At 45.3% G+C, this 143,337-nt stretch overlaps 4 protein-coding genes across 7 annotated transcripts in view; 1 reads left to right on the forward strand and 3 right to left on the reverse strand.

Moving 5' to 3' along the window:
• The first annotated feature begins 18,851 nt into the window (after positions 1–18,851).
• KATNAL2 (katanin catalytic subunit A1 like 2) lies at positions 18,852–53,696 on the forward strand. 2 transcript variants are annotated; one of them, XM_004616116.2, is made up of 14 exons: positions 18,852–18,939; positions 20,494–20,536; positions 21,758–21,875; positions 24,027–24,125; positions 25,833–25,931; positions 26,154–26,231; positions 30,120–30,218; positions 33,060–33,123; positions 33,333–33,451; positions 39,391–39,482; positions 41,327–41,437; positions 51,721–51,883; positions 52,833–52,935; positions 53,461–53,696. In XM_004616116.2, exons 1-14 carry the CDS (start codon positions 18,867–18,869, stop codon positions 53,598–53,600), a joined length of 1,401 nt encoding a protein of 466 aa, XP_004616173.2. In that variant the 5' UTR covers positions 18,852–18,866; the 3' UTR covers positions 53,601–53,696. The 2 variants fall into 2 exon arrangements, with proteins under 2 accessions (XP_004616173.2, XP_054984131.1); XM_055128156.1 differs by having other exon boundaries at positions 20,497–20,536.
• A 5,040-nt stretch (positions 53,697–58,736) lies between these two features.
• On the reverse strand, positions 58,737–85,005 carry HDHD2 (haloacid dehalogenase like hydrolase domain containing 2). Of its 3 annotated transcripts, none has more exons than XM_004616117.2 (7): positions 84,875–85,005; positions 82,111–82,221; positions 79,680–79,888; positions 76,179–76,263; positions 65,112–65,328; positions 61,607–61,670; positions 58,737–60,012 (listed from the first exon to the last, which is right to left on the reverse strand). In XM_004616117.2, exons 2-7 carry the CDS (start codon positions 82,209–82,211, stop codon positions 59,909–59,911), a joined length of 780 nt encoding a protein of 259 aa, XP_004616174.1. In that variant the 5' UTR covers positions 82,212–82,221; positions 84,875–85,005; the 3' UTR covers positions 58,737–59,908. The 3 variants fall into 3 exon arrangements, with proteins under 3 accessions (XP_004616174.1, XP_054983426.1, XP_054983427.1); XM_055127451.1 differs by having other exon boundaries at positions 84,817–84,934; XM_055127452.1 differs by lacking the exon at positions 84,875–85,005 and adding an exon at positions 84,545–84,565.
• Positions 85,006–87,393: 2,388 nt separating this feature from the next.
• Positions 87,394–99,934, reverse strand: IER3IP1 (immediate early response 3 interacting protein 1). Its single transcript, XM_004616118.2, has 3 exons — positions 99,751–99,934; positions 89,837–89,938; positions 87,394–88,589 (listed from the first exon to the last, which is right to left on the reverse strand). Exons 1-3 carry the CDS (start codon positions 99,839–99,841, stop codon positions 88,534–88,536), a joined length of 249 nt encoding a protein of 82 aa, XP_004616175.1. The 5' UTR covers positions 99,842–99,934; the 3' UTR covers positions 87,394–88,533.
• Positions 99,935–124,545: 24,611 nt separating this feature from the next.
• The window catches only part of SKOR2 (SKI family transcriptional corepressor 2), a 58,650-nt gene continuing 39,858 nt past the window's right edge, over positions 124,546–143,337 (reverse strand). Inside the window, exons 7-9 of the mRNA XM_055127450.1 lie at positions 139,050–139,117; positions 130,505–130,570; positions 124,546–124,641 (exon numbers count right to left, since the gene is read on the reverse strand). Of these exons, the coding sequence (XP_054983425.1) occupies positions 130,508–130,570; positions 139,050–139,117 (131 nt within the window). The 3' untranslated portion in view covers positions 124,546–124,641; positions 130,505–130,507. The remainder of the gene's footprint in view (positions 124,642–130,504; positions 130,571–139,049; positions 139,118–143,337) is intronic.

Raw genomic sequence — 143,337 nt, forward strand, 5'->3', positions numbered from 1 at the left:
TAGGAATAGAGTTCTAAGGTGGAGTTTCTCCTCACCACCCTCAAAGAGGGAATTGGCAAAGGAAAAGTGAGTGACTGAGAGGCCCTATCCTCTGGCCCCATTACTTTTCCACCTGGTGCAAGGAACCCCCATCACTGGACGGCTTCTCTGCCCAAGTGATGGTGTCATTCCTTGCCTCAGATTTTTCTGAATTGTGAACAGTCCATTGCTCTTTTTCTTTTTGTTTGTTTGTTTGTTTGTTTACTACTAAAGCAGTCAGTATAAACAGATCAGAGGAAAGTAGCTGGAACCTTCTGTGGCTACACATCCAACCCACTCTTTATTAATATTTTTTCTTTTTGGGTCACACCCGGAAATGCACAGGGGTTACTCCTGGCTTTGCACTCAGGAATTACTCCTGGTGGTGCTTGGGGGACCATACGGAATGCTGGGAATCAAACCCACATGCAAGGCAAACACCCTACCCGCTGTGCTATCACTCCAGCCCCCTGGCCCACTCTTCACCCAGAGCTAGCAATACATGTTTTTGTTCTTGTCCCAGTAATGTTCAGCTGGCAGCATATTTTAGAGTTAGGTTGATCTGCATTTGCTCACGTGGAATTTTTTTCTAGAGACATTGTGAAGTGGCGGGTTGGGAGGGGGGCCTGGGAGGAAGCAAGATGTCCAACATTGACAAAATAATCCATTTTTAACATTAAAAAAATGGTGCCTATATGTGTTAATCTTTTCATAACCCTCTTTTAGAAAATTATACAAGAAATTAATCATGGTGGGTAAAGGCAAGAGAAAAAGCTTTCTCTTCAAACCTCTGTATTAAATGTAGTTTCACTTTACCAAATTTAAATGTTATTTTTTTTAATTCAATTTTTTGGGGATAGGAGGTACACCTGACAATGCTCAGGGGATACTCTTGGCTCTGTGCTCAGGCATCACTACTGGTGGGGCTCAGGACACTATATGTGGTGCTGGGAAATTGAACTGAGGTTGGCAAGTGAGCATTGTACTATCTCTCCAGCCCCAAATTCAAACTTCCTTTCCCCAAGTGGCCAAACATTTGGGAGTGAGTGATGGTAGATGGGGCAAAAGCAATGTCCTTGCTGTCAGTCCTCAGAGCTGAGTGCAAGGATCAAGCTTCATTCTTTTTCTTGGTGCAGAGCATTACACAGTGAGATCTCATCACGGTTTATTTCGTCCCTGGTAGGTATTTGGGTTATTTCTAGTTCTTTGCCAATAGAAATAGAACTGTCCTAAGCATCTTGAATATTCTTGTATATACAGGGAATGCTCAGGGGTTAGTAACTCCTGGCTCTGCTCTCGAATATAGTGAGTGATTTTCTATAACTAAACTGCTGGGTCGATGGGCAAGTAAACTTTTCATTTCAATAGATTTAGTTCATTTTCTCTACAAAATAATTATGCCAATTTGCATTCCCATGAACTTTCTCTGAATACATGGTCTCTGATACCTTCCAACTCTGGAAATTTAAAAATCTCTCCTTTTTTAAAAGATTTGTTTTGAATGTGTCTGTTTTCCTCCCAATGAACTGAAGATTTATTAGTAGTACTTATGGTGATTTCTTTAACTTGTTTTCCCCTTTTTGGCCCACACCTGACAGTGCTCAGAGGTTGGTTACTCTTGGCTCTGCACTCAAGAATTATGCCTGGCGGTGCTTGGTTTGGTCATGTTCTAGAGACAAACGCTTCACCTCACCTGTTGAACTATGGGGATGGCCCGCAAATGTTATGTAGATTTCAGGCTTTTCAGCACTTTCTGTTTTTGTGAGACACACCCTGCCATGCTCAGGGATCACTCCTGGCTCTGCCCTGGGGGGACCAGCTGGGGTTCCGGATATTGTCTCCTCCTTGTGCAAGCCAAGCACCTTATCCACTGTGCTGTCTGGAAAACTTTCATGCACACTACAAGTTATGATAGAACCAGAAAGAAAACTTATGAAGGGAAAGGTCTGCCAGGTTGCTTTCATATTTAACCTGTCGTCACTGATGCAGGAAACTTATTACAGTCAACACGACGCTGAGACTGGGTAGAAGTGGCACGTGCTTTTGGCATGAAGGATGGAGAGATTGAGGGTTTAGGAAACCCTCACCAGACACCTGATGTCAAACTAGTGTGCCGGTGGTGTGTGAGGTACAGCCCAGGCATGACACTGCAGTATGCCCTCTGACAATAGAGGGTCCTGGAAAGCATTAGAGATGGGAGCAGCAGCATCCAGAAAGAACCATCTCTCCAAGAATGCACATAGCTCTCATGGCTCTCGAATACTAGACCTTTAGTTCTCAAAAACTTTACATCAGGCCATTCCAAAGAGGGGGTCCAGACATTCTTGGCTCTGTGAAAGATTAAAGCATCAGGAACTTTCTGACCCCTGGAACATTGCACTGTGAAAGATCAAAATTTCCCCAGGATGTGACAGTCACTTTGTCATGTTGTTTTGTCTTTTTCCCCCCCTAAGAACCACAAGACCCTCTTGAAGGGAGATGTGGAAAAATTCTAACCAGTGTCGATTCTCTCTAGGGACATTTTGAAGATGAAGACACAAGCTTTGGAGGAAGTGAAGTGATGAATGAGCAGGGGAAAGAACCACAATGTGAAATGACTTAAACACAAGTTTATTGACTGAAAATAGAATAACAAAACACCACTTTACATATTTCTGGGATGGATTGGCTTTATTTGCAGCAGAAATGACTGTTCAGAAATGAAAGGGCTCACGTCCTGAGCCACACAAGTCCTGATGCTGCAGGACCACTCACTTTTTTTTTTTTTTAATTTGAGGCACCATGACTGTGTGATTGTTCAGGATAGGGTTTCACGCATACAGTGTTCCAACACCACATCCTCCACTAGAGCGCCTGCTCCTCCACCACTGTCTAGTGTACCTTCCCATCCATCCCACACTTCTGCTGTTCCGTATACCAGTTCTCTGCCTCCGTTTTCAGGTGGCCACTGTTATCCTCTAATTACATATTTTTTTGCTTTTTGGGTCACACCCAGGGATGCTCAGGGGTTATTCCTGGCTCTGCACTTAAGAATTACTCCTGGTGGTGCTTGGGGGAACATATGAGATGCTGGGAATTGAACCCAGGTCAGCCGCATGCAAGGCAAATACCCTTCCCGCTGTACTATCACTCTGGCCCCTAATTACATTTCTTTATATCCCACAGGTGAGAGATATCATACAGTATCTGCTCTCCTCTTGACTAGACTTAGCATGATACTCTACAGATCCACACACAACAGAACACTGCATGAGTTTGTCTTTTCTTATGGCTGTGTAGTATTTCACTGTGTCCATACCACAATATACATATTGTTTCTCAAAGAGATTGCACAAATCATACGCCCACTAGCAGTGAATGAGAGGTTCTTTTTCCCCATATCCATGTCAATACTGACTGCTGTTTCTTTGTGTGCCGGTCTCATTGGTGTGAAGTGATATCTCATTGTTTTGATTTACATTTCCCTGATAAGTGAAGACATTTTTCCCATTTATTTATTGATTATCATAGTTTTCATTTACTCCTATATGTATTCTGTAGAGAAATATTTATTCATCTCTATTTCTCATTTTAAAATTATTTTGCTAAGTTTTACACATGCCTTATATATCTTGGATATTAACCCTGACAGATGTGTGCTGGGCGAATATTTTCCCCCAGTGTAACTAACTTTTTGAAGGAAGTTGAGTCAGCAGCTGCTTTGAAGTGGTAACTAAAGTCCTGGGTTGAAGGAGCAATTAGGGGCATCATTTATTTATATATCAACTGAGGAAAAAAAAGCCCTGCTAATTAGAGATTTTTGGTTTTATTTTTGGCAAATTTAGTACACATTCATGTGCAAAATCAAATAACTTGGCTAGGGAGAGAGCACAGTGGTATCTAGCATGTCTCACACATAGGAGGTCCTGGGTTCAATTCCTGCCACTTAAAATAAAATAGGACAAAACAAAACAAATCATAAGAACATGAATAAAATGCAATAAATAGCCTCTTCTCTGTTCTGTAGTGGCTTGGGGGGTTGGAGTGGGATTGCTGAGCAGAGGTTCATGCAGGGAAGAATTGAAACAGGAAGGAGGAATCTGGGAACCAAGGAACCTGGCTTCTGCTTCTAATCCCTTTGTGGGATTCTGAGCAATTTTTTAACTGAATCCCTGTGAACTATACAGTTACAAAGTTGTTCATGATTGGGTTTTAGTCATACAATGTTCCAAAACCTGTTCCTTCACCAGTGTACATTTCCCACCACCAGTGTCCCCAGTTTCTCTCCCACCACCACCAACCCCCAGCCTCCTCTATAGCAGGCACTTTTCCTCCCTCTCTCTCTCTCTCTCTCTCTCTCTCTCTCTCTCTCTCTCTCTCTCTCTCTCTCTCTCTCTCTCTCTCTCTCTCTCTCCTTCTTCCCCGCCCCTGCCTCTCTGCATCATGGTTTGCAATCTAGATACTGAAAGGTTATCATGTACATCCCTTTATCTGCTTGCAACCCTCAGTTCTTGTCCAGAGTGATCATTTCCAACTACCATTGTCAGAGAGCTCCTTTTCAGAAAATTTCTAAACTCATCTAAAATCTCAGGTTTCTGAGCCTCCATAATCACCTGTGCCTTCTAAGGCCCTAAAAGCCCCACCAAAACCAAGCATGTTGAGAATTTACACATTTAGGAACAAATCCCATCCATGGTTACTGGTTGTTATATGGGGATATATTTTTATGTCACGAGCTTTATTCAAACTCAGGTTTAGGCTGTCATCTTTATTACCCAAATAATTTGGAACTGACCAAACTTCATGAAATGTTTCCCTGCCTAGTACACTAGATGGCACTACAGGAGAAGCAAATAAAATTACAAAAGGGGGAAAAAAATTAAAAAGAGGGAAAGTTTCCGGCTACCAATGGTAATTTTGGCAAACTAGACAAAGTTCATACCGAATCAGGGAAGTTCGGGAGAATAGTAGAGAAAAGTACCAGGAGGATTACTCCATAGCTTAGAAGCCAGCCTCACATGCTGGGGGAAAAGGCAGCTCAGATAGAGAAGGGATCACCAAGTAAAGGGTGCTAAGGGCCCGCTTGGGATGGGAGATGCAGGCTAAAAGTAGACTATAGACTGAACATGATGGCCACTTAATACCTCTACTGCAAACCACAACACCCAAAAGGAGAGAGAGAGAGAGAGAGAGAGAGAGAGAGAGAGAGAGAGAGAGAGAGAGAGAGAGAGAGAGAGAGAGAGTTAAAGGGAATGCCCTGCCACAGAGGCGGGGTGGGGTGGAGGGGACGGGATGGGGGGGGTGGGAGGGATGCTGGGACCATTAGTGGTGAAAAATGGGCACTGGTGGAGGGATGGGCACTCGATTATTGCATGACTGAAATGCAAGCATGGAAGGTTGTAAATTTGTGACTGTACCTCATAGTGATTCACTAATAAAAAATTTTTTAAAAAAGGAAGTTGGGGAAGACCCAACTTCCGAGGTTGGGTTGGTCTTTTTGCATCAGAATAATGTTATTTTATATGCCTGCTTGCAAATTGTTTTTACTGTGGCCAACTCTAACAGATCTTACCCAAGAATCCAGGACACACACACACACACACACACACACACACACACACACACACCCTTAAAGCTTTCACAAAGCAATACTAAGCCTTTATATCTTAGTTCACATTCTGTGTTAATCCTAGTTCATGAGTCTGCTTGTAATATATTAAGTCATTTTCATGACTGGAGTTTAAAAAACAACAATAACAAAATAAACAATGACCCAGCACTGGGGTTATACAGAGTTCAGTGGTGTCACCCCTACTTGCACGTGTGAGGTCCTGAGCTCTTTTCCAGGCAACACCTGAATAAATAAGCAAAATAAGGTTAAAACATCACAGTGATCTAGTAAGCCAACCAAGGAAGAACAGTCTTTTTGGTTTTGTTTTTGTTTGAGGGCTACACCCAGTGATGTTCATAGGTTACTCCTGGCTCTGCACTCAGGGATCACTCCTGGTGGTGCTCAGGCAACCACATGGGATGCTGGAGATGAAACCTGGGTTGGTCACGTGCAAGGCAAGCATCCTACCCTCTGTACTACCACACTGGCCTTTCTGTTTGTTTTCTGGGCCATACTCAGTGGTTCTTGGAGGTTTTCCCTGATCAGTGAATTAGGGAGAGAACTGGCCCCCAACAGTGCTCAGAGACCATGCAGTGCTCAGCTGAAACCTGGATCTCCCACATTTAACCATCACTAAAATAGGTCTCTCTTATTTGTTTTTTGGGCCATACCCAGAGGTTCTCAGGACTTACTCCAGACTCTGAATTCAGGGATCACTCCTGGTAGTGCTCAGGGGACCATAACTGTTGCTAAGAATCAAACCTGGGATGACTACAAGCAAGGCAGGCACCTTATATATTGTATTATCTCTCTGGCCCTTATGTGAAGATTTTTTGGAGTCACTGGGAGTTTGGGCAGAAAGTTTTATTGGGAAATTATGTCCTACGAAACAAATTTTCATAGTGGCCACAGATAAAACCCCACACATTCTGTTAACCTACAGTTGAAACCTGTGAAAATGAAGTATTTTTAAAGGGTACAGAATGGGTAAAAACATAAAGGAGAAAGGGAATTGTGAGCAGACCTTTGCAGGTGTTTTGGTGCTTGGAAGTTAGCCACACTAACTTAGAAAATGGTCACTGTTGGGAGTACATAAAGCAGTGCTCAGGAGTTACTTCCAGCGTGGTGCTCACTGTGCACTGCCAGCTCCCTTGCAGTGCTTGGAGGACCATATGATGGGGATGGAGCCTGGGGCTCCTGCATGCAAAACATGTGCTCCAGTGCTTGGCACTCTCTGCCCTGCCCCAGTAACTCATTTTTTTAAAACTGAGGCAATTATTCATTCCAGAGAGGGAGGGGGGGTCAACTCTAGTTCCTTTCTGGCTCTCTGGTGAACTTTGTGAGTCTGCTTATACTAAGGTAATGATGAATATTGATGGAGTGAAGCAGAGGGGAGAGGAGATGGTGTAGGATCAGTGTTCACCTGCCTCTACAGATTAGCGAATCACCAATGTCTCCTAGTCACTCACACGTGTGTGCGCACACGCGCGCTCGCACACACGCACCCAGTGAATTGTTGGCTCACGTATGTATTTACAAACACAAACAAGGGTATAAGAGCCAGGAGAATTAAGAATAATTGCCCTAAGGAGTGAGCAGGTGGGTAGAGTAGGGAGGAAGACCATTATTTTTTCTTTAAAATTTTCCAGTGTGGTATTATTCAGCCTTAAAAAGAAAGATAAGCCTTGATACTGTGAGGATGAGTGGAATAAGCCAGGCAAGTGCTGTGTGATTGCACTTCCAGAAGGCACAGAAAATAGACCAATTCAGAGAGACAAAGTAGGAAGGAACTGCGTGCAGCTGGGGCAGGAGAATGGCAAATCATTTCTGGTTTTGTTGTCATTTTTTCTGTGGTCGCCCACACCATGCAACTGCATCAGCGCCCGTGAAGTTAAGTGCTTTCATCAGGTACTCTCTCTCTGACCCCAGTTCTCATCTTCCTCTCTCAGGAGAGAGGGCCCCTGGCTGTGCGGAGCTCGCATCTCTGACAGGGGTTAAGCTTGGGACCTCATGCTTGCTGCAGGTATTGGAACGCTCTGCATCATCACCGTGGCCCTTTGTCTGAGAATCCTAAGAACAGAGCTGCCTGGTATCGGGAAAGCTCCAGAACCTGAGGGCGAGCCTGGGCTTTGAACTCAAGCCTGGCAGCTTGCCAGACAAGCACTTTATTTTATTTTTTTTTATTGTATAACATGTTTTATATGTCTTTATAAAAAATGTTTTATTAGTGAATCACTGTGGGGTACAGTTACAGATTTACAAACTTTTGTGCTTGCGTTTCAGTCATACAATGATGGAGTACCCATCTTTCTACCGGTGCCCATTCTCCACCACCAATGATCCCAGTATCCCTCCCACCCCCCCTCCCCCTCACACCACCCAGCCTCTGTGGCAGGGCATTCCCTTTTGTTCTCTCTTTCCTTTTAGGTGTTGTAGTTTGCACTAGAGGCATTGAGTGGCCATTGTGTTCGATCTATAGTCTACATTCAGTTCGCTTCTCCCAACCCGAGCTGGTCTTACAAATACCCTTTACTTGGTGTTCCCTTCTGTATCTGAGCTGCCTTTTCCCCCAGCATTTGAGATCAGCTTCCAAACCATGGAGTAAACCTCCTGGTCCTTATCTCTACAATTCTTGGGTGTTATTCTCCCATTCTGTTACTTTATATTCCACAGATGAGTGCAATCTTTCTATGTTTCTCCCTCTCTTTCTGACTTATTTCACTTAACATGATACTTTCCATGTTGATCCATTTATATGCAAAGGTCATGACAGGTCTTTTCTAACAGCTGCATAGTATTCCATTGTGTAGATGTACCAAAATTTCTTTAACCAGTCATCTATTCTTGGGTACTCGGGTTTTTGTACAGACAAGCACTTTAAACCACGGTGCCACTTCCCTGGCCCCAGGGTACAGAAGGTGTTCGCAGATGTATGTGTTGACTATTTAAGTCTGTTTGGGGTGAGTATAAATGTAATAATCACCGTCTGAGCAATCACATAACAGCAGTTCAACTGGTTTTACTTCAGTGTATTTTACCACAATGAAAAAAGCCACTGGAAAAATAAAAATGAATAGAACTACTTTGGGTTGGAGCAATAGCACAACGGGTAGGGTGTTTGCCTTGCACACGACCGACCCGGGTTCGATCCCCGGCATCCCATATGGTCCCCCAAGCACCGCTAGGAGTAATTCCTGAGTGTAAAGCCAGGAATAACCCCTGAGCATCGCTGGGTTGTGACCCAAAAAGCAAAAAAAAAATAAAATAAAATCAAATAAAATAGTCCTCTTTGTTCACAGTGCCAGATGAGGATGGAGGCGCGGAGGAAGAATCTTCTCATTCTGATTTTGCATTACTTAACACAAGAAGGGTATGTGATGCTACAAATATTTGTAAACCATCTAAATACAATGTATCTTTTTCTCTCTTTTTAAAATTTCACTTAAATACTTTTTATTATTGAATCACTGCTAGACACATAGTTACAAAGTTGTTCCTGATTGAGTTTCAGCAATACAATGTTCCAACACCCTTCCCTTTACCAGTGCACATTTACCAATCAATAGCCCCAGTTTCCCTCCCGCCACCTCCCCTCACAGCCTGTCTCTATGGCAGGCACCTTTCTTCTCTCTCTCTCTCTCTCTCTCTCTCTCTCTCTCTCTCTCTCTCTCTCTTTCTCCCCACCCCTTTTTCCCTTTTAGGAACTGTGGGTTGCAAAACTGTTCTGAAAGGCTATCATGCGCCTTTACCTCCTTTCAGCACTCAGTTCTTGTCCAGAGTGATCATTTCCAACTATCATTGTCATAGTGGTCCATTCTTTGTCCTAACTCCCTCTTTTCCTTCCCACTTGTGGCAAGCTTCCTACCATGGGTCAGTCCTCGTTCATTGTCTTTGAGTGTTATTCTCATACTACATATATATTTTTATATCCTGCAAATGAGTGTGATCATTCTATGTTTGTCCGCCCACCTCTGGCCTGTTTTATTCATTATGAGGCTCTCCATGTCCATTTATGTATAAGCATATTTCATGACTTCATTTCTCCTAATGGCTTGATGCATCTCTTTCTCTGACCTCCGCTTTTGTAGACATATGCTTTTAAAAACAAAGACCAGGGATGGAGCTGTAGCTTAGCAGTAGAGCACTTGCCTTTCTTGTGTGATGCCCTGTGTTTGAGTCATGACACTTCAAAAAAGAAATAATAATAATAATAATAATAATAATAATAAGTTAACTTAAACATAATTACTAGACTTCACTTTTTATTTACTTAAAAATGTATTCCCTTTTCCTTCTCCTGTTTCTTTCTATTTTTTTTTTTGCTTTTTGGGTCACACCTGGCGATGCACAGGGGTTACTCCTGGCTCTGAACTCAGGAATTACTCCTGGCGGTGCTCAGGGGACCATATGGGATGCTGGGGATCAAACCCAGGTCAGCCGAGTGCAAGGCAGGTTCCCTATCCACTGTGCTATAGCTCCAGCCCTCTGTTTCTTTCTATTTTTAGTTTATTTTATTTCCTCTCCTCCCATGACTTTATAATTTGGTGTGGTGCTAGGGGCCCCAAACAGCAGAGCTTCTGGGACTGCATTCCACTACGTCAGGTCATGCTAGGGATAAATTTTATTTTACTGAAACACAGTGAGATAGTTACAGTCTTTCATGTTTGGGTGGAGTCACACAATGATCAAACACCCATCCCTCCAACATTGGACATTCTCCACTGCCAATATCACCAGTATACCCCACATTTCCCACCCTCCCCCTGCCTTCATGGCAGACAATATTCCCCATACTCTCTCACTACTTTTGGGCAAAATGGCTTGCAAAACAGACACTGATAGGGGTCTTGTAGATAATGGACCAAACACCATCATGTTTGGTCCATTATCTACTTTCAGTACACATCTCCCATCCTGACTGATTTTTCTTATTTTAATTTTCTTACTGATCCCTTTTCTATTCCATCTGCCTTTTCCCCTCTGCTCATGAAGCAGGCTTCCAACTTTAGGCAACCTTCCTGGCCCTTGTATCTAGTGTCCTTGGGTGTCAGCCTCATGTGATGTTATCCTATACTCCACAAATGAGTGCAGTCCTTCTATGTCTGTTCCTCTCTTTCTGACTCATTTCACTTAGCATGATACTCTCCATGTCTATCCATTTATAAGCAATTTTCATGACGTCTTCTCTCCTAACAGTTGCATAGTATTCCATTGTGTAGATGTGCCAAAGTTTCTATAATCAGTCATCTGTTCAAAGGGCACTTGGGTTGTTTCCAGATTTTGGCTATTGTGAATAATGCTGCAATGAACATATAGGTACAGATGTCATTTCTACTGTGATTTTTTTGCATCCTAGGGATATATTCCCAAAATTGGTATTGTGGGGTCATATGGAAGCTCAATTTCTAGTTTTTGAAAAACTGTCCATATTTTTTTCCGGAAAGGCTGGACCAGTCGGCAATCCCACCAACAGTGAAAGAGTCCCTTTTCCCCCACATCCACGCCAGCACTGGTTGCTTTTGTTATTTTGAATGTGTGCCAGTCTCTGTGGTGTGAGATAGTATCTCATTATTGTTTTTATTTGTATCTCCCTGATGACTAGTGATGTGGAGCAATTTTTCATGTGCCTTTTGGCCATTTGTATTTATTTTTTAAATGAGGAGAAAGTGGGGCTGGAGTGATAGTACAGCCGGTAGGGTGCTTGCCTTGAACATGGCCAGCCTGGGTTCAATCCCCGGCATCCCACATGGTACCCTGAGCACCATCACACCATCAGTGCTGTGGCCCACTCGGCCAACTTGAACCTCGTCCAGAGAAAGGGAATGAGAGTTGAGTGGGCTGCATGCAACATACGGCATACAGCAAGTTTATTAAAATCCAAGCAGGTTTATATAGTCTTACTTTAGCAATAATCAGCAGGTTACATAAGTGACATAAACATTATTAATCAAGCGGTGCAAGCAACTTTATTTTTCCCAATATTACCTGTTTTTTGGTTCCTTCTTATTATTTTGGTTCCTTATCTCAGCCTTGAGAAAGATGGGAAAGCAGATGTGGCTTTGAGCATGGCCAAGGCGGACGTGAGTCAATCCTCCCTTCAGCCTCCTCTCAAGTCCAGCTGCCAGAGCATGGTGGCCCTTCAACTTTTCTCTCAAGGCAGGTCGCCAGAGCATGGTGGCCTTTCGGTCGCCTGTCCAGGTCAGCTGTCAGGAGATGACTCGCCCTCACGCCAAGTTTCTCCATACTCATTCCTGTTTACAGGAACTAAGGTAGGGAGTGCCTACGCCTCCCCTGAATCCAGTCCCTGTTTACAGGGACAGAGGCGGGGGCCATCCAGGCCCGTCCCCAACACATCAGGAGTGATCCCTGAGTGCAGAGCCATGAGTAAGTACTGGACATTGCCGGGTGTGACCCCTGAGCAATGCCAGGTGTGACCCCAAAATGGAAACAGAGCATAACAACCTCCCCAAAAAATAACCAAAACTTTGGGCAGAAATTACTTTCCCCCTCCAAGCCCCCACTCAGTCTCCCCTGCTATTAGCATCTTAGATTCGTGTGGTATGTTCGTTACATTTAAATGACCCAATAATGAGATATCATTATTAGCTAAAGTCCTTACTTTACATCAGGATTCACACATTTTTTTGTGGAAGGGCCTTCAAGCAGTACCCAGGAAGTCCAGGGCTACACCCAACGGCCATGGCTCAGCTCAGGGGCCGGAGGAAATGGTGCAGCCTAGTCCCTGCAGTGCCACTTTTGTTTGTTTTCATTGTTCAAAACCTTCTGTTGAACAGGCATTGCATTGTGCAACAGGTAGAGACACAGAGGCCTCGTAGAAAATTTGAAAGAGTAATTTTAATGACTTTCTCTAAATCAATGAATCCTGCTTTGGTCTTCCACGTCTTCCCAGAGTGGCCATCTTCAGGAAAAGTGGTTGCTTCCTCGCTGCTCTTGAGAACTACGTCCCTGCTGAACCATGAGTGCACGAAGGCTGTGCCTTGCAGTAGGCAGGAAAGCAGACAGCCGGCACCACAGGCGAGACGGTGGTCAGAGACATGAGCTGCTCTCCTGTGGAACTCAGACACATGTCAATGGGAACAACTTCCCTACTGTTTTCACAGCTATGATCTGTAGGCAGCCATCTTTCTTTTTCTTTCTTTCTTTCTTTCTTTCTTTCTTTCTTTCTTTCTTTCTTTCTTTCTTTCTTTCTTTCTTTCTTTCTTTCTTTCTTTCTTTCTTTCTTTCTTTCTTTCTTTCTTTCTTTCTTTCTTTCTTTCTTTGTTTCTTTTGAATCACCGTGAGATACAGTTACAAAGCTTCCATGTTTGAGTTTCAGTCATACAATGATCAAACATCCATCCCTCCACCAGTGCACATTCTCCACCACCAATGTCCCCAGCATGCCCCCCCACCCCCTCTTTCCAACCCTCTCCCTCCTCCATGGCAGACAATTTCCCCTATTCTCTCTACTTTTGGGCATTATGGTTTGCAATACAGATACTGAGAGGTTATCACATTTGGTCCTTTATCTACTTTCAGCACACATCTCCTATCCCAAATGATTCCTCCAACCATTTCATTTGCCTTCGGTCTCCTTTATCAGGATACTGAAAAATACTTAATGAGCATGAGGATTTTGTTCCTGGCTCTTTTCAATGCTGTTCATGTTTGGAGGTACCCTTGCCCAGTACGGAGGCTGTGTGTCTGTCTTTGTTTTCCTGGTTCTGAGGAAATGGTGCTGCCAAGGCCCTTGAGCCTCCTTGATGGTGCCAGGGCTTCCAGAGATATTTCTAGTGAGGTTCAGGGGTCTGTGTGGTGTCAGAATCTAACTCCAGTTGGGTGCTTGTGTGCCTTAAACATTGTGTTATCTCTTGGCCCCCAGGATTCACTCTTTGGGGGGCGCAGTTCTATGAGTTTCTACAAACATTTCATCTCCTAGATGCACCATTGGGACTACAATGTCATTGACCTCAAAATCCTGTAAGCTCTCCCTTCCCCTCCTCCTGGCCAATCTGAACCCAGACCTTCACTGCATTGCTTTTTTTCATTATAGATTTGAAAACCTTGGTGAGGGGCGGGGGGCAAGGGCCACCCCTCATTCCAAGTTGCTCATGGCCATTCCTGACTCTGTGCTCAGGAGTGACCCTGGAGGTGCTCCCGGGATCATATGAGGTCCTGGGGATTGAACCAGGTTGGCTGACTGCAAGGTGAGTGCTCTACCCACAATACTGTTTCTCTAGCCCTGGAAGAAGGAATTTTATTTTTGAGTTTCTCTTTCGCTTGAGATTTAGCCAGGAAGAAAATGTTCAGACTTCAGGTCTGGGGCTTACAAGGCTTTAGGGGTTCTTAATTTTGCCCCTGAAGGAACTCTTGGCAACTTCTGGAGATTTTTCTGGTTGTAACTCTGGAATGTGGTGGGGGTGGGGGTGGGGGATTCTGCCCAACACCCTTCAAATTCCACCACCAGAGTTACTTGTCCCCAGATGTCACTCTAGTCAACATAGGGGAAACCCTCCCTTCCTGTAGGGCTTCTTCAGTTTTCTCCACTTGGACCCCTTTTCTACCAAAAATGTTCCCATGACCCCAGAATATAGGTTTGTAAAGTATGAACTTTATGTAAACCCACTAGCTGGGACGTCCAATGGTTTGCTCCATTTAACTTGACATCTCAGCTCTAGCCTAAGTACTTCTCCAGGCTGAAATACCTCAATGCTGTGTTTCCTGTGTGTGGCTGCCAGGTCGCAGACTTCTCTGCAAGTCAATAAATGTGACTTTATGAGTTCTTGTGGGCACATGTGATAACTACTGGGTAAGCAAAACCAATCAGGCTCCCCTCCTTCCTGTCTTAACAGGCTACCAAGTTTACTAACATGTATGTAGTGTCAAAATTTGCATCAAAGTTTAGTGTCAGAACACTGTCAAAGCTTAGTGTAAAAAACCTGTGTCACAGAGGCGGGGTGGGTTGGGGATGGGGTGGGGCTGGTGGGAGGGATACTAGGATCATTGGTGGTGGAGAATGGGCACTGGTGGAGGGATGGGTATTCGTACATTGTATGACTGAAACATAAGCATGAAAGTTTGTAAGTCTGTAAGTGTACCTCATGGTGATTCATTTAAAAATTAAAAAAATTAAAAAGAAAACAAACCTGTGTCAAAGTCCCACAAGGAACCTCCTTCTATTTGGGGCCATGCTGCCTGATGCTCAGGGGCTCCTCCCAGCTCAGTGCTCAGGGGAAATACTCCTGGCAGTGTTCTGCTCTCTCCTGGTGGTGTCCAGAGGATCATGTGACTCTGGAGATGAAACTTAGTCCTTTCACATGCAAAGCATGCATGCTTGACCTTTGAACTCTCTCCCAGGCCCCAGGAGCCCTTCCCCTTCTTCAGTTCACTTTTAGGAACTAGTTTTCAGTGAAATAGCTAAACAAATCTTCCTTTTGCAGATAGACTCTTAGGAAACTTGAGCGCCCTTATAAGACCACAGCTCTGTGAGCATAGTATTAATAGATGTTCAAAAAATGTGATTTGAGTAGTCATTGAGCAACTTGCTAGCAATCAGAATAATTAAAAAACAATAGCAACCGTTGACCTCAGTAATTCCTGATAATTATGTGCTGGTTTGGTTTGGTTTTGGCAGCATATCTGATGATGCTCAGGGACTAATCCGGGTTGGGTACTTGCAGGTTGCTCCCAGCTGTGTATATGTGACCATGAGGCCAGGGCACGATGAACCTGGGCCTCCTGTGTGCAAAGCACGCATTCACGAGCTGTCTCTCTAGCCCTGTGTGATGTACTTTTGTATTCCAGAAAAATGAATCATAAAGGAGAACTAGGAAAAGCAAACAAAAGTTAGCATGGTTCTCTCTCCCTCCTGCAGATATTGTTAGGGCCCAAAGTTTATGCTACAGACCATGTGTTTCTCCTCTTGGACACAAGGTGGCTCTTTGCAACTAGACTCTCAGCAACTGGACTGAAAAGTCAACTACTAAAGGGCTCTTTTTCGCCAAGACCTGCAGGGAAAGGGATCTAGAAGTGGCCGAGCCAGAGGAAAAGTGAACTTGAGGCATTTTAAAGTACATATTTGTGTCAGAGCAAGACACCTGCCTTCAACAAAATGCTAAGAATTCATTAGATCATTGTGGATCTCCACCAAGAATGAGCGGAAGTGCTGTAGGGAAGGAGATTCGAGTTAGACTTGCCTCTGGGGAGGCAGCTGTGATGGGCAGATAAAGAAGGTGCTGGGCACAGTGGTTGGTCACGTGAACACCCAGGGTGGAGCCTTGGGGAGTCTGATGGTGGACGGTCACGGACTCTTGACAGTCTCCTCCCTTCTCTCCTATGCCTCTGCTGCTGTACCCTGCCCATTGTCCTTCTCTCTTCTCCATGTTCTGTCATCCTGGTGCTTTTGCACCTCTCATGGCCCTGCCTTCCAGTCTGATGAGGCTCTTTCAAGCCCCCACAGTGCCAAAAAAGCACACAGAAGCATTGTGTTATCCTGACCAACTAGTTTAGAAGCGTTGGGCCTACAGTCTCCTATTTTAAAAAATAAAGTAAAATACAGTTCTTTATTTAAACACCATGGTTTACAAAGTTGTTCATCATACAATTGTTTTGGGCTTTCAATATTCCAATAGCTGTCCCACCGTCTGAGTGACCTTCCCTCCACCACTGTCCCCATTTTCCAAACCACCCCCCACCCAAATCCTCTATGCTTGTATGATCTGTCCAAGCCCCAGGAGCCAAGGAGCTGGGCATGTGGCTCAGTAACAGAGCATGCATATGCCTTTCATGTGGAGGACGGGTTTTGATCCCTGGCACCCCCAAACCAAAAAACTCTTTTATTCAGTCGAGTGCAGCATAGAACTCAAAGATGGTAGAGACAACATGAATCTGGGTGCAAGTTCCCTTTCCCTCCCTCTCACTCCCCTCATCACCTCCCTCCTCCTCTGTGGTTGGTTTGTCTCTCAAGTGCCCATATATGAGCATATTGTGTATTTGGTCATTAAAAATATACGTGGAGAGAGCTTGAGAGTTAGTACGGGAATTAAAGTGTTTGCCTTGCACAAAGCTTACCCCAGTTTGATCCTCAGCACCGCATATGGTTCCCTGAGAACCACCAGGTGTGATCACTGAGCACAGAGTCAGGTGTAGAGTATGGCTCCAAAACAAAAACACTGGAGTGTACGGGGGAGGGTGGCTAGGTGAATAGTATAAGTGGTGGATCATCTGCCTCTTTGAGACCTTGAATCTGAACCCCAGCTCCTGTCCCCCAATGTATATAAGGAAGATAGGAACTAAGATCAAGGCCAGAAGCGTCTTCCCACACATAGAGGATTGTGAGACATACCTTGACTGCTGACCTGTGACACTCACATTTTATTGAGATCCATGGGTGGACAGGATGGAGGGGACTGCTGGCCACTGTGAAGGAGAATTAGCATAATGGACTAAACAGGCAGGTGCCACCTGCATGACCCAGGTAAGGGCCAGGGTACAGGCACCTGCCCTCCTGGATCCATAGCAGGAGAATGTGGCAGGCTCACAAGGTGGGCAAGTAGGAATTTTGAGTGATGGGTGATAATTCACGCAACATCCAACTCAAGACTGGGGGGTACAGGTACTCAGTCTGGGGGCAGAGGGACACCATCAGGGCCAACCTTAGTATCTCTCGTCCAGCAGCTCTAGTTCCTGGAAGGCTTCAATGATCCTAAACCCAAGAGATGGGGACCAGGGAGGCTCCCAGTGATCCTGTTATACTGGTCCAGGGAGTAGCACAGATGTGCGGCCTCTATGTCTCAGCCTTGCTGCTGAGTCGACATTAGGAGGAGAGTGTAAGCAAGGGGTGATGTCCACCCCAACCCCCAGGAAGGCAGTGACCTCCCTCATTGCCGACAGGACCCGTCACTGTGCCAGATGCAGGGACAAAGCACTAAGACTCGACTGGAAGGTCCTTGTTTCTAAATCAAGGTCACTTTCAGCTGACATGAAGAAGCCGGGGGAGGTGCTACTTTGAGGTCATGAATTTGATTCTCAGCATTACCAAAAAAACAAAATCAAAACAAAACCACCGATGAACAAAACGGTGTTACTTAGATCCCGCAGCACCTGAGAATAATGTGTGGCTGGGGAAAGACGGCCAGCAGAGAACACCCCAGTAGACACGTTTCCTTAAACCAGATTCCTCAGTCATTCACCTGGCATTGGGATCTCCCTCAGGGCTCACAGCACATTCTTTTGATTTGCCTCAGGAATGGAAAATCATGTTGAATTTGGATTTTGCCAACTGCCAGATATTACACTGGTGAATAATAAAGTAAACAAGTTTGGCAAATATCCATTTTTGGCAAGAGTAAAGATGTACCACAAGAGATTTTTTTTCAGCTGATTTATTTATTTTTATTTATTTTTTTATTGGAGGGTGTGTGTGTGTGTGTAGGATTATACCTGCTGGTACTCAGGGCTGACTCCTGGCTCTGTGGTCAGGGATCACTACTGGTAGTACTCAGGGGACCCATGGCAGTGCAGGGGATCTAACCTGGGTTGGTTGTGTGCAAGAAAAACACTTTAACTTAATTCCTGAACTGTTCTCTCCTGTCCCTACTGACTTGACTTTTAAGTATCACTGTCACTGTCATCCCATTGCTCATTGATTTGTTCGAGCGGGCACCAGTAACATCTCTCATTGAGAGACTTATTGTTACTGTTTTTTGGCATATCCAATATGCACGGGTAGCTTGCCAGGCTCTGCCTCGCGGGCTTGATACTCTCGGTAGCTTGCCGGGCTCTCCGAGAGGGGCGGAGGAATCAAACTCGGGGCGGCCGCATGAAAGGCGAACGCCCAACCACTGTGCTATCGCAGTGGTGTTTACAATTAATTGATCACAGCCAGTTACAGACTTTTAAGTACATCCAAAAAATGTTTTAACACTGAAGATATTATTAGAAAAATTAGCATCTCAGAGCAGTGCTTTAAAGGACAATATTTGGATGTATTTAATGTATGCGAGGACCTTACTCTGTAGTCAAATCTCATCTATTCCAGTTTTTATATAATCTACTCTTTGAGAGAGACTTACTTTTGGGGGTGAGTCTTTTGGGTCCTGTAATTATTTTTATAGTTATTACTCTTACCCAGAGTCAACTTGTCTTCTTCCTTGAAATATGCAGATATATTGATGCAGCCAATGCTTTGGAGCAAGAAACCAAACTGGGGTTGCGACACTTTGAAGTTTGTGACAACGTTGATCTTGAAACGATTTTGATGGACTATGAGAGCTATTATTTTGTAAAATTTCAGAAGTACCCTAAAATCATCAAAAAGGCTTCAGATCCAGGTAGATGGCTCTTGAGAAATAGGCTATAGCTCACCTTTAAGACTCACCTTCCTGCCTCATTTCACTCCCGGACAAGATGGCGCCTCACCTGGGCAGGGAGGGCTAGACCCTCCACAGGTCAGCACAGATAGTTGCTGCTGCATCATCCAGACGCAGATGTCCAGGCTGGCAGTGGCATGGGAATGTGCATCTTTGGCAGTGGAAGCAAGATCTCTCCACACGTGGCAGGTTGGCAAGTTCTTTTTAGAACACCAACATGAACCTCATTTCTTTTGAGTTGGAAAGAGCTGGCGGGAGGGGACGAATGACAGAAGACATTGTTTCTTTCTTTCTTGTTAGGAAGACCTATTATGGCTCTTGAAAAGAACATGAAAATGAGTATTGGGGAAGCTAATAGCTCATGTATAGATAATGAAATGCTTTTGAAAGCCATCAATCCGGATCATGATCAATAGACTGCAAAGGCCCAGTGGAGGGCAGCAGCCGAGGAGGCTGGCTCGGGGGGCGGCTGTCTTTGTTGGAGCAACATTGACTCAGAAGTCTGGAAGTGGGGGAAGTAATTATAAACCAAGGGAGATCATTGTCCTGTTTATAAGGCACTTGTGCAGCCACAGACTTTAACATTTCATGTAGGGACCAGGAAACCAAGGGGAACATCGATTTAAAATAACTAGGGCTTATCCAAAAAATACAATTTCATTTTCCCCCCGATAGTTCTACTAGCCATTTAGTTGTAATAGGCAATATAAAAGTAATTATTTTATGCTTTCTGTGAGGGCAGGTGTGGGGGGGGGAGGTGGAGGAGGGGTTGGAAAAATGAGGACAGGTAGAGAGAAGGTCACTCTGGGGGTGGAATTGGGGTTGGATGCCCATAGCAACTGTATTATGAGCAAATTTGTAAATTCTGGTGTTTAAATAAAGCGAAAATAAATAAGACCAGGGCTGAGTGTCTGGGCTGGAAGGGGTCCGAGGGAGGTGTTCGATCTGAGCTCGCTTCCTCATATGGCTACAGGCCTTAGCAGCCACGGCTGGTTGGTTCCTAGCTCTGCAGAGGAAGTGCTGATCCCTAACCGTGGGGTGGCCACGGATGCTCTGACACCATTTGTTTCCGGATGGTTCCTTCTGCTCTGGCTTGGAGCTGCGTTCTGTCGTGCCGGACGCCATGTTTTTATTTGCAGGGGAACAGTGATCCCTGTTCTCCTGGTGCACCCCAGAGCACAGCACCATGGCCCAGGGTTTGTTGAAAATGGGACACAGCCATAAGGCCAGCTCCTGCTGCACTGGCTGTCAGTGACGGTTCCAATGTGTTTTATTTCCAGGGCCCTTGGGGTCCTCCTCTATGTAGAGACACTGGGGACAAACAAGCTGCTGCTTCTTCCCTGGTAAATTCTTTTCTCTCTCTATGAGAGTCACTTAGGGTCTCTGGATTCCAAAAGGTCAAGTCACAGATCCCGAAAACAATGTAAAAAGGATGAACCTGACTAGAAAAAAAGAAATCACTTTCTCTTAGAAACTAAAACCTGTCTATTTCCTTCCCCGTTTGTTTTATCGCAGCAGAAAATAATTTATCACCAAGAAGTGGAGGGAAGGCCAGAAGGTAAAGTGAATGGTAATTTATCTGAATGAACTCAGCTCCAGGCCTGTACAGGATCCCTTTCCAGAAGATTCTCCAGCACAGCTCCACGGTGGTCTGCAGTACCAGCGTGAGGTCTTTGTGACCTCGGCGACCCAGACACAGATTTCCCCACAAGTCAATTCTCCTGGTCTTACCTCACGTCATTGCATGCAGGGATGTCGTGTTTCTAGCCTGTCACAGTGCATTGTTCTGGGAAAGGATTTCTGAGATGCAAAGGCCAGCTCAGATCCTGACCCCACTACTATGCAGTGGAAGCCAGGGAGAGAGCATTTTGGGGTAAGGTACTGGCCTCGCATACCCACAAGCCGGATTTTATCCCAAGCATTAGTTATATTCAGGGGTCACTCCTGAGCACAGAGCCAGAAGTAGCCACTGGGCACCTATGGATGTGGCCCCAACCCTACCTCCCAGCCTCCCTACCCCCCAAAAAAAATACAAGTTAAGGAAAAACCCAAACACCACCACTAACAATAAGGTCAGAGCCAACTATGACCTGTAATGAGTTTATGGCTCAGAGTGAGTAGTTGAGCAGTATTTAACAACTTATTATTCCCCCCTTCAAAAATCATACCAGAAAATTCTTGCAATCGCAGATCTCATGTCCAGACCTGTTGCTCAAAGCCAGTCAAGTGTTTCTTTCACCCTCCTGGTCTTCTGTTCATCTCTATTCATGCAAGTTCCTCAAAGTTAGGGACTTGCAGCATCTGGTAGCAGCTGCCCTCCCATGTCTTCATCTGGATGGCTGCTCCCCCCAGGCTCCACTCTTGCCTCCGGCTCTGCCTCATTCTCCTCCTCCTCACTCCCTACCACCCCATCGCTCTTCTCAGAGCCTATGTGGAAATGCTGCAGGTACAAGGAAGCTGCTCTTGAGCAGGGCACAGTTTGGGGAATGCAAAATGTGGGAATCTCGGGGTGATAAAGAAACCCAGACTTCAGGGACAGGTTGAGGTAGGGGTCCTACAGGGGCCATTCACATAGCCAACAAAACGAGCGTGGGGAGGGAGAGAGAGAAGACTAAGCTGGTCACCTAAGCAACACCACTGGCCATTCTCAGGACCCGGGCACTGCCCTGAGTGACCTGCTTCTGCCCACCCCTCGCCCAGAGCCCCAGAAGGACAGAGATTTGCTTCATCTCCTGGCTGGACTGATTTCCTCCAGGGCCCCTCTCTGCTCTCTCCCTAGGGCGATGAAAGACTGCTGTCAAAACCTCCCCAAGATCAACCAGCAGCGACCTGGGTCCAAACCCGTGACAGGGAAGGCAGGGGACTCGAAACGCCTCCAAAAGGAGCACCCAAAAGAGGTGAAGCTTTGCTCGCCCACCTGGCTGCCGAGGTGTCCCAGGAAAAGGTCACATTTATTTTGGAGGATAGTAGGGGGGAGAATAGGAGAAGGGGTTGGTTAGTTTTGTTTTGAATTTTTGGGCCACACCCAGTGGTTCTTTGGGGGATACTCTTGGTTCTGTGCTCTGGAGTGAGCCCTGGAAATCTGAACTGGACTCACAGCCACTGTGGCCCCCTGCAAGGCAAGGGCCGACCCTCCCCGACCGCCCCATGCAGGATCTTTTTAATTTTATTATTTATTTTCACAGTTCAGGGATTTCATTAAATGCCACCTCCCCTTGGCTTCTTCACTTGGCAGGGAGCAGAGGATGCCCTGGTTTCCCTGCCTCTCACTGGGGCAAGGCTGCTAAGCTTGCAAGGGGAGACCCAAGCCTGCTCTGCAGAGCAGGGGGACTGGCTGCTGTCATGCTTGGTCCTCTCCCTTGAGATGGCAGGTCGAGCTGTCCCTGAGCACCAGCTTCCTAAGTGTAGTCAGGGTGGTCCTCGGTACAGCTGACCCTCAGTGTCTCCCCAGTGCTTTCCCCCGAGTGCCATGGCTGGTCCCCACCACAGACATCCGGGCTGGGCTTGCTGAGGGGCAGAAGACGGCAGCCAGATGGCAGTGAGTCTCAGCCTCTGGTTCCTGAGATCAGTGCCAAAAGTGCCTTACCCTGTGTTAGGATAAAATGCACCCAAAGAAAAGGGAGAGAACTGCGGAAACAGTGGGAAGGAAGAAAAGGGCTAGAAAGGAAGGGTCCAAGGGCTAGGAGCCATTGCACAGCGGGAAGGCCATTTGCCTTGCTGGGTTCAATTCCCCACAACCCAGATAGTCCCCCAGCACCACCAGGAATGAGTCCTGAGTGCAGAGCTAGGAAGAAGCCCTGAGCACCTCTAGGTGTGGCCCAAAAACAGAAAGAAAAAGAAAGGAAGAAAAAAAAAGAAAAAGAGAGGAAGAAATAAAAGAAAAAAGAAAGCACCTCTAGGGGTGATCCAAAAACAGGAAGGGAGGGGGGGGAAGGAAGGAAGGAAGGAAGGAAGGAAGGAAGGAAGGAAGGAAGGAAGGAAGGAAGGAAGGAAGGAAGGAAGGAAGAAAAGAAGGGAGGGAGGAAGGAAGGAGAGAAGGAAGGAAGGAAGGAAAGGAGGGAGGGAGGGAGGAAGGAAGGAAGGAAGGAAGGAAGGAAGGAAGGAAGGAAGGAAGGAAGGAAGGAAGGAAGGGAGGGAGGGAGGGAGGAAGGAAGGAAGGGAAGAAGGGAGGGAGGGAGGAAGGAAGGAGGGAGGGAAGGAAGGAAGGGAGGGAGGGAGGGAGGGAGGGAGGAAGGAAGGAAGGAAGGAAGGAAGGAAGGAAGGAAGGAAGGAAGGAAGGAAGGAAGGAAGGGAAGAAGGGAGGGAGGGAGGAAGGAAGGAGGGAGGGAAGGAAGGAAGGGAGGGAGGGAGGGAGGGAGGGAGGGAGGAAGGAAGGAAGGAAGGAAGGAAGGAAGGGAAGAAGGGAGGGAGGGAAGGAGGGAGGGAGGGAGGAAGGAAGGAAGGAAGGAAGGAAGGAAGGAAGGAAGGAAGGAAGGAAGGAAGGAAGGGAGGGAGGGAGGAAGGAAGGGAGGGAGGGAGGGAGGGAGGGAGGAAGGGAGGAAGGGAGGGAGCAAGGAAGGAAGGGAGGAAGAAAGGAAGGGAGGGAGGGAGGGAGGGAGGGAGGGAGGAAGGAAGGAAGGGAGGGAGGGAGGGAAGAGGGAGGGAGGGAGGGAAGAGGGAGGGAGGGAGGGAGGGAGGAAGGAAGGGAGGGAGGGAGGGAAGAGGGAGGGAGGGAGGGAGGGAGGAAGGAAGGGAGGGATATTCAGCCCAGAACAGCTCCTCCTAGGGCAGTTGGTCTGTCGCAGCATCTTCTGGTCCTCCTAGAGCAAGTGGCTCTGTTTGCAGCATCCTCTGGTCCTTCCAGGGCAGGTGCTGCCACCTCCTTCTCTGTCTGCACCTAAGAGGCCCAGTAGCTCCAAGGCTGCCTCCCCCCACCCCCCCCCCGCCCCACACTGCTGGATGGAATCCTGGAATCCAGCATCTGCTTTGCGATGAGGGAAGAGCAGGGGCCCCCAGTGCCTCCAAGAGCCCCTCACAGCTGACTTCCTACTGCCCCACCCTTTCTCCAGGAGGGTGTTAACAACGCGCCAATGGAGAGCACAAATTTCGGCTTGTCTGTGTCAGGAATCAGCAAGGGTGCCCGTGAGGAAACCAGCCGAGCACACAGAGTGAGTGCCACTGTGAGGCCAAGGAGAGAGGAATGCTGCCCCTCACTGCCCCTCTCTGCCCGGGGCCCCTCCTCTCCCCTCTCAAGCCTTCTCCCTTCCTCTCTCCTCCTCTCTTCTCTCCCTCCTCTCTTCCCCCTCTTCCCTACCCATCCTATCCACCCCTCCATTCCCCTATTCCTCCCCATCCCTTTCTACCTTCTTGCCCCTTGCCCTCCTCTCTCCTGTTCTTTCCCCCTCTCTTTTCCCTCCCTCCGCTCTCCTCCCCTCCCTTCCCATTCTCTCCCCTTCCCTCCTCTCCCCTTCCTACATACCCTGCTGATGAGTGGATGTTTTTGCTCAGGTACCAAGGAAGTGACTCTTTGAAAGAGTCTGTCTATAAATTTTCCTTCCAGGGACTGAAGAGATAGTATAATGGGTAGGGCACTTGTGTTGCACGCAGCTGACAGGGTTCGATCCCCAACACTCCATATGAGCCCCAAAAGGAGTAATCCCTGAGCTCAGAGCCAGAGTAAACCCTGAGCACTTTGGGGTGTGGCATTATTATTATTATTATTATTATTAATAAAAATAAATAAGTAAATGAATAAAATCTGGTGTCCCTGAAGTGGGATCCCACTGCCCACATTCCACGTCCTAAGGTCTGTGTAAAGGCAACCTCAGCCGAGGGCCCAGCATGCCCCGGCACCCTGTTGCTCTTTGCACCTGGCTTTCCCCCCTGCTGCTAGGAAAGATGAGGGGCATTGGCTAGAGTGTGGTGGGTGGCCATCAGGAATAGCATTATGGCTTGTAAGTCACTTGTTTGCTCTGTGGCCTCAATACGTCACTTAGCTTCTCTGGATACTGCCTCCCTCTTGCCCCCTCTCCCCTACGAGCAGATGTATTAGAAGGGTTGGAAATTGCCCTCACATAGGATGCTGATAAGTGTTTTGTGCTGGGCGCTCCACTGTCTGGTGAATGTCTGTTAGGGACTATATTGGAAATATGGTTTCCACCTGTGGGCCGAGGGGCCCTACTGGGCGAGGGGGTTTCCTAAGGACCAGAGCCCATTGCGGAAGCAGACAAACTGGAAAGAAGAGGGTCTGTGTCTGCAACCAAACGATGAGTGACAGTTTGGGGCTGGAGCAATAGTACAGCGGGTAGGGCATCTGCCTTGCACACGGCCGACCAGGGTTTGAGCCCCAGCATCCCATAGGGTCCCCCGAGCACCACCAGGAGTAATTCCTGAGTGCAGAGCCAGGAGTAACCCCTGAGCATCACCAGATGTGAACCAAAAAGAAAAAAAAAGATGAGTGACAGTTTTTATTCAAATCAACTTCATTCTAAAAAAAGGTAATGTACAGCTTTTGGGGTTTGTTTTGATTTGGGTTTTGAGGAGGTTGGGGTCCCATCCAGCTGTGCTCAGGGGTTATTCCCTGCTCTGGACTCAAGAGTGACCCCTGGTGATGCTCAGGGGAATCATGCTTGATGCCAGGGACTGAACTCAGGGTGGCCATGGGCCTTTTCACAACTTTTCTGTAGAGTGCCCCAATTGAGGAAAAAATCATCTTCTTCATTGTTGCTGCCTGTCTTTTGTTCTGAAGCTTCTTTTAAGTTTGTGCACATACCGAGGGACATAAATGTGTCTGGCTTTAATGAGGCTAAAAGTATTGTGGTGGGTCGGCCTTGCGCGCCGAGAGCTTGTAAATAACTAACAGTCCTCCCTTTCAGGGCCAGATCATTGACTTCAGGGCGCTGCTCACAGACGCCATCAAAGGAGCTAGCAGTGAACTTGACCTGAACAGCTTCAACTGTAACCCCGACTCCTCGGTAAGTGACCAGGAGGAGCCACACTTCTTGCAATCTACTTCTATCCCGGCGCCAACACTGGCAACGAGATGTTGAGTCCAGAGAGACCCGGAGAGTGGGTGTGGACAGTCACAGCTGGCCCCTCCCTCTGTGTCACCAAGCCCGGTGTCCAGAATTCCTCCAGAGAGGAAGCGATGTTGTGATGATGCGAGCACCCCCATCCCCACTTGTCTCCTTTCTCAGGAGCGGCTGCTGAAGCCTCTGAGTGCATTTATTGGCATGAACAGTGAGATGCGAGAACTGGCAGCCGTGGTGAGCCGGGTAAGATCTGCTGTTCAATTCACAAATTTACGGGCGCGACTGGGGCTCCCGGAGCACTGCGGGCTGCTGCTTTTATTAATAGCAATAAATATGATCATTTATTTATAAAGTACCCCCACTTGCAGAGGCACTCAGATTGTTTAGAGGCACAATAATGCATGATAAATAAATGATAGAATCATGAAATTGCAATATAAAAAGCCCGCCATCGCCAGAGAGGCCGGAGAAACACGAAAGGGAAAAAGATTTAGAAAGGAAGGGGCAGGTGAAGGGTGGGTGAGCAGTGAGGCCGAGCGTCAGGGGAAGGCAGGCTATGGGAGAAGCTGCCTGACGCTGGCTCCCCTGGGCCAGGAGGAGGGAAATGTCCGGGAAACACGGGAGCCCACCTCCAGTCAGGGACTTGCCCAGCTCGACTTCCCCAGGCTCCGAAGGCAGTAGAGGCCAGTGGCTAGCGACAGAACTGACTGACTGGATTTGCTAACTAGAACCTCTTCTTACAGAGCTGTGACTTTGGGGTGCTTCCATGGGAACAGAATAAATCCTGGGCTAGAGGAGGCCATTCTGATCACTGGTGGCATTGGATTTCAGACTTGACTGAAACACAACTGGGGTTCAGAGAGGTGTCTGAAAGGATGCCAAATGCACAGCTTCTCCTCCGAGGCGACTGTAAGCCTTTGGTGCATGCTGGGGGTGGGGGCCACAAAGAGCAGCCCCCACATGGTCCCTACCCACAAGAGTTCCTTGTCCCAGGAGGGGTATCTGTGCCCAAGGGTGGGGTTGGAAGCATTTAGGAAATGGACACGTAGGAGGGAGCCGTAGGCACAAGAGTGAAGAGGGGGTGTGCGGAGTTCGGGCGCACTGAGGAGCGTGCCCAGCATATGACAGCCTGTGCTTCAGAGAGAGCCTGGAAGATGTAAGGTGTGGCAGAGAGTGGCGGGCGAGGAAGCAGGGCTCCCCAGACAGGGCGCCATGCACGAGGGTGACGAGAACCTTGGGCAGGGCCCCACGGGGAGAGAGGGCCACTGTGGGTTTGCAACAGCTCATGCTGATGGCGGAACGGCTACTGTCTCTCAGCAAAGTGGACACAAGGACGCGGCTGTGAATTTATTGGCAGTGAGAGAGGACACTGGACCAAACCGGGCAGTGACAATGGGGAGAGTGGGGGTAACTGAAACCAGAAGAAAATGTTTTTTCAGATCCATAGAAAAAAATTTTTTTTCACCCTCCCAGAGAAAGCTGACCTGGCTAGTGATGACAGAGTTGTAGAGTAGCTGGAAGTGATCCCACCTTCCATCTTGGCTACTGTCGCCTGGGGGGCTGTCAGCTGTCTCTGCTTGAATGCCTCCAGGGCCAGGGAACTCTACCGCCACGCCACGGAGGACTTGTGGTGGATGTCAGGAGGAACTTGCAATCAGGAAATGAGAACGTGGGGAGACTCAGTCTCCACTCTGGAAGTGGACAACAAGTCTGGTTCACATCTCTGGGTGCTCTGGACCTCAAGGACGATGAAGTCCCTTCCCATAGAAGGAGGGGTGGCCTTGAGGGTTTGCAAGTGGCTAGCCTGCAGATCTGGGCTGCCGGGCAAGTGGTGTCTCTTGAGATGGCTTTTGTTTATGTATCGCACCTTCCCCTCCCCTCCCCTCCCCTCCCCTCCCCTCCCCTCCCCTCCCCTCCCCTCCCCTCCCATCCCCTCCCCTCCCTTCTCCTCCCCTCCCTTCCCCTTCCCTCCCATCCCCTTCCCTCCCCTCCCCTCCCCTCCCCTCCCCTCCCCTCCCCTCCCCTTCCCTTCCCTTCCCTTCCCTTCCCTTCCCTTCCCTTCCCTTCCCTTCCCTTCCCTTCCCTTCCCTTCCCTTCCATGTTGTTGTCACAGGGGTGGAGGGGTGCACATTTTCCCCGTGGGCCCACACTAGATAAAACCCCGCTGCAGCCTTGGGGAGTCCATGTGACAGAGCTGCCCTGACCCCCCCTCAGCATAAACAGGAGCTTCGAGCCAGCAGGGAGCACACTTTCCATGAAGCTCTCCTGAGCCCACTCCCAAGGGATAAGCAAGTGGAAGCCTTCCTCTGTCCTCCCGGCCAGGAGCAGCTCACGGATATTCAAACTCACAGGCAATAGTACTTGTATAGATTCTCCAGCAGAACTTGTTACCTGTGGTGGAGGGCACTGGGGAGTGCTTCATATGTCACTGGCATCTCAAAATATATATATTTATTCGGGGTGGGTAGGGCACCTACCTTGAATGGGACCAACCTGAGCTCTAGCCTTGGCACCCCATATTGTCCCCCAAACCCTGCCAAGAGTGAACCCTGAGCAGAGCCAGGGGTATGCCCTGAACATTGCCTAGTGTAGCCCCCCCAAAAATAAATTATATAGATACACAAACACACACACACATATATATACACACACATACATACACACATATGTATATAAAACCATGTTCATATATTACTTTGATTGGTTTTGGTTCTTTGATTGGTTTTGGTTCTTAGGTCACACCTGATGGTGGTCAGGGGTTACTCATGACTCTGTGCTCAGGGATCACTCCTGATGGAGCTCAGGAGACCATATGGGATGCATGCACATGGCTGACCCAAGGGATGGAACCTGGGTCAGCTGCCTGCCTGGCAAGAACCCTACCTGCTACGCTATAGTTCTGGTGCCTACTTTTTGTCCTTTTGCATTTGGGGTTGGGTATAGACTCCAGAGAGTCATATATGCAAAGCATGGGCTCTACCACTGAGCTACACTCCCATCCACTACCTATTAAAAATTAAGTGAATATAAAAACTAGTTTCTAGATTTTTTGGGGGGGGTCACACCTAGCGATGCACAGGGGTTACTCCTGGCTCTGCACTCAGGAATTACCCCTGGCGGTGCTCAGGGACCATATGGGATGCTGGGAATTGAACCCAGGTCGGCTGCGTGCAAGGCAAATGCCCTACCCGCTGTGCTATTGCTCCAGCCCCATTTCTAGATTTTTTGGTAGTAATTCACAGCGACTTTGGAAAGTAGACTTTATATATATATATATATATATATATATATATATATTCACGTGTCTGTGTACATAAAACCCTCCAGGCATTCAGTTTGCCTGGAACAGCTCCTGCCGAGACAGGCCCCAGAGTGACTGTTCGGAGCATCCTGTGAAATTGAAGTTTGGAAAGTGTAAATGAGTTATTAGGAAATCCACCTTAATTGATTGCCCTGTATGGCTGCTGCAGGGCTCTACTAGGATAAGGGGAAACTGCAGTATTTTTTTGTGTGTGTGTGTGTGTGTGTGTGTATGTGTTTTGGTTTGTTTTTTTTTTTGCTTGGTGTTGGCATCCTCGAATCTTGTAGAAGTGATTGCTCCTGCTGGAAGGAAGGAGCGATCACTAGGGAGAAAAGAGAAATTGGATTTGGAGGAGCATTATCTCTCTGATGTAACAAATTAAGAAAGTGTTTGTGAGATCAAGGAGTAAGAGGGGCCAGGCACCAGCTAGGGGCAGCTTTGTCTTAAGAAGCTGATGTCATTTACAGGCACCTTCTGTGGTTTCTTCTTCTCCTTAAATCAGCAAGGTTGATTATTCACTGAGGACAGGTGTGGTCCATCAAAAGGAAATTCAGGAACTTCCCCCCACCCCCACCCCCACCACAGCCCCTATGAAACCACCCATAGCATCAGTAACTCTTTCAAGGAAAATCACTGAATATTTTCATGACATCCCTTTGGTGGTTGAGTCCAAAATTACAATGTGTCTGTAAGCATATATCTAATATAAAAAGTTTTATTACCAGCACTTTATGCCCTCTTATAACTCAGCTATTCTGCTGGCTCCTGTGTTTATTACATCGGTAGAGGAAAACATTAGTTTTAACAAAATGATCAAACGTGCATTGCAGGATATTTATCTCCATAATCCGAACATAAAGTGGAATGACATTATTGGACTCAGTGCCGCCAAGCAGTTAGTCAAAGAAGCTGTTGTGTATCCTATAAGGGTAAGGCTGGGAAGCCTCGGGTGGGGGGGCATATTTCTATTCATTATCCATTGAACAAGCTGTATGTCATGGACCCAACAGGAAGAGAAGGACAGGATGGTGTTCTGTCCACCCGTCGACATTGCACCTGTGCCAAAATACAGTATTGGCTAGTCCTCCGAACTCTAGGAGATCTGACAACATGCTCCATTAGTTCAAGGCAGGTTTCTGTTATCAGTGGTCATTTAACCTCAAAGACTCTAGTAGAGGTGGTTTGACAGAATAGATTCAAGCCAGCTTGCTTCAAAATTGTACTTTTTATTTGTGAGGATTTCATTCCCAGCGGTGCTCATGGACCTACTCTTCATTCAGTGCTTGGGGGGGGTCTCTCGGTGATTCTCAGGGATCCTTGTGGTGCCAGGGATTGGACCTTGGGGTCCTGAGCACCAAGCATGTGCCCAATGACCTCTCTCCCTGGCCCCTCAAATGAGACTCCTAATTATAGAAGCCCTCCAGTCCCACCCCTGTCAGAGATGGCCTCTCACTGTGTTGCCCTAGGTCCTTCTTTGTGGCTGAGCTTGTGGCTGGTTGTAGACACTGGACAGTCCCTCCCACGGCAGCAGCTATGGACCTATCAGTGCTCTTTGTCATTCCCTACAGTTTCTGTACTGAGTGGTCCACTGAACAGGTAGAAAGTGGGAAAACCAGTCCCTCCCAGCTGGTCAGCTTGTCATTTCACACCCCACCCTACCCAGCAATGATGTATTTGTTTGCAGTTGAGCCAGCTAATTCCCTTTGCATGTAATATTATCTGGGCTCCCTCGGGCAGGGTGGCTGGAGAGGGTGGAGAGGCCGGGGCAGCTAGAAGAAACAGGACAGCTGGGGTCTCCTCCAGCAGGCAAGGCTCATCTTCATCACGTGGTCACAGAGAACTTGGGGAGCAGCACAGGTCCCACCCATGAATATTTCCCATATCTCTTCTCATACTTGGAAATGTGCCATGGGCCAGAGTCATAAGGCTCTGAGTCAGATTGATTGGTGGAGATCTTTGATAGAAGAATGCACACGTAACTTGTGGCCATTTCCTGCCATACCCTGTAGTCAGGATTGCACATTTATTTTGTGAATAATCTCTTCTCACCATCGAGCCCATGCAGTCTCTGATTTTTGGACACAATCATTCCAAGGAAAAAGTGCGATTTCTTCTTCTTCTTTTTTTCTTTTTGGGTCACACCCGGCAATGCACAAGGGTTACTCCTGGCTCTGTTCGGGAATTACCCTGGCGGTGCTCAGGGGACCATATGGGATGCTGGGATTCGAACCCGGGTTGGCCACGTGCAAGGCAAACGCCCTACCCGCTGTGCTATTGCTCCAGCCCAAGTGCAATTTCTTCTTGTTGTTGTTATAATTCTTAAAACACATTCCTTGTGTTGTAGAACATTGGTTTATCATTAGTTTATAATACTACAAAATTTGGGGGGTCCAGCTCCACACCTTTCTATCTGTGTAAGCCTCACTGCACCTACCACTGATGTTCTAGTGCCATCACTAACCAAAGCCCCACCTCTACCTATTCCTACCACCTTCCTCTGCTTTCCCTCAATGTAATGTGGCAATTTCCATATTGTTTGGACTGTGTCTTAAGATTATTTTTGTTGTGATTTGCCATTTGGTTACTTATACGCCACCTATGACAATGACCTCTCTATCTTCAGACACTGGGGTGCATCTTATATTTAGGATCAGTAGAAAATGACTCCCCATTTCTTTGAGGTGGATCCTTAGTCCAAGACATCCAGAGCAGACAGAACATCTCATTGAAGCTCTCTGGACGGGCTATCCCCACAGTACAAGTTCTGTATGTGTGATGGCATCAAGATTTGCAATCAAGCAAGAGACTAATAGCTAGTTCAAATGTTTTACTTATTCCCCTTGTCTCTTGCTCTCTACTGATCCTATGCATCCCTCCCCTCCCCCTACCCCTGCCAACTGAATTTTAATCTTGGTGCCCAAACATGCTCTGTCTGGATTCAGAATCTCTCAGTGCATTTAGCATGGAAAGTTCCCACCTTCTAAAAGAAGCTCCACCACAGCTTTGTGATTTATTCCAGTGTACTTTTATTTAGTGGCTATCTTACAGTTTACCTCTGCTTTACAGCACTCAAAATCTCCCCAGATGCAGTGCATAGAGAACTCGGGGGTAATGATGTTGTATGGGATGGAAGAAATTGCCACTGTGATATAGAAGAGAAGTACTCTCCTTTCTTTAGAAAAAAAGAAAGTGGCTCTCGAGGGCTGGAAAGATAGCACAGAACTGCACTTCATGCAGGAGACCCTGGTTTGATCCCTGGCACCACATATGTATATATGATCCCTAGAGCATGACTAGGGATCACTCCTGAGCACAGGACCAGAAAAAGCCCCTGAGCAAGGGAAGATGTAGTTTACCTCACACATAAAACAAATAAGAGTTCTCTTAAAGAGCTCCAATAATTGATTCATATTCTACTCCATTTATTGACTCCAATAGATGACTCACATTCTTATAGAATGTGAAAGTGAAGTTAGGATAAACAGAACTGTATTGGGGCAGTTGGATATTAATAAGAGAGAGAGAGACAGAGAGACAGAGACAGAGACCTGGTGTTAGTACAAATGAGTATAGACGTTGCAAGTGGAAACTCTGGGTTCAACCCTCAGCCCTGCAGGGTTCCACAGACACCTAGTGGGAAGGGCTGCCTAGCGCACCCAGGAAGCTGCCCCTCTGAGAGGTGCTATCTTCTCTTTGGCTTCACTGGGCACCCGTCAGTCTGTACGGGAGGAGGACTGAGTGAATCTCACCCTTCTTCCTTGTCCCTGTAGTACCCCCAGCTCTTCACAGGGATTCTCTCCCCTTGGAAAGGACTGCTGCTCTACGGCCCTCCAGGTACAGGGGTCTCTTTGTTTTGGTCTTGGTGTTGGGGGAGGTGATAAAAGAGGGTGAGGTGCCCCCATACACCCTAACTCTGTGACTGGAGCTCATGAATCTGCCCACCACCTTTTCCCCTTTTTTTGTGGGGGTGCCTGTTTTAGTCTGGGAGCCAAGAGGCGTTTGAGGGTCATTCACCCTGTGCGTAATTACACCCTTGTCTCCAGGTACAGGAAAGACGCTACTGGCCAAAGCAGTGGCCACTGAATGCAAGACCACCTTCTTTAACATTTCTGCCTCCACCATTGTCAGCAAGTGGAGAGGGGACTCAGAAAAACTTGTTCGGGTAGGTCTTCTGAGATCTAGTGTTTACAAGGACTTTTCAGCTGGTGAAGTGGTTCACCAGTAGAGTACTTGCACATGTGACACCCTGGGTTACAGCTCCAGCACCTCCAAAATAAATATAAATTTATTTACATGTGTAAATAAGCAAAATGATAAACAAAATACAGTACAACAGGTCCCAGCAGACAACAGTGAGTGAGAATGCAAAATGATGTTTGAACTTAGTTGTCTGTAAGTGACGTGTGTTAGATATTACCCTACCCCGGATCTTGTTTATCCAAAGGCCAGGAAGTGGGTCGACTACTCCCTGTGGTTATTTTTCTATGCCCTACCTTCAGCAAAATTCTGTCTCCTTTCCTTTGGAAAGCTGACCAGCTACCCAGTTTTGTCAGGCAAGGAAACAGGGGACAAAAATCTCTTCAAAGGTCCATTTTCCTCCAGTCAAGAAGCATCTAGTAGCTTTTCCTACCCTGCCCACAAATGACCCCTCTGGCTCCTGAGCAGGCTGCTTAATGGCCATGATCCCAGAGAACCAGAAACAATCTCAGAACCCAGCGGCTTTTGGCAGAAATGCGTCTGGACTCCGCATTATGTTACTGGCTCTGGGCCACCCCAGGTGGGAAAAGGTGCGGACCCACCGCCTGCTCCCCCTGGCAGCTCGGGGGCTGCCATCTTCCAGAGGCCAATGGACAGCTAGGTATGGGCCCGAAGTGACAAGACACTCTGGGCCTCACGGGATGGAAGTGGAGCAGCCCTTTCCTCCCAGGCCCCAAGGAGATCCTGAGTCACCACCCACGAACGACCTCTCTGGCTCCTGATCAAGTCGCTTAATGGCCATAATCCCAGAGACTCAGAAAAAATCTTGGAATCCAGTGGCTTTTGGTAGAAATCCCTCCAGATTTAATTGTTAGAATTTCAGAATTCCAAAATCATATGCTATTCATAATCAGCAATAGAAAACATGTTGTCTAATGTTGCCTTTTCAGCAGGTCTTAGTGTTGGGATAAAATCTCAAATAATAATGGTGGGTCTGGTGTCAAAATATTGAATGTAATCAAAGTAGAGAAAGAGAGTGATGTGGAAACCATCTGCCACACAGGTTGGGGGAGGGTGTGGGATCAGGGGTATACTGGGTTTTTTGGTGGTGAAAAATGTGCACTGGTGAAGAGATCATTGTATGACCAAAACTTAAACCTGAAAGCTTGGTAACTGCTCTCACGGTGATTCAATAAATAAATTTATATATATATATATGTGTGTGTGTGTGTGTGTGTGTATACATATATATAAAGAAGCATCTAGTGGTAAGCAAATGCCATAATATTTGGTTGTTATTGAGAGACTGTGGCTGTTTGCTGTGATGGCTTTGCTTGCTAAGTCTATGGGACAACGAAGAAATGAAGAAACTTCAAACTTTATTACTCTTCCAGAAGCTCTGGGAAAATTTTCTGCCACAGTGCCCACAGCCTGTGGGATTTCTTTTTCCTTTAAGAGATTGCTTCCATGTTTACACTATCATCTTCAGAGCCTCTGGCATATTTTATAGGATAAAACTAGACAGTATCTTCCAGTCACCTTATGAGAATACCTGTTCCTGATTTATGCTTCAGTGAGAGATGAGTCCTTCTCAGAAATCCTCTTAAACTATTGCACTCTGTAGAATGACTGATAAGTAATCAATACTAAGTGAATATAAATATTATATATTTTCTGAAAAGGAGTGACTCTGAAATATTATGCTCAATTACAGTCTCTTGGATGACTCATTTTCAAGGTATTCGACCTATTAGGAGGTCAGAATATTTTTAAAGATAAATTTAGCTAAAGAAACCTATTATTTAGGATTTGATGTTGTTCTCAAGATGTTTCAAATGTATACACTTTTTTAAACACTTCTCACTCCTTCAAGATTGTAGCTGGTGGGAATCTTCATTGACATCTTTTGTTCATTTTTCATCTTGTGCCTGACTCAGTACCAGGGGAAAGATGGGGTTTGCATTTAGCTGCTTTTAACTTTGTGGGCTTTTGTCAGCAAGTGTTCAATAAACTGAAATCCAAATAAAGGGAATTTTTATTAGCCCGAGGCCATTTTTATAGGCATGCCATTTCTTCCTTCTGAGTAACAACAAAATGGTGACAGGTCACTGTTCTAATTCGCTTAGATTCACTGTTCATCATGGAGAGTGGTGGAGACACAATAGCCCAGGACACTGAAAGATGCTCAAAGGAACATTTTATTATGTCCCCGGAGACAGGACATGCCTGAGCACTAGAGTATGTTCAGATAGTTCATAAAAGCAATGCTGGGGAATGATCCCTAATTCTGTGCTCAAGGATCACTTCTGGCAGGAGTGCCTGCGATCGAACCCAGGTTGGAAGTGTGCAAGGCAAGTTCCCAGACCTTGTAGTTTCCCTGTAGGGGCTATACTCTCTCTCCAGCTGCTGGGGAATGATCCCTAATTCTGTGCTCAAGGATCACTTCTGGCAGGAGTGCCTGCGATCGAACCCAGGTTGGAAGTGTGCAAGGCAAGTTCCCAGACCTTGTAGTTTCCCTGTAGGGGCTATACTCTCTCTCCAGCCCCTAAGGAAAACTGTGCACAGGATTTTGCATATATGATTGCCTATGACTTTATTTTTTGAAGTGAAATTGATGAGTCGGAGGGAATGATGTTGCCAAATTACCTGCCAACTGGGTTGCACCAGCTTACATGCCCACCCATGGTACGGGCATATCATGGCCAGCTCAGCATGGCACCCAAACCTTACAGATCTTTCCCAACCTGATAGAGAAATAAATATTTCAGTGTTCAAATGGGCATTTCTTTAATTCTGACAATGTGAGCATCTTTTCATGGTTTTAGAAGATATATGTTTTGCTTCGTTCCTCACTCCCTCCCTCCCTCCCTCCCTCCCTCCCTTCCTTCCTTCCTCCTTCCTTCCTTCCTTCCTTCCTTCCTTCCTTCCTTCCTTCCTTCCTTCCTTCCTTCCTTCCTTCCTTCCTTCCTCCTTCCTTCCTTCCTTCTTCCTTCCTTCCTTCTTCCTTCCTTCCTTTCCTTCCTTTCCTTCCCTTCCTTCCTTTCCTTCCCTCCCTCCCTTCCTTCCTTCCTCCCTCCCTTCCTTCCTTCCTTCCTTCCTTCCTTCCTTCCTTCCTTCCTTCCTTCCTTCCTTCCTTCCTTCTTTCTTTCTTTCTTTCTTTCTTTCTTTCTTTCTTTCTTTCTTTCTTTCTTTCTTTCTTTCTTTCTTTCTTTCTTTCTTCCCTCCTTTCTTTCTTCCCTCCTTTCTTCCTTCATTTTTCTTTATTTTTTCCTTCCTTCCTTCCTTCTTTCTTTCTTTCTTTCTTTCTTTCTTTCTTTCTTTCTTTCTTTCTTTCTTTCTTTCTTTCTTTCTTTCTTTCTTTCTTTCTTTCTTCCCTCCTTTCTATCTTCCCTCCTTTCTTCCTTCATTTTTCTTTATTTTTTCCTTCCTTCCTTCCTTCCTTCTTCCTTCCTTCCTTTCCTTCCCTTCATTCCTTCTTTCTTTCTCTCTCTCTTTCTTTCTTCCCTCCTTTCTTCCTTCATTTTTCTTTATTTTTTCCTTCCTTCCTTCCTTCCTACCTTCCTTCCTTCCTTCCTTCCTTCTTCCTTCCTTCCTTCCTTTCCTTCCCTCCCTTTCCTTCTTTTCTTTCTTTCTTTCTTTCTTTCTTTCTTTCTTTCTTTCTTTCTTTCTTTCTTTCTTTCTTTCTTTCTTTCTTTCTTTCTTTCTTTCTTTCTTTCTTTCTTTCTTTCTTTCTTATCTTTGGGTCATACCCACCTGTTCTCAGGGCTTATTCCTGGCTCTGCACTCAGGAATCAGTCCTGGCACACTCAGGGAACGATATTGGGTGCCCAGGATTGAACCCAGTTCATGAAAGGCAAGCAGACTACCTACTGTATTATCACTCTGGCCCTAAAGTGTATTTGTTTTCTGTAAATTTTATTTTTAACTTGGATATTTCAAAAAATTTAAGAGGGAGAAAAAACCTTCTAACCTTGAGGGTTCTCATTGCCTATTCCAGAAAAGACTTTATTTTCTCTTATGTTATTTTCTCCTCCTTTTCTGAGCTCTTGGAAAGAGCTCACCTGGAAAATCTTGGCCCAAGCTTCTTATTATGAAGCTTTCAGATAAAGCAAAACCTTCAGGACCTTCCCCTAAATCAGAGAAGCTTTTCTCCTATCCTTTCTCCTGTTTCAATTAAGAGTTATTTATAGGGAACCCTTGGGTTATGTTCTTCCCTCCCCTCCTAATGTTCATGCCTCTTAGGAGTTGAAGCTATTGAATCGCTGAGTGGTCTCCTTAGGTAATGCACACACCTGTTGGTACTTATTTCTCCCCACACTCCCCCACCCCATCTAACTCTATGCCTTATTTTCTTCCAAGTACTTTTGAAACTTTTAGACTAATGAGTCCAGAGCACTTACCCAGGATTCTATATGTGCTCTGGCAGGGGAAAGAGCAATGGATCTCAGTTTGGAGACAAAGTCCCCAGATCCAGTGCTCCTTTGGTCAGTCCAATATCCATTTCCCACTGGGTAACTTACTGCTGTTGCAAGCAACCTTAACTTCAGGTAGTTTCGTCATTTGCCTCCTATGAGAGGGTTGTGAGTGTTGTGTCTCTTTTTTTGGGGGGGGGGCATACCTGGTGGTGCTCAGGGCTTACTACTGGATCTGTGCTTAGGGATCACTCCTGGTGGGCTCAGGGGACCATATGGGGTGTTGAGGAGTAAGCCCAGGTAGACTGCATGCAAGGCAAGCACCCTAACTGCTTTACTATCTCCCCAACCACTGAATCTTAAAGGCATTTATGAAGCAGTTTCCAGCACTGACTGTTCTTTCAGCTCATCAGGCTGAGCCAATGGTCTTGGCCAAATGAAATGGGATTCTGGGAAAGGGCTTTGCTTGAGTACCAGCATGGAGGCACCACACACACAAGCAGTGAGGAAGAGGGTGTGCCCTTGCAGCAACACGGAGACCTGCCAGGAAGAGTCTGTTACTCCTCCTGCAAACCACACCTGGCTTTTGTCTCCTCCTTCCCCTTCCCCTGTTATTTGTTCTGGGATGCTTTGCTAGTACTAAGTGACACAGAGAATAAATCCCCTACGCCTTTTAAAGAACCTCTGTCTTTTCTAAATCTCTACTGCTTTCTCTGATCAACCAGCAAAGACTTGTATATGGTGCTCAAGAGATCAGTTTGGGGGTTAAGGGAAAAAAGGCTTAGTTTTTTCTACTCTTTTCATCACCACTACATTTCCCTTTAGAGCACTTTATTTTGTTTTTATATGTCTGTTCTCTTTTGCTGTTTGCATTCCTGTTCTTGTTCTGTCTATAATATTTTATTCTGGAATGAAGCAATGTATTCAACTGGGAATTGCTTCAGAGTATCGGAGACAACCAAACAACAGTATTGGGGGAAGGGGCTTCACAGAGCCATTTGGGGACCAGAGAGAGGCAAGATTCTCCCACGTTGTTCTCCATGACTGGACACCTCCATCTTTCCCCTATGAATACATCCACTTCTGGATACTTCTCTCATTGTCTCTAAGAGTAAAGGGAACACCATAAAATGATATTACACACCCCATGGCTTTGGGTACACAGAGACCTGTTATTGGTGGGGGGTCTCACTCTCCCTGGCAGCCCAGGAACTCTGACGTATGGTTAGTAACTTTGAGCTAATCCTTTCTTCTCTCTGGATCTAAATTTATCAACGGGTGGGATGAAGGAAATGGGAATAATTGGACCACCCAACCCACTGGGGGCATGTTAGGGGGGAAATGTAGTAATGTTAAAGTTATCACAGTAACAGTGCAGTGTAGATGCTGAATATTTATTGATTGCAAACGCTGTTAGCGATTAGTCTCTGGAGTCTCTGAGAACTTCCCTTGATCAGCGGCATCTGAGCATGTGCTTGTCTTCCTCCCACAGGTGTTATTTGAACTCGCCCGCTACCATGCCCCCTCCACCATCTTCCTGGACGAGCTGGAGTCGGTGATGAGCCAGAGGGGCACCGCTCCCGGGTAACAGGGCCTGGTGGTTCTTGGGTTGCATCGGTCATCACTGTTCCCCTTATGTGTGTGTTTGATGGTCGGAAGCCCATCGACATTTACCAGCAGAACGAGCCTATTAATAAGCCCACAACTTTTTTGCAGACACACGGAAAGGTCTTTAAATTAGATCCTGTTAACTGAATAGCTGCTTTGAGTAGTTTTATCGCCGGAGGAAGTGTTGGCCACGGCTCCCACCTTCCCCACAGGGCGGCTGCCAGGCCACCAGCCCCTCAGCCCAGGCGGCCCTCACCGGGCTGCTGCCTCGGAATAGCTGCCCTGACCACAGCTGCTGGAGCCAGACGGGCGGCCTGTGGGCAGCAGGGCCACAGCGGCCATGTCCCAAGGGGCCGTCTCTGCCTCTTGCCAAGGTGTGAGAGGCTGAGGAGGCTGCTCCTTATCAGAGACATTGGGCTGGGGGTCAGCCTGTCCCCGTCACTTGTCACGTATGTTGTCTCTGAAGAGTCGGTGTCCACAAATGTTCTCAGCAGGAAAGAACAAGCCTCAGAGAATAATGAACCATAGGGTTTTGAGTGTGTGTGTGTGTGCGCGCACTCTGTATGTGTGCTGTTGTATGTGTGACTATGTGTGTATTTGTGTATGTGTATGTTTGTGTGTATGTGTGTATGTTAATGTGTCTGTGTATGAGTGAGTCTATGTGTGTGTTGCTGTTTATGTGTGTGTTTGTGTATATGTGTGAGTGGGTCTGTGTGTGTCTCTGTGTGTGTGAATGCCTTTCATAGTGATCTGTCTCTGAAGTTGTACTAAACTTTGTCTCCTGGCCTAAGAGATAACAAAAACCAGATCTATGGGTAGCTTCAACACAGCTGCATTCATTAATGGCTTCTAAGGATCTGTCACCAAGGCAAGACTAGTAGTAATAAAAAGCAAATAACTCACTGTTGGAAGTTTAACTAGAGTATAATTTATGAAATTGTACTCACTAAAAACATTTTCCCAGCAGGGACAAAAGCACCATCCAGATGCACCCACATTGTGTGGGAGTCACACCAGTGATTGAAAAGGAACAACTTGGGGGACTTAGCTGTGGAGTGTGTGCCTTGATCCCTGGTACTGCACAAAGGAAGAAGGGAAGGGAGGAGAGGAAATAAAGAGAGAAGGAGAAGGCAGGGAGGAAAAAGGAAGGGAAGGGGGAGGGGAGAGGTGAGCAAAGGAGGGAGAAAAGAAGTGAGCAGAGGAGGAAAAGAAGAAGAAAGGAAGGAAGCGGGGAGAGAAGGAAGGAAAGTAGGATAGAGGCAGGACAATTTCCACAGCTTCATGTGTGTTGGGTGCAAGCTTGGCACTCTTCCCCTCTAAACAGGCTTCCCTGAAGGGCCCCCAGCCAGGGACCCAGCACAGCACCCTGCTGGTGGTCCTTTGGCACAGATGCATGCCCTGGCCTTAATGGGTTCCTCCATCTGTGTGGCCGCACTCTGTCCCCAGGCTGAGGCTGGACTAATCAGGGAAACTCCTAGGCACGAGTGGACATGCTGCAGGAGTTTGGACCTTCATGTTGCCTCATCTGAACTTAAATTCTAGAACCTTCAAAGGTCAGGAGCTTAGGACGGGTGCTTGAAAGATCATTCTGGCCATTTTGTGGTAAATGAAGACGCTGGCCAGAGACTGTCCTCTATCCTAGGGAAGGCCGGGCTCACCTCAAATGCCACACGCCAATGTTGGTCAGCACCACATGTGGGGGTAGAAGAGACATCCAGTGCCTGTCACCCAGGAAGGGGAGTTTTGTCCTTTGGACTCTGTGCCCTGCACCATCAGAGGCCAAGACGCGGCTCTCAGGAGAATCCCCTCTGGTCTTCCAGGGGCGAGCATGAGGGGAGCCTTCGGATGAAGACTGAGCTGCTGGTGCAGATGGATGGGCTGGCTCGCTCGGAAGATCTGGTGTTTGTCTTGGCAGCCTCCAACCTGCCGTGGTAAGAGAGCTGGAGAGTAGGATGAGAACCACTCCCGTGAGCCTCCAAATACAGATAACAAAGAGGCTACGTGTGACTTCTCCAGGCCAGGCCTTGTTTGGTTCCAGCCCTGGAGGGTTCATCTAAAGTCTTTCTTGTTCAAGTGCTCAATCCTTACTCTCTTGACTGTGTGAAAGTCGGTCTTAGGTCCCAGAGAGATAGAAAATGTGGGTAAGGCACTTGCCTTGCAAGTGGTTGAAACCTGGTTGGGTTCCCCCAGCATCCCGTGGTCCTCTGAGAACTGCTGGGAGGAACCCCGACCATAGAGCTCGGAGAGTCCCAGTTACCATCTGGTGTCACCTAAACCAACCCTTTGCCCCCCAAAAACCTGCCTTAATGGAAGGAGCACAGGCTAGGTAAATACACATTGTTTATAGCACTGTAGCACAACACTGAGCAAATGTTGTTCATTCATTTGCTCGAGCAGGCACTAGCAACGTCTCCATTGTGAGACTTGTTACTGTTTTTGGCATATTGAATACGCCTTGGGTAGCTTGCCAGGCTCTGCCATGTGGGCGGGATATTCTCGGTAGCTTGCTGGGCTCTCTGAGAGGGATGGAGGAATCGAACCCAGATCAGCCGCGTGCAAGGCAAACACGCTATCCACTGTGCTATATTCATTATATATTTATATTTTAATTAAAATATAACCCAACTAACCTGAATTTGATCCCCAGCACCCAATATGGTACCATGATACCATGAGCTCTCCGTCCCCTCTCTCCCACCCCCAAGTGATCCCCGAATACAGAGCCAGGAGGAAGAGCAGAGCACTGTTTTGTGTGTGGAAGGAAGGAAAATGGAAGGAAGGAAAGCAGGAGTGGGGGAGGGTAGTTTCCACATTTGCTCTTAGGTGTGGCCCCCAAACCAAAAAAAATTTTTTTTATTGTTGGACACTTGAAGTTTTAATTCAAATTATTTTTTTAAGTCTTGTTTGTTTGTTGCCACACCCAGATATGTTTAGGGCTTACTCCTGACTCTGCACTCAGACTCCCCTACTGGGCTTGGGGAACATACGGGGCTCCAGGAATTGAACCTGGGTCAGATGCATGCAAGGCAAGTGCCCTACCCACTGTTCTTTCTCTCCAGCCTGGATAGTTTATTAAGTTTAAATAGGGATTTGGCATGGAACTCAGACCACCAAGATGCAAAGAACATCCTGGCAACAATGAATATTTGGACTTTAGCAGAATTAAAATGAAAGTTTTTTCTTCTTTTTTTTTTAGTTAGAAAGGAAAATCTTTTCTTTAATGTTGCACAGCAAATGGGAAGCTAAATAATCTCTAATTGAAAACATAATCTACTCTCAGAGTCTTTTATTCAAACCATATCCCTGAGAGGGTGGAGAGCAATTCTAGGAGTGGGATTGGGAAATAAGAGAAGTTGACTAGGGAAAAACAATGTCTGTTTGGGAAGTATATTTAAAAAATCATGATAATCCCTTCATGGATGTAAGAATATTTCCCCATACCTTCCTCCTCTTGAGCTGTAAGTAAGACGGGAGATGGAAAGAGATGTGCTGCTTTCCCGGGGGTCCCTTTCCCAGGACTTATGAGGTTCTGCCCACCCAAATCAGCGTCAAGATTTAAGTGAAGACTTGGGATGCCCCTCCACCAACTGCCTGGCCTCATCCATTGCTTTCATTTCCTTCTATACATTCCCCCCGTCCCCCCCACACACACACACACATTATTTTAGTCTAAGTCGTTACAATGGTGCTGAAGTTGATGGTGTCAGGGTTCAAAGTTACTGCACCCCATCCCTTCTCTGGACATGCCCACAACCTTGCACTGCTGCCTCTGGGTACTCCTCGCCTTGTCCTTCTTTCCTTCCTTTCCGCACCTCATGGTCAGTGGTTCTGTGATGCAAGGCCGAGTATCTGCCATTGCTCCATCCTGTCTGCTCTCTTATTTGGTCTCTGTATTCCATAGATGAGATTATCCCATTTTTGTCATTCCTGTGACTTACCTCACTCAGCATGGCAGCCTCCAGTTCCAGCGGCAGGGAGCTTGCATGGTTTCGTCTTTTTCTTACATCTGTGCAGTATTCCATTGTGTCTGCAGATCACAGCTTCTTGATCTATTCATTTGCTGTTGTATATTTGAACTCTTTCCCTATCCTGAATATTTATTTATTTATTTACTTATTTATTTATTTAGTTAGTTAGTTATTGCTTTTGGGGTCACACCCAGCAATGCTCAGGGGTTATTCCTGGCTCTACATCTCAGGAATTACTCCTGGCGGTGCTCGGGGGACCATATGGGATGCTGGGAATCGAACCCGGGTCGGCTGCATGCAAGGCAAACGCCCTACCTGCTGTGCTATTGCTCCAGCCCCCTATCTTTTATTTTTTAATGAGTCCCCATCAGATACACAGTCAAAAAGTTGTTCATAGTTGGGTTTCAGTCGCCAATGTTCCAACCCCTATCTTGGCTATTATACTAAGCACTACAGTGATTATAGGCCCACATATATCTTTTGGAATTGATGTTTTTATGTTGGGGGGGTAGATGCCAAGAAATAGAATCACTGGTCATGTGGGAGCTCTTTTTTTGTTTGCTTTTTTTAGAAATCTCTATAGTGTCTTTAATTGAGATTGAGCTAGACAACACATTGTATACCATGTTATTGATAATCTGATGGTTTACAATTCTGTATTCATTTTGGGAGTATGGCTTCACACTTACTACTCACCACCAAAATTCTAGTGCCACTTCCATGGTCAAATTAACCCCCCCCCATGCCATCATATCTTCTATTTCCACATTCAGAAATGAAAGGAGAAACTTCTTTTGTCCATGAGGATTCTCTGGGGTCCCCCAAAGAAGCCACTGAACAAGGATAATGATGTCCCTGTGCAATTTCTCATTTTAAGTATGTTCATTATTCAAACTGTCTCCCCTGTCCCCTCTGAAATGTAATATTCTTTCTAATGTGTGAAGGCAATTGGCAACTTACATTTTGAACACAACACTGTCTATACATTCAAGTAGTGGGGACAGAGGCTGTAAAGGTCATATGGGGAGAAGGTGTTTGCCTCACAGACCGCTGACCCAATTAGGGTCCCAGGCACCACATATGATCTACTGAACTCTGCTAGGAGTGATCCCTGACATAGAACCAGGAGTAAGTCCTGAGAATCACTAAAGTGTGGCTCTGTCTCCCCCAAAACTGGGGTCTAGAGGTTGGAGAAATAACCAAAAGGGTTATTTTGGTTATTTGGGCCAAATGAGCTTCAAGGGCTGAAGCTCTTGTCTGGCATGCACAGGACCCCAGATTTGACCCCCAACATAGAATGGCTTCTTAGCATCACCAAGTGTAGCCCTGATAGGCCCAGAACTATTGGGAAGGGTATTGTCTCTCACCACCTCAAAAAAAAAAAAAAAGCAGTACAATTGGAGGCCAAGCAGAGAACTGCCATTAAATGTGAAGGGGCATCCTTTCAGAGGCAGAATCTCTGTTCTTTTATCCCTTTGTTTGGCAAGAACAACAAAACAAACTGGCAAGAACAACAAACAGAACTCTGGGTTGATGAAAACTGGGGTGTCTGAGAAAGGAAGTGGAGGGGAGAAAGAGGAATGGGGAAAGGGTCTCTGTTGGGGGGTGGGTTAGCACTGTGGTGGGCTGTGGTGAGTCCTGTATATATATATATATATATATATATATATATATATATATATATATAGAGAGAGAGAGAGAGAGAGAGAGAGAGAGAGAAGTGTTAACTATGCCCCTTAAATTCTATAGCATTGTGAATCAATGATGATTTAATTTTTTTTCTTTTTGGGTCACACCCCGTGAGGCACAGGGGTTACTCCTGGCTCATGCACTCAGGAATTACTCCTGGCGGTGCTTGGCGGACCATATAGGATGCTGGGAATCGAACTCGGGTCAGCTGTGTGAAAGACAAACGCCCTACCCACTGTGTTATCACTCCAGCCCCAATGATTTAATTTTTAAGAAGGAGGTCAGAGAGACCATACAGGAGGTAAGGCAGTTTCCTGGCAAACCTCTGACCTGACTGACCCAAAGTTTCATGACAACCCAAAGTTCTTCAAGCATTTCTGATACCCCCAAGTTTATTAACCTAAATGTCTTCAAGCATTTCTGGTGGTGATTTCTTGGTGGCAAATCCTGCCCCATCTCACACACATGCTTGAGAATCACTGGCCGGAAGAAAGGAGCTGGGAGCTCCCACATACCAACAACACAGCTCGACTCACCCTAGAGCCAAACTTGCTTCACTTCCACAAAAGCTGGCCTGGGATGTAAGATGGTTCTGGAGCTTGACTCATCCACCTCTTAACAAAATGGACTGAAGGTGGTTCCAGATAAGAATATCTGAATTCCGCCTTGTCTCCCTGATAGAGATCTAGGGTCCTTTGCGTGACTAAGAGAGTTGATCCCAGCCCTCATCTAGGCTTGAGTCATTTGGCTCACACCTGCTCTTTGCTGTTGAAGGTGGCACAGCAGCTACAGGGATGATGCTGGGATGCAGAGTCCAGGTGCTGTGTCCTTGCTTAGCTCCTGGAAATTGAGTTTGCTGGGTCAAAATGGTCCCTGAGCATGAAGTGACAACCAACTGCCAAATTTCCCTCTGTGAGGTTGTACATTTTGTAACTCCCACTCATGCCTGATGTTCATTCGTTAATGTGAGAATAAGAAAATTGCCAATGTCTTTAAGTGATCCTTGGAAAGTGGATTTTGGAACAGGGCCCCCACATTTCTTTGCATATGTCCCAGCTGAGTGTGTTAGTCTTTCCTCTTTGACATAATGACCCTTCCCATTTTCTCTATAATAAATAACACTGAATTGCACTTCCTTGGGTAAAACTCTTTGACTAAGAGTCTGATCATTTATCTTAGGTTTATCAAAAAAAGAAAGGTATGATTTTTTTCAAAAGGACTTACATGTTTGAAAATCCCCAGTAAAATATTGCCCGATTCTTCTAAGAGGAAATCATATTTTTAACAGGATTATTGATTTGGGGGCTAGAGAGATATTACAAGGGATAAGGCTGTCAGACTTTTATGAGGTCAACCCCAGTTTGATCCCTCTTACCACATCTGGTCTCCTGAGCACCACCAGGAGAGATCCCTGAGCACAAAGCCAGTCGTAAGCCTTGAGCACAGCCAGATGTGGCACAATCTTTCTTTTCAAAAAATGAAAAAATAGTGTTTGGTTTGGTTTGGTTTTCGAGTCATACCTGGTGGTACTCAGGGATCAAACCGAGGTTAATCACATGCAAAGTGGGCACTTTGGCCACTGTGCTAAGCCTCCAGACCTTCTATTAGGAATATTGGTAGCATTGTAGCACTGTCAACCCGTTGTTCATCGATTTGCTTGAGCAGGTACCAGTAACATCTCCATTGTGAGACTTGTTCTTACTGTTGTTAGCATATTGAATATACCACGGGTAGCTTGCTAGGCTCTGTCGTGTGGGCAGGATACTCTTGGTAGCTTGCCAGACTCTCCAAGAGGGATGGAGGAATCGAACCCGGGTCAGCAGCATGCAAGACAAATGCCCTACCCACTGTGCTATCGCTCCAGCCCAGGAATATTGGTACAAACCTTTATCTTGACTTCCACATCTTAGAGAAGGGAATAAACGTATGTCATCCAGGTGGTTTGTTTATCTGCAGAAAATAACTAAATGATACCCAACCATGTAAAAATCCTGTCCTTACACTCCCCAGATCACCCCACCCTTCATGAGATTCTCCACGGTGGGTCAGTAGTGGCCCTCGTCTCTGAGACTGTCCCAGGCATGGGGCTATCCTTCATGGCCTATTCATCCTTCATGTTCCCGTGTCTCAAAAGGACAGTATATTTTCTCCCTCCTCAGAGGTGAGATTTGGGACTTTCCCTCTGCGCACATCTTTCCTAAGTAGGACATCATGGAGGGGAACAGAGAAGGAGAGAGAAAAGGAAAAAAAAAGCCTACCAGCTTCATTCAAGCTGTAAATATGCCATGTGAAGTACAGCCAGTGTGGCATCTTTAATATTGTCACTTCAAATAATGACCACAGGAGAAATGTTTAGTGGGCACCCACAGGGGAAAATCTGACCCACCTTGAGGGTTGAGTGTCCACAAACGTGGCCAAGGGGCCTAGCGGGACACAGAAGCCTGGAAGGGGCTATTAAGGAGAATGATTTCTTTAGGTGTCGGTTTAACTCCATGGTAGTGGGTATAAACAAGTCGCAAACATTGTACATGGGAAGTATGTGAAAGCTCATCTTGTCCTTGCTCTTGGCCAAAGGTTTAGAAATTTTCCTGCTCCTCTTAAAAACCAAACTAGAGATTTAAGAAATAAGAACCACCCCCACCCTCCCTGCCCGAATTCTAATATTTAGAAGAAAGCATCAGAGCCAAGAGCTGATTGCTCTGGGAATGTACAAGAACATAGCTCTGAAAATGAACTTTTTGCTTAGGAACCTTCTTCTCTCTGGTGAGATGTTTCTTTTAAAAAATTTTTTTATTATAGTTTAGGTTATATGATTACAATGGTACTTACCTTTATAGTATTAATGGACCAAGTCACTGTACCCCATCACCACTGAAGTGCCCAGGCACCCCCATCACTATCTTGTTGTCACTCTGGCTGAATCTTAATCCCCTACAAGTTGTGTGGTCCAAGGCCAAGGGTCTGTGATTGTTGGATACCATCTATTCTCTCATTCTATTTCTCAGTGTACTGCAGATATCTGGTATTTGTCCTTCTCTTTCTGACTTTTTTTCACTTAACGCCCTCAGGGGGAAAAAAAACAAAACAGGATACTCTCCTGTTTCATCCACATTACAGCAAGTTTCAATCCACATTACATTACAAAAAAGTAATTACATTACAAAAAAGCCCTGAGCACGGCTGAGCCACACCCAGCCGTGCTCAGGGCTCACTCCTGCCAGGGCATAGGGGACTGTATGGGGTACCGGGATTGAAGCTGGGTCTGCCAAATGCCTGACTGCATTATCACTCTGGCAGTGAGTGCGCACTTCATGAAGGGGACCCAGTCTATGGGGGTTGTATGAGCCCCTCCAGGAAAAAGTTAGGTTGGATGGTGTCAGTTTCTGGATTCCTCCCATCTCAGTGTAGGGGTTCCTGGGCCATGCCCATGAGGTGAGGGAGGTGGTCCTGAGTCAGCAGGGAAGAATGTTTTCTGGCTCCAGATTGACAGCGGAGATCATTTCTGAACCCACCCTCTCACAGAGGATGTGTTTTTGGCTTTTGGCTTTGTGTAATGGACCTTATTCTACCTTCCATCTTGAAGGGACCCAAAACATACAATGCTGTCACACAAGTAGACTCCCAAGTCCTCCCTTGCTGTAACTAATAGGCAACTTGCCCTTCTGGGGACCATTTGGGATGCTGGGGATTGAACCCAGGTCAGCTGCGTGCAAGGCAAACGCCCTATCCACTGTGCTGTTGCTCTAGTCCCTGGGAATTATTCCTGAGTGCAGAGCCAGGTTGCCAGGTATGACCCCCACATCCAAAATACTTTTTTTTAAAAAAAAAGGAAGAAAATATCCTGAGAAGCAGCTCAGTTAGGATGGGAGAAGGTGGGTTCTGAGAACAGACTAATTTGCCCAGCAGAATGATGGAGGTGCAGGTGGGAGCAAGGCCAGAGGGGATGTGGTTTTCAGTGCATTGCTTGAGACTCCCCCCACCCCGCCCCCGGCCCCCCGCTCGCAGAAGACTGTGATTCCTTCAGGGCTTGCTGTGGGCACTCACTTCACTTTGGTTATGGATGCCTGCAAAGGCTTTGCCTAAAGAACCAATCGGTGCGTTTCCCTATCATATGGAAGAGAGCCGGGACTGTTTTATCTGGTCAAGCAAACTCAACAAACCAGAATGGCTGGTGCTTCCATTCTGAAAGACTCAGGATAATCCCTGTCCTGGGCCAAGGTCACTGAGGTCTGGTGCAGGATCCTTGGAGCTCAGGTAAACTGAGGACTCAGAATTCAGGGAGACTGTCCAGGTGGCCATTGGACACTGCCCACATTAAATATGGCAGGCACAGGCCCCAAGGTCTGTCTCTGGCACTTTCACTGGGTCACTGTCACACACTCTTTGGCAAGGGGCTGCAAATCTCAAATACCCTAATAAAGGGGTGTTGAGCATGAGATACCTGGGTCTCACCATCAAGGAGAGCCTTCTGGCTCCCGCAGGCCAATACTTCTTTTAGAAGTGTATTGGCAGAAAGACTGATTCTTGGGCACATTGCATTTGTCCTTTGTTTCCTCCCTGGCATGATGGTATTATTATTGATGTCATTAAAAGTGTGTTCATCAGGCCCAGCTGTCAGAGAGTTGCACTTATTTTGTACCCACAAGTCATTTTGAGGTAAATCTCTCGCTTTAGGGCATTAGCTGATCAATAGAGACATTTATCACCCGGGATTGCTTTCCCACCTCCCCCAGAGAGCCTCTGGTACCCTGTGGACAGGATGGGGAGACCTGTGTTCAGAAGACCTTCTTCCAGGAGAACGTTGCTCTGACAGTCCTCTGCCCTTTTGCGGGGGGTGGGGGGGGGGTGGATCCCGGCCCATCCCTGGAAAAGCCATGGGAGAAATGAGGCGCCAGCCTTCAGTCCAAGTCCGTTTTCCTTCCTTCCTTCCTTCCTTCCTTCCTTCCTTCCTTCCTTCCTTCCTTCCTTCCTTCCTTCCTTCCTTCCTTCCTTCCTTCCTTCCTTCCTTCCTTCCTTCCTTCCTTCCTTCCTTCCTTCCTTCCTTCCTTCCTTTCCTCCTTCTCTCCCTCCCTACTTCCCTCCCTCCCTACTTCCCTCCCTCCCTACTTCCCTCCCTCCCTCCCTCCCTCCCTCCCTCCCTCCCTCCCTCCCTCGCTTTCTTCCTTTGCTCAGGTGCTCAGGGATTACTCCTGGCTCTGAATTCAGTAATTACTCCTGGTGGTGCTCAGGGGACCATATGGGATGCCGGGAATTAAACCCAGAGAGCTGTGTGCAAGGCAAGAGCCCTACCCACTGTACGGTTTCTCTGGTTCCTTGGCCTGCTGTTTCTTCTGCTCATCTCTGCTGCTTGGTTTCATTCTCATCTTGAACTTCATCTCCCCTTTTGGTGCTTGAGGGTTGACACTTCTGTGGTCCATCTCATCGACTTCCCCGTTCCTATCTGCAGAGACCCTCCCCATTCCTGCCTGCAGAGACCCTCCCCATTCCTACCTGCAGAGACCCTCCCTGTTCCTGCAGAGACCCTCCCCATTCCTGCCTTTACCGCCATCTAGACCAATTCTTAATCTTGTTCACAAATCGTCTTGGTGAAGACACTCTTGGCAGATCTGAACTGAGTCCCCCAAGCATGACTTTGGCGGTTCTCTTTCTCTGTGGCGTCTCCCCACTCTGCCCCATTCCTGCCCACAACCTTGCCTTCTTCTCCCACTAATTCAGGTCCCACCCTCGACTGTCTGATCTGATTCACCCAGGCGTGCCCCCAGCCCATCCCTTCCAGAGTCTCCTCACCAGCTCCAGACTGGGCTCACTGTCCTTCCTACCCTGTTCCCTGCCCTGGCACCCTGCAGAGCTGCCACTTCTGTGTTTGGCCCTCTGCTTCTCTCTGGATCTTTGCTCCTTTGCCCGCCCCCTTGGCCTATCCATACTTTCTGAGAAAGCATACATGGGAGGGATACCCCCCTCTGTTTTTGTTTTTTGTTGTTTTGTTTTGTTTTGTTTTTGCTGTGGCACATTGGAAATATCTTTATTCTGTCCTCCAGTGTAACAGATGGTTTAATCAAGGTCCATATTTCCACACTGGAAACTGTTTCTCCCCAGAATTGGCAGAGCATTGCCTTTACGCACTATTACATCTAAGTGCCCTCTTAGAGGATGGGGTGAGGGGAGAGGAACCGGTTACAGGATCCCCTGAAGCTGACACTCTAGAATGCACCTTAACTGTTGGAAAGGGGGTTGGGGTAAGGAGATGGATCTAGACTACAGGGATTGAAGCCACACATCTCATGAAGTTCATGGTCCTTGGCTGGATTTTGTTTGGGCCTCCTAGAGAAAGTAATTTTGGGATGATTGGGGACGATTTGAAAATGGATGGAACATAGAGGATCCATTGCCACTCCCAGGGAACCTGCAGTGAGTGTCCCGTCCACTCAGGCATTCGTGCCTATACCCTTTAAAATGCACAGGGGCTTCCTGCAGCGTTAACTCGCTCCTCAAGTCCAGTTGTTGCCTTGGACGTGGGCTTCCTGCCGCAGCCGTGTCCGTGCCCGGTCTGATTCCAGGGAGCTGGACTGCGCCATGCTGCGCCGGCTGGAGAAGCGGATCCTGGTGGACCTGCCCAGCCCCGAGGCCCGGCGGGCCATGATCCAGCACTGGCTGCCGCCCATCAGCAACAGCAGCGCCCTGGAGCTGCGCACCGAGCTGGACTACGACCTGCTGGCCCGGGTAAGGCCCCCGCAGGCCCAAGGCCCCTCTCCCGGCAGGACAGTACAGTGGGTAGGGCATTGGCCTTGTGCTTGGCTGATCCTCGACCCACCAGTAGTGATCCCTGAGTGTAAAGCCCAGAGGAAGCCTTGAGGAGCACTGCCGGGTGTGGTCCAAACTGGCCCCAAGAGAACCCGGGGGACATGGGGCGAAGAGCGCAGGGTGTAGTAGGCGCAGAGGAGCTGAGTGACATGCATCCTGCCATCCTTCAGGGAGCCTCCAAACTCGGCTCAGCTACTGCCTCTGTAAAAACGGGGGAAGGGGAGCCGCCAAGGACTGTTGTTACCACTAAATCAAAGACTACCCCAAGTGGTGGGCTGGAGTGATAGCACAGCGGGTAGGGCGTTTGCCTTGCACGCGGCCGACCCGGGTTCTAATCCCAGCATTCCATATGGTCCCCTGAGCACCGCCAGGGGTAATTCCTGAGTGAAGAGCCAGGAGTAACCCCTGTGCATCGCCGGGTGTGACCCCCCCCCAAAAAAAAGAAGACTACCCCAAGTGGAGAAGCTCTGGCCCTGGGCCTAGGCCCCCACAGGCTCTGGGCCCGCTGTCTCCTGAGTGGACACTTGATCATGGAGCTCTCAGAGGTTGAGTGCTCCAGGCCAGATCTGAGTGCTCTCAGATCTGGCCTGGAGGGCCCCTAAGATGCGGGGGTGGGGGGGCCATGGACAGTGTGTGTGGGGGGGGGGCGTGGTGCACAATGTGGTGCACAATGTGAGTGCTCCAGCCTCTCCACACGTGTGCATGCGGAAGGTGTTAGCTGGGCTTCTTGGCTGACCCAAGCCTGCTGGCAACACTCCTCCTCTCGCCAAGCCTGAGTTTCCTGGGGCACCTTTGAGCGTTCGAGAACGTGGTCACCATAATTAGCAGCAGCCTTCTGCTGACCCACAGCGGGCTTTGTCTGTTTCAGGAGACTGAGGGCTACTCGGGCTCAGACATTAAGCTAGTCTGCAGGGAGGCAGCCATGCGGCCCGTGCGGAAGATCTTCGACACCCTGGAAAATCAGCAATCAGGTAGGGTCGGGTCCAGGTCAGCCAAAAAACAGCCAGAAAGGAAATGTGTGTGCAAGTCCAAAATTTCATCAGCAGAGGGCGCCTTGCACTTGCAGTTGGGAGGCTCTGCCCACAGCACCGGTCTTTGGTCAAATCATCCCCCTGCCCTGGGCTGGTCCCCTCCTCCTTGGGGTTGTGTTTTGAATCGAGTTTGCTCCCAGTTGAAAACCTCCTTAAGGTTCAGGCTTCTATTTCTCTGGCACGCTCTGATGTTGGGTGAGGTCCAGTCAAAGCACTATATAAATATTAAATAATAATCTGATCATCCAGTGAAGTCACTTTTTTTTTTTTGGGTCTGAGCTCCAGGGGCCAAGGTCCACATTAAAGAATGTTCTCCCAGCCCTCTCTTAAGTCTTGTCTTTTGCTGCATTAACCATTAAGAGTGCTGCATTATGCATTGTCTTGAGAGAAGGCCTATTAGCATCTCGAGAGCATTGATTCATTCAAGGTCGATGTTTGCGCGGTTACGCTTGTGTTCCCATCTAGAGAGCAGCCATTTGCTTGGGATCCGGCTGGACACAGTGACCACTGCCGACTTCTTGGATGTGCTGGCCCACAGCAAACCTTCGGCAAAGAATCTGATTCAGAAGTACCTCACCTGGCAAAAAGAGTTCGAGTCCATGTAATATTGTCGCAGCCTCTCCCCCACCCCTCCTGGTTTGTGACTGTACGAGAGAGTCTGACCCAGCCTGGGAGGCGGGGGCACTGGGACCACTGAACTGCTTTTGGAAATCTGAGCCATTTTCACCGTTGACGTGAGCCGACTTGGAGACGTCAATGACATACATGTGTTATGGGTTGTGTGGTGGAGAGTTTTTTCCAAATTGCATAAAACTTGGACTAACACTTTCTTGTCGTGTTCCTTGCTTGTGACCTGCCATGTTCCTTTTTTTTCCTTTTTGGGTCACACCCGGCGATGCACAAAGGTTACTCCTGGCTCTGCTCTCAGGAATCACCCCTGGCGGTGCTCAGGGGACCATATGGGATGCTGGGAATCGAACCCGGGTTGGCCGTGTGCAAGGCAAACGCCCTACCTGCTGTGCTATGATTCCAGCCCCATCCTTTTGAAGTAAAAGATGGAGCTGGGGGCAGTTGTGTTTGGAATGTCCCCAGTGGTTCTCAACTGGACACTCAGCCTGACCCACCATGGCCCAGCTGTGGCAGTTTAAAGTGGCTGGACAAGGATGGAGGCAGGGAAGGGAATTGAGTGTGTTTCTCACCCCCACCCCCCCCACCCTGTCTCTGTTTTGGGGCCACGCTCAGCAATGCTCAGAGCTTCCTTATGTCTCTGGGCTCAGCGATCACTCCTGATGGTGCTCAGGGTACCACATGGGGTGCTGGGAACTGAACCTGAGTTGGCAGTGTGCAAGCCAAGCACTCTCCCCACTGTACAATCACGCGTCCAGCCTGCTTCTCATTCTTGACAAAGAGGCTCCGTCTCAATCAGCTCTAATCCTGACCCGTCATTCCATTTGATCAGCAGCAAAGCCTTATCCAAGTAGCCACACCCCGACCTCATGCCACTGGCTCCTTTGCAAAGTAGTTATTCGAGGTTCTTGTCAAGGATGAGAAGCAGATTGGAGCAATAGTACCATGGGTGGGTGCAGTGCTTGCCTTGCACTGGTGCCCACTCGGGTTCAATCTCCGGTACTCCAGTGTGGTGAGTGCTTATGGTGCTTATGGTGCGTCTGAGTCCTTATGGTGCTCAGAGCTTATTCCTGGCTTGGCATCAGGGATCCCTCCTGAACCCCTAAACCCAAATGCCTCGCCCCACTCTCTCTGTCCCGAGACTGAGGATTTCTGCCATGAGCATAGCGCAAGGCTGATGTGCAGAGCACTTTCTGGGTAGATGGCTTCAGCTGTGGCCCCTAAGAGCATCTCTCACACCACGCCTTTCTCTTCCCAGCTCCGCAGACATGTCTGGGCTTAGGAGGGGAGAGGAGCATCTCAGGCTTCCTGGGGCAGCCCTGCTCCTCCCCTCCCTTTTCTCTGTGCCAGAGGTTAAAGGCAGCTCGACATGTCTCCCAGAAACCCACAGCCAACTCGTGATGACATCTGAAGGTTGCCACTAAATAATGCCACCTCTCGGGCCATCGTCGGTCCTTGAGACAAAGTGACCGTCCCTCTGCATCTCCGCTGTCCCCACCCTTTCGGGGGCAGGCAGCTCCGGAAGGGAAACATTTCCAGGAAGATGACATTTGCAAGAGAGGCACGTTCCATGAGGTTTTATCCTTTGAAACTGAGCATTCTGGAGGGGTTTTATTTTGAGCAGAATGTTCTCAAATGCCTCTTTAAAATGCCATCTCGTAGAAAATGTCGCCAAACTGAAATTTACGACCTCACGTAGTAAATTTAAACATAATGAAAGGAAAAGATGTGAAAGGTATTTCTCCGCAGGATGAGCTTCGCTGTGAGCATCAGCTGGGATACTTCTGTCTCCGGAAGTATCTGCTTTGCTCTGGGATTCCCCCGCCCGTATGTCTGTGCTTCGGGGGGGGGGGGGGAGTGTGGGCTGGGGCAAAGTGTTCCGTTGAAAGCCGTCCAGTTGCCATTTCCTGTAGCTGTGGGTCCCTTTATTTGCTTGTGGCTATCCCTATGTTTTCTGATGTCACTGGATTCCACTCGGCCGGCCAGAGATGACAGAGATGAGGTCGTTTTGTACTGAGAACACGCCCAGGCCCAGACAGTCCTGAGCACAGACACTTCCACATGTTTCTGACCTTTCATTCACTCCCTGAACCTCACCCCTGCGCAGGGCTTTGGTTTTTTGCTCTTAGGATCATTTGCCTCCTGACGACAGCGGATGAACTTTGCGTTCCACCTCGTGCCTTCTGTCCTGGGGGTTCCGAGGGGACGGAGTGCGGGTCAGCTGCGAAGCCAGCGGCCCAGCACCTCCTGCTGTCTCCGGCTCTGCCTGGGCTGCTGACCTACTGCCACTGAGCACACTGCAGAGACCCACTCACCTGCACCAGACCTCCATGCTCCCCAGTGACCTGGGGGCAATCATCTGGGTGGAGTTGGGGGGACCCCAACCATTCTGTTAAGAGCGTCATTTTTTAAATTATTATTATTATTATTATTATTATTATTATTATTATTATTGAGTCCCCTATTTCCTGACCCTGCCCAGAGTCCCTTCCTCTCTCCCCAGGGCCTTCGAGCCCTGATTCTTTGAGGTGGTTCCGAATTCTGACTGTGTTTTCTTGCCACTGGTTTCAGTTATCAACATGCCACCCACTCTGCATCTTCCAAATGGTCGCGCCCTCTAGCCCACCGCACTCTGTGCAGGTGCCCCTGGCAGGTTTATGCCTTCGTTAGACCTTTACTTTTCTTTGGGGGGGTGGAGGATGGCTTATAGAGTTACAGACACACATAGGTATATTTTATGGTTACTTTTACAGTAAATGTAGACATCTAAATTTATGGAGAGACGGGCAATCTGTTTGAGGAAACTGCAATGTAGTCCTACATGTTTTCTAAGCAGCGGCCACAGTTTAAAATCCTACGGAACTCAAGCACAGGTGCAGGAAGTGGAGCTGAGGACAAAAAGAGGAGCTGGACACAGCCTTGCCTGCATCCCACCCAGCACGGGACCCCTGACCTCATACTGCCACATCTGCCACTCCAGAGAACGGGGAAAGGGACTGGCCACTGAAACCTCCTGGAATTTCTGGCGGTACCCACGCTCTATCGGAAGCCTCATGGATGGATTTATTGGAAGGAATTTAGCTGAAATAATCTCAACTTCGTTCTTTTTTTTGGGGGGGGGGCGGAGCTTTAGGCCATGTCTGGCAGTGCTCAGGGATCCCTCCTGGCTGTGTTTGATAGATCCTACGGGTTGCTGGGAATCAAACCTGGGTTGCCCACATGCAGGGCAAGTGCCTTACCCCTGTCCAACCTCTAGCTCCTGACCTTTTTCTCTTATGGTTTTGGACCCACACCCAGCTGTGCTCAGGGCACCATGGCTGGTGCCAGGGATCGAATCCATCTGCTGTGTGAGAGATGAGCATCCTGCCCGCTGCACTATGGCCCCAGTCCCCCAACTTCATTTTGAATCACTTAGTCCTCCTGCCTCACCAACACCTCTACTGGGGGCCTCCATTTCCCAAGTGGGCTTCCCATTAGGGGGCCCTGGAACGTCCAGGCATGCTGGTGGTGGCCTTAGACACAGTTCTGGACCCTTTCTCTGGGTTCACTTAAAGATTTCCAGGGAGCGCTGAGTGACCTTTATTCCTACAAGGGGCGTGGGGGGCCCCCCGTAAGTTGGGAACCTCTGTGCAAGTTCATTGTGTGCTTTGTTGCCTGTTTACTCCATTCAAACGGCTGATACACTCCTCACGGTCGCTGAATCAAACTTTTTAAAAATGGCACAAGAGGGCCAGAGTGACAGTACAGCAGGTAGGGTGTTTGCCTTGCACACGGCCGACCTGGGTTCGACCCACAGCACCTCACAGGTCCTCCTGTACCCCACAAGGAGTGAATCCTGAGTGCAGAACAGGAGTAAGCCCTGAGCACCACCAGGTGTGGCCCCGCCCAAATTAGCACAGGCCAGAGCCCCCCAAACTCGGTGTCTGCTACATACTGTAGGTGCGGTCACTTTTCATGGCTCTGTGCTCACTGCATGGGGGGCGGGGGGTGGGAGTGGGTTGTTTCATGCCAGCACCTTCAACTTGGCACAGCTCTGGAGATTTTAGTACCCCCACTCCCCTGCCCCGCACAGGTCAGTTCAATTCTGTAATCAAGTGTCTAGTTCTGTTGCCGTTGGCCACCTGTTCCCTTGCTGTGCTTATTTTATATTGGTTCCACCCAGGAGATCCTTCTTCCGGCTGTTCACTTGCCTGATATCCCCAGTCCCATCCACGCAGCCTCAGATGGCGTGATTTCGTCTTTCTTACAGCTGCAGAAATCAGTATACATCCTGATCTGTATACTTCTAGGCTTCCCCACCAGAAGAGACACCTTCCGGGGTTAGGAGCTAACACTACCACTCCAGAGTGACATTCAGTAATTACATGTTCTCAGGCACATCGTGGGGCCGACATGAGCTGAGGTGTGAGTGATGGTGAAGGCTGGCACTGAAGGAGGTGTCTGAGATGGTCTCCCTGATGCTAAACGGCCTCTCGGTCCCTGTGCCGCCCGGCTGCCCCAGGAGGCATGGGCTGGGACACAGCAAAGCCAGCAAAGGCCTCGGGCGTTGATGCCACCCCCCTGCAAAGGCTTCTGTGGCATGTCAGAGAACCCCAATCATGCAAACATGGTTCTCTGCAAACACGGGTGTCTGCTGCTCCGGGTGGTTTTGGGGAAACGGGCGAGTATGGTGGTAAAGGCTCTTCATAGTAGGTGCCCAAGGACACTGACTTCCTTACACAAGCCCCTGTGTCCTCTCTCCCTCTCTGAGGCTCCAGGAAGACCCCTCAGGAAGACTGGCCCCAGCTGGGCTCTCCATGCTGCTGGCTGAGGTCAGTGCAGCTGTGTTTGCACCGACCTCACTGTGAACGCGCACACCTCTAATGGGCCTGCGCTCTTCCGAAGACAAACGGGCACCACGTACCGGAACCCACGGCTGAGGCGCCAACGCTCTTTCCCACTGCACAGATCAAGGAGACTTGCCCCAGCTCACAGGGCTAGTCAGGGGCTGCCCAGGGCCCCAGAGCAGTGCTCCGGGCCACTGCACTCACCCACCCTCTGGTCTGGCACAGGGCGTGGCCAGCACAACCCCAGGATCTGCACCGGCCAGAAATGAGAACACGTCAAGCCACAAGGAGAGGCAGCTGCCATTTACTGAGCCCCCACACGTACCCCAGCCCAGACACACTGATCTCTGAGCAAGCGTCAGCGCCCACAGCTCGTTAACGCCCGAGTGTGCCTCAATAAGGTGAACGCTACAGTGATGTACAATTACATGCGGATCATTCAATGCCCAGGAGTCCTGTAAAACAATTGCGAAGGCCCGGGATTATCACGGTATGCAAATACACTTGGAAAATCATTACCCACTTAGTCCCCTTCATTTGGGCGGGTTAACACGAGAAGAATAATCCGTGCTACAAGACAAGATTTCATTTTACAGCTGCAGTAACCAAGTACATAAAAGCTTGAATCTGTCCCAATAGCGCCTGAAATATTTTTCCCACAGTGTCAGAGACAAAAATAATGAAATCTTGCAAATGTACAGCTAATAGGACCCCGGCGGACACTAACTCCAAAAATGCATGGTCTATAAGACATTAAAGGCTTGATTTTAGTTTCTGCACTGTTCCTCTTAATAACAATGTCTAATTAAAACATCTGTAAAATACTGATAGTTTTAATTTTACATAAAATTTCCAAAACAACTGTTACCCAGTGTAATAGGTATCTGCAATGAATAGGTTATTAATGGAAATATTATTTTAAATTAAAATCGGGCTCTAAATTTAAATTAGTCACCTCTGGCTAATGAAGAGGAGGAGGGGTCGCCATGAGGGAATCACACAGCAGACAATCCCGGGCGCAGCCTCAGTCGAGGCTGTCACCCCACCACTTGGGCTGAAGGACAGTTCATTTTGCTGCTTCCGGCTCGTACCCCGGTCGGCACAGCTGAAGGATCCCAAGCTTACAGCCCAAAGCCCCCTTCCAGACGTTCTTCTGTGGTCTAAAAAACGCCATTCAAGGAGGTGGGGGACAGAGGGTGCTTTGCAGGAGTCACCCCCCACCTCCCACCCCAATCTGCCCCGCCTACCGGTGGCTAGTCAAAAGGAGCAGCTGAAACATGCCAGCTCCCCCTCTCTTTGAGTCTCATCGTCCTTAAAATAAAAGGGGGGGGGGGGGGGCCGCAAGGTTTTTCCCTCTAATCAACACATGGTGAAAGTCAGTCGAGTGTATCTGTCTAGAAGGCAGAGGAGGGGAGGGGTCCTTTCGCAGTGGACAGATGGAGAGAGAGGGGGACGGCGTCTCACAGCAGGTGCTGCAGGATGTGGTCCACGGCGTGGGGGAAGCTCTCACAGGTGAGGTAGGGCGGCGGGCTGATCTTCTCTTCATCCGCAGCTCGGTATTTCCCTGCAAGGCAAGGGAAGCCGGTGAGCCAAAGCACCTGCAGAAGAAGCCCCTGGGAGCACAGGGGCTACACAGTCCTGCCCGTGCCTGACTCAGGCGCTCAAGGCAGCTCCAGCTCCAGGTAAACAGCGCCCTCGGCCCCATCACCCGCTACAGTCACAGCCCGGGCTCCGGAGTGAGGTTCCCTCCTGGTCCAAACAGCCTGAGCGCTGGAGCTGGGCCTGCATGCTTCACTAACCACACTTCAGATTCTGTTTCTCAAAGTCGCTGGCTTCAGCCTCCCGGGATGCCCCTGTGACAGGTTGGTCACCACCGAGAAGGCAGGGCCAGCGGAGACCAGCCAGGGGTCACAGGCAAGGCTATTGATGCTTCCTGTAAAACATCAGTTATGTGTGCCAGGGAAAGAAAAAAAAAAAAGTAGGTTCCTTGAAAAAATACACAGAGCAAAACTCGTTCTCGGAGAATGAGCCTACAGCCTGGGAAATAGTTCCGTGAGCATTACAGGAAACCGGGGAAATGAGTTCAGTCTCCTCTGCCACTTGACTTCTCAAGGCTGGTTTCTGTTCCTGGCGGCTCCTGTGCTCTTCCTCATGAGCTCTCGCTCCAAAGGGCACTGCACTCTGGGGCCAGGCTGGGCGCTGCCTTTATGTTCCGTCCAGGAGGGCTCCTGGATTGCCCAGTGCAGCCGCGTTCAAGCTCATGAACAGCTTTCACGCCTGCTCCTTTCTCAGCCCGGGGGAGGCCTATTCATCACCCACCACACAGCGTCCTATCGGGTGAGAACCAGGCAGGACCAGCTGACCCCAGCACCAGTAACGGGCCCAAGGAAGAAGCAGCCCTGGCCAGAGTGGGTTAATGTAGAGCTGAGACTGTCCACTGGAGTCCCTGGATGGACCAGGGAGGAACTTGTGAAATTCCTTGCTTTCCCATAGTCTAATCTGAGGGGCTGCTTCCGGTCTGGGAAACAGTTCCTAAATAGAACTGACAAAAATAAAGGTGGTTATATTTAAAAAAAAAAAAAAAAAAAAGAAAAAGAAGCTTAGATTATATAGTTGACTCTAAATAGATTATCAACTTACAGCTGGCAGAAAAAAGAAAGGCTGCTTTTAGAGAGCTCGGGAACTCACTGGCTGGAAGCACACAGAGGCCAGAAGTGGCCGACAGAGAGGGGCTCATCTCCTCCTCGGGGGCAGGACCCTCCCAGCTCTGCTCTTCCCGGTTTCACACAGCACAGACCCACCCGGACTGCTGAGAGCTCAAGTCCACTGATGTATTTTGTGCGCGCTCGCGCGCGTTCACACTCGTGTGTGTGTGTGTGTGTGTGTGTGTGTGTGTGTGTGTGTGTGTGGCAGAAAGAGAAGGTGCTTCTGAGCATTTCTCACATTAGTCAAGTGTGGTAGATAAATTCTCTTTAACAAATACTTCTTTTCTACAAAGACTGCAAAGACTTTTAAATTTTCTGTTTGTTGTTTTTTTTTTGTCGTTGTTGTTGTTATGAAGACATCGTGATTTTACAGTGACTGAGTTTGAGGCACACTATGTCCCTGCGCCAGCCCCACTGCATCAGGGATGCTCCCGCTGTCCAGGCCATACGTACCGGTCTTTACCAGGATGCCCAGCATGCCGATGCTCTGGGCCCCGCCAACGTCATCCCTGCAGTCCTGGGCAAACAGAGAGAAGCCAGTGAGCCCAGGGCTCATGACCTGGCCAACACAGCCTCAGAGACCTGACACACTTGTCGGGCCGGGGGACCTTGGCTGAATGACAGGGGGAGGCATTAACATGGGCTGGTTGCAGAGCATGGAAAAGGGCAAAGGGCGTGTCGGAAGGAGGCTGGCCGTGGGGCATGGGGAGAAGGCGAGGAGCAGAAACTTGCTCCTAAGACCACAGGACGCCACTCTGGGAAGACAAAGTTTAAGTCCACTGTGAAACAACTCAATAAAATAAAAATAACGTAATTTTAAAAATGATTTTAAAAGCCTTTCCGGCCCTGTGCGAGATCGACCCCGGAGGCAACTGAACCACTTTGGACACGAGCGGCGCCCCCAAAATGTCTCCAAACTGTGTGCTCGGAGCTTCTGGCCCAGGCACTGCCAGCGGGGTATGCTCTTTTCTCTCTCAACTCTTTCTTTTTGAATGCAGCAAGGCAATAGCTGGTTTTTAGACTATGCAGGAAGCCCGGGAAAGCCGATGGGGCGGGACTTCCGGATCCGCCCTGTGCCGGCCGACATTTAAGCACAGAGCCATGTGGGGACGCTCCTTTCCGGCCCTGCGCGAGATCGACCCCAGAGGCAACTGAACCACTTTGGACACGAGCGGTGCCCCCCAAATGCCTCCAAACTGTGTGCTCGGAGCTTCTGGCCCAGGCGCTGCCAGCGAGTGATACAATTACCAAAAGAATTTTCCCTGGACTTCATATAGAAATCCAAAACCGCGCGGCTGCAGCCGCGTGACCTAATATCTTTTGATTGTCAGCAACGTGTAAATGTTCCTTTTTGGCAGGGCTTACCATGGGGGGAAACTCCAAACAATAGTACTGAGTTTTTTGTTGAAGGGTAAAAGATTGTAACGATAGAATTTTAGGCAGAATTTTCCCTGGACTTTATATAGAAACCCAAAACCGCGCGGCCTCAGCAGCCTAATGTCATCTAATCATCAGCAATATGAAATGGTTCCTTTGTAATGGGTTGGACTTTGGGGGGACCATAATAGGGTTAAAGTTTGTAGCGACGTGTAATTTCTGGCTGTACTTTCCCTGGACTTTATACAGAAATTCAAAGCCGCGAGGCCGCTGCCATGGCCGCGCAACCTATTGTCATTTAATCATCACCAATATGAAATGGTTCCTTCTTAACGGGTCGGACTTTGGTGGGAAATCCCAACAAGAATAGTAAGTCTTTTGCTGAAATATTGAAGGCTACCAAAGTGGTAGCCATCTCTATAGACTGAACTAAACCATATCCCCACGCCAGCTGAGAAGAAATATCCTTCTTTCTCGGGAAGAAACGCGGCGTGGCGTTAACCATAGTATGATGTCCACTAAGCTGACACGGACCTGGTGGCATGGGAATGGGATACAAGGGAATAAATTATTATGTACTTGGAACAGCGGGACGCTGGTGGAATCTCGAGCCGGGGCCGATACCAGCGTATTACCTTTGATTCCAGAAACTGCTTGCAGACATTCTACCAGGCTATCAACTAAGCCAGAGCCCCACGCCAGCTGATGACGGGAAATAACCATCTTTTTTGGTTTGTTTTCCCTTTGTCAGGCAGCATGGTGATTACTAAACAGGCGTGATCTCGGTGGCGCGGGACAAGGGGGGAAAAAATAGAAAAGTTATGTAACAAACAGCGGGACTTAATATCTCTACATTCTCAGCAATGGAGAGCCATCAAATGCTTCCTTGACAGTGGGACTGTCTTTTCTTTTTGGGGGGAAACCCTAGCAACAATAGTGAGTTATGTGTTGAAACATGGACTGTAACCAAGATAAAGCGTAAACGAAGTGAAACTTATCACTTACAAGGGCGGGGACTGGGGGGGCGGGAGGGGGTGGGAGGTTTAATGGGGTGGTTGGTGATGGAATATGGGCACAGGTGAAGGGAAGGGTGTTTGAGTATTGTATAACTGACATAATCCTGAGAACTATGTAACCCTCCACATGGTGATTCAATAAAATTTAAATTTAAAAAAATAAATAAATAAAAATGATTTTAAAAAAGCATTCCCGAGGTGCTGGAAAGCAGAACAGTGGGGAGGGTGCTGGCCTTCTTAAGTGCCTGACCTAGATGCAATCCCTGGCATCCCCTGTGGTCCCCTGAGCACCGTCAGGAGTGATCCCTGGGCACAGAGCTAGGATAATCCCTGGCACTGCCAGGTGTGGCCCCCAACAAAAGAACTCCTCCCTCCCCCGGCCGAAAAGAAAACCCAAACCAACAAACCAAAAAGCCTCCTACCCCCCATGGCAGCTATTTTTTCTTTTTCTTATTTGGGTCACACCCAGAGATGCTCAGGGGTTATTCCTGGCTCTGCATTCAGAAATTACTCTTAGCAGTGCTTGAGGGACCATATGGAATGCCAGGATTTGAACTCAGGTCAGCCGCATGCAAGGTAAACACCCTACCCACTGTACTATCGCTCTGGCTCCACCCATAGCAGCTTTTGCGGTGAATGATTCAACTGTGTGAAGGAGCTGAAACGGGAAGCTGGCTGTCCTGCAGCTCAACCATACGTGATCTCCATTCTCCATCTACTTGTGCCTAACAGACGAGACCGAGCCACGTCAGCCTCTTCAGACGCACTTGTGTGTCTAGTGTTCCTCTCGCACTTGGGAAAGAATAGGTTGATTAGATTTGGATTTGCTTGTTGGCAGGGGCACCCCCGGCACAGCCCAGGAGACTATATGCAGTGCCGAGGGGACAAATCTGATTGGCTGCGGGCAAGGCCAGTGCCCCACTGGCAGTGGCCGCCAGCTAGTTCCCGCCATGTAGGGTGGAAGTAATCCACCTGCACGACTGTCTGTGGCTCACTGGGAAATTCTTCCATAAGACATACAAGGGAGGTGGGGGGGGGTGGGAGAAGTCAACACTGAGAGGATTCTTTTGGAATGAGCTGTTCCCTGCATGAAGAATACTGAGGGGGCTGGAGTGATAGCACAGCGGGTAGGGCGTTTGCCTTGCACACGGATGACCCCGGGTTCAATTCCCAGAATCCCTTATTGCCTCCTGAGCACCACCAGGAGAAATTCCTGAGTGCATGAGCCAGGAGTAACCCCAGTGCATCACTGGGTGTGACCTAGAAAGCAAAAGCAAACAAACAAACAAATAAATAAAAGAACATGAAGAATACTCAAAAAGCATACAAACTTAAGGAGCAGCTGGCTCCAAGCATAGCCTCAAGCACGCCTTTAACTGACTTGCCTGGGCCAGTCTGCTGAACTGTGTATGAGCGTCGCACTTTGAAGAATGTCAGAAACAAGCAGAATTTCTGCTCTCCAGAAGGGCCACACACCTACTGGCCGGCCTGCCCTGCAGGGAGCTACCGTGTGCGCTCACCCTGCAGCCGTGAGCTCAGGGCCCTGCCCAGGTTCTCCTACTCACGTCTCCTATCATGACGGCCTCCTCGGGCGCAAAGCCGGTGCCCCGCAGTGCTTCCAGAAAGAACGTCTTCTCTGGTTTCCCCACCACTGTGGCCTGGGTGTCGGTGGCGTACTCTAAGGCCGTGACAAAGGGCCCGGGCCCCAGGGCCAGGCCATCTTTCCGTTTGTAGTACCTGGCCTTGTGGATGGCGATCAGCGGCGCCCCGTCCAGGAGTAAGCTGGAGAGACAGAGAGCACGGGGGTCGGTGCGAGCCAGGCGCTGGCGCTGCCGGAGAATGGCGGCCTTGCAGAGCGGTTTCATTCACATTCACAGAAACAAATAGTTTCTTATTAACTTTTAATGACTTGCTGTCTTCTAATGAATTCGCTAGAACTGCTGGGAATTACACTCAGATACGCTAAAGAAAGGTGATAGATTATTAAATTTGGGATTGCTTCAACCTTTTACCTTTAGTGGTTTCAGACACTTTACCCAAATCACCGGGGGAAAAAGAATTAAGAGAAGTAAAGCTAAATAAGACACTCAAGGGAAGAAGCTTAACTTAATGAGACAAGTTGTTTCAACCTTCCCTAATGGTAAGCAGGAGGCTCTTAGCCGTTCAGAACCGCGCACTACTGCTGTTTCTGAGGCAGGCTCTGCTACCTGCAGCATACCTGATTCCCTGTGTCCTAGACTCCATATTGGAGGCGCCTTTCTGATTCAGAAATTACACAGAACATTTCACAAATGTTTTTTCGTGGGTTTGTTTTTTTTTCCTCAGTCCCCGTACTTCAGCTTTTGATGGCTTCTGATGTCACTTCTCAGATCAGGCCATCACACCCTCTGCCCCACAAGAAAATACCAACAAGCTCTGAGGAACAGACCTGATCGGGAAGAGCCTCCCTCTTTCTTCCTAACACCAGGCAATACCCTCCAAAGGAATGAAAGTGTTTCGCCCAGTCTTCTGCTAGCCAAACTACGTGCAGCTAAGGCGCTTCGTTAGTGATTCAGGCCAAACATAAGACCAAAAAACCCAACAAAACCCAAAACCATGCCGCCGCCTCATCACTCCCACGACCTCTCTCCCCCCCAACACCTACCATCCACCCCGGCAGTGCTGTCGTGGGTCACAGGGTAGAAACAGTCCCACATAGGTCTACTGTCAACTGGCAGGACATGGGGCATGGCACAGTCCTGAAACTGCTCTTATCCACTATCACAGTGACCTCACTCGCTGAACTCACTTTAAGTCATCAACTTCGTTAAAAATATTTAGTATGTTCACCGAGGAAGAATTCATCACGTCTTAACCTTCGTAATTCCGAGTAATTAAGCGCTCGGCTAGGAAACTGTTAAGTTACTCTAGTCAGTGGGTGGGGGATTGCCTTCCTGGGGGAGATGCAGAATTCAGACGTCTGTGATTAAATATTTTATTAAGTGAAAAACCAGTCCTGGACGATTAGAGGGCCTGGCTGTTAGTTACTACAAATTGCTCACAGCACAGGGCAGAGCCTTCACATTTATCCGACAACATTCATACCAATTTATTCCTTAAAGCTGATCCTGAAATCCAACTGTTAAGAGCCCCGATGAAGCCACTCGAGTGGCCTTGAGGAACCACAGCGAGAGCAATGAGATAATAACGGATGATTTATCTCTCGCCCCTCTTGTCACCCTGCCTCCAAGCCCATTTATTTGCTGCTCCACCACGGAACTGGAATTCTTTATGCAACAGACCTCAAAATTGCTTTCCACTTATACAGCTAAACTAAAAACTCATTTGATTTGGCTTTGTTAATATTTTATTACATATTAACTGAGGATAAGATGTATCGGCTTGACTGATGTGTGTACTTAATTCCCAGCCAGTACTTGAGTGTGTTCCCTGGAAGGGCTGCAACCGGGGGTGCCTCTACGTGTCTCTAAGTGGGGACGGGGCGCTGTGCGGCTGCGAGCGAGGCGCAGGGAAGTGGTTTCTGCTCTGCTCCCAGTGCTCTTCTCTCCCCTCGCTCAGCTGGAGGAAGCCTCTGAAGAGCCAAGGATAGGTAGAAAGGCAAAAACATTTTCTAGGACACAGATGAAAATATCTTTTATAGTTAAACATGTAAAACTCATTTAAAAAATATTCCAGCACATGTAAATGCTTTGTATTTATTAAAAAAAAAAAGATAATGTTCACATTACTAGAAATAAAGCACCAGCCTGAATCTGAGAATTTCCAGGGAACATCTTAACCACAGGCCTACCGAGGCTGTGCAAGGAGCCGGGGAGAGGAGAGCAGGAAGGAGGCGCAGCATAAACATCTTCGGCTCTCGGTGCCATGGAGTCTCCCCGCTGAGGGATCGGGGCCACTATACAAAACTTTTAGGCAGAGTGGTAAGAAAAACGCCGGAGGTCTCGAGATCTCCGAGAGTCACACAGAGGCACAGAGGCGGTACAGCGGTATGGAGGAGGCCATACACGGGGTCGGCTGCTCCCAGGGCTGCCAGGAGTGACCTCTGAGCACTGCAAGGTGTGATCACGAGCTCCCTCTCCCCTGCGAAAATGAATCTTAATAAATCTTAATCTATTTTATGATGAATCATCCAGAAACGCTGGCTAAAATCAATTGTATTGTCCAGGAGTGCTGGAATACACGACTTCTGAGAAACCACTCTAGCATCCTCCAAATACTGTATTGTCTTTCTTTTTTTTAAAATTTTTTTTAACTTTTATATTTATTAAAAGATTGGTTCTTCCTTTAATTTTTCTTTTCTTCCTTTTTCTTGTTTTTAACTGAATCACCGTGAGTTACAATTACAAAACATTTATGTTTGAGTTTCAGCCATACAATGATCGAACACCCATCCCTCCACCAGTGCACATTCTCCACCGCCAATGTCCCCAGTGTCCCTCCCCTCCCCCTGTCTCTATGGCAGAGTTTCCCGCTTTCTCTCTCTACTTACGAGTACCCCGGTCTGTAATACCGACACTGAGAGGCCGTCGTGTTCGGCCCTCTCTGTGCTGCCTTTCTAAGCGGACTCCCGGTTTCTGCAGAGCGCTCAGCTCTCACCGCTGCTGCTGAGATGGCAACCAGAAACGCAATTACCCGGCCGTGGAAGATCCAGACACTGCTTGTATGCTGAACACCAAAATGCTCATGTTCCTCTCCCCACCCCATGCCCGCCCCCAGCATGTCCCCCAATACCCCATCTCAGTAAACGCACCCAGTTGCTGTAAAGCCTCACTTACCTTCTCTCACTCGCCCATATTCCAACTCGTTAGCTTAGTTGGGGATTTCTAATTCCAAAATAAAAACAAAAATGTATCCCCAAATGGTCTCATGGAGTTCTGAAATGCTTCCCTACCCGGTCCCCCGAGCTTTCTGCTCCTGCCCCACGACAGAGTTGGGAAGTACAAAGCTGGGACTGGGTCCCTTCCCTGATTGTGGCCCTTTAGTAACTTCTTGGTGCAAAGGTGTGAAGGGCAAGGCCATCCTTTCCCTGCTGGCTGGCCCCACCTACACCTCTAAGTCAAGTCACCTGTACTACGTATGGGAGTCACTCCTCAATGCCTAAGAAAAGGCTGCCCCGGTTCCTGCTTCAGCCACGTAAGTCATGTTCCCTCCTCCTGAAATGGGCCCCTCTGCCCAACTGCACAGCCACCCTCTGCTCCTTGGTCAGGTCTCAGCTTGAGGGCTAGCCCGTCGCAGGACCCTGCCCACCTCCCTACCCTGCTAAGAAATGTATAAAACCAGCATGACTGGTAATAAACACACTCTTGATCAGCATATACTGTCTTGAGCCTCCTTCTTTCTAACCTCACCAGTTTTGTTCTCAGGTCGGGACTGCTCACAAAACCCACTCAATTAGGAGCACTTTCCACTGTTATCTCTCCGTGGGCCGGAGAGATTTCAGGGAACGCGCAACAGACTGCTGGCCCAAACAGCCAGGACCACCTGCGCTGCAAGCTCAAGACCCAGCTTCAAGCCCTGACGACGCATGATCCCCAGTTCTGCTGAAAGGGACCCCTGAACATCAAGCCAGAGTAGACCCTGAGCACCACTAGGTGTGCCCTGCCCACCCACTCCAAACCAAAATAAAAGAGTAAAGCAAATGAGTCAGGAGATGGCTCAGAGATAAAACTCATCCTTGGCATGTGTGAAGCTCAGGGTCTGATTCCCAGCATGGCAAAAAAACAATCAATAAATGCCCCCGTCCAGCATTTCATCTCCATCTCAGGCTGCGTCTTCCTTTCCTATCATTTCACATAGTCTGTGACCCCTGTTCACTGGGTCTGGCTGTCTTTGTCAGGACACACAATCCAACCTCCCCTCTGCCCGTCAGCTCTCCTCACCATGGCATGCCGCACTTCCAAACCTCCCCCCGACACTTCTCTTTCAATGTTTGCTGAACAAATCATGGGACAAACCTCCAGGTGCTCTGCCTGCCCTGTGTAATGTGGAGAGTGACGCCTGAGCACTGAGCCGGGCTCCACCCCGAACCCCCAGCACTAATGGGTGTGGTCCAACAATAGCAATCAGGACATAATCTTACCAAAATATCACTTATATCCCTATGTGCTAGTAAGCAAGCTGTTAAACACAAAATTTAACAAAATATCGGTCATAACATCAAACAACATAAAGTTGAATTCATGTAGTAAGATGCTGATGATTCATACACTGAAAACTGTAGAACACTGCTGAGAAAATGTAAAAAATAAGGTCCAAAGCAACCTAAAGAAGTGGAGATCTCCACCCTCATAGGCCTAGAGACTATATAATAACACTGTTCAGATGCAAATTCTACCTAAATCCAGAGATTTAACAGAGCATCAAATTCCAGCTAGCTTCTTTTGTGGGAAGTGACAAGATGATTTCAAAATTCATATGGAAGCATAAAGGAGGCAGAATAGAAAAGACAACCATGAAGATAGTGAAGTTGAAGGTTTGCACTAAGCTACAAAGACTCACCATAAAGTGTGCTGTAATTGTGGAATGGCACATAGGTAGATAAAGAATCCAAAAACAGAATATAGACAGTCACATGAGCTAAGGTGAAGTCACCACTGCTGGGGGCAGAGGAAGCTCCACCGGCTTGTGCAGGCCTAGTATGCAGGAAGCCTGACCACTAGCACCAACCACACAGTCCCCCACAGTGACCCCCAAGCAACACTGCTGAGTGTGGCCCTAAAACCAAAACAAAAAAATCACCACAATTATTCTGTGAGAGAAAGAAATGGATCTTTGAATAACTGTTGCTGAAACAACTAGGTATCTGTGTAGAAAAAAACCAAAAGAACATTTCATCTCATACAGTTCACACACACCATCAAAATAGACCTTACGCCTATTACAGGTGAAACAATAAAGCTTTGCTAGATAACACAGGTGAATGTCCTCAAGATTATAAGGTGGGCAGAGATTTCTTAAGGGAATGGAGTAAAACATAAACTGAACTCCATGAAAATCAAGAACTTCATATTCTCACCCTTAAGAGTAAAGGGGGCAAACCACAGATAGGAATATGGTATCGATAACGCCTACACCCAACCATAAACTCAAATATATTTAGCACATAACACACTGTCTACAATTAATAAAAAAAATCACAACCCAATCAGAAAAGGCAAAGGAACTGGAGAGACATATCACAAAGTCATCCAAGGACTAATAAGCATATGAATCGGTTTCTATGACATTACTCACCAGAGACACATGAATTGAACTCAGTATGATAACACTGTTCACACACATACTTACGGCAACAATTATCCCAAGCAAGAGAAATGTGAAAAGACGAAGCAATTGAAACATTCATAGCTAGTGGGAGAATATGACCTGGTACAATCACTTTGGAAAATTATTTAGCAATATTTACTAAAGCAGAACAAGCACTTATCCTGTTACCTGGTAATTTCACAGGCAGCCGTGGACCCAAGAGAAATGAATATGTATGTCCCCCCAAAGACAAAGGAATAATGTTCATAGCAGCTTTATTCAGATAAAGCCAAAACTGGCAATAACCCAAAGGCCCATTAACAGGAAAAATAAATAAATGGTGGGATATTCATACCACAGACTAGAACAACAACAACAATTTTTAAAAGAAACAAAACAAAAACAAAGCATTGTTGTAAGCAACAACTTGGATAAACCTCAAAACAGGGTCAGAAATGCTACAATAGTATGATTTCATTCATGGGAAGATGTAGAACTGGCAAGTTTTAAACAATTTTCCCAAAGAGTTTTATTTTTATAGCCTGTACTTAAAAGTTACATAGCAGTCAGCCCTTTCAAAATGGAAAGAAGCCTCAACTATCTCTAGCAGAGTTTTATTCTGATGCTGTTCTGGAATGTTCTCATGCTCAGGACTCTGAATACTGAGCAAGGATTCAGGAATTACTGTGCAGATGAGCAATAACAGAAGCCATTGATGGTTACTGATCCCTCTTCCCCCATTCCTTTTCTCTTTCCTTTTTAAGGAATATAGCAAAGTAATCTTGCCAAAGCAATACAACATCCAGCAGAACCATTTTGGGTGAAAAGAATTTTCTGGCTAACCCCTTCCCACCACCCCTGGAAAAAAAAACAACTAATTTCTGCATATCTATATTTTTTGATTTCTTAGACTTTGTAACAATTAAAAAAAGTCACGAAACAAATTTCAAAATATTATTTGTAAGGAATCTTCAACTTCTGCATTTAAGTCTGTAAGTTGTAATGTCACTCAACTTCAAATACAAGGACATTTTTAGCACATTTCCTCTAGATGATAGCTATAAAACTGGGGCTCTCCCCAATTTATTTAGGCAGGGGACATAAAAAAAAGTCTTGATAATTTACATTTCTCAACTGGTTGGTAGGCATATAGTGTCCACTATATTATTCTTTGGGACTTTTAGTAGTAGGTGAAAGAAAAAACAGATACACCAACTTTTGTTGTTGTTGTTCTTAAGATGTGCATCTCTTATTCCAAACCCAAACTGTGAGTTCCAAATTGGAGGCATAACACATTTAGTGGCCAAGCGCTGAGTCCCCAGGCATCCCCAGCAGAGGAACAAAGAGATGGGGCACCACAAACTTACAGTCAAAATGGCCCGTTTAATGCAGAACTGCTCGCATATTTATAGAACATTGGAGGGAGCTCATGATAAAGCCTAAAACACTTAAAGTTAATAGCCAACACAAAGTATATCTATTCCTTGTAACTGATTCAAATTCTTCCCCAAATCAATTCTTTAAAGTTCAATGTTTTCAGTTTCATCCACCTCCAGACACTATTTGCACTACCCATCTGGGGGCCCCTTACTCAAAGCAGAGTAACTAAGAGGCAGTATAATGTGGAGGGTCGATGGATCTGCCAAAGGGCAACACGCCCTGGGAGCTGAGACTCAAGGCGGCTATGCAATAGGGTTTAAGATCCAGTGTTGATTCTCATTATCAACATGAATAGTAATTTACCTCCACAGTAGTTCATTTGAGATGTCTATATTTACCACTTATAAGCCAAACAGCTGTAGTCATTGGTTGGAAGGCGCAGTCTCTGTGGAGACATCAATATGCAAAGAAGGGCAGGACCTAAAATCCTTCTGTTAACTCTCCACCCAGCTGTTAAGTGCATTTGTGAAATTAGAGTTGACCTATAAGATCACCATAATGCTTTAAAATGTAGTGTTTGAAAAAATCAATATGGTTAGGGAAGTGTACTAATTAGACAGCATCCGAGCAATTACAAAGTCAGTATTATGTCAAGATACATTTTTATTACCCTGAGTCTAGCAATGTCTAAGACAGAGTCCTCCCAACTTCCTATTAAATATGTCCTTTCCAAATTACTAGCTAAGATCAATCGATCTCTTCTTGAATTCCTCGGTAAAAGGCATGAATAAAAAAGATAGGAGGGGTAAACACAGAAGGAGGACATACTAGCAGAGTCTCTATTTCAAATAAACACTGATTCTAGAACAGTAGAAAAACCTTCCTAAAGGAGTGAGACTGCTCCTCCAGGGAGCTAACATGGAAGCAAAGCAGGGGAAAGAAAATGAACATTAAACCACGTACCCTGAGTTCATCATCACATTAACTGGCACAGCCAAGGACATCTGGGCAGTAATTGCAGTAAATGGACACTGGGCACTTGACAGTGCTTCTTACTATTAAACAGAGAATTTACCCCCGCTCAGGAGCTGATGACCCAACTCCAACCTGCTCACAGGAGAAAGAGGGCCGGTCAGACGAACAGCACATACTGTGCTAGGATGCGTGAGGCTATAGTGAGTTTTCTTCTATTATTGTTTGTTTGGGGACCCAGGGATGTGTCAGGGATCCAGCCCAAGTCGGCTCTATCCAGCAATGCTCAGGGCTGAGTCCTGGTTCTGCATTCGGATCACTCCTGGCGGTGTTCAGAGAACCATATGGGATGCCAGGGATCAAACCTGGGTCAGTCGCATGCAAGGCAAATCCTACTTGCTTTATTATCACTCTGGCTCCTCTATTATAATAATAAATATATTAATAATTATTATTGTTTTAACAGTATTATTTATCAATATTAATTACATATGTCTTGGGGGTCAAACCTGGCTGTGTTCAGGGGCCCACTGAACTGTCTAGCCATGTGGTGAGTTTTAACATTTCCTATAAAGACACTAATTCTAGGATACATGAATTCTATAATTCTACAGTGGCTGGTGATCACAGACCCTGAGAATCTGCCTACAGAAACGAGTCTGCTAAGGAGGGGACAAGGACAAGCAGGGATGTAAAATCCGTGGCAGGGGGGACACTGACACTCTGGTGGGGGGAACGATGGGTCCTGAAACATGAATGCTGTAAAACACCAAATTCTACATCAAATATGAGAGAATTATTTTTGTATATCTTCATACTGGTAAGAAAAGGGGGTTTTATAGCAATTCTTGCAGTTAAATATCAAAATTTATCAATTTATTGATCTGGGGAATTTTGTATCACACCCAGCTAGGTTTCGGATTTATTCCTGGCTCAGTGCTCAGGGATCACTCTTGGAAGGATTCGGGGAACTCTTCCAGAGGTGCCTGAGGTGGCCACATGTAAGGCAAATACCCTACCTGCTGTACTATTGCTCTGGCCCCTCCATTCACTTTTTAAAAGTTAACTTAAAGTATCATATACGCACTATTTTAAAGGACTCATCATAAATTCAAAAACTAATGATACTGTTTGGTTTGATAAGAAGTAAAAGGCAAAATGAAAAATCAATGAAAAACAAACAATCCCAGGGGAAAAAAAGATCACAAACTTAGTGGCATATTTGCAGTCAGACTTTAATTATGTTAGATGGTATTGTCAATCACTCTGCTTGTTTTGGGGGCAGTTATTTGTAACATCTTTTTTTTTTTTTTAAGATTTGTAACATTTTTACTTTAGCTGTATTTCTTTGAATTTCTCCCAACAGTCATCTGAATATTCCGCTGAACTACTCCAGGCCGGGCCTGTTCTCTATTGCTAGAGCTGGGCCCTTCTCACAGTCTCTTTCTTTGCTTTCCTTAGGCTGCACCACACAGCCCGTCCCTCTGCTTAGCCCCTCACCTCACTTATCTATCAAGGCCTGGCGACACTTCCAGATTCTGGTGTTTTTCTTCCTATTGTCACCACCCCAGGTCAGACCACAGTATCACTTACAGAATAATTTCTTTGGAAATGTATCAACTTTCTGGTTATTTACTTATTTTTTGGTGGTGGTGGTGGGTGCAGGGATTGAATCTAGGCCTCACATATGCAAAGCCTGGCCCAAATGTTTCACCTCCCCCCACTATCTGATTCTCACCAGAGGAAGAACTGTCTTTACTATTTTCGTCACATTAGCCTGGATGTGGATTTTCATCAGAGATTAACAATAAAACTTGTTATTGATTTTTGGGGTCACACCCAGCGATGCTCAGGGGTTGCTCCTGGCTTTGCACTCAGGAAATCACTCCTGGCAGGCTCGGGGGAAACTATGGGATGCTGGGGATCAAACCTAGGTCAGCCGTGTGCAAGACAAGCACCCTACCCACTGGACTATCTCTCCAGCCCCAAACTGGTAGCCTTAATCTGAGAATTGGTCTACAGAACTGAGCTACCCATGGGTGGAAGGGTGGGTGGAAGCAAGGGACATTCTGGTGGAGGATGGGGTGTTGGAACATTATATGCATGATAGCCTATCATTAACAGTTTTATAAATCATGGTACCTAAAATTAAAAAAAAATTTTTTTAAATAAGAATTAAAAAGTATGTGTTTTTTATCTATTTATTTTTTGGAGGGGTGGGGTTTTGGGCAACACCTGGCAATGGTCAGGGATTACTCCTGGCTCTGCACTCAGGAATCACTCCTGGTGGTGCCTGCGGAACCAGACGGGGTGCCAGAGACTAAACCTAATATAGGCACTTGTCTTACCTACTACTATCACTCCAGTCCCATTATTTTTATTTTCTATAGAGCCTGCCAAAGAGGCAGTCCAAGAACATAAAAAATCATCTAAGCAAACAAATAAAACCCTGAAACACCAGGCAGCATTAAGAATTCCTTTTTGGGGGGTTGTTGGAACATTGTATGACTGAACCAATCATGAACAACTTTGTAATTGTTTATCTCTTGGTGATTCAATTAAAAAAAAAAAACATGTTTTTAAAAGAATTTATTCTCTATAATACTGATTCTGAACCAGAAAATCCCCAATGACCTTTAACAAATCACTTTAAACTGAGTTTTTAAATGCTAAATAGCAATAAATATTATTTGATAACGAGCTGATGTGACCCTGAAGATACCCCTCTTCACGTGTAATCTCATGGCCAGCAATAAAACATGCATAGCTTGGGGCTGGAGCAATTAGCACAACGGGTAGGGCGTTTGCCTTTCATGCAGCCGACCCGGGTTCAATTCCCAGCATCCCATATGGTCCCCTGAGCATCGCCAGGAGCAATTCCTGAGTGCAGAACCAGGAGTTACCCCTGTGCATCGCCCAGGTTGACCCAAAATAAAATAAAATAAATTAAAAAAAAAAAAACATGCATAGCTTTACAGGACAAAGATTCCAGAAAGGAAAGAGAGACTATGATCCTATGAAAAATCAGAACTTACCGGAATGCTTGATTCAGAATTTGGTAATGAAAATGTTCAGGTGCCAGTCCTACGACCACAGCATTAGGATCATTTGTTTGTAGCCCTGCGAATGTTTTTTAAAAAGAGGAAAGAAAAAGAAAAAAAGAGAAGAAAAAGAAAAAGGTTCAAAATATCCAATTTAAAGCAATGTCCTATTTTTAAACATAGCATATTATTTTATTTAAATTTTTTGTCTTTTGGTGTTTGGCCCACACCTGGAGATGCCCAAGGTTTACTCCTGGCTCTGCACTCAGGAATCTCTCCTTGAGGTGCTTAGGGAACCATTCGGGATGCCAGAATCCAACCTGGGTTGCTGTATGCCAGACTAGTGCCCTACCCGCTGTACTTATTGTTCTGACCCCTAAACAAAACAGTTTTAATTACTAAGTACCATTTTTTTTTTGTAGCTAAAATCTGAAGTTTGAGAAGCATCGTGCTCAGAGTACTCTGAAAGTAGTCTCAGAGACCCCTGGAAGAAAGAAAAAGGTCTCTAGCATTTTTGCATATTCTTTGGGCATGGTTTTACAGCTAGCAACTCAGCAAAGGGATAATTTGAGTTGAAATTTGTACCCTTGATGGTCTCAAACAAGTAACAATTTCTAGCTTCAAAAAGCTTTCCTGATTACAATCAACAAGAACAGGCTCAAGTTCCCAATGAGCTAACAGATCAATAGCAACTGATGAGAAAGTGAAAATCTCAAAGGCCAGGGAAATTAGACTCTAATCGACAGCGGAGGTTGACATCTTCAAGATACATATTGAAAAGCAACAGTCTACAGTTTTCTACATAATGCCCAACCTACTTCTGGTTTCACAAATATTATTCTACAAATTCAAGCATGTTTTAAGGCCTTGGTGCTTGACAGTACTTCACATTGGACAACTAAACCATGTCAGTATTCCAAGTCTGACTAAAGGCTCTGTGGATTATCCACATGCCGATTTCTATTTGCCTTCCTTATTGACTGCTTTTAATCATGTTCATTATCAATGCCACCAAAACGTGAGGGGGACGGGATAGGAAAAACAGATGACCCAGATTTCTAATTTCCTCTGTGAGTGGACCAAGAGTATTAAATCTTGAAGGAAGAAAGTAAAATTGTTGTACAGCACAAGTGCTGGAGTATTTTCAACTATGAGAAAAGAGAAAAACTTGCCCTTTTGCTCTAACAGAGTTGGAAGTAGAGGGGGCCATGCTCAGTGAAATAAGTCAAAAAGAGCAAGGCCAAAATCAACTATCACTCATACTCAAAAGGACCATGGTGAAGGAATACTGGTTGCAGCTTGGCCAGGGGTGTAGGGTGGTGACACTGCATCCCTAACACATAAAACATTTTCACTCATAAACCATTATCACTTCAATGTTTTTTAAAAAGAGAAGAAAACAGACAAAACTGTCTGGAATATGGACCTCAGGAGTTTTCAATGACCTGACTGTTGGCAAAGACAAGAAATACCAAAAAAATGAATCAATGGGACTACAACAAATTAAAATGATCTTACACAGTAAAAGAAACTCAGACTGAAATAAAAAGATGCCCTACTGAACAGAAGAAAATACTGGTACACCATACACTGGAAAAAGCCCCAATACTAAGATACAGAAAGCGCTTCCAAAGCTCAACAACAGCAAAACCCCAATAACCCTACAAAAAAACAGGGATAGGAGGGCCGGGGAGATGGCACAAGGGGTTCAGGCCTTTACATGAAGCTGACCCCAGTTCAAGCCCTGGCATGGCATGGTCCCCTCAGTTCCACCAACAGTGGTCCCCAAGCACCGGGCTGGGAGCAACCTGTGAACACCACCAGGTGAGGCTATTACCATTCCCCCTACTCCGGGGCAAAAATGGGGACAGGAGATGAAAAGACAGCCCCCTGAAGATACTGGGATGAATAGCAGGCACGTGAAATGCTTTCATCATCATTTATAAGGGAAGTGCAAATCAAAACAACACCAAGGTGTCATCTCACCCCAGTGAGGGAGCCGATATCAGAAGGGTGGGAAACAGCCAGTGCTGGTGGGAGGGTGGGGAAAGAGGAGCCCCTCGCTGCATACCTGCCAGCAGGAAGGTCATTACGAAAAAGAGTCACAGAGACTTTCTCCAAAATGTAAGAGCAGAACTCCCACATTGCCCGGAGAGCCCACTTCTTGGCATCTATCCCCAAACACAAAACACTGATTCAAACAGAAGTAATCTATATACACGCCTATGTTCAGAGCCGTAGCTTAGTTCTATAGTCAGAACACGGCCACAGCAGATGATGGGATAAAGGAACAGAGAGGGATGCAAAGCAGGATACAAGGCAGCTGTAAAAAAAGATGGCACCCTACAGTATGCTGAGACCTGGATGCAACCAGAGGGCAACACCTTAGGCTAAGTAAGTCAAAGGGCAAAGGGCAAGAAGCAAATGCCAGACGACCTCATTCCTTTGTGGCATACACCTGGGAACAGATGGAATGGGGTGAGGACAGACCCCCTTTTGTTATTACACAACTGAGAACACCCAGCAGGGCTGGGGACGGGGACGAAGAGGCAGGCTACAAGTAACAGAGGGACTGCTGGGGAGGGCCTGGGTGAGGTGAGGTAACTGTACATCCAAATCATAAATCCCAATACTGTTGTGAACATGATCCTTTAGCTGTTACAATAATAATACTGTTACTGATAATAAGAGTACTTTTAAATGAAGGTAAACGAATTTATGCTGATGGGATGATTATTCTAGAGGATGAATGCTGTGGATATAAGCGCAGTCTTGGGTCCTGGTATTGTTCTGTTCTTTGATTTAGTTCTGGTATGTTCGCTTTGGCAATTCATCAGACTGTATTTATAATTTGTGTTCTTTTTCTATACATTTAATGACATTTCTATAAGAACTAAAAAATCAAATTCATATGTATAACACATATACATAATAAAACAAAGCTAAAACCTTAGGAAAAAAATCTCTCTCTCAAAGTACCTTTTATATAGTCTTACCTTTGCAACCATGAAAATACTTCAAATAGTTAAAAGACAATTAAAAATATGGGAAGCAAATTAGTCCCTGCAAACTGAAAACAAACAGAAACAAATGAACCCTTTATTAAGTTGGTAACATAAGCACTCAGAAAACAAAAGACAGACTTCTCAAGGTCACGATCCATAAGACTGTGGAACCAATGTTCCAAGGAGCATCGAAGTCAAGCAGAAATAAGCGAACCAACGAGAAGAGTACTTCTTCGACAGTGAGAGAAAGCACTGTGGGACATGCACAAACACACAAGCCTGTATGTGCTGGATTAGATCTACCATGCTTCTCCAACAATGGAGCACAGTCAAACAGGATTGAAAAATACCACCCGAGATGCAGCAAGCTGCTGACTCTCAATCGTAGGACCAAAAAGGAAAAACACTTAAGATAACATCCAGCTTTAATGATCATTTATAAGCAAAACAAAACAAAAAAAATTTTTTTTGAATCTTTCCAAATCTCTACCTTTGAAGTCGGGCATTGCTCGTTCATCAACTAGCAGCATGGGCCGGACCTGCTTCTGCTCCACTAAATTTCTGGCTGCAGTCAGAGAAGTGAATATTTCATCCTCAGAGATATCAAAATTCAGCCGCTTCAACCTTTCCAGCAGGTCTTGCTTGCTTTCTTTGGTCGTGTTGGTCACAAACCTGACCATCACAGAGGCACCGCGTAACCTGGAAGGGTAAAATCCAGACATTAACAGGCAGCCTTGACATTCTGGCCCCACCAGACTTCCCAATCTGAGAGCAGGAATAAAAGAAAGTCACCAAGCAAATGTTTTAAGAACCAACAAGTTGGCTTGGTTCATTTTTGTCTTTTTGAGTAATCAATCCAGAGGTGCTTATAAATTATTTGTATATGAGGGGCTGCTCTGTCTCCAAAGGCTGCAGGGTTCACATGTAAAGCAGCGTTTTCCTCCTTGGGGCTTTCTTATACCCTCACTGACTTTACTGCAGGGCTTCAATACATAAGTTTACAAAAAAAAAAATTTCTGAGTAACTAGTCACAGAATCTGAGAGAGCAAAATTATGTTAGCAATGAACTACGAGTAAAACCATCACTTTATTTCTTGGTTTTGCGGCCATACCCCGAAGTGCTGAGGGCCTTAACTCCTGACTCTGCTCAGGGATCACTCCCGACTTGCTGGGAAACCATATGCGGTACTAGGAATTGAACGGGGTCGGCTGTGTGCAAGCCAAACTCTCTATCCACTGTACCATCTCTCCAGTCCTTACCCTCATTTAAAGATGAGGAAACAGAGGCTGAGAGAGGTCAGTGACATGCTTATTAGGTTTATCAGTTGAGCTGAGACAAGAGTCCCATCTTTCTTCTGGTTTAGGGTATGTTTTCCTGTACTAATGTAACAGCAGATAGCTGAGGGTATTATTTTTTCTTCTCAGCTAATTAGAGAATGGCTTAGCCCGGGCTCTGAGCTTAGGGATCACTTCTGTTGGGGCTCAGGGAACCACACACGGTGTTGGGAATCAAGACATACACCTTACCCACTGTAGTCTTTCCAGCACCCCAAACAGCATCTTTATTTTGTTTTATGTTGGTGCTACACCCATCGGTGCTTAGGGCTTACTCCTGGCTCCATATTCAGGGATCACTCCTGGTGGGGCTCAGGAGACTATATGGGGTACAGGGGATTGAACCTGGGCCTGCTGTGTACAAGGCAAGTGCCCTATCCGTCCCCAAATCACATTATTTTTGACAAAAAGCATTCCCTTCAACCTTCCTTTTTCCCTACTCTCTAATTGTTTCTATACAAATAACTATCGTTTCATCAGTTATTATTCACCAGACATAAATAGATTGTTCTTTTCATTCAAAGTAGAAAGCTTATCTTTATGGCAGTAAAAGCCCCTTGTTCGATAGGGAGATGAACACACTTTTCCTAGAAAGCCTCGCTAAGGGGAAGGGCAAGAACATCCAAGTCTGCAGTCACAACCCCTGACTTGAAATATACTGCCTACCTACAAAATGAACATCATGACTTTTAACCAGATTGATCCCTTGCAATGACTCCTACCGGATACATGATTCTCTTTATGCTTATTGATTCCCCACCAGGAAAGTGAATTCCTTGAGAGTGTGACATCTGGGTCAATCTTTTGCCCTAAAACACCTCACGCAACCATTCTACTAACTAGATTTTTTAAAAAACAGTAGTGTTTTTAAAGCTGGGAAATGACAGATACTACAAGGTATTACTGATTTTGGAAAGTTCCTCAAGTCATTTCAGGAGGAAGACGCTTGATATCAGTTACTAGTTCTATGGTAAATTTTTACTTTATCAGGACCAACACCCATTTTCCATTTACCTAAGCAAGCTTTTACTACATATCCTTAGTCTCTGTCTAGGTTTGCATTTAGTGCTGTGGTGATACAATAGCGACATCAAGTCTCTGGTATCTGAAAGCATTAAATTCAGTTGATGAAATAATTCTAAAATTTCAATCCCCTTTATTAAATTTCATCCGAGCTGCTGCACTCAGAGCTAGCTGAGGTGAGAAGGGAGCAGGCGGAACTATGCCTCTGTGGATGTGTGTGTTTCACTTTGCAATTTCAGAATTCAACTGTGATTATTTCCAGTGCCATTTATTCTGCAATTTTTAAATTCTATATTTTATAATCTTCAATTATCAATCTCAAAATGTTGTGAGACACACACACACACAGAAAGACGAGGTTAAAGGTCAACCCCAATAAAGGCTGGAGAACGTTTGGAGGATATTACAACGCATACATCTTCCCGCTATACCCAAAGCAGTTCCTGTCTAGATGGTGAGCTGGTGAAATGCCATCCTCAGGCCATCTATTTAGCTAATGATCTGCGTTGGCAGAACGGCCCTTCCAAGCGTTATCTGTCAGCTGAACCTGGAGGAGAGCTTGCCTTTTAAGAGCTTCCTGTGCGCCTGGCACAGCTGCATCTTCAATGTGAAGTGTGCCATTGAGATCCACCAGAACAGCTTTGAGTGCACGGCGCGCTGCCATCCTTCATTTCCTGGGAGAGAGCAAATGAAATTAAAATTACAGTTTAGAAAACAATGGACAATTAAAAAGTGGTAAGTCTTCAAAATTGCCATTCAGATCCAGAAGATACTGCTCAGTGTCAAACTCGTTTTCCAAAAGAAAAAAACAAAAACAAAACAAAAAAACTTTTTTAATCTAAAATTTGCTTTGTAAAATTTTTGCCACACTTAGTTTCAATGATTTGTTTTGAGCCAGACCATAGGAAGGGGGAAAGAAGTTATTAAAAAAAAGCGATGTTGGGGTCGGAGTAACAGAACAGCAGGTAGGGTGCTTGCCTTGCACAGGGCTGACCCATGTTCAATCCCCGACACCCAGTACGATTCCCCAAATCCGCCAGGAGTGATCCCTGAGCATAGAGCCAGGAGTAAGCCTTGAACATTGCTGAGTGTACCCCCCAAGAAAACCAAATATACAAGCAGGGTGGTGAGGGGGGGAAGGAGATGTTAACCATTTACTTTCCAGTTAGACATCCCTCTTGTTCCACCAAAAGAGTTAGTATACTCTTTGGTGGAATAATTTATTCATTTATTTTATTTTTAAAACAGAAGAATAATCTATTCTGAGGAGCAGGTGAATGGAAGCACTGAATCATCTTTGATTATAGCTGAATTTTCTTCTCTAAGTAGGCAAGGAGGCAAGATGAAGCCTCAGTCATGGTACTGGAATACCCACAGAATCTCTGACACCTGACACCCCACCTCCCCATAAGGCCTTAATTGTTCTCTTCATAGGCCTAACTCCCTGCTGGGTCCAGCTCCCTGACCCATAGAAATACCCCACAACCTTCACTGTTATCTTTTTAGGTATTCTCCAAAGGGTGTCTTCCTTTCAGGAAGCAAAGAGACTCCTGATCTCCCTTCTAGCTTCTATGTTTGGCCCATTTCCCCAGACCCTGCTCCCACTCAAGCCAGCCATCTTTGTACCCAAAGGATACACAACTTAAGAAATTAATAAACCACAGTGAGCCCCAAAACTGAAGGAAAAATAAGATAGCCCTAAAAAGAGTTAATGGTGTTCCACTTTCTCCTATTCACAGGAGGTGAAAACACTTTATACCATGCACAATTATATTTTTTCCAGGAAAGAGTATGTTTTATTCTTTTTGTGTGTTTGAGGCAAAACTGTTAAGGCTTTAGATAGGATAGAACCATCTTGATTTTATGAAGCAAGTAACAGCATGGGCTAGGGAATGTAGCTCAGCGATAGAGAGTTTGTCTTGCATGTGTGAGGCTCTGGGTTCAATACCCGGCATCACCCCCCAAATTTAAAAATGTAGCTTGAGAGACAAGAGACAGGCTATATGAAGCACATGGCTGCTTTGTAGGCAAGAGGCCCAGGTTTGATCCCTGGCACTGCAAGGTCCCCAGACCACCTCCAGGAGATAAGTCTGAAAATCACTGGATACGGAACAAAAATAGAAATGTAGAAATGTCCTTCAGGTAAGATGCTTGCCTTGTACCCAGTCAACTTAGATTCAATCCCTGGCACTCCATATGGTCCCCTGGGCACTAACAAGAGTGGACCCTGAGCTGAGTCAGGAGCACTGTCAGCTGTGCCTACCTCCTATCTCTCAAAAAAAAAAAAAGACTTCAGCAGGATAAGAAGGCAGATACCACTATATATATATATATATACACATATACTTTTTTTTGATACCACTATATTTTGAAAAGAAAAAAATTCAACCATTTTTTAAGTGCCAGAAAGATGATTAAAAAATATAGTTTGCAAAACATGTTTCTCACACCAGGACCAGAAACTTAAGAAACATAAATTATGAATATTAAGCAGACTACAAACAACTCGGAAGAAAAGACCAATAAAGATAAACAAATGAGGATATGTTCAAAACTTACTGGTAACCAGGCATATTTAAAGCTGAATGAGATTTCAGCATCAACCAAGAGAATGGTGAAAGTTAAAACTTAAAAAACGTTTTTCAACAACCCTCCTATATCCCGCTAGCAACAAAACCAATCACTTTCAACCAGTTTGGACTTCACCACACTCTTGAGAACAAGCAAGTCTGTCCATCTCTATCCTTGAGAGATGCACACACCCTGTACCATCAGAGGGGAACAGAAATGTCCACAGTGGAGAAGGCACTCGCCTTGCACAGGGCCAGGCCGGGTTAGGTCCCCGCCACCACACAAGACCCGGCCCCAGGGCCTCGCCAGGTGTAGTCAAGGCACTGAGGACCGCCCCGTGCCCCCTCCTGGGTGGCCAGGGGCCTGCGGATGGGCACTGCCGTGTACCTCACCCAAATTGTAGGACCTGGCAAACGCCTGACTGACCGGCGAGGAAGAAAGGCCAGGACCATGTTGTGGCAGCCCCCAAGGTGCCCCAGAGCAAAGAGGGGATGCGCGCACCCCGGAGTATCGGAACGCAGGGGCCGGCGCTCGCTCTGCGCATGCGCGGGAGCGGGGGCTGGTGAGGGGGGCGTTCCTGGCGGAAAAGGCGGAGCCATCCTCGCGGTGAAGGCGCGGATTGGCCCGTTCCCCGAAGAGGCGTGGCTTCGTGGGCCGCCCGTGTGTTTCCTCCCTCTGCCCACCCCAAACCCGCTCACAAATAAAAGCGGCTTCCGGGCAAGCGTGCCCTTGATTCCTCTAGGCGAGGCTCCTCACCCGCGGTCCGCACGCAGTTCTCAAGCAAAGACGCCCGCCTAGCGGGAAAAGCAAGCTTGGCCGCGCCGTCCGACCTCCAGGACAGCCTCCTGACGGACGCCGGAAGCTGGGGTGGTGAGACCGGAAGTCCCGCCTCTCCGGATCCGTTTCCGCCCCATCCGTCCCGCCTTCCTTCCTGATCTGGAACACCCTTGACCTGGGCCAAGTCGTGCTCCTCAGTCACCAGGAAAGGAGGACTTGAACTTGTACTCGAGAGCAGAGATCCGCGCCTTTAAGGGCGTGCCCTCCTGGACCTAAGAACTCTGCTTTTGAGCAATCTCCGTTTCCCGTGCCCCAGGACCAGTTTGAGCCTCGTATTATTCATTACTTGGCAATGCACTACCTTGTCTTTTCTTTCCCGCCCCTTCTGGAGGAGTAGCTTCGAAGTCCTTCTGATGGTATTTCTGACATAACCCCGTTTCTAAAATCATGTGCTGTTTTGCTCCTTGAATAGCATGGTCACGCAAGTAGATGAGATTTCAGAGTCCCAATTTTTCCGCATCAGTTACTCCCAAACATTAGGCTGTCAAGCTTTATTTACACCCCTTTTTCATTTCGGAGAGCTACCGCAGGCCTTGCCTATGAGCCCCAAGGAGCAGCATCATGGAATCTGTATAAACCTTCTTCTCTTCCCCTCACGTTTGTTTCCCTTTTATCTAAAACACACACACACACACACACACACACACACACACACACACACACACAAAAGCTTCTGTGCATGCTTTGGATATGACTAAATGAAACACCTCCATACTATGGTTTACACATAAAGAACCTGTGGACATACTGAGGAAAAGGTCTCGGTCTCAACAAGGTGAAGATAAGGAGGCTGAAATCAGCAAGACTGTGGCTTGCTGTGAACACACCAACTCAAGAAGCAAAGAATATGTGAGCAAAGTTCAAGATCTGAGTACATTGATCACACGTGAGGTGCTAGAAGGAGCATGAGCTAAAAGATCTATGGCTTCAGTGGTGGGTCTTTCTTAGTAAAAGAGTTTCAAATAATCTTTGCTCCTTACCTCTTCCCCAGTACAGTAGGTCTAACTGAACTGCCTTTGCAACAGCAAGGAATTGCTTAGTTATGAGCACTTGATCAATTAACTAAGTCTGCTAGAAATCAACTTTTACTTAACCGAGAACCCTATGCCTGAGTCTTTTATATCATTTGTTAAAGTTCACCTGGTTCTCTCTGTGCATATATTTATCTTTAAAAAAAAATAAAAATAAAAACTTAAGGTCAAAGAGAAGGTGGGTGGGGGCAAGCAGAGAAATCTGAGGATGGTCTCCAGGTCAAAGTCCTTAGTTTGGCTTTGAATAACCTCTGTAATGAAAATTTTATTAAATTTTTGAGTTAGGTTCACAATTATGCTTGTCCACAAACCCCTTGAACTGGACTGTTCCCCGGAATGGCATCTAACATTCCTTCTGCTCAGTGTTGCAATCAGAGGAGCTCTCAGTCTACTCTTCTAGGGAACACCTTTACCTCTCCTCCCCACTGGGCCAGAGGTTAGTCTTGTCTTTTTCATTAATACTAGAGTTGTATAAGTGCCTCTTTTTTTCGTTGTTTGTTTCCCCCAGGAGTGGAGGTGGTGTCAGTTCATATCTGACTGTGCGCAGGGATCACTCTTGGCAGTGTTTGTGGGATCATATGCAGTGCTGGGGGTTGAGCCGAGGTCAGATATGCACAAGACAACTCTCTGGCCTTAAGAAGTGAAAACTTATTTGTTTGGCTTGGGGCCACACTCATGGATCATCAGGGGACAATATATGGTACCCAGGATGGAACCTGGATTGACCACCTGCAAGGCACTTTACCGCTGTACTATCTCTCTGCCCCAAGGTAAAATACTTTTGTTCAGTACTTTCTAGCCCTGAACCAAAATACACTAATGCTGACCACCACGAAGGCTCTTTAGTGGTGTGTGAACTTGAACTATATCCTGACAATAAACCAGCATGAAGGCAGTCTTATATTCTTTACATGGAAATGGCAGGAGGCCAAGATCACTTCTTTTACAAATTCCATTTGGCTCTCTGCAGGTGGAGATGTAAATGTGCCCTCCAGTGACTGTGTTTTTGAATCTGTTAAATGATTTAAACTTGGGACCCATCCATCATCAGCTCTTTGTAAGGCCAAAAGAACACTGCCTTTAAGTGCCACATACATTAGCAATTCACACAAATCAAGTAAGAATTTCTGTTTCGGTCTTTGGTTTGGCTGGAAGCCTGCAACTCAGACCATATCCACCCCTAACAGGATATGGCCAGCAGGCCCAATATCTGCTCCAAAGCTGTAGAAGTTAAGTCATAAAAGAAAAGCTGATTATAAGTTTTCTTGAGGTATGCCAGAAACTCAGTTCATTCCCTGGGGGGAAAACGGACTGTGCGCCCATGAGGAATTTATCTAAGAAGTTTATGCAGAATGAAATCAATTCAGTTAACAAGGCCAGGAACATACTGAGGTACAAAACAAGTGCTTGACTTAAATTTAATTTTATTTACAAATTTTCTCCTATAAACAAAGATGCCACTCTATCCCTTTGAAATATTATAGCTGATATTTCCAGAAAACAATTTATATCGTTTTTTCCTGCATAAAAGAGTATTATGAGAGGAGCATAGATGATGGAATGGCCGAACACATAGAAACAAAACAAACAACAATTTGTCCAGCAAAAAAATTCTAACGACATAATAAAAAAATAACCACACCCCTTAATGTGATTTTTGCCAAGAAATGGAAATATAATTTGGGGGAGAAGTAAATGCTCTACAGTAAAGTTTTCTTATTTAGTACAGTTTCATTGTGTTTTTTTTCAGATTGTTCTTGCAAACTAGCAAGTATGCTAATTTAAAAAACAAGCCATAATTGTAGAAGAGGCAAAGACTCTATATAAAGATTTTTCTACCAATGACAAAATACTGGTCTAGTCTCATCATTCAGGCTAATTCAGAAATCAACAAATGCACAGAAAGAATTTAAAACAGAAAACACAATTATCATGTGACTATCTCACTTACAAAATTAGAAATCTCCCTGAAACCAGGGAATAATGGTTCTTAGTATTTACTATAAATTTGAATTTTTCATAACCACGACAATATATAGACAAAATATTTAACCAAAGGGTTCAAAATAAAAGCATCCAAATTACATATTTATCATTTTATATGTAGTCATTTTTAAAATTATTAAAATTTTTATTTAGAATAATCATCACTCTTGCATCATAGCTAACCCACAAGGAACTTCAAATTAAAAAAAAAATTCATCCCTGAGAAGTGAGAGAGAAAAATCTCTGAAAGCACAGAAGTGACAGTCTTTGTACCCTTTCAACAATTTTTACCATAGCATTAACTTTATTACCAGTTGGTCAACAATCAAATGTACTCCACTCCTGAGAGGTATGGCCTCTGATGATCTGATCATTTTGCAATGAAACTGAAGTGCAATATTTTTAAAAATCAGATAAATAGGGACTCTGGTTTTATTGTCAACTTTACATTTTTGTCAAGTGCAAAGTCGTCCGGCTATGTTATGCATATCCCAATAATGACCAAAACAATAACTTCTGTTGGCATCTCTTCCTCTGAGTCTCCATCTCCTCCACTTATCTTCACCCAAACAACAAAAGTAATACAATTACAACTGAGTTTACTATTATCAATGGCACTGGAAAGAAAGAGAAAAATAAAGTTGGTTATTACAAAGAAAAGAGGAAAAAAAATTATTACTAGCTTCCAGGAAAGACGACAATTACCTAACATCATTAACAGTCAGGATAAAACTAATGTAAATAATAGAGGAACATTTGAACACGCACTGGCTCATAAAACCCAAACCGTGAAGCAGAGCTGTGTGAGTGGAAGATGACTGTCTTCCACAGAAAGCGCCAGACCAGAGGCCAAGTCCCATGAGAGAGGCCTCAGGACACAGCGGCATAGGGAGCCGGGACCCCACAGACATACTGGCTGTCAATGAGAGAAAGCGGGCAAAGGAGACTCAATAGCAGTGATGCAGCTTTGGTGTTTTGGGTTGTTTTTTTTTTTTTTTTTTTTTAAGTAAAACGGATTTGGAGGTTTTTGAAGGGGAGGAGGAAGAGGAAGTGGGAGAGAGTAGAGAGTAACGCACTCAAGAGAGAGTGTGGGCTTCCCCAAAGACCCGGGTTCGATTCCTCCACCCCTTTTGGACAGCCCGGCAAGCTACTGAGAGTATCTCACTCACACGGCAGAGCCTGGCAAGCTATCCATGGGATATTCGATATGCCAAAAACAGTAACAACAAGTCTCACAATGGAGACGTTATTGGTGTCCGCTCGAGCAAATCGATGAGCAAGGGGATGACAGTGACAGTGAAAATTATAAAGAAATTTATTTTAAAACAAATTAGTTTTTGCCTCTTAGGCCACAACCCAGTGGTGCTCAGGGCTCACACCTGGCTCTATGCTCAGGATAGCTCCTGGAGGGCTCTGGGGACTGTATGTGGTGCTGGGAATCAAACCAAGGTTGGCCGCGTGCAAGGCAGGCACCCTTGTCTACAGTACTGTCACTCTGGCCCCTTAAGAGAAATATAAGAGAAGTCACAGTTTTAAAAGGGAGGTGCTAATCAGTAGTTTTCAAATGCCAGTTTTTAGATGGAAAAACAGTTGAAAACCACCACTCTAGACAACTTGACTGCTTAGCAGCAAGTTTCCAAAAGAACCTCGTTGTCTTGCAACTGAAAGGTAGTGTCCAACCATTCACACTGCTGGGCTTAGATGGAGTCACGTTAAGAAAGAAACCATCAACAACGTTTTAGTAGAGCAACATTCAAGAGAAAGCAATGGTGTGTGATAGTACTCATACTCAAGAAGTTTTGCTACTTAAAACAAACCACAAAATTAAAACTTTAAAAGAATGTGCACTAATTTTCCTTCTTACCTCTCATCACGGTTCTTACAGATCGAATAAGGTTCATTAGCTGAGATTTAATTCCTGGCTCTTCTCCGAATCCACCAATTCCCTGGTCTGTTCCCCAGCCAACTGCACAATACAAAGATATTAGCTGTGTTAAAATTTATTGCACACTTGTCTTTCTCCCTTATTGATCATCTTCTAAAAGATTAGCTGAAGTCTTCATTTAGGGATGTAAAATGTAAAGTCTTAAGACTCAAAATATTACAGTTAGATACCGTAGAGTTCATGTTTTACTTTGGATAGCAAAATAAAATTATTTTTACTTCCACTTTGATTTTATTTTCATTTTATTTGAGGGGGAGGGTTCTCCCAAGTGGTGCTCCGGAAGCCCAGGGTCCCTCCCAGTGGTTCAATGCCAGGACCTGAGAATCTAGAGCAGCAGAATCACAGGGCCACCCAGAGGTGCCAAGGGTCCAGTCTGATATGATCAAATAAGACAGATTCTAAGATCATCACCGAGCCTTCCAAATAACACTACTTCTTCATGTTTAAGGGATACAAAGTACCATGAACTAATCACTCAATTATTGCTTTGGCTGGTGGCATTTGAGGGATGGGAGGGAGAAAAATTTCAATATTAATGGACAAATCTAACCAAGCTAAAAACAATCTCAGAATGCCAATCAAATTGGACCCTCCAATTTGCTTTTACTTCCTGACACATCTTACTGATGTTGCTTTCTTCATTCCCCATTCTTCTCAGTCTACATTCTCTAGGAAACAGCATTCCTCTTGGCAATTTAAGTTCTAAGAGGTACTGCTCGCCTTGAAGTGCTTATAATGTGGTTTATAATGTGATTCCAGAGGGTCCCTCAAAATATGTGGGAAACACAAAATGACTGCCCCCTGTCAGGGGGCATAATTTTTAATCTTTCAATCGGTAGGGTGGGGAGGGGGTAGGGAGGAAGTTTCCCCTCAACCAGTGCTCAGGAGGCTTGGGGGTCCCTCCCAGTGTTTCCCAGCCAACTGGGCCACTGGTTCAGTGCAAGGGCAGGAAGCTGAGGTGCTGTGGGAGCCGTGCTGTGCTGGGGACTATCCAAGCCACCCCAAAGCAAACACCCCCTCCACTATACTACCTCTCGGGCCCCAGGGACACATTTTTAAAACTGACAAGGTACAGCAGTGTGGACCATGGGTTGGAAATGGCGAAACAGCAATCAAGTTTGTGTAGCCTTCTAAACCCTGATTCCTTGTCTCTGGAGATAAAGGTGCCTCCTTCCTTTTTGTTCAGAAAAGGTATCTTAGAGCTGCTTTCAAGAAAAACAGGACGATGGGGAGGCAGGGCAGAGTAATCTTTGGTTTGGGTGCAACACCTGGCAGTGTTCAAGGATTACTCCTGACTCTGTGCCAGGGATCAACCCTAGTGGCACCCAGGGACCATACAGGGTGCTGGGGCTCTAACTGGGGCTGGTAGCACGCAAGGCAAGTGCCTACTGCTATACCAACTGGCCAGCCCATAGAGTGGTCTTGCTTCTGCCATTTTCTCAAATGCCTCCCACTTAAGTAAGACACTCTATATGTCATCATTTGGGGACAGTGTGTCTCAAGCCCCATCAGTGGACACACTGGACACATATTCTCCATTTTCTCCAGAAGTCCTACTGAAAAGGACAATAAAGGGATAAGAGAAGGAGTGATTATCTCAAGACAAGAGATGTTAACCAAAAATTGGAAAATAAAAGCGAGGAGTTACTTAATAGAGAAGGTTGAAAAATAATCTCTGCAGGAAGCAGATAAAAAAGCAGAGGTAAGCAGTGCTCTGACCATCATCGGAAAAGCAAGAGAATCTCCAAATGCCAATGTGGGCAACAGGGATTTAAAAAAAAAAGGGATTAAAAACAAGGGTGTGTAAGAGCAGTGAGTGCTGCTTGCCTTCCAGCACTGTCTTCCAAGCAAACTCATGGAAGACTGCCCTTCTCTTTCCCTCCCCACCAGAAGGAAAGCGGCAGAAACTGAGCCACTGGAGCTACAGACGGGATGTACGGACATCCATGGAGGGTGGACTGAATGAAAGGCATAAGAGAGGCCTGCCCATCTCTCGAAGGATACAAAATACTTATGTTCTGCAGGTAGGAAGTTAGGAGAATCAGTCTGGAGATTGGCCGGGTTCCCAGGAAGACTTCAGATATGCAGATACTGGGAGGACCCTCCTGAAGACAGCTAACTTCTTCAGTCACCTCTGAAGCCCAACCAACAAGCCCCAACCACAAAGAGAGAAGTTTCCAATGAACCTCCCAGCATCTTACTCTGTTAGCAAACTAACAATCAAGAAGAAACAATTCTTAACATGGAAAGAAAAAATGTAAGACTTGGAGAAAGAGAAGAAACTGCTGATAAAACAAACATTCTTCAAGAAAAGCTACTAGAGGGGCTGGAGCAATAGCATAGCAGGGAGGGCGTTTGCCTTGCACACAACCGACCCGGGTTCAATCCCCAGCATCCCATGTGGTCCCCTGAGCACCGGCAGGAGTAATTCCTGAGTGCAGAACCAGGAATAATCCCTATGCATCGCTGGGTGTGACTAAAAAAGCAAAAAAAATAACAAACAAACAAACAAAAAAAACCCAAAAGCTACTAGAGCCAAGAAACAAAAACAGATGCTATTTTTTTTTAAAAAAAAGGAGCATTCTTGAATCAGGAGGAGCCCTTGTTTTGCTAAATTAGCATAAAGCATTTAAATAGGCAACTGTTACAGTGAAGCATCACAGCTCAGTGAAGAAGAAAAAAATCATGTGGTAGAGAGGTTCTGAATAGCCACCAAGATATCACCAGGTGCAGCCCTGGTGGCTGTGCTCACCCGTGCCCACTCCAGGCAGAACTCTGCTGTGAGCAGCTCCTGTGGGAAAACAATATCCAAGGAAGGTGGACAGCTGGGGAGAAGGTGCAGGGTTCAAGCACTGAGCTTGCATGTGTGAGGTCGTGGGTTGGTTTCGGAGCACCACACGGTCCCCCAAAGCACCACGGGGAATGACTCCCAAGCATCAAGCTGGGATGTAGCCCCTGAATACTGCTGGATGTGGCCCCAAGGTTCAGAAGATCTACCTTAACCTTGAAGAGAAAGAGGGCTGAAGAGACAGTGAAGAGGTGAAGGTGCTGGCCTTGCACGTAAACAACACTGGTTCAACCCCCAGCACTACCGGAGTACTATCAGGGGTGATTCCTGAGCACTGCTGGGATGCTCCCGGCTCAGCTCCTCCCACCCTCCAACAACGAAAAAGAATGAAAAAAAATCTGGCAAAGTAACTGGTACTCCAGAAAGTGGAGGGCGTAGGAAGGCAGAGACACATACCAACAGACAGGTATAAGAAATACTAGAAAGAATATTCTAGAACTGAAAGGCATGATGGACTTATAGACCAAGGGCACACTCTAAGCACAACTCTAAAGATAAAGAGGTAAACCCGAATGGCTTTTAGAGACAGCTTAGATTTCCTACCAAAAAAATATCATGGGCAACAGAATGGCATTAGATTTACTAACAGCAACAAGAGAAATAAGAAAAGTAAGTAGAACAAGATCTTCAAAACTCTGAAAAAGGGACTGGAGACAGTCCAGAAGGAAGCACACGCCTTGCACACACGAGGCCCTGAGTATGATCCCTGGCACCACACACCACAGGCCACCTAAGCATCTCTAAGTCTGAGCAGCACTGCACCGCAGGCAAGGGCCCTGCACTGCTAGACCCCTGTTGCTGGGGAGGCCCTGATTTAACTAAAGGAGGAAGAAGAAACAGTTGCAATCCAAGATCACAATGAATCCACTAGAACTTCTACAAGAGTAAGAGTTACTGTTTTCTATTGTTTAGCTATGAGCAACACTCACACCCATATAATGAATATTGGTCATACATGGTCATATAAGGAATATTCCAAATAACAGACAGACATGGAGAGACGGAGGAGGGAGCGAGGGAGGGAGGGGAGTAGTGGTGCCCCCCCATGAAGGACTCTGCTTCCAAGTAAAAGTACAATAACCCTTCTAAAGCCGTTAGTCAATGACTCAAAATTTGGAAAAGTGAAAATTAACTGCTCCTAAAGAATAAGCTCAGGATGAGACCTAACGGGGCTGCAACCCCCTTTCATAACATCAATACACTAATTTCAGGGCTGGAGAGACAGTATAGAGGAGGAACACTTGCCTTGCAAGTATCTGTCTCCAGTTGGATCCCCAATACTCTAGATGGTCCCCTGAGCACAGAGCTAGGAACTGCCCCTGAGCGCAGCCCAGTGTAGCCTCAAATCCACCCTCCACCCCGCCCCACCACCACAAACCTCCCCAAAATAACAGAACCAAAATCAGTTAAGCTCTCAGTTAATGTTAGTGTAGTCTCTATTTTTATTCCACTGTAGCACTGTAGCACTGTCGTCCCATTGTTCATCAATTTGCTCAAGTGGGCACCAGTAATGTCTCCATTGTGAGACTGTTGTTACTGTTTTTGGCATATAGAATACACCACGGGGAGCTTGCCAGGCTCTGCCTTGTAGGCAGGATACTCTCGGTAGCTTGCTGGGCTCTCCAGACAGAGGAAGGCAAACACCCTACCCGCTGTGCTATTGCTCCAATCCCAAAATTTTGGGTAAGAGAGGAAAATCACCTCTTTAGATGGTCCATAGGTAAGTACAAAAGTTACAAATAAAAGACCAGGAGCCAGAAATTACTTTTTATTATTAAGAAGTATTTTCTTGAAACTGCTACTTAGGGAGTTTCAGTTGTCTACCTAAAAATCCTGGCCACAGCTTTGAAGCACTTTGCATTTTAGGGAAAAGAGATGTAATCCCATGGCGTTCTTGCTGCTTCCATAGGTAGGGGGGGTTGGCAGAGAAGAAAAGCCAAAGCTGCCCGCAGTGACAGCCATCAATTCATGATCTCCAGGAACAGATTTAAATGGGAAAAGTATTGTTTTTAATATCCCACAAATGAGTCCAATCATTCTATGTGTGTCCCTGACTCATTTCATTCCTCATAGTATTCTCCATGTCCATCAATTTATAAGCAAATTTCATTTTTCCTAACAGCTGCATAGATTCCATTGTGTAGATGTACCATAGTTTCTTTAACCATTCATTTGTTCTCAAGCACTTGGGTTATTTCCTATTCTGGCTATTGTGAATAGTGCTGCAACATTTTTGCGATGTGTTTTGGGGCTATAAAATGAGACCAATACCCAAGGACAGTAGAAACGAGGGCCAGGAGGATTGGACGCCTGCCTCAAAAACTAGGGGAGAAGGCAGCTGGGAAAGAGAAGGGACCACCATAACAAAGATACTTGGAAATGACAGACATGATAAACTCTCAGTACCTGTACTGCAAACCATAATGCCCCAAAAAGACGAAAGAGAGAGACAGAGACAGAGACAGAAGGAAAGTGCCTATCATAGAGACAGGCTGGTGGGAGGGTGGCAGAAGGGAAACTGGGGACATTGGTGCTGGGAAATGGGCACTGGTAGGAGACTGGTGGGTGTTAGAACACTGTATGACTGAAACCTAACCAAGATCAGCTTTGTATCTCTGTATCTCACATAACGGAGAAAGTTACCAATTGCGAATACCAGTCATGTTATTCTGATGCCAAGACGTTTAAGTCCCCCACAAAACAACAATCTATGCAGGTTCAGCAAGCAACCTTGGCTAGATATATTTTGGGGGTCTTTTTGCTTTTGGGGGTCCAGTCGTGCCTGGGGACCACATGTTGCTGGGGACCAGAGCCGCCTGGGCTCCTACATGCTCCAGTCCTTGGAGCCATCTCCTAGCTCTAGATGTGTGTGTGTGTGTGTGTGTGTGTGTGTGTGTGTGTGTGTGTGTGTGTGTGTGTGTGTGTGTGTAGGGGTGAGGGGGGTAGGTCTTCGGACCACACATTGCAGTGCTCAGGGGCTAGTCCTGGATGGATCTGGGATCAGGAGTTACTCCCGGTGGTGCTGGGGGACCATATACAGTGCTGTGGATCGAATCTGTGGCACGCCAAGTGCCTTACCTCAGGCACCACACTTCAGACTGATTTTGAAGGAAAAGCACAAGCTACAGTGCTGAGGGCTTCCCAGCCTCTGAGATGAATTACTTTATAGTGAGAGAATGAGTGTGCTTTACTAGTAGAGAACAGTTTCAACTTGAATCAAATGCTACTGAAGTACCTAGTGAACTGCACACACAACTCTAGTAATTTTTTTTTAATTATCTTAAAAGATGAGAGCTACTGAGAAGTCTATTGCCCGCTCGGGAGAGCCTGGCATATTCATATCCCCATGGCATATTCATATCCCAAATACAGTAACAGATATATACATACCTCTTGGAGAGCCCAGAAAGCTACCGAGAGTATCCCGCCCGCACGCACGGCAGAGCCTGGCAAGCTACCCGTGGCGTATTCAATATGCCAAAAACAGTAATGATAGGTCTCATTCTCCTGACCCTGAAAGAGTCTCTAATAGTGAAAGACAAGTAAGGAGAGGCTGCTAAAATCTCAGGGCTGAGTGTAATAGAGACATTACTGGTGCCCACCTGAGTAAATCGATGAACAATGGGATGACAATGATACAGTGAAAAGATGAAGAAATAATATGATAAACTTAGATTAATTTTCTCTTAGTTTAAGGTCCTAATTTCTATTTAATCTCAAACTGAAATTCAAGAAATGAGTTTCAGGAGTATTTAAAGAGCTGCTTTCACGCTTATGTGATTTTTCTCAATGTTCTGTTTTCAGATCACACTGGATGCTGCTCGGGGCTTACACCTGGGTCTATATCAGGGATCACTACTGACAGGCTCAGGGGACCATATAGGATGCCAGAGACCACACACAGGTAAGCTGTGTGCAAGGCAAATGCCCTACCCACTGTACTATGGCTTCACCCCCCATCAATGTTTTATAAATAGTCATGCTCATACTATGACAAGGTCTGTGGGTTGCTTTACTCATTTCTTTGTAACACATCTTTGTAACCTGATTTAAGACAAACCTCTCCCCTCCAAATTACGAATTCTCCCTCTAATACTTAGGCTTGCAGTTTCCACTGCTCTAAACACTAATATCACACTGGTCTGAACTAGTCATTTAAACCTCCAATCAAGAAGTGGTTCATGTCCTCCGCCCCCGTTTCCCCCATCATAATCTGAGGTTCTAACTCCCAAGGAAACTGGAGACTGGGGCTTCAGAAGCAAAAGGTGAAACAAGATGCAAGGGTAAAGACAGAGACAGAGACAGAGGTAAAGGGTAAAGTCCAATCTGACTGAACTAGTAGAGTTCAAAATAAGGGGGTGGTGCTATATCTTGATTTCCTCTTCCTCTTCTTCCCTAAGACAGAAGAGGACAAAACAAAAAGGCCACAAATCAAGAATGTCTCTCCCTTCAACACTCCCTGCAGGGGCAAAACCCCACACTCCAGATGTCCTCTTCACTTAACTGTGTCTTTCGTCAGTTTTTCCAACTCAACCTAAACATTAAATATTGGAAGAGACTCCCAGGACCATCCTGGTCAGCAATTTTCTTTGGAGCTGATTCTTTCCCTTTGAGCAATTTCATCTCCTCACTTAATTTCATTTACCTTCCACAGTAGACAGACGTAAAAGTTCAGTTAGCACCCACTCTAGCTTCTGTTCTACAGACCCAAGTCAAGCTGAGTATCCCATATCCACACTAAAACATTCAGAGATTGAACCCACACTCAGATTGCCCAGAGCTTATTTCATCATGTGTCACCTTCCTGTTCACTGCCATGACCATTTTCCTCCAGGACAATGACTCAGTAAAGGAAGGAGCTTTCACGCCACTATTTATGACAGAACACCAGGAGATAAGCAACAGGTTGTGGTTTTCTTTGCTTTTATTTCTCCCTCCCTTTTCTTCCTCACATTCAATGTCTAAACACAAAACTGGAACTAGTGTCCCTCAAAATATTTTTCTGATGTGCAGGATTTCAGGGGCTATATTAACAAAGATCCACAAACTTTTATCACAAATTCATTTCCTCATGGTTCTGGAGGCCTCAAATCAAGGTATTGGTCAAGTTGGTTCTTTCTGGGGGTGCTGAAAAATATTCATGCCACTCTTCCTGTCCACCAGCAATCCTGAGTATTTTGGGGGGTGGGGCCACACCCAGTGGTGCTCAGGGCTTACTTCTGGCTCTGTGCTCAGGGATCACTCCTGGCGGGCTCAGGGAACATATACCGTGCTGGGGAACTATCGGACTGGGGTGGGCCACATGTGAGGCAAGAGCCCTACCTGCTGTACTACCACCCTAGCCCAAGTCCTGGGCACTCTTGGCTCTCTAACTATCACTCCATGATCAGCCTCTTTCCCTCTGTGTATGAGTATTTCTAGCCCTATTAGCACCCTTCACTGGATCCAGGGCCTGTCCGAATCCATGTGACTTCATCATAACCTCACTTTACCTGCAAAGCGCCTATGTCAAGTAAGGTCCCACTCACAGGTACCAAGAGTTAGCACTTCAATACATCCTTTGCCAGAGGGAAAACAATTCCACCCTCAGCATGGTCCTTCCTACTTTTCCATTTTTGTAGACTGGCAAGGAGCCCGACTGCCAACATCTGAATCTAGCTCTGATGCTTTCTAGCTGGGTGGTGGTAGAAAAGTTAGGCCCCCTCTCTCTGGCTCCCAATTCCCCTCTATGAAGTTGGGGTGAGAACAGGATCAGTCTCACTGGACTGAGTGAGAAGCGGACCACTTAACAGATGGTAAAGCAGTTGCTAAAAGTCCTGGCACACGATGCTAAGTAATAAGATGTTACTGTGACTAATAGCGTTACCACTCGGCTGATACCAAACCGGCATCTCCACTTGTTCAATTAGGAATGGCACTTCCTGCTCTTCTGTCCTTCCCATCTGTTTTCTGCAGGGCCTTGCAAATGGAACACAAATCTGGCCACAGTCACTGCTCTGGAATAAGACCTGCCCCAGTTTTCCCAACAGCACTTAAGCTCCATTCATCTCCCTACTCCCTCCAACTTCCAGTCCTTCACGGGCACTTGGTTCACGTTTGAGTCACTTGGGCAATCCCAGGTTAGACACTCTTCCTCCCCCCCGCCCCGACCCCCTCAAAAGCGTCTGGGAATTCGCCGGTTCGCATGTATTGCCCTAACACTCCGCAATCTCGTTAAACGCTGTCCACTCTTTCACCTGGACCAGCTGCCACGGGGAGGGCCCTCGGCTGGCACGCACCTGACACCTACGCTAAGGCCCCCCCACACCCCTTCCTCCTGGAACTGCCAAGGGGGAGCCAACGGAGCTTGCAGGTGGGTCTGCGTCTCAAATCTGGCTGGCTGTGTCCACTGATGCGCGCTGGGCAGTCTTCTCCCTCGGGGGTGGGGAGCGGGGAGGGCCAGAAGCGGTCTGTCCCGGGTCTCCTGCAGACCCCGTGTAGGCCGGCCTTGTACGGGCTCCCTCTCTGGACTCCGGCAGCCTGACTCTACAGACGCATCCCCCAAAGCCGCCTCGCGAGTGGCCGGGGATCCCGATGCCCGTCTCCCCCCTCAACCCCGGGCCAAGCCGCCGCCCCCCTTGGCTCGGCTCTCCCGAGCTCCCAATGGGCCACGCCCCTCCAGCACCCCGAAGAGACTCCCTTCCCAGCTCGGGACCCTGCCCCGCGCCCGCCCCCCCCCCGCCCCACCCCGAGCAGTGCCCTCGCGGCCCGGGGGGCGTCCGCAGCTCACCGCCGCGCTGCTCCGCGTGCACCGCGACCCCCGGGGCCCGGCCAGCGACCCGGGACCCCGCCGCTGCGTGCGAAGCCAGAGCGGCGACAGGGGTCCGGGGCCGACCCCACCCCCACGCCCGCCCCCGGCCCCGGCCGCCAGCCCGGCCGGACCCCGCGGTGACCACCACGCGGCCCCACGGTAGTCCGCGTCCCCCCACGCGGCCCCCGCACTCACTGTTCTTAAGGAAACGTTCTTCGTGCAGCACCGCAATGGCATTGACGCACAGCAGGGCCGCCTGTAGCAGCGAGTACAGGGTAAAGGCCATGGCCGCGGCCACACGGAGCAGCCCAAAGGCCAACCGACGCCGCCGCGGCCGGCGCGAGGGACGTGGCGCCGGCAGGCCGGGTCCACTACGGGCGCCGGCGAGGCCCAAAATGCCTTTCCCAGAAGCTCCGCCCGCGCCGGGCCAGGCCCCGCCCACGCGGCGTCGGCCGGGCTCAGCCGCGGCTGAACTGCTGCTGCCTGGACTTGGGCTAGAGTGGGGGGTCTTTGTTTGTTGGTGGGCCACACCCGGCAATACTCAGGGGTTTCTGCTGGCTCTGCGCTCAGGAATGATTCCTGGCGGTGCTCAAATGGACACATGGGGAGCCAGGGATCGAACCCCGGTTGGCTGTGTGCAAGACGAGCGCTCTAGTCGCTGCACTATCTCTCAAACCCCCAAGTGTGCGGTTCTTAAATACTATTGGTTCAAATTGAGGTGCCGGGCAGGATAGATAGCACCCAGGGTTAAGGCGCTTACTTTGTACACCAAGGACCCTTGTTCGATTCTTGGATGAACTGCCTAAACTCTGCTGCCAGGAGTAATCCTTGAGCACTGATGGGTGTAGCTCATCTCACCATCAGTCCCCAACCAAATTGTGATGCCCATCAAACACACCGAATTTTCGGAGTTTAGCAGGAAAGCAAGAGCGGGAAATCATCTTAAACTGTTAATTACATATGGAAATTGTTTGGAATGTATAGCCTGTTCATTACATGTAGAAATTATGTTTCTTTTTGGGGAGTGGTGGGAGAGTTCCCAAGCAGTGCTCAGGGGCCCAGGAACCACTTCCAATGATTATTGATCTGAAGGTCCAGACAGTTCTGGAGATCACCAGAGTTTACCCAGTCCTGGAAGGACTAAACCCTGAGCTATCTGCCAGCCCTGAACTTATGTTTTGAAAAGATAATAACGACATTAATTTTCACTCTTTATTTCTACTTTTAAAAAGCGTAGCTATGGGGCATTGATAATGCCATGTAAGACTTGCATTATATTTCAGCTGGACAGTAATTAATTTTGACATTAATTTTTACTGTCTATTTGTACTTTTTTAAATATGTGATTATGGGCCATTGATAATGACATGTAAGGTTTGCATTATGTTTCAGCTGGACAATAGTATACCAGTGCTGCCAAGAGTGGTATGAGATTTAAATTTCCTCGTTTTATGGATGAAGAGGCTTTAGCAAATAAATACTTTTATAATTAAAATGTCTTGACATTACTCAGTGGAAAACATTTTCTCTTCAATCAAATTCTAACCAGGTTCCTCTGAACCCTCTCACCAACTGAAATTCAATCGAATCTCAAGATTTCAAGCCCCACCTAAGGGCTCAAGGCCCAAATCCCTAGGAGTCCTCCAGTCTTAAAGTTCCTTCCTGTCTAGTTCAATGCCTCCAATAGAAAATGCTTTTGGTCTTAGTTAACTCCTAAAACTATGTCCCTGGCTTAGTTTCTTAAGCATTTACTAAAAAGGGCTAAGTTGGCTATCCTTCCTTGGTCCCTTGGCGATATCCTAAGGACCCTCTTGCTCCAGGATATGCAAGCCATTTAAAGAGTGATCTTTAGGAAGTACAGTCCTTTCTCCCAGTCTTGGTGGAAAGACAAATTCCTAAATTTGACTTAGAATTGTCAGGGAACAAACACACTTGATCTGATCAATATTACCCTGATCATTCTTGTAAATTATCTCTTCCCTGACTCTACCAAACACCCCTCCCTCTCTATTTCATCATTCTCCCTTTAAAATGCCAGTCTAATGGGTCACAGAAATAGTTAAGGAATTAAAAGCATGTGCCTACCATGCTGATGATTGTGCCTGATCGCAGAGCTGGAGTGTCTCAAACCCACCTCCCCAATCAATTCTGACCTCAACTCCTTTAAGAGAACTTGCCCCCTCGTCTTCCTACTGCAGTTAGTGTATAATTAATTAAAATCTGTCTTCATTACTTTAACTGAACTTTAGTTTTGTTATCTTGGTTAGTAGCAGTGAGAGGTGAATCCAATGGTGTTTTAGATATTGCTTGAGGACAAATATGCAAATATACATCCTATCCTTCTCAGGACCTCCTAACATAGAAAAGGGAAAGGTAGCACAGTCAGCCCCGGTAAGGGGTTTGAAAGCTCGTGTGTGCTGCTGGAAGAGATAGGAACCAAAAACAAAGATTAGTTAAGTTCCCCCATCAAAAAACATTAAAGTCAACAGATTTACTACTTCATTACTAACTCAGAAAAGTTACCAAGTTAAGCTGAGGAAACAAGTATTCTGGTCTTCAGGCTGAAAACTCTGTTACTAAAACAGCAACAACAAGTCTCACAATGAAGACCTTACTGGTGCCCGCTCGAGCAAATTGATGAGCAATGGGATGACAGTGACAGTGACAGGCTGAAAACTCTAGGGCCACATACACGGCCACAGAAAACCTCCAACTTCAACAATACTGACAGCCCAGGAGGGGCACAATAAATTAGGTGGGAATGTTGCATAGAAACTCACTAAGCTCAACAAACAAAACCAGTAACATAAAAGGTTCAACTAGCCACCAGTGGCTCAGTAAATCCCCAACAACTTTACTCCTCAGATCACTGTGAGATATAACACTGTCACTGTCACTGTCATCCGTTGTTCATCAATTGCTCAAGCGGGCACCAGTAACGTCTTCATTTGTTCCTGTTGCCTGCTACTGTAGCCCAATGCATCTGCTCGCTGCAGGAATGTGAAGAGCACATTGTAGTAACAACAATGTTACTGTTTTTGGCATATCAAATATGTCACAGGTAGCTTGCCAGGCTCTGCTGTATGGGTGGGATATCCTCAGTAGCTTGCCAGGCTCTCCAAGAGGGACGAAGGCTTTTGGGGCAGCCTCTAATTGTCCTTACAGGTCCTTACGGGCTTCAGGAAAAATTGCGTCACTCTCTTCTGGGAACTTTGTTTTTTAGTCTCTGGATCTTAGCCGTTGATGAGATTACATGGCGCCAGAGGCAGTTTGTGGGTGTGACTTCCAAGCTACTGGAAAACTGGGGATTGGGGTGGAGGAGGCCCAGTCCCCAGCCAAGCAGGCTTGGAGTTCTCAGTGACGGGTCCCACATACCTGGGTTCCTCTGTTGGTTCCTTCATGGGTGACGCTAGTTCGAGCGTGTGGAGGTGGCCTTGAGCATGGCTGTGGCTGGGTTCTGGAGGGTTTTGGCTGCCGGGGCTCTGCTTGGGGTAGGTTAAGTTTCACTCCCTGGTGAAGACAGCCTGGCACGGGGGCAGGAGATTCTGCCAAGATATAATAACTTTGATAAATTTTGTTACTGAATCATTTTTTGATAAATCCACTTACCATTTTGTTATAACAAGAAATATAAAATAAATTAATATGTGTCTGCCAAGAGAGAAGAATTGGAAAGTCACATTGATGGTAGGATTGGTGTCGAAACACTGAATGCCTAAAAAAACTGGGGAGGAATACACACACACACACACACACACACACACACGTTTGGGATAGCAGGTAAAGGAAATACATCACTCCAACTGACATACTTAAACACCAACTTCAAAATTAACCCTTTTTACTGAAGTTTCTCCAGGTAGGGAGAAACATGGGAAGATCAAGAAAATAAAAGCAACAGTACATAGGTACTGGAGGGATAGTATAGGGTTTAGGTGCTTGCCTTGTATATACTGATCCAGGCTCAAGTCCTGCCAGGCATGATTCCTGAGCACAGAGCCAGGAGTAAGCCCCTGAGCACTGCTAGGTGTGGCCCAACACACACACACACACACACACACACACAGTATGCCAATCAGCCCTGCAATTTGTCCAGTCCTTGCAGCTTCAGACACTGGCAAGAGAAGGAAAGTGGTTCTGGTGAGTGGACAGAGATGAAGCAGGCTTCACACATGGGGTTGGGTGGACAGACCACACTGCAGAGGTCATCCCTGAAGCACTGGCCAGCAGAGCAGTGAGTTCCCTTTCACTGGCTTGTCTGCCTATTAAGGGAGAACAGTACCAGGAGCCAACTGGACAATATGGGAATCACATTTGACCAGTATCACCCAAAGTCCTGGGCAGGGTAACAATCCCTGGGGAGGGTCCTCCTGCACAACTAGGACCACTTTCTGCTTCTTCACTTAAAAGAAGGTGGAGCTCCAAGGGCTGGCTCTGCGTGATTTTTTTTTAATTTTTCTGAAAGGGGAGCAGGAAACCAATATGTTTGGGGACCTCTGATTCAGATGCTGAGAGTACAGAGAATAACAAATTGACTCGGATCCTGAATGTAGTCACTGAGGATGCCCAGATGGGGCTGGGGGCTGAAAATTAAAGCCGCTCACCGTTACTGCTTTGTGTCGCCTCCCCCTGGGTGACAACTCACGCTATCTGGTTCTTTCATTGTTCAAAGAATCGGGTTAATCTCTCTGGGCCTCTGTGAGTTCATCTACAAAATTAGGTGATTATGATCTCAGAGGCTCCTTCAGCCCCTCCTCCCCCAAATCTCTAGATCTAGCAAAAGGAGCTTAAAATATAAGATAGTATACAAGTACTAGTACCAGCTTGTCTGATTCATTATTTGTCAAAAAGCCAGGCTTGCAGGGTAAGCTGATAACAGCAGCAGACGATATCCTAAAAAAAAACAAAAAACAAACAAAAAAACACTGTTCCTCTGATGTCCTTACTTAAGGACGAGCAGAAGTCTGAACATTCCTTACAGATTTATTAAATGGTCGTCTGAGTGAAAACTATTATCTGGGAGGTGGGAATGCCGGGCTGCAGGCTCTACATGTGGGACCACAGGAAAGGCTCCTGAGCACCACACTGGGAGTAGCCCCTGAGCACTGCTTGCTGTGCTTCTCCCACACACAAACAGAACCAAACCAGATGTAGTGGGCTGGGGATATAGCTCAGCTGTAGAACGCTTGATTTGCATATGTCAGGCAGTGTGTTGGCAGTGTGGGTTTTACTCTCCAGCACTGCCAGTAAAAATCTGTCTTTCTGTCTGTGAGCCCGGAGGATAACTTAGAAGCTAGCAGCACTTGCTTTGCAAGCCTGACTTGTTAGTTCGACAATCCCAGGTGTCAGACCATCTCCAGAGGAGCAATAATGTGTGATCTGAGCACTGCAGCCAGGAACATGCACGCACCACAACTAAAGTGGGCAGCTGCTAGTGAGCGCCGCAACTAGAAAAGATATCTGAGCACTTGGGGAAGGAGTAAGATGTCCCCGCGATCATTGTGCGGGTGAGCATCACAGCAACACCCAGTGGGCACCACAACTAAGAGTTGTGCCTCAGTCACCACAAAACAACAGCAACAGGATTTGGAGAGAGAGCACAGGGGTCAAAGGTGCTTGCCTTGCATAAAGCCAATCCCAGTTTAATCCCTTGCCCCTCCCGAATTGGTCCCCAAGCACCTCCAGGAGGGACCCCTGAGCACAGAGACACGAGTAAGCTCTGAGCAGTCAGGTGTGACTCCAATCTCTAAAGCAAAACAAAACACAAACAAAAATAAAATGTTCAGACACAAAGTGAAGGGAAGGGGACAATTTGACTAAAGAACAAGGTAAAATGCATATTTTGCATCTTAGTAGGTTTTTTGGGTGGGGAGGAAAGGCTGATTACGGCTCATTTAAATCTAGAATTGCAGGGGCCTGGGAGATAGTGCCTCTCCTTGCCTAGCACACAGCCAACCAGGTTCTATCTCAGGCACCAGTTATGGTCTCCAGAACTCTGAAAGGAGTGATCCTGAGCACTGCTGGGTGGAGCCCAAATACCAAACTCCCCTCCACCCGAAGAAGAAAAAAATAAATAGAACAGCTGCTCGATTGCCTCTGAGCTGATGCGAGACATGTGTGCGGGCACTCATGTTCAAAAGCCTATTAGACGCTACTGTTGAAGAATAAACTGGTTTTTCAGTTTCAGATGTGTCATCATTTGCTTCTATTTTCTCTCATTTCTCTTGAGACTGAGAGAGGGCACATCTTTGACCATCTTGCCAGAGTCCAGTTTTTATTCCAGGAATCAAAGACCTTGTGCGTAGGGTAGACAAAACATTCACAGCGACCTTTGGAAGTTAAAATGCCCCTGCAAGGACTGGGCACTAGGACTTCGGAGAAATTGTACTAAACTAAAAAATAATTGAGGGTTGAGAAATTTGGGCTCTATCTGGTGGTGCTCAGAGCTTGCTCCTTGCTCTGTACTCAGGGATCACTTCTAGAGGTACTGAGGGGACCATATGAGGTGCTAGAGATTGTACCAGGGCTGATCATATCCAAGGCAAATGCTTTAACCTCTTACTATTGCCCTGGGTCTTAAACTCAAATTTTTATTCTTCTCTGTAGGAAGGCCTTTGTCTTGTCATCTTGCTGATCTTTGATATCAAATTCACTCATGCAGATTTGCTTTGGCCAACAGAATGTGTGTGGAAGTCGATGTGGAGGTCTCGTTCTGTTCAGCAGGGAGAACCCTTCGTAGGGAGCAGCCGAAAGAACAGACGCAGAGCCCGGAGGAGGGAGAAAAGGCATTTATTCTATGGCAGTTACAGTATTTTATACCTCCCTGTTGGGAGGAGGTGGTGCCAGGAACCCCAACAGAAATGCAGGGTGTGGCACGGGATTTAGCTAGTAATAAACAAATGCTGATAGGATAAGATCAGTAAGATTAGGAGTGGCAACCTTTGCTAGGTGTGGCATGGGGTTACCAAGTGATTAAACAAATAGTGACAGGACAAGATCAGTAAGGTAAAATGGCTCCCTACAAATGTGGGAGTGTAGCTGTGCAAAATCTGAGCCTGGACATCCAAAGGCCGTTAGTCTACTTTTTGTTTGTATGGGGACTACTCATGGCAGTTCTGGGGATCAAACCCAGAACTCTCACATGCAAAACATGTTATGTCTCCCGTCCCTATTTCTGCTTTCTTTCTTGTGCCTCTTACATTGCTGTGACAAAAAGTGTTTGAGCTTGTTCACCAATTCTAGGACAGAGTGAGAGAAATTTGGGGCAGAATCAAACCAATTTAATCAGGCCCAGGCACAATCAACCAACCCTTCTCCAACCACAGATCATGAGAATAAATGGGTGCTGTTTGAAGTCACTGGATTTGGGGGTGATTGTTCTACAATGCTTTTGTTTGGAGGGAGTTGCTGGAGATTGAGCCCAAATCAGCTACATGCAAGGCAAGCCACTGCTTTTTTTTTTTGAGAAAACTGTAGAACTCCCCCCCATAATCCAAATTTTGCTGATTATGTCCCCACAGTCCTGTTTGACTTGAATACCATGCACATACCTGAACTGTCAGTAAAAGATGCAAACAAAAATGTTACTGGTTAAAGAAAATAGTTACTATTTAAACTTGGTAAAAATTTCCACTGACTCAGTGAAAAATAGCAGGTAAGTGGTAAGGAAAATATTTTTCCCAGTTAAATCTTAGAATAATTATTCAATGAGTATGGATGGTTGCCTTTCTATTTCTAGTTTAAAATCTCAGCATTTCTATTCCTGCATTCATTAAAAAATAGTTTTAAGGATAAGGATTATGCCTGTTGTTTATTAAAAATTTACAACTCATCTTGAAGAATGATAAAAATAAATGGTTGGTTTTTAACATTTTAATTCTCATATATTTTAATATATATTTTCATTATCTATGTCTGAGATATGAATCAATGATGACTGATGTATGTTAGCTTTTAATCCTGTTATTTACAATGGCAACCTTGAATTTAAATGGGTTTATGGCAGCAGAATTCACCCAAATGGGTTCTATTTGAGGTAAGCATTGGACCAAAATAGGAAAATCCCACAAGAGCCTCATTCATGTTTATGGATTCATACAAGCTATTCCTGGTATGGACTCAAATGAAACCATTTGCGAGCTGAAAGCTTGTGCATTATGAAGTATTTCTGGAAATAGGGCTCTTGGAAATGGAAAGTTTCCTTACAAAATAAGAATGAGTCACAGTATCTATTTTTAAAGGGGATTAATCCTAAATGGCTACATATAACTGACTAGTTTTATTTCCAAAATTTCACCGTAGTAAATAAATCAGAATAGAAAAAGACTAGAGAAATAACTTACTCAACTCAACTGCATATCATTCTTTCAATCATTCATTCATTGATTTATGCTTGACTCAATGAGAATGTACTGAACTTAGATATTCATGACCTTGAACAACAGTTCGATGTCTTATGCAGTAGGTCAATCCAATAGCATACATTTCTCTCCATTCCTTCCTGAGACTTCATTGAATTATAAAGGAATTTCATAAAAGGAAACAGAGGAGCCAGAGAGACAGCTGCAGACAAGGTGCTTTGTCTTGCATGCAGCTGACCCAGTTCAGTCTCCATTACTGTATATGGTCCTTCCAGCATCACCAGAAGTGATCCTTGAGCAGAGAACTAGGAATAAGCCCAGAGCGCAGTTGACTGTGATCTAGAAGTAAAAAGAAAAAGAGAACACTAATATAAAATAAAACAAAATAAAAAAGAGAAATATATTTGTCATAGTAAAGTTTGGCAGGAACATTAGCAACCTTGATAAACTCTGGAAGACTATATATGTGAATGCATATGTCAGCATACATATGTATGTATATGGATGCATGGGGATGGGATGGGTGGCATTCAACTGACAAAGCAACAAAGAAAGCCATTATTGAGGCAAGAGGGAGAGGGAAGTTACCATTTGAAGACTGACAAAACCTCCTGCTTCAGAATCAGGGGGCAACAAAAATCGAGAAGCAGTAGTAGCACTGAAAACTGGTAGACTGACCATCTGTCTGTGAAACAGCTTTCCCAGACCCAAATCCCATGCTCTTAGCACAACACACAGTCCTCATGGTCCCTGGACAGGGCTTCAAGTTCTTTCCTCTGAGGACACTGTGTCCAAAGGGCTTAGGCATCTCCTGTGAGTACTGTAGCTTGGGCTAGTGCTGCTCTTTCTCTGATATTTGGGAGGCTGTGGGATTGACTTCTGAGCTGTATAGTTAAAGATACAACTACTTCTTGTCACCTAGTACTTCCAGTTAGATAGTTCTCCCCACACCATGTATAGAAAGATCCACTCAGCTTCACGGTCACTGTCACTGTCATCCCGTTGCTCATCGATTTGCTCGAGCGGGCACCAGTAACATCTCCATTGTGAGACTTGTTGTTACTGTCTTTGGTGTATCCAATACACCATGGGTAGCTTGCCAGGCTCTGCCGTGCGGGCGGGGAGAGGGGCAGGGAACTTGAACCCGGGTCGGTTGCATGCAAGGCAAATGCCCTACCACTGTGCTATCATTCCAGCCCCACTCAACTTCATTATCATTATTATATTTATATGGCAACCCGACATAAAATGAAAACCAGCAATATGAAAAGGTAAGAGTAAGATGAAAAATCAGCAAAATTATCCTCAAAGGGGAGAGAGAACTTAGAAAGGAAGAAGGCTAATTAGGGATAATAAAAATGATTTGAGAGGCATTTAAATGGAGGGTTATTTATTCATTTATTTTGCAGGGGGACTAATTCTGTTAGTTACATTTTTAATATTGAAAATATAGAGTCCCCTAAAAGTATGCAAGAGAAAATAGCCCCAAGGCAGAAAAAATAAAATAAAACAGAAACATAAGAGTTTTATAAGGACATACAGTAATAATAAAAATTTTAAATTTTAGGTCCTGGGGATGTGGCTCAATAGTAGGGCACATGCCTTGTGTCTGTAAGGCCCTGTGTTAAGTCTCTGATACTACACATATTTTTCCCAAAAAAATATGGAGTCTTTGCAAAAACATTTTTATCACCATATCACTGACTCACAACATTGTGATATTACAGCTTAGCTTTATTCATCTATATATGTGTAGGTGCCACCACCTCTACAATAATTTCTTTTTAAAAAATGATCTCTCTCATATGTGGGCTATAAAGAAACGACCAGCCAAAGTCATTGAACTGTAGGTTTTGTCTATGGAATTGAGCTTCCTTGGGAGGTGAGTGGTGTGAAGGGCTTACCGGGCCCCTAGTGGGAGAAAGGGAGCTCTCTGGTGATGGGTATGGGGTTGGAATATATGTGCATGCAAAGTACAATGAACATACCACAAATCCCCATACTTCAATAAAAATGGTAAAAAGAAATACAACTTCTCCCCACAAATACTCAGCCTCTCCCCCGCAATTGGGCTGGGTACTGAGTAGGTTAAATGGTTTAAAAATATCACATCATCATGAAATTTCAAAACTTATTAAGTCTTAAATTTCAAATCCTATTAAAGTGAAAATTCTAAAAGCTTCAGGGAGGAAAATTTATCTATAAAGGAACTGATTAGCACTAGAAGACAACAGTGCACTTCTTTCAGGGTTTTGGAAAGAAATAATTTTGACCCTAAACTTCTGTAACTAACCAAACTATTAATGGGAAGGCTAAAATAAGGTTTTTGAGAAAAAAGGCAGACTAGCATAAAGAAAAAATATTTTTAAAGATTTTTTTTTGCTTTTTTTTTTGGGGGGGGGTCACACCTGGCAATGCACAGGGGTTACTCCTGGCTCTGCACTCAGGAATTACCCCTGGCTGTGCTCAGGGGACCATATGGGATGCTGGGATTTGAACCTGGGTTGGCCGCGTGCAAGGCAAACACCCTACCCGAAGTTGTTCAGGTAGAGTGCCAGGGATTAAATTCCTATTTCCTGGGGCCAGGGAGATAATACAGTGGGTAAGGTGCTTGCTTTACATGTGGCTGCCTTGACCCAAACTTTCATTAACCAGACTTAAAAGGTGCCTGTCGGGATGGCAGGCGGGGGCTGGGGCTGGGGTAGGAGAGGGAATCTGGGAACACTGGGGGAGGGAACTAGACACTGGTGGTGGGATTGGTGTTGGAACACTGTAGATCAAAATCCCAACCGCGAATAACTTGGTAACTCATGGCGCTTTAATAAAATAGAATCTGGGTAAAAAAGAAATGGAAATTGCTTAAAGAATATAGATTGAGAGAAGAAATACAGGAATCGGGTATATGCCGATTCAGACCTCAGGAAGACCCAGGAGTATCACATAATTGGGCTCACAAAGACAGACCCAGAGCTTGGGAAGTGAGCTGGCCACGGAGTCTCCAGGCCTGCTGAGGGTTCCAGCACCTCCTTGTGTGCTGGTCAGTACACGGGTTTGTCTCCCTGCCACTGCTCCTGCTTGGACAGCCACCTTCTCTGGCTTTCCATTCCTGCCGCATTGTTTCTGACCCCACACTGACTCTGCTTCTGTTCGGTTGCTGCATGTGAGTGACATTCACTGTCCCGCCGCTTCTCAGTCCTTGGGGGGGCTTTCCTGACTTCTTTGCCTCCTGCCACCTGCAGGTCTTCAACTAAGCTTCTTTGAATCCAAACAGGATGGTAAGGTCAAGCGCACATTCTCCCTGCATCTTTGCCAACCCATTTCTCTGCACTTACATTCCACTTAGCCCACTTCTGAGCTCAGTTCAGGCTCACTGCCTGGAGCCAAAGCATTTTGGAAAGGATGCAGATGATATGTTCTTCCTGCCCCCAGATCATCCTGTGTGGGTCTCCAGTGGATGGCATCAGGGACGGTTGCATCCCTGACCAGACTCTCCTTGTAGCCCACAAAGTAGCATGAACCTTGAAATCAGACTACATACCCCAGGGCCTTTGCACTGTGCCTGGCACATTAGGTATTTGTTAGCTTTACCTTTCAGATTATACCTTGCTTTACTTACAGAGAAATAGGCCTGCCAATAGTGTTGCTTCCTAGTCCAAAATTAAGTTGCTTACTGCTTGAAGGCCAATATCAGAGAGAAAAGAATGGCTGCCAACAAAACAAAACAGCTTTATTCAAGTGGCAGCAACCTGAGAAATTGGTGGGCTTATTCCACCGTCCCCCACCCCCAATGTATGACTTAGTTTGGATTTGTGTATGTGTGTGTGTGTGTGTGTGTGTGTTTGTATCTGTGTTTGTGTGGGTGGCAGCTGAAGGCTGTTTACTCCTGGCTCTGTGCTCGGAATCACTCCTGGAGGTGTTCTCTTGTCTTCTTCCCTACCTGCTCATTCACTCCCAGAGGCAATCACTTTTGTTTTTCACTCTGAATGGATTGGTTGGAATCATTTTCAAAATTTAATCAACTATAATAAATGCGGTATAAACTATTGTGTATACATTTTAATCTACATCAAATGTTTTAGGTTGCTCTTATTAATTATCAATAATTTATTTCTGTATTGTGAAGTAGTATTTAATCATAAAAATAATATAAATTTAAAAAAAATCTGTTATATTTGGGGGCTGGAGCAATAGCACAGTAGGTAGAGCATTTGTCTTGCACGCGGCTGACCAGGGTTCGATTCCCAGCATCACATATGGTTCCCTGAGCACCACCAGGAGTAATTCCTGAGTGCAGAATATTCACCCAATACCCATCTGATAAGAGGTTGATATATGAACTTTCTTCTTCTTCTTCTTCTTCTTCTTCTTCTTCTTCTTCTTCTTCTTCTTCTTCTTCTTCTTCTTCTTCTTCTTCTTCTTCTTCTTCTCCTCCTCCTCCTCCTCCTCCTCCTCCTCCTTCTTCTTCTCCTCCTCCTTCTCCTTCTCCTTCTCCTCCTTCTTCTTCTTCTCCTTCTCCTTCTCCTTCTCCTTCTTCTTCTTCTTCTTCTTCTTCTTCTTCTTCTTCTTCTTCTTCTTCTCCTTCTCCTTCTCCTTCTCCTTCTCCTTCTCCTTCTTCTTCTTCTTCTTCTTCTTCTTCTTCTTCTTCTTCTTCTTCTTCTTCTTCTTCTTCTTCTTCTTCTTCTTCTTCTTCTTCTTCTCCTCCTCCTCCTCCTCCTTCTTGTTCTCCTCCTCCTTCTACTTCTCCTTCTCCTCCTCCTTCTTCTTCTCCTTCTCCTTCTTCTTCTTCTTCTTCTCCTTCTCCTTCTCCTTCTCCTTCTCCTTCTCCTTCTCCTTCTCCTTCTCCTTCTCCTTCTTCTTCTTCTTCTTCTTCTTCTTCTTCTTCTTCTTCTTCTTCTTCTTCTTCTTCTCCTTCTCCTTCTCCTTCTCCTTCTCCTCCTCCTCCTCCTCCTCCTCCTTCTCCTTCTTCTCCTTCTCCTTCTCCTTCTCCTTCTCCTTCTCCTTCTCCTTCTCCTTCTCCTTCTCCTTCTCCTTCTGCCCCAGTGGTGTTCAGGGATTATTCCTGGCTCTGCACTCAGGGATCATTCCTGGTGGGTATCAGGAAACCATATGTAGTGCCAGGAATCAAACTCAAGTTCTTCACATACAATGCAAATCCTTCCTGTTTTACTATCACTCCAGCCCCTTGAGTTACTTATTATTTTAATTAAATTGAAGTAATTACTTTACACCCTAGATGTGAGTTTTGAGTCAGAGGTATGTTTGCAAGTATTTTCTCCCAATCAGTGTCTTATATGTTCATTTTCTAAAAGGTGTCAAATTTTCCTATTGTTGTCAAAGTAGCAGATTTTAAATTTTGATGAAGTTTAGTTTATTAGGGGTTCCTCTGGTGGTTGTTACTTTGTATGGCTAAGAAATCCTTGCCTTGCCCCTAGAAGATACACTCTTTTATCTTTTTGTTGTTGTTGTTATTAAAAATTTTTTAAATTATCTTACGTTTGACAATTTGAGCTATGATTATTTTAGGTTATACTCGGTAAATGAATTAGAGGTTGAAGTTCTTTATTTTCATATAGATATGGTTATTTATTTCAGTACCTTTTGTTGAAAAGACTTTTTTCATCATGTCTTTGGCACTTTTGTCAAAAATCAAATGACCATAGATAGAATTTCTGGGCTCTCTATTCAGTTAACTCTTGTGTTTATCAGTAGTGAAACCAGTACCATATACTCTTACAATTGCTATAACTTTGTTGTTAATATTTGAAACACATGGTGTAAATTCCTGTAAGTTTGTCTTCCTTTTTCAAAATCACTTTGGAAAGCCTAGGTCCTTTGCATTCCTTGTTTCTTTCCTTCTTTTTTTCCTTCTTCCTTTCTTTCTTTCTTTCTTTCTTTCTTTCTTTCTTTCTTTCTTTCTTTCTTTCTTTCTTTCTTTCTTTCTTTCTTTCTTTCTTTCTTTCTTTCTTTCTTTCTTTCTGCTTTTGGAGTCACACCCAGCAATGCACACGGGTTACTTCCTGGCTTTGTACTCAGGAATTACTCCTGGCGGTGCTCAGGGGACCATATGGGCTGCTGGGAATCGAACCTGGGTTGGCCTCGTGCAAGGCAAACGTCCTGCCCATTGTACTATCGCTCCTGCCCAGATCCTTTGCATTTTAATTTATAGACACACTGGAGCCAGAGCTATAGTACAGTGAGTAGGGTGCTTGCCTGACCCAGGTTCCATCCCTGACATCCCATATATTCCTCCAAGCCATCAAGGAGTGATCCCTGAACACAGAGCCAGGAGTAAGACTGAGCACCTCTGGGTGTGGCCCAAACAAATAATAATAATAAATTATAGAGTCATCTTGCCCAGTTCTCCTAAATTTATTCTGAAAGTTTGATTAAAATTACCTTGACTCTATAAATACACTTGGGTAGAACTAATATCTTAACAATAGTGAATCCAGTGGTCTGTAAATATATTTCTCAATATTTTCATATTGTTTAAATTTCTCTCAGCAATATTTTGAGCTTTCTTGCATACTATCTTACATACCTTTTGATAAATTTTATTTTAATTAATTTTGTCATTGGGGTGAGATTCATGTACCATAAAATTAACCATTTAAAAAATGACAGTTCAATGCCATTTAAAAACCAGTGTAACTGCCACTTCCATTAGTTTCAAAACATTTTCATCACTTATAAGAAAACCCTGTCCTCATGAAACAGTCTCTCCAACTCATCTTTTTTTTTTCTTTTTGGGTCACACCTGGCAATGCACAGGGGCTACTCCTGGCTCTGCACTCAGGAATTACTCCTGGCGGTGCTCAGGGGACCATATGGGATGCTGGGAATCGAACCTGGGTCGACCATGTACAAGGCAAACGCCCTAACCGCTGTGCTATTGTTCCAAACCCTCCAAAACATCCTTTTCCTGACTGGAGAACATCACTCTGATTGTTGTCTCTGTGGATTTGTTTATTCTGGATATTTTGTAAACATTGAATGTGGAATTTGAATCATTTCTAGGTAATAATTAAGTTCTGTGTTTAATTTTGTGAAGACCTGCCAAATTCTACCTGGCTTTACACTCCTACCGAATGTACAAGAGTTCTAGTTTCTCTCTTGTCTTCACTAATGCTGTTATCATCAGTCTTCCTGATAATAGTCATCCCAGTGAGCATGAAATGGTCTGCGAAGTGAAGTGGGTTCATCATAGCTCTTGATTTGCATTTTCTCAATGAATCACTATGTTAGGCATCTTTCCGTGCATTTATTGGACATTTGTCTATCTTCTTTGGAGAAATGTCTATGCAAATCATTTGTGCATTTTTATTATCAAGTTGTAAGAGTTCTTTACATATTCTGAAGAACTCTTATAACTTGAAGAACTCTTAGAAACTCCTTAGCTAGATAACTGATTTATAAATAATTTCTCTTTTCTTCTAAGTTGCCTTCTCCCTTCCGATGGTATTGTCTGAAGCACAATAATTTTGATATAGCTTATGATTTTGATAAAGTCCCATTTATCTCCTTTTCTCTTTTGTTCCTTGTGCTTGTGGTCTTGTGTTTAAGAAGCTTTGCCTAAAAGGGAAAGGAGAGAGAGAGCCAGAAGGAAAGTGCCTCCCATAGAGGGAGGCTGGGGGTAGGGGATGGGGGGTTGGGGGGTGGTGGTGGGGAAATGGGGGACATTGGTGGTGGGAAATATACAGTGGTGGAGGGATGGGTGCTGGATCATTGTACGACTGAAGCCCAATTATGAACAGTTGTGTAGTAATCTATCTCGTGGGTATTCAATTAAAATTTTTTTTAAAAAAAGTAACTGTAGAGTTCATGCCCAATTCAATCAGCTTAATCAATGGCTGAATAAATAGCAGTACTCCTACATTTAAAAAAAAAGAGAATCTTTGCCTAATATCATGCCATAAAGATTCACTCCTGTATTTTCCATTTTCTTTTTCTTTTTTTGCCTTACCCAGCAGTGCTCAAGGCTTACTTCTGGCTCTGTGCTCAGGGATCACTCCTGGTAGTTTTCAGGGGACCACATGGGATGCAGTAATGAAACCTGGGTTGGACATGCAAAGCAAAGGTCTTATCTGACATATCTTATCGCTCTGGCCCTTGTATTTCTTTCTAAGACTATAATTTTTAGCTTTTAAATAAGATCCTTCAAGTAGCATCGTCTTGGAGCTTTTATCTTTCCAGGCCATAAAAAAAAAAAAACTCTGCTAATGAAATCTTAATTTCAGGTGAGTTTAGGGAGAGGCATTTTTTTTTTTTTTGCTAATGAGTCTTCTTGCACCTTTTAAATCATATCAGTTAAAGAACTTCCAATTTACTTCTTTATAGATGGGGGTGAGGGGGTCTTGCCTTAGCTTACTAAATAGTGAGTAGTGGAGTTTGGTGGTTAAAAGAAGTTTTGAAGTCACAATGGCTCTAGGTTCAAATTTCTGATTTCTATTATCAGCTGAGAGACTTAACTCCAAGTTTCAATTAGTCAGTTACATAGTTAAATTGTCCTTGCCCCATAAGGTTGCTAAGAGGATTAAATGAAATAATGCATTAAGACATAGTATAATGTTTGGCTTATTCTAACGACTCAGTGAAAGTTGGCTGCTGTTATTATTATTGGCTGCCAAGTAATTGGGTGATAACATCATGTAAACAGAAAAAAAGAGAGAGCAAATCCATATAAAATCACAGCTTCACCAATGATGGTTTAGTACTGAATTCAAGCAGTATTTAACCATGTTTTAACACACACAATTTGGGGGAAATGTTGATACTTTAAAAAGTCAATCTCTAGAGGGCCATAAAAGCTATTTTAATCACTCCAACTAATTACAAGGAAGTATAAATCAATAAACTTTGCTAAATGGTCTAAAATATAATAAAGAAAACCATCATTAACAATCATTCAGGAAGCCACTGTCCTTGGGAGAGAGAGGATGTGAAAGTCGGAGAACAATGGAATGACTGTGAAAACTCCAGGCGTTAAAAAATGCGTCGGCGGAGATAGTACAGCGGGTAACAGGCAAGCCCTGAATGTGACCAACCAGGGTGTGACCCCCAGCGCCTCCTATGGCCCCCAAGCCTGCCAGGACTGATTCCTGAGCGCAGATCCAGGAGTCAACACGGGGCTCTGCTGGCTGTGGCCCCCAAACAAAGATACAAAGAAACAAGTGCTCCAGGACAGTCTCTTTAGCAGAGTTATAGCTTATTCAAATTCACGTTAGGAAACCTGAGTTCATAAACTAAATCATATGTAAATTAGATGTGGTCTGAAGTCAGTGTTTATTTGTAGATTAAACTCCCTTCTTTTTTGGGGGGAGGGAGGAGGTGGGACGGGGCACATCAGCTGTGCTTAGGGCTTATTCCTGGCTCTGTGCTCTGAGATCATTTCTGGCATGATCAGAATCTGATAGATCAGATCTGCTTGGGGGGGCGTGGGGGGCAGGGAGGGGGGAGCCATAGGGGGTGCCAGGGATCCAACCTGGGTTGGCCTTGTGCAAGGCAAACATTTTACCCACTGTACTATCTGGCCCTCTCTTTGTTCTTGCTGTGTTTTCCAGATCTCTTCTCAATTCAAACTCTGCCCCCTCTATTTCTCCTATAGTTGGAGCACTGTTTCAGGGCTCAAATCAGGAGGGGAGGTCGAGACATCAGTAGTCTGAGTTCTCTCCCTCCCTCCCTTTGTGGTGGTTTCTGGATTGAGTCTGAGAGTCCAGGGGCTCTCACCCGATTTCCCACTTATATTTTTACCCTTTGACATGGAGAACCACTGCCCGCCGGTGCTGAGGAGCCATATTGCTTCCACCCCATCGTAGCCCCAAGTCAACAGCTGGACTTTCCTCAGGGGTGTAGTTTTCCCAAGACTAAGAGCAAGCCCATGAATGCAAAGTGTGCAACAGGGGTCCACTATCATGGATATATGAAGGCTGACAGCCTCTGCTATGGAGTTTGTATCTGTTGCTGAGCTCTGTTCTTTTGAAGGGGTCCATACCCGTCATAGTTTTGCTTGCAGCATAGAAGAACCTTTTGGACAGTACACCATTTCAGCCAATCTCCTGCCCTAACCCTGGAGAGAAGACTGAGATCCCACTCAGCCTCCTTCACCATGTTCATCTGTCCGTATTACAGGAGCTGGGGGTTTTAAGCAAAAACATTACAGACTGGCTCCAATGTGAAGGTGAGACCAAGAGATTGAGAAACATTTGCCCTGGCTTTAAAATTTGAGGCTTGTTTCTGCAATTAATTGGCCTTCCTATCCTCTGACCTTCCTCAGTTAAATAAAAGAGCTAATGAGACCATCAGACGACATTAATAGTATAATTGTGCATTCTATGCAAAGTGATCATACAAATAAGAAGTTATGTTATTGCTGGGTAATCAGAGCTGCTCCTAAATGGAGAGCAGAACTGGCAATTAGTGTTAGCATAAAATCTAAAATAATAGTAGTGAAACAAAACAGAAACTCATTTCTCTCCAACATAAAAGATTTTGGACAGGTCGCAGTTCTTCTGTCACCAGAAACTCAGGCTTTTATTCTCCTTCAGGGTTATTCTAGTTCTAATCCTAAAGTCACCTTGTGACCAAAAATGCTTTGGGGGCTCTTGTCCCCTCCACATCAGCAAAGAGAGAAGGGGAAGGGGAGAGAAAAAAACATTGCTTTACTAAGACCTACTCTTAGGCAACAAATCATAGAGGGAAATATATACATACATATATATTCCTATATACATATTTTCAGACATATATACCAAAGCTCACATCACCCCAATTTTAATATGTTAGTGATATCCTATAGAATGTCTTAATGGCTCCTGCCAAAATAGAACAATCTTCACACTATTTTCTATATGAACACTCTTTTGTAAGCATATTAAGCAGCTCATCATAACAAAAAATACAAAATATATTCTTTCATTTGTGTTTTGGGTCAGGGATTGGGACTTGGGATGGAAACATCACGAATTTGGTGGTGGGAAGGTATAATGGTGGTGAGATTGGTGTTTGAATATTAATTGTAATCAAATATTGTAAAGTAACTTATAAAATAACTAACTAAATAAATAAACTAAGATCTACTCCTTTGGATGTGATTTTTCTGAAAGCTGCATGTATTTGCCCCTACATCTTATTGAACAGGAGAGGATCACAGGTACCTGTCTGCCATTAAGCCTAGAGAATTCAGTCTTGGGGTTGGAGCTATGGTACAATGGGTAAGGTGTCTGGCCGGCACACGGCAGACCCGGGTTCAGTCCCTGGCATTCCATATGGTCCCCCGAGCACTGCCAGGAGTTATTTCTGAATGCTGAGCCAGGGACTAACCCTGAGCATCGCTGGTGTGACCCAAAAAGCCAAGAATAAAAAAAAGAAAGAAAGAAAATGTAGTTTTTTATTTAGTGTTTTGTCATAGTGGCCCCCAATAATGGATCCTCTTGGACAGCAAGATGTTCTAGATGGTCACATAAAACCAAATGAAAGGTCACCATTTATTTAATGAAAAAATAAATTTCATTCAAAATGAAAGCACCATTTATTTAGTGTTTTGTCATAATGGCTCTCAATAATGGATACTCTTGGATAGCAAGATGCTCTAGATCATCTGAACCCAAATGAAAGGTCACCATTCTATAGAGTACATTTAAAATGATAACAGTTAGGTGTCAGGGGTGCAACTCAATGGTCGAACACCCACCTTGCATGTGTGAGGCAGGGGTTTGATTCCCAGTACTGTGAAAATAAATAAAATAATAACAGTGCAGTGATGTCTTGTGGCTAGCTCAAATAAAATCAGTGAGATCCATTCACTACTTCAACAGAAAATGATTTGTATAACTACTGCATGTTGGGAAGTGTGCTCTGAAGTAGGGAGAGAGTAATGAGCTGAAAACAGCCCCTGCCCCCGTAAAGCTTACAGTGCACATCATACCCCAGGAGTATGTATCACTACAGACCAGTGTGAGTGTAAGGTGATTACCAGTGTAAGGTGATTGGACAGAGTCAAAGGAGCTCCCTTCATTAGACTTGGAATAGACTGGAAGTATCCCTTTAAAGACCTGGTTACACAGCCCTAGCACATTCCTCTTCCCTGACCTACCTTACTGTGGACCCAGGCTTTCCCCAACCTTTACCTTGGTTGCTTTGATGAGCAACAGTGGTACACACTTCGTTGTGAAGCCAGAACTCCAAATAGCAGTTCTACTAGGCTTGTACACAGCATGTAGGGGCGATATTAGAGGTCTAACTTTGGGCCTAATGCCCGCAGACACTGTATTCCTGATCCATCCTCGAACCCTGACCCCCGCTGTTTTAAATCTTACTCTTACAGGAGAGACTATCTTCTTGTTCCTAGCCCCTGGAGCTAGGAGAGAAGGCTCCCTCTGCTACTCACCAAGCTCAGGTGATACTCATTGCTCAAATCTAAGGAAATTAGGACAAGCTCTCCTCTTCTCCTTGCCTGTGGCAAAGGGAGGTGCAATTACACAGGCTTTTCTGAGGATCGGTTCCAACTGTCTGGTCATAATATTTTATTGGTTGGACTGGGATTTCTGCTTTGATTTTTTTCTCTGACCCTTATTGGTCCAATCATTTCCTTTGGAATTAAAATAGAGAATTTATTTGCATTGCTTATATTCTTCATGAGCTAATATCTGGGCTGACCTTGACATTTTAACATGATACAAGTGAAAGGAAAGAGCAGTGTTTTTCTGCTGTCATCTTGTAGAGTCAAGATTTTGGATTTGTCCTTCTGAAGAGTGACTATTTTTAGCCCCATTGTGTGCTTCAGATGAATGTCCTGTTTGTTTCCACAAGGCAGCTCAGATAACCCAATCGCATACAGTTTCAGGGACATATTCCTTTTGTTCTGACTTAGAAGTGTCAATTATTACTATAATAAAGAAGAGGTGGTCTCCTTTGTGAGAAAATCTGTAGGTTCACGACATTTCTGTATTGCTGTCTTATGTTTGTTTGTTTGCCAGGACCTGGCAATGTTCAGGGGTAACTTCTGGCTCTGCACTCAGGAATTACTCCAGATGGTGCTGGGAGATCATATGAGATGCTGGGGATTGAACCCTGGTCAACCACATGCAAGGCAAGTGCCCTACCTATTATACTATCTCTCCGGTCTCTGTGTTACTAAGTTTTTTTCCTTGACTGTTTGGTGCCAAACTTCATGTATGGAGGATCAACGGGTGCCAGAGTTTGTCAGGATCAGACAGTCTGATGAAATATCTTGAGGCATGAGGCTAGGAGAATAAAGACAACAGACAACAGTAAATGCTAAGGTCTCTAGTGTCCAGGGAGAGGTACACCAGCAGGCTCTTAGAGCACCTGGAGTTTAGGCAAAGCACTACAAGACACCATGGAGAGTTAGCATTTCTCAGCCGCAGGGGTCAATGGTCTTTACTGTTGCCTATTCATTAAGCCAAATCAGGGCGGGTGCTGCTACTTTGAATAACTCAAGGTTCTCAGCTATCCTTGTCAAGTTATCTGGTTGTAATTTTCCCCTTTGCTACAAGATCATTTGCTAATATTTTAGCACTAACAACTCGGAGACATTTAAAGTTGTAATTGGAAAGAAAAGATGGACCTATCAACACTTCCAGTTGATGTAGCTGCAGGACAAAGACCTTGAATTAATTTATCTGCAAACCTGTTAGTCATTCTCCCTCTGCATTAGATGCCGCTCTTGCACTGAGATTGCACTCAGGTCCTTATGTTCTAAAGAGAATGATCCCTGCTGTTCATTGGTGACTTTCCAGGAAACCCAGTTGCTCTCCCCTGGATCATTTTTGTCACTCTTCTGGTAGTTTGGCTTAGAGTAGAGTTGAGAACTCCGAACTTCAGTCCCTTTGTACAGTTGAAAGTTTGCATGGGAGAAAAAAATGCTATCAACTTGCCTGCTCACTGACTCCTGAGCACAGGCTCCTGTTTCAGAAACATGTGCCATGTCTGAATTGCTGTGTGAGCCCCTTACCCAGATCCAGAATCCAGGCCTTGGTCTCTTTCCCTCCTTTGACCCCAACTCTCACGAGAACTTCAAGGATTAAGAAGAAAATTGCAAAGAATGATCTTTCCTTTGGTTTCATTGCAGGATAGCTAAATATTGGAACATTGACCTCAAGGGAAAATTGGGAAGGTTATTTTGGGGGGATACTTCCTGCTAGTGAAAATGGTAGAGGAGAAGTATCAGATCTCAGGATGTTGCACTTTCATCCTCAGTGAAAACAGCCAGGGATTTCAGGCTGAAGATTTAGTTTGAGTGCTGGTCAGCAACCTCAGGGCAAAGGTCATTTGTGGCAGATTGCAGCACAACCCATCACTGCTTACAGCTCCTGGCCTGCAGGGGCTTCATCACTTTGGCTCCTTTGTATTTTGATACCGTTTTGTTGGTATAAAATGGTTTCAAAGACTTCAAGAACATAAGGAGAGGAAAGGTACAAGGTCAACTCCATCACCAACCTGTTAGAAGGTCTGGTAGGAATTTTGAGTGTTCCCATTGCCCTTCTGAGATCTAGCTTGATATGGAGGTCTCCAGCTGTCTACAATCGCCAAGAGCTAAGCTAGACTTCGCTTATTTGTTTGTTTTGGGCCACGGTCATACATGTCCTCAGGGCTTACGCCAAGCTCTGCACTCCTGATCACTCCTGCTTGGGAGACCAGATGGAATGCCAGGGAATGAACCTGGAACAACTGCATGAAGGGAAAGCTCTTTACCCATTGAATACCCTTTTTGGCCCCCTAAACTCGACTTTAAAAACCACTTTTGAAGGAATTAAATTCTCCAAAAAAAAGTATTTGAATGTGTTTCCAAAATAATCCAAAGAAGTCCCAAAAGGCACATGAAAAGATGCTCTTCATTGCTAATCATCAGGGAGATGCAAATAAAAACAATGAGATATCATCTCACACCACAAAGACTGACACACATCCAAAAGAACAAGAACAACAAGTGCTCGAGTGGATGTGGGGAGAAAGGGACTCTCTTTCATTGTTGGTGGTAATGCCTACTGGTTCAGCCTTTTTGGAAAACAATATGGGAATTCCTCAAAAAACTAGAAATTGAACTCTCAATTGACCCAGGAATACCACTTCTGGCAATATACCCTGAGGGCCCCAAACACAGTTGAAATGCCATCTGCACAATACGTTCATAGCAGCACTACTCACAATAGTCCAAATCTGGGAACAACCTGAGTGTCTGAGAGAAAGAACTATCTACATAAAGAACATTTACACAATGGAATACTATACAACTGTTGGGAAAAATGAAGTCATGAAATTTTCCTATAAATGGATGGACGTGAAGAGTATTATGCTGAGTGAAAAGAGTCAGAAGAAGAGGGACAGATATACAGAATGACTGCATCCATTTGTGATATATATATATAAATTTATAAATTGCAGAGGACTAATATACAAGGCCAGGGAAAATAGGAACTCAGAAGACTGGTCAGTGGTTGGAATCTACCACAAATGTATATGGGGCAGAGGGTAGATAAGATAGAGAGAGAAGAGACCAGTATAATAGTAATAGTTGAAAATAATTATGCTAGACAAGAACTGAGTGCTAAAAGTAGGTAAAAGGATATACACGGTAACTTTTCAGATCTGTATTGCAAACCACAGTGCCCCAAAGGTGGGGGAGATAGAGAGGGAGGGAGGAAGAGAGAGAGAGAGAAAGAGAGAGAGAGAGAAAGAGAGACACACACAAGGAGAGACACAGAGAGAGACGGAGAGAAAGAGAAAGAAATTGCCTGCCATAGAGGCAGGCTGGGGTGGGGGCAGGGGATGATGGGAGGGAAACAGGGGACACTGGTGCTGGGAAGTGTACACTGGTGGAGAGGTGGGAGTCGGAACACTGTATGATTGAAATTTAATCATGAACAGTTCTGTAAGGGTCTATCTCACAGTGATTCAATAAAAAAACCTCTTAAAAATTCAAAAAAGTATTTGTTTCTCTCTTCCACTTCCCCCAGCAAACGCATTTAACTGTGTGAACATGACTCTTATTTCATAGTTTTTTTATTATAGACTTTTTTATCCACATGAATCTTAAAGAAACTACAACAGAGTTAAATACCATTTTTGATAACATGATTATATTCTTAATTACACTCAATATTAAACTGTAAAATATTTCCAGAGGAATACAATCTTCATTCATACAGCAGGCAAAGTACCAGAGAGGAAGGGCCACCGTGGAAGTCTGTCCAGTTTGCTGCGGAAAGCAGGTCAGTACGACAGTCCAAGCTGTTGACACATCTTCCCCACTCCTAGGACTGGTCTTGTGTTGTTTTTCCACCAAGAATCACTTCTCCCGATGTCTTATAGAGCTGTGCTCTCTGCGGGAGCACCACTGATACCACTTGGGACCCTTCATGTCCACAGATTGTCCACCCCAGTCGGCTAATGGTCCGCGCCCCTGTTTCGGGCTCAGTTGGCCTCTAAAAACACAAAGACTCAAACTTTGGTTCCACCAAAAGACATGACGAGCATTGACTGCTCTGGTTGGCTTCCCCCCGCCCCCCACTAACAAACGGCCTCGACAGTCTATGTTATTTTACATGGTTGTCCATGCTGCTTTGAGGTCACCTGTCCTGCGGTTTTCCCAAACTGGATTTCGTGTCTGATTCCCAAGCCCTTTCAATTCACAGTCCTTATGTGGTTCAGAAGCGCTCGGTGGCAGGCTGTATCTTACAAGTGAACAAGAGTAAGTGGCTCTGTGCACCTGGGATAAGACAAACATCAGAGAATGACTACTTCTGCACAGAACAATCACACAATCAGATCACTTCCAAACATCTAATACTATATCTTTGAGAAAAACATCTCAGGAGCTAGAGTAAAATACAGTGGACACTTACTTTGCACGTAGCCAACCCAGGTTTGAAACTGGTAGCACATGTGGTTTCCCATTCCCAAGCCTGCCAGGAGTGATCACTGAGTGCAGAATTAGAGTCAGGGTGTGGTCCTCTCTCACAACTGGCCCCCCTCTCCCAACACACACACACACACACACACATACACACACACACAGATGTTTTAGTAGCATTTGGGTAAAAGGTTTTTTTTTTTTTTTTGCTTTTTGGGTCACACCTGGAGATGCACAGGGGTTACTCCTGGCTCTGCACTCAGGAATTACCCCTGGCGGTGCTCAGGGGACCATATGGGATGCTGGGAATCGAACCCGGGTCGCCCACGTGCAAGGCAAATGCCCTACCGGCTGTGCTATTGCTCCAGCCCTCATTTGGGTAAAAGTTTTTAACAGTGAGCACAAGAATCTTTCCTTTGTACATGTCTGTTAGCTGTGTTAACTTAAACAAGCCCAAACCATTAAATCAGAGCACGCATGTTTGCTATGCCTTCTCCAGAGCGAAGCCATTTGTTTGGTTTTGAACGACACCCAGCAGTGCTCAGGGGCCACTCCTGGCTTGGTGCTTGGGTTGCGCCCAGCAGTGCTCGGGGGGACCATGCCATGCAGGGTATCAAACCTGGGCTTCCTTCATGGGGGACATACACTGCACTCTCCCCCCGGTCCCATAGTAAATTAAATTTTGCTGACTTCTAGAAGCTCCAATTTGTTGGAGCAAATATAAAGACACTCTCTGTGTCAAAGGGAAATTAAGTTCCAGGCTCTGGGATCCTGCTGGCTTTGGGCTGGATGGCCCAAATGACACCCACTTCTCCTGTGCTGGGATGTTAGGGCAAAACTCTTTGAAGTGTGGTCAGAGGTTTTGTGATTCAGCATCAGTTAAACAGTAGATTTTATTTATTCATTCATTTATTCATTTATTTTGGGGGGTTGGGGTAAATCTGGAGGGGCTCAAAGTTTACTCCTGACTCTGTGCTCCGGGATCACTCCTGATGGGTTCGTGGGGAGGGGGTGGGGGGCATAGGTGGTGCAGGGGATCTAATTCAGGTTGACCGCGTGCAAAGCAAGTACCTGATTCGCTGTACTGTCACTCCAGCTTCATAGTGAATAGATTTCAAACTGTTAATAACTGGTAATGAAGGTTAGACTAAAGCTATAATTTTAGGTCATGCATCAGAGAACAGGTGACAGGTGGGTGGCAAGCAGGCACCCTGGTTCAAATTCTGCCACTTGCTGCCAGTAAGACCACAGATCACTTACTCCACTTACTCATCTGCATTTCCATATGTTTAGTAGAAGAAATGGCTAAAATAGCAGTATTTTAAAAAATAACTTGTTTTGAAGATTAAATAAGGCAATTGGCCTAAAGTGCCTGGACAGAATAGTGGCAGCCCATGGTCATTCTCAATGGACACTCTTGAAAAACACTGCCGCTCTGACATCTGACCCAAGGAAAGAAATAGATACGGCCCCTCCACCCCCTTCTACATCTGATCTATACAAAAGGGAGACACCGGTGTTCCATTACAACCCCTTCCCAACCTTTTAATACCCGCCCCCTCCCGCCTTGTTATTGTTCTTATAGCAATTCTTCCAGTAGTGAAATAAAAATAGTGGAAGTTTTCTAAAGAATTCATTAGCACAGAGAAAAGATCACATTTTACAGAAGAAATCAAAGCAGCAATTAAGCAATGAAGAAAATACAGACAGAAGGCAAAAGGAGGTGCATCTGTCTTGTCCTTAGGTGTTAAGTACAATCTTAAGCAGCTGTTAATGAAAGCAACCTCTTTATGGGAAAGCTGAGAGAACAGAAAACTGGCATATCAAAATTACCAAAATAAAATGGAACTTTAGAGCTGGCAGAGATTTTGGTCAGGTTTGGCCTCCCATATTTTGCAGTGTTGTGAGACTCAAAGAGATAAAGTGATATTAATTAACTTAAACAAAGAAGTAATGTCCTATGTAAGAACTACACCGCCTCAAAACCAACCCATCTTCCTAGGAAGCCGAGAAGTGACCTTAGAGTCTAAGGGGGTTTGGATGGAAAGCTGACATGACACTGACTAGCATGTCTCAGGATTCCCTGACATGAAATAAAGAGGATAATAATAGCAATGTAAGGAAAAAGATAACAGCAGGGCAAAGAATTTGGTCCAGGTACTGAATAGTGGTGCTCAATAGATATTATTTTCAACTTGGCCAACCAGTTTCTATAGAACTATGAATGAACTATTTCTGATGACTTACTTCCCACTCACATGAAATTCTTGAGCACGTAGGAATTTCAACAACCTCCCTACAAAAACACTTGCTGATGTTGGAAGGTGCAAAGAATGTAAGTAAGAGCTAAATTTGTCTCAATACCATAAGCTTATTTGGGGCATACAGATTATACTAGGGTATCTGGGTATGAGCTGGATCAGAGAAACTCTCCAAAGTAAAGAAGACTGTCAGGAATAATTCTGGTATTAACTACCTTCGGTATAAAAGATAATACACCCAAGAATTTAAGTCTTTTCCAGATCATTTCTATTTTACTTATGGGCTTACTATGGAACAAACATGCAGAGCAGTGCAATGTTTAATCTACTAGGGCTTGTTCTAGGCAATAGTCGAAGATAAATAAAATAAACAACACTATGCACAGCTGGGAACTAAACAAATAGAATTCATTGCCCCCAAGGAAACTATGCTTAAGTTAAACAAAGGTTTAGAAAAACCCCTGGATAATGGATCTTCAAGGAGTTATCAAGGAAAAGTCAAGAATATTCTGTGTAGATGCCTAAAATTTGAGGTAGGTGATGAACTATTTGGTTTTTTGAATGGGATTATACAATTTAGCATCCTGATCTGGTTGGACCTTTCCTTTGACTAAATGTGGACGTTCTTTGGCCCTAACAGAGGGCAAAAAGAAAAATATTTGTAGAGAAGTGATATGTGGCAGTACTTGCTCAGCTTATTAAGTGGATTGCCTGTGGTTTTGAAAAGCTTCCTCCTCTTAATAGTCATATTGGAATCCACTGGGTGGCAAGAACACAGCATACTACCTTAAGGGTCATTCTTGCATAAGACATTAATGCATCAGTCCCTAATTTGGAAACCTGTGGTCACTCAGCAAGACAGAATTTGTCTCTCTCCCTTGGTGTAATGATTTTTATTTTGTAATCTCTCTTGGGGTAATTCCTTGCAGGCTTGGCATGTTGAGAATCAAATACTGCCTCTAACAATATGGTCGTGATTCTCTGCTTGGCTGATTTAGCTCAGCATTTAAGTAACCACTAATCTTCTGAAAGCACCAGGGTCTACTTAGAGAAATCCCGGTTGTCTGCAAGGATGGAAACAAAATCAGCATGGAGGAAGCATTAGTTACTAAACACAAATCAATCTTTTTTTTTCTACCTTGCTATATGCTATGTCAACATCAGTGGCTTGGTTTCTGGGCAGTAAGTCCTTATCTTGTAGGTGCAAGAACAGCTGGGTTTGACAAGCAGGAAAGATGAGTTGGGGAAGTGGGAAAATAAAGAGTTTATTGAAGTTCCTAAGAATAAATCAAGCTATATTCTAATGGAGGAATCTCACAAACATGGCATAGAATAATTCGGAAACAAGAGAATGAATGCTCTATACAATGTCCTTTATAAAACTTCAAAACCAAATATAGTTCATCTTGTTTGGGATGGGGGGGAGTAAAAGGGCAGATATAAAGTGGTTTCTGATTTCTGGAAACCAAGTGAGCTGAACCTGTGGAATGCATTAAGTTTAGATGTGGAGTCATCATGATTTGTACATGGCTTGATGATTTTCGACTTCTTTTAATGTATTTTCTACTTTAATGAGAAGATTATTCAAGTAAATATATCCAAAGACAGTCTCTGATTTGAGAAAAAAATGCGTTGAACATTTACAAGCTATTAGACATGTGGTTTATTGGCATTAATTTTATTTTTAAAAATTCTCTTTTATGAGGTTGGTTTGGTCTGGTTTGGTTGCCGCATCCAGCAGTGTGTTCTGTGTTCTGGGGTTTCTCCTGATAGTGCTCAGGAGACCATGTGGTGTGTGGGATCAATCCAGTGTCTGTCACATGCCTCAACCCCTATACCATCTCTCTGATCCCCAGCATTAATTTTAATGATTCTTGCCTTGATTACTTCAATATTCTGAGTTAAGAATCTGGGGCATGCCGGCTATACTACAAAAATAAAGAACCCCCCCAAATTTCAGAAAAAATTACTTGAGGTTGATAATGTGGTATGTGTATGCATGAAGCCCTGACTTTAATCCTTGTCACCTCCCCTGTCCAAAAACAAACATACAAATAAACAAAAACAAAACCCTTAAATTAATGGAATGGAACTGCTTCATAGGCTGCTTCTGTATTGCTTCTTAGGGTGGGAAATTATCATTTATTTTCTGAATCTCTCTATTGCAGAAACAATGGCACATAGTGGGATACATAGTGGAAGCAAGTTACCTAGTGGGAGCAAGTTAATTATTGAATTATTGAGTCAGGAGCCCCAGAATCTCTCTTTGTCTTTGTCACATGGATATGAAACCTCATATCTTCTTTTTACCTCAGTTCCCTGAGGCATAAAATGAAGGGAAGCCTACAAATAATGGTTTTTGCAAAGACTTTTGAGCTTCTGATGAAATAGAAGAGAATCATTTTTATGTACAATGAGTATCGAAGATTATCACCAATAAAGATGATAGTATTAAGAGAGAGGATTTTTGTCTATACATAGTAGCAGAGACTGGTGACATGCAGTAGAGAGACACGAGGAAAGAAATGAATCCATGAGCCTGTATTACACAGAATTCTTCTTGCCAATAAATTGCTTCAGAGAAAATATGCTCCATAAAGAGGTGATAGTAAGAATTAGTGTGATTGGCATCAATCAAACTGACAAATGACCACAATCCTAATTGCCCAGAAGCACCTACAAATGCTAGTACGGAGTTTCTCCTGATTTAATCATTCCAATTGCTAAGCCATCCTTAACATATTGTTACAAAGACAACAATGGCCTAATTTTTAGTCCTTCAATTCTAGTAATTACGTATGTCTTTTTCTATAAAATAAAAAAGTCATTTTTGAAATGTTTAGGTATATTCTAAACATAGTAGTTGAATTTTCACTGTCATCTTTTCCTTAAGAGTCTAGAATGTTTGTCTCTTAAATTGTTGCTGTAGATATAGCCTTGGACCTGACTGAGTCCTAGAAAAACTATTATTGGCTTAGAGAAGAGATGAATCACTCTTTCTCAAGCACAATGTCTCAAAGGTCTCTGGTCACCGAAATTGTTTATTTTACCCTTTGCTGGTAACTTACTGAGAGTCAGATTTCAAGAAAACATTTTGGAACTAAAGGAGACACTGAGAAAATGACACCCAAGTATGATGCTGACACTTAATTTCTTTAGAAGAACGATATCTTGGGTGTTAGGTAAAATCAGGAAGAGCAGAAAAACTCAAAAGAGAATTAAGATCCCTGCTGCAGACTGAACAGAGAATTTCCCTAGTTTCAGGAATTTTCCATAGAATTCATAAGGCACAGTCATTAATTTCAGAAGTCCCATGCCCAGACATAACAGAGATCATCAGCATAATGGAAACATTACCAGTCCCTTGGGCTATTTATTTAAAACAACGTCAATAACAAACCTGGCCAAACAACAACAACTCAGAATGAAGGTCAAAGTCTTTCCTTCGGTACTCTCACCTTTTAGCTTTTGCTGAGGTGGGCGCCAAGCTTCTCTTTCCTAATCAAGCTTGCTGCGTAGGGAATCTGCAAGATAAAAGCAAATAAACCTTTTCAGGTAAGCAACATTTGGGGAGGGGTTCTTTGTGTCTAACAGCTTGACTGTACACAGGTCCAACACGAAGAAAAATGATGCCCATTTAATAGAAGTATGAGGTTTCTGGGGTACAGCATTTGTAAGGCCTATTAAAAAGCAAATCTGGGGCAGAATTGGTTATCACACAGGTTGCCGCTTGACATAGTTACACAGACTGATTCCACACAGTCTCTGAGGTGCATTTCACTGAAAAAAGTCAAAATAAAAAACATCAGTACTTAGCAATATGGCATTATGTTTTTTAGGTACAAAAGCTAATCTCTGGTATTACAATGCATGTCCCAAGGTCACAAAAGAAGAATGTGGTTATACACAAGTTCAAACATAATCTCCCATTTAATTAAGAGTGATGAAATATGCTATCATTGCAAATTAGAAATAAGATGAACTAAGTAAATACAAACTATTGCTCTGGGTAATTTCCCAATAACTACTAAGAAACATCAGAAATAATTGCATGGCATGGAAAATAGGCCCCCTGAGAATTCTACCTGGATAAACTCGAAAAGTACTTTTAATATTGGGGCTTTGAATGAATGCCTATGACAGTCGATAGGCTGCTTTTTGTTAGAAAATTTGAATGGTTGAAAGAAGACTACATGTATTATTAAGATTTGCTTCTGCTCTAACCCCCGTTAAAGTACTCTATCATTATATTCCTTGCCTTCATCATTATGGGGCTAACCTCAGGACTCAGAAGAGTCTGACCTATTTAATTTTTAAAGGAATATGTATTTTTAATCTTCTAAAATATATCATGAGTGATGGCTTTTTAGCAGTGAGGAAAATAAAATTCATTTCATTCAGTAAGGCAGTGTTTTCAAATACTGTTACATACATTTCCAACATATTTATGTTCTCTTTCTTGACCTACCAATCCCTAAAAACAAATCTTTATGGATGGGAAAGAGGTAGACTCTATAATGATACTAGTGACTAAGAACAGAGCTGTCGTGTCATCAGAACTGGTCAGCTGAATCGAACAGTCTTTATAATAGAAAAAGCAGACTCGAAGAACCACCTCATGCTTTTGGTTCACAACCACCACAGGGATGTTCTGATAAGGACGTGTCGGATAAGGGCCATGGGCCGCACATTGAAATGAATGATTCAGAGAGTGCCATAAAAAGTTCAGGGTCCTAATCCCCTATCAGAAGACGTGAGCCGAGATCAGCTAGATAACAATGCCAAGCACAGTTACCTAGGAACCTACTCTAGTTACTGCTTCTTTTCACTCAAGGTTATGCTACACCTGCAATTAACAGAGACACTCTTGAGTCCTGATTTTCCATTGTGGTGAATGCCGCAATATGCCCCAAACACACAGATCACATCGCCCTCTCTTCTAATGCACATTACAATAGAGCATTGAATGAAATCCTAGTGTTCGGGACAGAATGCAGAAATGATGTGCGCCTTGGGATAAAAGGAATGACCGGATGAAACGTATTTGTGCTACTCTCACATTGATACAGAATTAAAATGACATGCCACTGGAATTTAGTACGTGTCTGTGTGAGACAGGCCCTTGCATAGTAAATTAATATCACCATTGGCCAGGTCATCAAGGCCAGCAAACTACTCTGTTAACCCCGAGAAAACTGCCCGAAGGGCACTACGTTCAGAACTCAGCCACAATACCCCCTTCTTATCTCTTTCCTTTATTATCAGAATCAACAATGTAGCATTTTATTAAGATGGAAGGCTGACAAGGGAAAATGACTTTGGAATAAAATTCATTTCCAAATAAGCCCAATTGATCCCGAAACCTCCAAATTGAAGTTTAACTCTGGATGAAGAATTATCCCCACTCAAGTTCTGACTCAAGTTCGTGCTTATTTCATTTAAGTTACCTAGAGCCCAACAACAACAGAGACAAAGAGCAAATGGCTGTGAGCTAAAAAGATAGTACAGGAAGTAGGGCACTTGCCTTGTACATGGCTGACCAGGGTTCTATCCATCCCCGGCACCCATGTGGTACCCTGAGCTTGCCAGGAGTGACCTCTTAGTGCAGAGCCAGGAGTAAGCCCTGAGCACAACTGGGTGTGCCTCCCTCACAAATATGTATCTTTAATATATATTTAATAAACAGTCCTAAACAATAAAGAATTCAGTCAACAAGACAGACCCCTGCCATGAACAGGGCCCACTCGTTCATGAAAATGACTCAATTTTGTTGACTCTAAAATGTGCTTTTTCCTCTCCTATTTCTGAAATTGTGTGCATTATAATTGCTGTACCTTAGCAATAATAGTTGAAGCTTTGTTTGCAATAATATATCAAGTCATGAGCCTTTCCCAATTTCAGATCCTATGAAATGCAATCCTCAGAAAATATCCCCCCAACTTGAAAACTCAGATCCTAAAGTTTCTGTGAAAGGCTAATTATTCCACACAAACTTCATGGAATATAATTAACAAAGACTTTCTTTTTCTTCATTTTGAACATCTTGGGCAACATCAAGATTGACATGAACCAAATAACAACAAAATATAAACACACACAAAAGAAAAAAAAACTTTGAAGTTATGTAACATATAAATCACCTAGTTAGTTCTAATTGGAGTCTTCACTGACAAAGAGAAACTAGTTTATGCTAAGAGCCCAGCATAATCTCTTGAGACCTGAGCTCAGACATTCAGAGCTTGAGCTTCTCAAAAGGAGAAAGAATATACCAAGGAAGAGTGTTGCATGGTCAGAGATCTTAAAAACTGGCAAGGAACCCACCAGGACCCATTGCTCTTCTGCTGTAGAACCCTAATGCTGCTTCCTTCCAAGTGCAGACTTGTATCAAGTCCTATGACATGCTGGGATCTTCAGTGGTATATTCAGCCAGAAATTAAAAACTCTCTAATGACCCCAGGATCTTTTGCTAAAAAAACACAATGTAAAAACAGTAGCTCTTCTGGGTCTGAGAGATAGTTTAGTAGGTAGGGTTCTTGCTTTGCACTTGATAGACTCCGGTTTGATCCCTGGTACCCCACAAGGTTCTCAGAGCCCTACCAGGAGTGATCCTTGAGCACAGAGTTAGGAGGAAGTCAGGCAGAGGTAGGTAGGTAGGAAGGAAGGAAGAAGGAAACTGTTTTACTTTTAAAAATATGCGAACCATAGTTTAAAAGTTGTCTGGGTTGAGATGGTCAAAAGCTAAGCAAATCCTCGCTCTAATATTAAATACTGCAAGGACGGGTCACTGGTTGCTCCCGCAACAACCAGAAAGCACTCCCTCCCTGCAAGGCAGCGTCACGTGCCCACCATCGCAAAGCGGTAAGCTGCTTTTTACAAGTCCGCAGTGAGCAAAACATTAGTACTGCATCTATTGATTGGATGTTATTTTAATTGAAGCTTTTAATGAGGAACTTTGAGACCCGATCCGCCCGTCTGTACGTGACTGCAGCTTTCTAGAGAAAACAGCAGAGGGCACTTCAGGACTAGCACATTTTCTCCATCCGAGTCTGCCTCTGGCTTTCAATGCTGCAAGTTCAAGGGCTGTGCCGTTGGCTCTAGCTGCCTAGCATGTGCTCTCTGTTGCTGCTCCGATGTCCTCCAAGAACTGTGGCTAAAAACAGAAAAGCAAACCCACAATAGTCACTGACCTACAGATGCACATGCCTAAGAAAGTACTGACAAGTTAGCAACAAAGGGGCTAGAGAGATAGGACCGGGATTCAGGCACTTGCCTTGGATGCAGTAAACCTGGGTTCCATCTGGACACTGCATATGGTCTCCCAAACCCCATCATGAATGACCCCCGAGTACAGAGCCAGCAGAGCCGGGTGTGGCCCCCAAAACAAAACAAAACAAATCAGCAAGAAACCAAAAAGGTTATTAAGGTCATCGTAATGGTCTTAGGTCATGATATAAATCATACTCCATTCCTTGAAGTTGTGCATGGGCAGGGTGGGGAGGGTTGATTTTAATGAAAAGGTTAAACTATCTTCAGCTTCTTCAAGTACTTTTTTGGGGGAGGAGGTTGAGTCACATTATGGTTGTGTACAGGGCTTACTCCTGCCTCTGTGTTCAAGGGTGACTCCTGGTAGTGCTAAGTGGACCACACGTGATGCCAGGGATGAAGTCAGGTCAGTTGCACACAAAGCAAGTGTTTGACCTGCTGCACTAACTCTTTCCCACTAGAACTTTACTTTCAGGCTGTAAACAGAGCTCAAGGGCTGGGGCATGTGCTTCGCCTGCCCCAGCCAAGTTGAATCCCTGAGTCCACATGGTCTCCTGAGCATGGCTGGGTATGGTTTTCCACCCAACCTTACACCAAAAGAATTTCTTAAACATTTGAGATATAGCGCACACAAAAACATTGAGCCAGTTTCTTCACCTTCTTAACCTAAGGGATAATGCACTATGCTTCCAAAATTGAACACGTTTCCCCCCCAGAATCACAACTTGCTGGTGAAATGAAAAATGATGTTCTCTCTACTATACACACTAATATAGTCATGAGATTTCTAGATTTTGAAACTTTTGAATTTGGTGCCTAGTACAGGGAACATATTTCCTGCTTGTGTACATAATTCTGGTTCTATAACAAGGATATTTTGAGCATTTGAAAAGTTGAGGCAGGGGCAAGAGACTAACACAAATGGCATCAAGTACAACCAAATCTAATTTTAAGTTATTTTGAAGAATTTAGCTGACATCTTGTGTATAAATGTTAAATAAACTCTATGTGCTTTAAATCTCACATTGGGATAAGTGCACATTCATTTATAAATGCACAAAGAGTCAATCATTTGATGCTATTGTCATCACAACTTAGTATATAACGAACTGAAGAAGGAAGTGATGGTGCAGAAATTATAGTCAGCAGAGAATCAAAAATGAAGGCACCAAAGAAATTCATAAGTTTTCTTTCAATGGCAATGGTACCCAAGATGCTTCCGATATAATATTTTGAATAAGAACACCATGTAACTGCATAGAATAAACGCGTTGTGGATCTATGGGAATTGTTATAAAATATGATGGTTTTAATATATTTGAATTCTCCATGATTGCAGGATAGGGTGGGTTTTTATTTCATCCAAAGGAAAAAAATGCCTGCTCTGTTGGCAAATGACTCTTCTGTAATATATAGTCTGTAAACTTTAAAAATAAAATAATAAAATAATTTTGAGTGGATTGTTTTGTTCTGAGGGAGCAATGCATGTAACCATATTTACTGACAAATTAGCTCATTCAACTCAAATTATTGAGAAAATCAATAATTGTGGTCGCTAGTGATTTCTTGGTAATTTTTAGAATTCTGTAAAGAATCCTGTTCCCCAACCACCACCAGGCACTTTAACAAATGCAACAAACTGAATAAGGAGCCAGATAAATTTCTGTCCATGTAACTTTGAGTCTGCTGCCTCGATCCTAAAGTAAATGGCATTATATGAGCACAAGTCTTTCTTCCAAAACAGTATGTCCAGCTCCCAGAGCTATAATCGTCCTAGAGAGAGATACTAGTTTGAGAGGGGGGATAGCCAGGACTTTCCTGTACATTTCATCTTCATTGCCAACTGTGCCTTATACGGCTATGGCTCAGACTCTATAAAGGGTCTTTGGTTGAGGAACTAACATAAAGAACTATAGGGGATGGGTCATGAGCTCAAATTAAGCTAGTGTTTGTTAGCCTCAAAGGCAGTGCAATACTAAGTTCACCATAAACACTGCTATGCTTTCCTTTAGGAGTTTTGATCATAGTTTACAAAGTGCAAAAGAACACTTGAGGAAATCAGGACTACACTTAGAAAACTTGGGGAAAGGATTCAGAGACTGTATGGGAGCTTCAGAGCTGGATGGGGGCATCCATAGATGGCTGATTCAACACAGGGTTACTGAGAGCTACTTGCTGGGAGACACTGGTCTAGGTCAGGAGTCAGCATGGAATCACTTCGCATATTCTGTAAGGAACACAAGAACGGGGAAAATAGGAGGGAAGAATCATATATACTTCATCAATTCACATAGTTTTAACCTAGATGAGCCTTTGTAAACTTTGGGAATTAGATGGATGATAGCTACAGAGCTGGGATGAGTTTCTCCCAAAGAATTTAATTTGTGGGGCTGGAGCGATAGCACAGTGGAGAGAGAGTTTGCATTGAACTCGGCCGACCTGGGTTTGATTCCCAGCATCCCATATGGACCCCGAGCACTGCCAGGGGTAATTCCTGAGTGCATGAGCCAGGAGTAAACCCTGTGCATCGCTGGGTGTGACCCAAAAAGAAAAAAAAAGAATTTAATTTGTGACAAGATGTAATGTACTATTAAGAGGAAAGTCAATGAATAACACTTGTCAAGATGAATAAATACATGCTGACAAAATGTGTTACAACAATATATAGGAATTCTTAGTCATACCTATTTGCATTTTACATGTAGCAAAAAGACATAAGACCCCCTTTTTCCATCATTACCGCCTGCTTATTACAAGGATGCCTTATCATTTTCTCTTTTACTAAAGAAACCTAATGTCAAAAAGAAATCAAGACATTAATACTATATAAGTGAACTTAAACAGGAAAAATTCATAAAATAAACACTTCTCTTCTTTTCAAATATCCATTTTTCTGTACTCACCACTTGCCTGGTATCACATATCTTTGGCTGCGTGTGTGAATAATAATGTCCTTACTGACATGTGAAATCAGCGAAGTCTTAGAAATGGGCATCCTTCTACTTTCAGTTCCATATTTAAATGCTTCCCTTGCACAAAGTACACAGTAAGTCTATATACACAGCAAGAGATGCATCTATCGCATTATCTAGGCATCAAACCCAAGGAAGAGCAGGTACACTTTTTCATTTTAACTCTGTTGAGGATTACAGTCTACATAGAAAATCCTTCTGCTCACCAGTGAACGCAAGAGTAAAATGAACACAAACAAAGTCAAAACAAGAAGCAAGATGACGTTTAAGAGGCATCTCATGCCCAAGTGGTTTTCAGAGCTGAGTTGCCAGCTAGCACATGAGATCAAACTGTGAAGGGTTGAGGTTGAAGCTGCTCTCCTATCAGAGCCCTCCAAATGGAGAAAAATACCGTGCAACACTACCTGGCAGCTTCACAAACGCCTCTCCACAGCCTCCATGAACACCAGCACGATTTCGCTCATGCAGAAAGGAGAACACTAATAACCCTCTTTCCAAAAGAATCCAGACAGAGAGCGAGAGGCTGCTTTTCTAGACAACACCAGAGGGCATGCGGAGATACCGGCTTAATGGTGTAAGAATTGGCTCCAAAATGTGCAGCAAACCAAATGAATCGCCGGGCTGAGAATACCCCTCAGGACCAGTGAAAGTCTGTCCGGGTGATTAAAAATATTGTACATGGCCTGAGAGATAGTAAGGAACAGAAAAGGCACTTACACTTACCCTGCCACAGCGTCTGGTCCACGGAGCACGGCCAGGAGTGATCCCTGAACACAGAGCCAGGAATAGCCCCTGAGCACTTCTGGGTGTGACCCAAATCCCCGCCAATAAAAATTGAAACGAGGCAATAAAAATATTGCACAAATAAGGAGCGATATCCCTCCTCCCCAAGGACAGTCTGAAAAGCACTAACGAACAAAACCAGGTGGGTCTGCTTGGGGTCAATGGGTGAGGAATCCAGAAAAACAGCAAGAAAAGAGAATCCTACCAGATCCTATTAAACTGCTGCCTATTTCCATGTTTCTATTTTTTTTTTTTTTGCTTTTTTGGGTCACACCTGGCAATGCACAAGGGTTAATCCTGGCTCTGCACTCAGGAATTACCCCTGGCGGTGCTCAGGGGACCATATGGGATGCTAGAAATCAAACCCGGGTTGGTCGCGTGCAAGGCAAACGCCCTACCCGCTGTGCTATCGCTCCAGCCCCTATTTCCATGTTTCTGTATTAATCGTTTTCAGGCATGCCCACTCTTGGACACTGATTAGGATGCTAGTGTCTAAGATGCACGTCATTTGGAAATGCTACTGCTTTTCATCTTCCTTCAAGTAAATATAATAGGCTGACTGTGTTTATAATAAACTCAACTGACTGTGGCCAGCCTGGCTCAGGTCTGGGGTAGCAGAAGGCAGGGGAGATGAAAGGCAATTGCCCCTCACTGGGCTTCTAGCATGTCCCAGCTCTATGCTTACAAGCTCAGACAATAGACGACAATGCAGGTACCTCTGGTTTGCCCACAGAGACAATTCACACATCTGTCTATTAACACATGGTAGGTAGTTACACTTAGAGAGAATGTACTGACACATCTGTTTATCTGGTGGCTAAGTAAATCTCTGGGTAATTAGCATCTAAGCCAGCTGAAAGGCAAGTGGACCAAAGGATTTCACAGTAAACACAGTTTCATATATATCTTCATGGCCTGAAAACAAGCACAGCAAGTTGCATTCATTTTTTTTTTGCATTCATTTTTAAGTGGAAATGTGTCTTACAATTTGTAACTGTTGCACCATTTCCTCTCTGTAGGCTAGTTCCCTTTTCATCTGATCCTGGAAATTATCTGGGAGGAGAGAGGAAAAGAGAAAGAAAGCACTAATTAAAGGGTATATTTGACTTTCATGTACATAGTATATACTCTCACTGACAGTCAGTCCCATTGAGACCCCCCTCCCTTACCCATTAACATTTTTTAAAGTAAATAATAATATGGTTGTTTGAAGGGATGTTTTGCAAGAGCCTGACAACTAATCAGAATAGACAGAAAATTCTGTGAGGGTGAGGTTCACATCTGTTTTACAGCGTCTCATGGCCTGCTAGTAGAAGCCTTGGACAGGGTAAGTACGTAGGGATGTCTGGTGCTGGGTCCTTCTTCAACATTTTCACACTCGTAAGTACCGAGACCTCTGGTTGTCTCCAGAAGTCAAGTCTGAGTAAGGGGTGGCCTCAGACAGAGCTGATCTGGGCTGGAAAGCCAGTTCAGAGGGTAAGGCGCTTCCTTGCATACCACTGACCCTGGATCGCTGGGTATAGCCCACCACCAGTGAAATTTTTTATTTTAAAGTAAAGAACAAGCCAGTCATAGGAATCTAGACTCCTATGCAGGTTTACCTTCTGGGGATCAGGTGTCTGGCTGCACTGTGGAATGGGGGTGACAGAGGTCCTCTGGCCTGACCCCCCCACCTGCACTCTCTCACCCTCCCTGGATTCTCACTTTGCCCCTAGTCCTCTTTAGCCTGGTGCCATAATACAGACTTTGTCTCAGCCTGGGAAAGGAAACTAAGAGATACCATTATTGAAAAAAATAATCCTTGGGGCTGGAGTGATAGCATAGCGGGTAGGGCGTTTGCCTTGCACGCGGCCGACCCGGGTTCAAATCCCAGCATCCCATATGGTCCCCTGAGCACCGCCAGGAGTAATTCCTGAGTGCAGAGCCAGGTGTGACCCAAAAACCAAAAAAAAAGAAAAAAATAATCCTTGTCATTGTACCTTTGGGTGGATTCTTACCACCTTTATAGAAAGAAACAACTTCCCAATAAGTATCATGAATCTATTAAGGACATTATCCATCGTTGCAGCCCACACAGTATTTTCAGTGTCCTAAAATCCTGTGTGCTCTGCCTTTCCTCTCTCCCTGGACGCCACTCCTGCAGCCACCATTATTTTATTATCTCTATAGTTTTGTCTCTTATAGCACTGTAGCACTATCACTGTCATCCATTGTTCATCGATTTGCTCAAGCGGGCACCAGTAACATCTCCATTGTGAGACTTGTTGTTACTGTTTTTGGCATATCGAATACACCTCGGGTAGCTTGCCAGGCTCTGCCGTGCGGGCGGGATACTCTCGGTAGCTTGCTGGGTTCTCCGAGAGGGACGGAGGAATTAAACCCAGGTCGGCCGCATGCAAGGCAAACGCCCTATCCGCTGTCCTATCACTCCAGTCCATTTCTTATAGCTTAATTTTTATTTATTTACTTTCTGCTACACCCTGTGGTATAGCTCAGGAGATACTCTTGTCTCAGTACTTGGCTGGAGTAGGGGTGTCACTCACAGTGGTGCTTGGGAGATCATAGGGTGCCGGGAACTAAACCCAGGCCTCCTGTGCACAAAGTGCATGCCCCCAACACATTGAACTCTCCCCCCAGCCTGATTTTTTTATTCTGGAAGAAGACCCATTCTTGCTCTCACCTCTGGATTTGGTGATAAAGGCCAGGAAGGCAGGCAGGTGTGGAGGGGGGATGGGGTAGGGGTGGTGATAAGAGAGGTCTGCACTCACTTGGGGAGCTTTGGGGAGATGGGGACTGGCAGGGCATAGGGAACCTTTCGAGACAATGGCATGAAGGAGGAGGAGGAGGTCCCAGTGAGGGGCTGAATTGGCTGCAGCAGGGGCTGTGGGGCATGCTCTGTCCGCCTCACCTGCATAACTGCAGGCAGGCTTCACACACATGTCTGTGTGTCTGCCCCTGCTGGGTTTACACATCTGTGGTCTGGCCCTTATTGCCAGCACCTTCCTTTTCTTCAAAGTCCTACTCCAATCCTATCTCTTCCTGCTGATTCACTGATTCTCCTGGCCCCTCCTTAGAGATCCTTTCCTTGTGCTCCCTTCAGCACCCCACCACTAGCAATGCACCCATTATCTGCACATGACTGCTTCTACCATGGGTCTCCCATCGAATCTGTGGGTTCTGGGAGGACAGGAAGGGAAATTCTCAATGCTTTTGAAATTGCCCTAAGCCCATCACAGTGCTTGGCACACAGCAGGGGTGAATTACTAAAGAATGATGAAAAGAACATTAAGTACATCCCAGATGGTCTAGATTCTGCTATGGACCATAATCACACTACTCATTTTTGGGACTCGGTTCTTTTAACAAACAAGGGTGAGAAGACCATGTCCTCTGGGGCTTTAAGATCTTGCAGTACGACTGGCCTCTAACATGCAGACCTGTCTTTGCAGTGCTGGAGAAGGGGTTGGGTGATTTCAGCTTACACATATGAATAATTAGGGGTGAGGCTGGCACTGCCCTCCCTGCCCCATCACCACCTCAAGATGCCTTGGAGGAGGGTCAAAGCACACGGGCAGGGTCAAAGGCAACCTACACACCAGCTTTCTGCAATAGCCTGATAGGATGCTCTTGGCCCTAAGTGGCTAGAACATCTTTGGGTAAACTGGCTTGTGTTCTGCCTTCAGCACACATCCCAGACAGGAGTCCCCTCTGTGAAGGCGACCATTGCAGAGTCTCTGACCCAGGAGGTAAATAGATGGATTAGGAAAGCGAGGCCTCCTGAAGCTGAAGTAGCTGGGCTCCCTGCCTCGATCCCCCAAGGTTCTTACTTTAAAGGAAGAACTAGCCGAGGGCAATTCCGAGTGAAATGATGAAAACTAATTTATTCAATTCATACTCATTGCTCTATGTGGGTATACTCGCTACAATTCTTGAAGTTAAAATGCCAAAAAGAAGATACCATTAAAGTGTCAGAAAAAATATTTTTAGAAGACTGGGGGGGGACAACAGTATTGAGAATGAAAGTATAGGAGGAAAATATTGATGGATTTGATAAGACACAAATTTAAAATTTGGTTTGTATTTTTGTTTTGGTTTTTGAGTCACAACTGGTGGTACTTGGGGTTTACTCTTGGCTGTGAGCTCAGGGGTTGATACATCTGCCAACATCCAACAGGGGTAGACTACATGCAAGGCAAATACCCTAGCCCTCCCTATTATCTCGTTAGCCCCACAAATTTAAACTTCAGTATGACAATAGACTACAAATAAATTAAACAAAGTACTATAGCCAACACCTCACATAACTCAACATAACTCACATAACCAAACAATGTTTGAAATATGACAAATAATTACTATTTTAGTATATAAAAACTTTAAAAAATGGACACATCAAAGAAATATGAGAATAGGGGCTGAAGCATTAGTACAGTGGCTAAGGTGTTTGCCTTGTACACAGCTGACCTGGGTTTGATCCCCAGCAACCCATATGGTCATGTGAGCATCACCAGGAGTAATTCCTGATGCAAAGCCAGAAGTAACCCCTGAGCATTGCTGAGTGCGATACAAAGACAAAAATATACTAATAAATATGAGTATAAAATTTAATTGTCATTTGCAAAATATACAAACAGTCAATAAATATTTGGATAGCATGTGACATCCCTGGCAATAAATACAAGAAAATAATAGGTACTTATCTTTTTTCTTTATCATTCTTATTTTCATTTTTGGAACACCTTCTTTCAAACTTTCCTAACAAATATTTAACAGATTCCAAACTTCTGGAAATAAAGTTGAAACCGCAGATTGAACAATTTTTGCACTATTTAAAATAGTATTTCGGGGCTGGAGCGATAGCACAGTGGGTAGGGCGTTTGCCTTGCATGCGGCCGACCCGGGTTCTAATCCCAGCATCCCATATGGTCCCCTGAGCACCGCCAGGGGTAATTCCTGAGTGAAGAGCCAGGAGTAACCCCTGTGCATCGCCGGGTGTGACCCAAAAACAAAAAAAAAAAAACAAAATAAAATAGTATTTCTTCCAGGAGTTTGCCTTATGGAAATAATGTTAAATACGTGCAAATATTGAGTTCCAGTGGTGGTCATCACCTAAACTGAGAAAAATTTTATTTTATATTTCTCTAGTTTGAGGGCCACACAGTGCAGTGGTCAGGGGCTCCACCCAAAGTGATGCTCAGGGGTCACTCATAGAGGTGCGTAGGAAGCCAGGTAGTGCTGGACATTGAACCTGGGGGTCTCACAGGCAAAGTATG

The sequence above is a fragment of the Sorex araneus genome, chromosome 2 (assembly GCF_027595985.1).
Source record: "Sorex araneus isolate mSorAra2 chromosome 2, mSorAra2.pri, whole genome shotgun sequence".
Taxonomy (NCBI): Eukaryota; Metazoa; Chordata; class Mammalia; order Eulipotyphla; family Soricidae; genus Sorex; species Sorex araneus.

Bases quoted from the DNA above. Each gene is read 5' to 3' on its own strand.
- KATNAL2 (XM_004616116.2), top strand. From the start codon at position 18,867: ATGGACTATGAGAGCTATTATTTTGTAAAATTTCAGAAGTACCCTAAA. The intron at 24,126-25,832 runs GTGAGTGCCACT...CCTCCCTTTCAG, and splicing joins AAACCAGCCGAGCACACAGA to GGCCAGATCATTGACTTCAG. The intron at 30,219-33,059 runs GTAAGGCTGGGA...TTGTCCCTGTAG, and splicing joins CTGTTGTGTATCCTATAAGG to TACCCCCAGCTCTTCACAGG.
- HDHD2 (XM_004616117.2), bottom strand. From the start codon at position 82,211: ATGGCAGCGCGCCGTGCACTCAAAGCTGTTCTGGTGGATCTCAATGGC. The intron at 61,671-65,111 runs GTGAGTAGGAGA...CTGTTTGCCCAG, and splicing joins AGGCCGTCATGATAGGAGAC to GACTGCAGGGATGACGTTGG. The intron at 60,013-61,606 runs GTACGTATGGCC...CTTGCCTTGCAG, and splicing joins GGGCATCCTGGTAAAGACCG to GGAAATACCGAGCTGCGGAT.
- IER3IP1 (XM_004616118.2), bottom strand. From the start codon at position 99,841: ATGGCCTTTACCCTGTACTCGCTGCTACAGGCGGCCCTGCTGTGCGTC. The intron at 89,939-99,750 runs GTGAGTGCGGGG...TGTATTGTGCAG, and splicing joins AGAACGTTTCCTTAAGAACA to TTGGCTGGGGAACAGACCAG. The intron at 88,590-89,836 runs GTAAGAAGGAAA...CTTTCTTTCCAG, and splicing joins TGTAAGAACCGTGATGAGAG to TGCCATTGATAATAGTAAAC.